This window comes from Cupressus sempervirens, chromosome 7 (assembly GCF_028749045.1).
Source record: "Cupressus sempervirens isolate cs-2001-9-10 chromosome 7, ASM2874904v1, whole genome shotgun sequence".
NCBI lineage: Eukaryota > Viridiplantae > Streptophyta > Pinopsida > Cupressales > Cupressaceae > Cupressus > Cupressus sempervirens.
This window is the reverse complement of record NC_143124.1, coordinates 246751850-246896028: the sequence shown is the minus strand read 5'-3', so window position 1 is coordinate 246896028 and position 144179 is coordinate 246751850. Positions and strand designations below refer to the sequence as shown.

General features: G+C 33.6%; 1 protein-coding gene across 1 annotated transcript; it reads right to left on the bottom strand.

Annotated features, from left to right (window-relative positions):
- Positions 1 to 56229: 56229 nt before the first annotated feature.
- Positions 56230 to 132893, bottom strand: LOC149546415 (MADS-box transcription factor 23-like). The gene is made up of 8 exons (XM_089794579.1): positions 132712 to 132893; positions 76555 to 76630; positions 60908 to 60969; positions 60718 to 60817; positions 60011 to 60076; positions 59695 to 59727; positions 59410 to 59582; positions 56230 to 56323 (listed from the first exon to the last, which is right to left on the bottom strand). Exons 1-8 carry the CDS (start codon positions 132891 to 132893, stop codon positions 56230 to 56232), a joined length of 786 nt encoding a protein of 261 aa, XP_089650705.1.
- Positions 132894 to 144179: the final 11286 nt, after the last annotated feature.

The window sequence follows — 144179 nt, the reverse complement described above, 5'->3', positions numbered from 1 at the left end:
AGAACTTGGTACTTGCTGCCTAAACACTTGGCACCAAAATAACTCGATACCTGCTACCTGAAGACTCAGCACTTGAAAAAATTTGCTTGATATCTTAATAAATTGGCTCAAATCGACACTTGGAATTTACTTCAACTCAGCACCTAACAACCTCCTCTTCTTTACTTGGCACTAGATAATAGCTTATTCAACTCGGCACTTAACCAACCTTACAAGCTTGAGCACTTCTTTCTACTACACAACTCAGCACCTAATGATTCTACACCTAAAATAATTCGACATCTGATTTAAGACTAAGTTACTCGACACTTAGTACTAAGAAAAGTGAGTTAGCACCGAATACCTTTATGCCTACTCGGCACCTAAAAACCTCCTATTAACTTGACAATTTTGAAACACTCGACACCTAAAGAACTTGGTACCTACTGCCTAAACACTCGGCACCAAAAGAACTCAGTACCTACTACCTGAACACTCGGCACCTGAAGAACTTTTCTCGTCATCTAAATAAATTGGGTCAACTCAACACTTTGAATTTACCTCAACATTCAAATTTTACCTACTAAGATTAGCACTTTAAACATTACTGGTAGAGAGTGAAAAGTAGAAACAATGACATCTTAATAAACTCTCTTATAAACTCAGAAATTTTGAAACACTCAACACCTAAAGAACTCGACACCTACTGCCTGAACACTTGGCACCTGAAGAACTTGGTACCTACTACCAGAACACTCGACACCTGAAGAACTTTTCTTGGCATCTTAATAAACTAGCTCAACTCGGCACTTGGAATTTACCTCAACATTCAAATTTTACCTACAAAGCTCAGCACTTTGAACATTACTACTAGTAGAGGCTTTTATGTCTTCATGAATAAGATTTTTTAAAGCCTTATGTTGCTTAATAAAAGGTAGAGAGTGAAAAGTAGAAATAGTAACGCCATCACAACCCAAATTTGATAAAAAATCTGTAACTATATTCCCTTCTCAATAAATATGTGAAATGCAAACATCTGAACATTCATCAAGGAGTCTCCAAATTTGATTCAATACATATTTGAGTTTCCAAAAAATGATGCACCTATGTATACAAGCATCAATAATAACTGATGAGTCCCCTTCTATATGTAGCCTATTGATACAACCTTGCTTAGCTAATAAAAGCCTAGCCAACAAGGCGTGAGCCTCAGCAATGTTATTTGTGTCAATAGGCAAAGGGGATACTCTGATTGCTACAACCTCTCTAGAAAAACTTCTAATACATACCTCTAAACCTGAAGGACGTGGATTTCCGTTAGAGGCTCCATCAAAATTCAATTTCCAAAGAACAAATGATTGGGGGTCTCCAAATGTTCTTTGAAATGTCCCTTCCTCTGATTTTATATGATATTTCAAGCCTCTAATCAGATCTTTAAGATCAAACAACCAGTCTTTCAAAGATCCACCAATTTCTCAATAAACCCCAAATCGGGTATGTTGAAAATAGTGCCAAAACTCCACAGCTTCACATATTATTAGTAAATCTGAAAGTGGACATTTTTATAGAAATTTCAGCAGCATAATAGCCTAAAAAATGACATTTTTAGATCTATATAACATTTACACAACAGCTCCCAAATGGAGGATAAAAGCAATGCTCATCGGGCTCTCGAAAATAACATAGAATAGCTCAGAAACACCACAAAAACACTAATAATCTATCAAAAAAGTATAATCATGACCAAATACATATATTCAGCTCTATTTTAATATCTAAAAGTCTGAAATATAGCATCAACCCAAACTAATATGAAATACTCAACCAAAAACACCAAACTCTTACAAAAAACACACCCCAAAAACCACAAATCTGCACTGTTCAACACAAAGGCAAACTCTACATGAGCATGCACATGGAATGGATTCAAAATCCCATCCTTAGCCTTCTTGGAAACCTACAAACTACCATTCTTGGGTCTCCTTCTCCATAGGTTTGGCAGCCTCTAAAGAATAACAAAGAAATGAGCAAAAATCAAGTTCTGGAATGTGCCGAAAATGCCTCCAAACTCCTTAAAAGAGGGCATAACCCTAAATCACATCCAAGAGGGGTTAATAAAACATATTTTAATAATAATTTTCATTTATTAGTCCATTAACTTCCAAAGATTATCCCTTTTTTCTAAAACTTCACCTTTTTGGGCCTACCTGCCTTAGAAAAGATTATTATTTTTAATTATTTGAAAATGGGACATGCCAAGTCCTCCCCTTCCAAATATTTCTTGTCCTCAACCAATGTCTGAACAATAAACCAATCAATCTGCCTGGATCCCAAATTTAGTCATGAACTATACTATTGTCAATTAACACAGGCTCCTGCAATATCCTCTGCAATATAACCAAGAGGAATCCATAATCAAATTGACAATTACTACTCAACCAAACTCTCAGGTCACAACTTCCATAGTCAGAAACCCATGAGACACAAACTCTTAGAACATCAAAACCCAAGTAAAGTGGACTACCAAAATAGTAAATACCATCAATTCATTCCACTGGCCTATACGGAATGTACAATCCAACTTTGCAACAATGGTGAATGCTCCCGAATGAAACTATACCAAGTATGGAGAATCCACACACTATACAACTCTTGTATTCAACACAACTCTGTAGATCACCAATCACTATCTCATAACCATAAGTCCCATGCACCTGATGGTGAAAAGCCATCACAAGATAAACAACAAGAATTGGAACCCAAACCAAATTTTCCTGCCATCAACTCCTCAACACAAGGATCAAATGCTAACTGATGTACGTACCTTGCAATATAATGTTGAAAAAAACCAATCTCAGTCAACAGCTCACCATGAACAAGTGATACAACCCACTATGATTGATCACCAGCTAAGTCAAGAAATGTCATAGCCAAAGGAGTAGAATCAATAACAACACCCGCTAAAGCATCACTCTAAAAATCCTTCTCTAAGTCATGTATTATCAAGCTACCAACTGTAGAACCTATCGCCATCTCATGCCCATCACAACTCTCATCTCGAGCTGTTAAACTATCCCATAACTAATGATAAGCACTAGGAACCATAGTACATCTCTGTATCATCATCTCATCAACATGGTGATCAAAGGTAAATTGATGAGCATACCTCACAATGTAATGCTAATAGAATGCACCAATCTCAGTCAGTGTCTCAAATTGCAATCCAGATGTAACTAACTACAATCGATCACTAACCAAGTTGGAACTGACTACTACCTTTAAATACATTGCCAAGGGAGTCGTATTACTAGAAAGAACCATGCCAACTATCGGCTCACCAACATCACACATGGTCTTTGATACAACATCTCTAGTCTTTGTGCCATTAGTGCTAGCGATCACCACCATGTCAGGCATACCACAACAATCTCTTGTAGCACCCAACTCAATTGAACCTAACTCTAGTGGGGATGAACCCAATATGCCAATGCTAGTATCAAGGATGGCTGCATCCCCATCTCCACTATCTTTGACAATCTCGACCATGGACATCCTCGGATCATCAAACACCACAGCTTGTGACTGTACAAAATCTAGTAAAGACTAAAGTTGTTCTAACTCCATGGTCACCTTAGCCAAATGAAACTATGACTCCTTGAAAGCCAACTATGTACTCTCAAGAATCTTAGAAGTCACCTCAAGCTGCTCCATAAGCTCACTCACCTCATCTTCCTTGGCCAACAATGCATCATATGTTGTACTACCCCACTCCAAAAGATAATCTCTATCGGCTACTAACTACATATAATCCTATCTCAGAATCTAGATAGCCTCCCATAAAGAGTGGAACTCTGTCAAGGAAAGATAACTACCTCCCTGCTCATCACTAGTAGGAGAACCCCATCCATAAACTGCTAACAATTGACGAGCAGCATCGAAATGTTGGCAAGTGATAGCAATGTCTCTCTCACTAACACTCAACTGATTAGACACATGATGGCACTGGCTTGACTATCTCCTACAAACCTCCTCTGATGCACTTTCTAAAGGAGTATCCTCAAAGTTACTAGTCTCTAGATTATTACCATCCATATCCTGTGAATCAACTCTAAAGCTCATATCAACAAACGGAGTATCAAAAACTGTAGCACTTTTGTCCAACTCCTTTGTATCCAAGGAAACTAAGTCTTCAAAACTACCCACTACATCCTCCTGGATGTCATCAATACCAATATGATCCTGGGACTCATCTATACACACTACCAAATATGAAAGATCATCAACACATTCCAGCAAGTATGGTCGACTGGATATATGAACAAAGCCCAACACCGGTGTATAAAAACTAATACCAACATCAGACAAGCTTCTAGCACAAGAAAAGACAACATCATGCAATCTGCTAATCAAATCCATGATAGCACCCAAAAAAAAACTACTACCAAAAAGTGTTAAAGATCTCCAGTCAATTGAATCCCAGATGCCAATATAACAATCTCGAGTCCATATTTGTAAACTAGAATCAGCTGGTAACTCAAGTAAAATCCTCACTTGAGTAATATGACCAATAACAACTAACTCCACATACTTTTCATGATGAGATAATGAAGTCAAAATACTATCTTTGTTCACTTTTAGCTGGCTGGACAAATTGTGTGAAGTACTACTAGCCTCAACCTCATGTGATGAAGCATCTAACTGTGCTTTGTACTCTTTCTCAGAAAAGTCATGAATGCTCAATGTTTTCTCATCTCTACCAGGTATCTCACCATCATGCACAACAACATTCTCATAATCATCATCTAAACCCACTATGTTGTAGTCACTACCTATTGTAACTATACCATCCTGAATACCTATGATATCACCCTTTAACGACTTGTATACAATTGTCTCAATTTGAGTATCAAGTTGACCATTACTATCAATCTACATAATATCCTTTCTCACTACCTCCTATGATGGAGTAGAATCAGAGACCTCTGCCTGGCTATAAGCTAGTTTCTCAAACTCCTCATGCAAGTTCTTGGTAATTGTGTCACCTGCCCTATGAGAAAATCTACCAAATAGAAATCTGGTCAACTTATCCACCTTAGTTGGGTTGGACAACATGTCATTCATCATATGGTGGTGCCCAACCAACTATTTAGACATGTCATGGCTTATTTTCCTAAGTTTATCACGAATGTCTAAATAACCATCCTTTCTACTATTCCGACTCTGGATATCAATTGTCCAAGATCGTGTCCTCTGAGACTTTGTACTATACCTATCCATTCTAGATAAAGTAGAGTGTAACCCCAATAGGTTATAACTTCTTCAAACACCAAGACCTAACATGCAAATGATTAGAAGTAGCATGCAACCATAGATTTTGACATGCAGCTGATTAGAAGCAACATGCAACCACCAAATTCACCAAGAACTAACTTGCAAATGATTAGAAGTAGCATGCAACCATAGATTTTGACATGCAGTTGATTAGAAGCAACATGCAACCATAAATTATGACATGCAAACTTCTACAAACACTCAGGCTGGAAAGATCATAGCTTTGATACCATTGAAATGTCCCTTCCTCTAATTTTATATGATATTTCAGGCCTCTAATCAGATCTTTTAGATCAAACAACCAATCTTTCAAAGATCCACCAATTTCTCAATAAACCCCAAATTGAGTATGCCGAAAATAGTGCCAAAACTTCACAACTTCACATATTATTAGTAAATCTGAAAGTGGAATTTTTTATAGAAATTTTAGCAGCATTATAGCCTACAAAATGATATTTTTAGATCTATATAACATTTACAAAACAGCTCCCAAACAGAGGATAAAAACAATGCTCATCGGGCTCCCAAAAATAACATAGAATAGCCCAAAAACACCACAAAAACACTAATAATCTATAATAGAAGTATAATAATGACTAGATACATATATTTAGCTCTATTTTAATATCTAAAAGTATGAAATACAGAAGCAACCCAAACTGATATGAAATACTCAACCGAAAACACCAAACTCTTACAAAAAACACACCCGAGAAACCACAAATTTGCACTGTTCAGCACAAAGGCAAACTCTGCATGAGCATGCACATGTAATGGCTTCAAACTACCATCTTCTTCTTGGAAACCTAAAAACTCCCATTTTTGGGTCTCCTTCTCCATAGGTTTGGCAGCCTCTGAAGAATAACAAAGAAATGAGCAAAAATCAAGTTCTGGAATGAGTCGAAAATGCCTCCAAACTCCTTAAAAGAGGGCATAACCCTAACTCACATCCAAGAGGGGTTAATAAAACATATTTTAATAATAATTTTCATTTATTAGTCCAGTAGCTTCCAAATATTATCCCCTTTTTTTGAAACTTCACCTTTTTGGGCCTGCCTGCCTTAGAAAAGATTGTTATTTTTAATTATTTAAAAAGGGGACATGACATTCTTCCAGGGTAAGATACATGTTGATAAAGAAATTATTTTCCACCCATTAGGAATAAATATTAATTTCTATTCTTGGACAATTTGAGAATCCCAATGGGTCCCAATGGGTCACAATTGAAGAGGCATTTTTATTATGGGAGGTATAAGTGTATTGATGTGATGAGGAGATGTATTTTGATATCCTTAAAGAGGCATTTTTAAATTGTAGATGTATCTATGTATATGGACATGACATTTTTTAATGCACCACCTGGAGATCCTTAGAACAAGGATTCAATTTTAGAAAAGATATTTTTTTTTACAAGTATGAGTGCACATGACAACATCATATAGGGATCACAAAGATCATAATGCAAGACTTCACCACAATCTTAGCAACCAATGAATCTCTGAACGTCACTAACAAACTTACACACACAAATAGAGGCCAAAATTTACCATGCACATGATGAGGGCTTGAAGAATCCACTAGTCATCAAGAAAACACCAGGCCAGAGTATAAATGTAGAACCCCAAAATTTGGCTAAGTATGAAATCTTGAAACCTTGAAATTTGGCTAAGTCTAAATTTTTGAAGCCCTAAAATTTCCTAGAATCTTTATCTTATCTTGGAGAGGTCTAAAACCTATCTCAAAAGATTTATCACATATATTAAAATATATTTTAAGTATAAGGAATTAAATATACATCAACTTATACTCAAACAACATATTTTAAACCCCTAAGAAAGACTATTTTGAACTAGAATGGTGTGATATCCAATAAGGTTTCCAAAACCAACTTTCAAAACTTCCTCAGCCAAGCCTAACTACACCCTATTTCTTTTGTGTGGAAGTGCACTAGTCTCAGTTTTCATGTGAGACTTTGCATCACTTCATGTGAGAAAGTGCATGGCTCCATGTGAGGATTCATTGCACAATGTCCAATTTTTTGCATCCCTGCACGAGGAAATACATTCTTGCATGAGGAAGTACGTTCTCACATGAGGAAGTACATTCTTGCATAAGGAACTACCTTTCCATGTGAGAAAACACATTAGCGCGATAACAAAACAAGAATAAAAAGCATAAAAACATGAAAACCTCCACACCGAGGAGTACCAGATCCATGTAAATCGAAGAATGAACACTCAAGTGCATAAACAATAAGGAAAGAGGAACATATGTCCATCTAAACCCAAGTAGTACAAAATGTACTAAAAGCAACATTGTAGTGAACATAAGAAAGATCACAATGTACAAAAAAACTAACTAGGTACGCGGTTCCTCCCAACCATCAATAGCATCATAAGACCATCATGGATCCTAGCCATCCTTCACTTGTAACATCCTAAGACACCAATTAGATTTTTGGTACTATTTTAATAGGGACATCACCACTAAAACATGCTACAATATAAGCATAAGAAAATCTAACATGCTAGTAGTAAAACATAAGATAATCCTTCAAGTAGATAGCATCACCTATCACATGTAGAACATCGTAATAAGGAAATCTAACATGCTAAACCAATAAGAAATAAATAATCCAATACAATAATTCACATCATCTTTTCATATGCTAAACATCATAATATGGGAATGCCTCAAATAAACTAACACCATCTAAACATGATATCCAAGCATTCCAATGAAAGCATAAATCACAAGAAAGCATACTCCAGAACTTGAAGCCTCAAGTGAAAACATCCAGCAATGGTCACACTAGGATAAAAGACCATCTCTATACACCAGTCCCTAGCAGTGGTATAGGTAGCTATACCTCCCAACCACATGGAACCCATAGTTCCACACCCACCATGTTGATGGAGATAATGATCCAACCAAAGACACACAAAAATATCCATGGCTAACACTCATGCTACATAGTATGATGGTTGTAACCAAGAACCTAAGACAATGCAAAGAGTACAGGTCTTGGTCAAACACTCAATGGCTACAAAGTAGGGGCTGACATCATGGAGAATCACTTGGCATCGACAAGCCCAAGCTTATGTCATGTGTTCTCAAACTTAAATGGGTGCTCACATATTGTGTCCTCGAACTTAATTGGGTGCTCACACATTTTATTATCTTAAGTTTTATTATCATTCACACATTTTATTTAATTATCATTTATAAAAAGCTCCCTCTATTGACCCATGGTGCCATGATTATCAAGCTGCGAGATAGAAGCCCCCTCCATATGCTACCCCACCCTACCCATACTCATCCAATGATGAGTGCCCACATGCATGCAAATTTCCAACCCAACCCCAATGATCATAACTTTTAGAAGTACCATAGAAGGTCAAGACCCACAATTCGTCTAACTAATGTATACACATGTACTTATGTGTGGTGCACCACCATCATGAAGATCATAAAACAAGGACTAGATGAGAACACAATACAAACAATAACACCCAACCAAAAGAAACTTGGGAGGATGGATTCTACATGAATCCAAAGCCAATAAAACCATACATTATGAAATTACTCAACTGACCTCAATCTGGGAGCATGGATTTAACATGAATCCCAATGATGGAATAAAACCAAACATCATGAACTCACTGAACTGGCTTCAATCTAGGAGCATGGATTCTACACAAATTCTAGTGTCCATGAAACAAAAAAAAGGTCCAAAAGAAACCATAACATCAGGTATGAAATCACTCAATGAAAAAACAAAAGTCAAGAGTACAGATGTGACATGCATCCCAATGCAAACAAAAAAGTTCAACAAAGGTCTGACTAATATCCAAAAGGATAATCTAGGTCCATGACCTAACTCATGCCAAGAAAACTTGAGAAAATAGGGTGGCATGCAAAATGAGGTGAAAATCTCAAATTTTGAAAAACTTCAAAATTAAAACCCATATGGCCTTTGGGTACAAAAACCCCAAAAATCTAAAAATAATTGAGTTTGGACACCCTATGCAAAAATGGCTTGCATAACGGAACAAAACTCCAAACCCTCATCTTGAAAAAATAGGGAAATGCTCATACCCAATCAATTAGGGAAAACCACCATACAAAAATGGAGGCGAACACTAGTTCTTAACCTCCTAACAATTGGCTACCAAAAATAGAAGCAAAAATAGAGTAGAAACAATAAAACAAGAGAACCTTATCTCATAGTCAAAAGGGAAAAACAAAAATTTGATCCATAAAATAAAAAGCTCGTAAAAGTGGCTGAAAATTGCAACAGTCCAAGGTCTCCCTAAGCTAGATCCAATGAGCTCAACCTCATGAAAATCCTACATCCATAGCTCGCATAATAAATAAAATAGTAAATCCTCATGCAGAGGATTTTGGGTTTTACTCTCCAACTTTCTAATTTGAAAGTGAGAAGTGAGGAATTAAATTCTTTTTTGGATACTTGTTCACTTTTCATTTTCAAGTGAATAATTGATTAGGGCAATTAACTAGCAGACCTAGTTAAACCCTGAATCGACCCAAAGGAAAATAGGCTATTCTTATAAATAGGAATTTATCTATGGCAAAGCTGCTAGGAGTTAAAATAAATCAATTAAAAATCCCAAAAACCCAAAAGCACATAAATCTCCTTAACAACTTTCATGACAATCTAAACCTCTAGATGCACAAACATGCTCACTAGTCTAATCACATAATGCAAATGAGTTTGGATTTAATAATCACCAAAAAGATTAATTTATCAATTAAAAAAGGATATTTCAACCATATAGGGATGACATTGGTAAAATATGAATAACTAATCATTAATTTTGTGTGCCACTACAAGGGATATAAATCCTACACACTAAACAACATGATCAAGTGCAATTGCATATAATAACATAGCCAAACCAATAAATGTGTTAAATCACCTAATTTAACCATTTATTTAATTATATTAAAATAATCTATTTACATCACTCACATTTGCATAAAGCATAACAATGCAGGAATGAAGTAAATAACCATAGCATTAAATCCATCACATAACATAATCAGAGATATGTCCAAATACCAAATAACTAGATATCATCATAAAAAAAACTCTCATCTCAAAATGGTATCATCATGCAATATGATCAACTAAGCAACATAGTAGTCTAAAATCTATGATATTGAAATCAAGGTAGGACATCTGACCCTCAGGTCATCTCAAAAGGAAAACATAACATAAGTAGATATCCATGGCACATAACCAATGAATCCAACATGGACAATCCATTTCTAACTATTTAAGCATTTAATAATGGTTGTTTAAAAAACAAGAAAAGACACTTAAAACACATAGGCAAACATACTCATAAACATGACTAACCACTGCTACAGGAACCTAGTCCAACATAGCATGGTAATATTACATAGTGCAATTTTTGCACACATCTCAGGGTAATCATGGAACAACATCATGATACCACATCAATCCTAGTAACCATTGGCACAAATCTTAGTGAACCATAAATCACATCATAATCTCATAAATCAGCCATAAGCATAACCAAAGCAACTGATATAGAAACATAAATCAAATCACCTCAATGGTGTAGACCACTCATGGTCACAATCATGATCCATCATAGCAAAATATCAACAAGGTTGCATCCATTAGGATGACTTACATAATTCAAATGGAAGAGGCACTACATCATCCCCCCCAAAGACTAGGCTTACTCCTAGAAGCTTGCAATCTAAGAATAGAAACCAAAACACATCAAGAACCAAAATCAAAACCAAGCAATAGGAATGAGTCAACAAACTCTCCACAAGTCAAATGAGATCACTCGAATGTTCTCAAACATCATGTCAACCCCAAAATAGGTCAATCACAAGAGAAAAGGTGTCACACTGACACAAGGTCCTCCAATTAGGAACCTTCTATGGGCTAGGAAAACCCCATCTAGCAATAAAATCAATAATATAAGGTAAGGAACAAGCCACTCTACCTTGTCAATAGGTGCCCCAACTAAACATGCACCTACCATTTGACAACAAATCAATGTCAAAACACAACACACTCCCAACAAGAGTTGGAATCATGGGGAAGAACCATCCCAAAATTCCCAATAATACTATCATGTCACACATGAGCATCCTTGAATCCACATAAACTCACCCTTAGAACAAAGTAGATGACAATATACTAACAAAATTACACACTCCAAAAAGGGTACTCACCACTACTAACCACCAAGTGTAGGAGCACATAGCCTCTAGGGTACAAAAGCTCAATTATCACTACGACAAGATATCACCTTTCCACAAGGTTCAAAGACTTTCTTCAGTGGTCACAATCATGTAATGTTTGCATACGAACTCATAATATGTTAACATGTGTCCAACAATACTATGTCCCTCTAGCACTATGCTAGGAATACCACACCCAGCCTATTGCTAAACTCAATCTCCAACCTCAAGTCAATGGCCAATGAGAAAACTTGACTAAGAAAATCCTCTTGAAGAAACAAGCTTAGGGAAAAGGAACTACAGGGTATTAAGATTGAGAGGGAGTCTCTCTCAACCTCTGCACTAAATTAGCCCAAGGCACATTAGGGAACTCATAATTCCACCAACCATCAACATACTCATTTAAAGACACTAACTGAGCTAGAGGCATAAGTATGCTAGCCTACTCTCACAAGACAGAAAAGGATACAAAGATGTGCCCAAGTCAACATCCAAAAAGGAGAATCTAGACTCATCAAAGAATTGGGTCACTCCCAAATGACAAGGAAAAATTAACCTTGAGCAAGGTACACTTACAAGCTACGCTTCACCTAATGAAGGTGGATCGATGCAATATGAAACACAGAAACCCAAGCATGAATCCCAACAAATACCTTGTAGATTATGAAGACTAGATAACTCTTCAATTATGAATAACATGAAGAGTTCAAATTCTTCAATGGCCATAAATATGATATTTCATGATTGAATTGGCATCTACTTTGTAAAAGGGTACTCAAAACATTGATTAGCAACCCCAAAAGTGCCAATGAGATGCTTTTTGTTCCCCAAGAAAAATTTGGCATTTGCACAATCTCACACAATGTTTCTCAGCAAACCAGGCGAGAAAATGCAATAAACTAGGCAAGAAAGTGCATGACCACCAGTTTCTCACATGAAATTTCAAATCAACACAAAAATTTCCTTCATTGTAGAGGCCATAACTTTCACCTTCAAAATTGGATTAACTCCATTTTAAAAACCTCAGAAAGATATCAATGAGACCTACAACATGATGGAGCTTAGAGAGTCCTATGACCTAAGAGTTTGAGTCACCACTCAAAACAAAACCACATCAGCAAAAATAACAGTCTTAGTTACCAAGACAAGCGACAAACAAAATGTCCAAAACCACTTAAGAACACACATGCCCAAAACAACATAAGACATGGAATGAAAGGTAGTTCACACACTAAAAACCATCATTACTTAAACATAGCATGAGCACTAAAGCACAATGAAACTTAAAGGTTTTCAAAGGAAGGGTTCAAGGGTCACCATAAAACATGTACACATCTTTCAATTTCTTTCAAGAATAACATTATGTTTACTCATCTTTTAAACCATGCAATTACATTAAAAAATTTAAATCTATCAAGGACACACTATCATGTATCCATGATATTATCCCTTATACATACTACCAAAGGTTTAAGATGAACATGATAGAGTCATAGCACACAACTAGGTAGCAATTAAAACACATTCAAAATAGTCATCATGAACCAAAAAAAAATCCCAAATAGGGAATTGTGAATTCCAATAGTAAATATCAAAAAGTGCACATTTCAACAATAAGGAAAATGTGACAACTGTCACAAAGAGAGCGATGGATAAAATTTGATGACCATTCCAAGAGAGGAAAAATACTGAAAACCAATGCTAGCCCAACAACATGAGGAAAGTACCTCTAGCCAAATAAAATAAGGCATCAATAAAATCATCATACAAGAGGGTTAAATCACCACATAATGCTAAGGAATACATCATCCTAGCAGTATTAGAGAACACATTCACACACAAAAGGCAATATACCTTCAATAATCTCATGCATATGCAAACAACAATAATTTCCTAATTTTTTATTTTATTTTTTAATGGAATTCAATGTTTAAATATTCATCAATTTGATGCAAATTCCCATAAGCCCAAGAAGTAATCATATTGGGGACTTAAGTCATTAACCCAAAGGATCTAATACAACACTTATTTGCAATGATTCAAATTAAACACTCATTTTTCAATGAATGCAACTATTTCATTACTATAATGACAAAATACAAAATCACAAATAAGATTCATTTATTTGCTTGCAATTAGGAGAAAACAAGGAAACAATGCACCTTTCTACACAAGGAGAAACAAGAAGAGGCCCACAAAACCAACACATGGAAACCAATCAATGGCTCCATCCAAAAAGGTCACACATGCAACAAACCAAAGAAACGCACATCGATTCCATCCACAAAACAAGGGAAGACACACTTCCTTCTCCTCACACTGATCTAGTTGCATCTACTAAATAAGAAAGTCTATCCTAAGTAGACACTAAAGCAATAGAAGATCATGAGCTTTTCTCAAAGATACTTGAACTCAACCACCACAACAACAACCATAAGGGAAAAATATACATAGAGATCCCAATGTTTGAACATGGGCTCTAATACCAGATGTAATGCTCTGCCCAAAGATCCTTGGAACAAGGATTCAATTCAAGCCAAGATTTTTTTTTTTTTGCAAGTATGAATGCACATGACAACATTATACATGGATCACAAAGATCACAACAAAAGACTTCACCATAATCTCTGTAGCTAATGAATCTCTGAACGTCACTAAAAAACTAACATGTACAAACATAGGCCAACAATGACCACACACATGATGAGGGCTCGAAGAATCCACTACTCATCAACAAAACACCAAGCTAGGGTATAAATGTAGAACCCTAAAATTTTTCTAAGTCTAAAATCCTAAAGCCCTAAAATTTGGCTAAGTCTAAATTTTTGAAGCCCTAAAATTTCCTAGAATCTTTATCTTATCTCGAAGAGGTCTGAAGCCTATCTCAAAAGATTAATCACATATATTAAAATATACCTTAAGTATAAGGAATTACTTAAATGATATATTTTAAATCCCTTAGAAAGACTATTTTGAATTGGAAAGGTGTGAAATCCAATAAGGTGTCCAAAACCAACTTTCAAAACTTCCTCAGCCAAGCCTAACTCCCCTATTTCTCTAATGAGGAAATGCACTAGTCTTGAGTTTTATGCAAGACTTTGTATCAATTTTCACAATAAAGTGCATGGCTCTATGTGAGGATTCACTACACACCACACGAGGATTTGCATCCCTACATGAGAAAATACATTCTCATGCAAGGAACTACGTTTCCATGCAAGAAAACACATCAGTACGACAACAAAACAAGAATAAAAAGCATAGAAAATAAAAACCTCCACATTGGGGAGTACCAAATCTAGGTAAATTGAGGAATGAACACTCGAGTGCATAAACAACACGAAAAGAGGAACATCTCCATCTAAACCCAAGTAGTAAATAACATACTAAAAGAAACATTGCAGCAAACATAAGCACATCACAATCTACAAAACAACTAACTAAGTACGCAATTCCTCCCAACCATCAATAGCATCATAAGACCATCATGGATCCTAGCCATCCACCATGCGTAACATCCCAAGACACTATTCAGATTGTTGGTACTATTGTAATAGGGATGTCACTACTAAAACATGTTACAATATAAGCATAAGGAAATCTAACATGGTAGTAGTAAAGCATAAGATAGTCCTTCAAGTACATAACATCACCTATCACATGTTGAACATCGTAATAAGGAAATCTAACATGTTAAACCAATAAGCAATAGATAATCCAATACAACAATTCAAATCATCTAGTCATATGTTAAACATCATAATATGGGAATGCATCAAATAAACTATCATCTAAAAATGATATCCAAGCATACCAATGAAAGCATAAATCACAAGAAAGCATACTTCAAAACTCGAAGCATCAAGTGAAAATATTTAGCAACAGTTACACTAGGATTAAAGACTATCTCTATACATTGGTCCTTAGCAGTGGTATAGGTAGCTATGCCCCCCAACCACATGGCACTCATAGGTCAACACCTACTATGTTGATGGAGATAATGATCCAACCACAAATACACAAAAAAAACTTCCATGGTTGACACTCATGCCAAATAGTATTACGGCTATAACCAAGAACCTAAGACAATGCAAGGAGTACAGGTCCTAGTTTGACACTCAATGGCTACAAAGTAGGGGCTGACATCATGGAGAGTCACTTGGCATCAACAAGCCCAAGCTTGAATTGCGTGTCCTCAAACTTAAATGGGTGCTCATACATTGTGTCATCAAACTTATTAGTATCTTGAGTTTTATTGTCATTCACACATTTTATTTAGTTATCACTTATATAAAGATCCCTCTACCAAGCCATGGCACCATGATTGTTAGGCTGCAAGATAGAAGCCCCCTCCATATGCTACCCTACCCTACCCATGCTCATCCAATGGTGAGTACCCATAGGCATGCAAATTCTCAACCCAACCCCAATGATCATAACTTTTGAAAGTACCACAAAAGTTTGAGACATGCATGTCCTCTGACTGATGTATGCACAGATACTTGTGTGTGGTACACCACCATCATGAAGATCATAAAAAAAGGACTAGATGAGAACACAATGGAAACAATAACACCCAACTAAGAGCAATTCAAGAGGATAGATTCTACATGAATCCAAAGCCAATAAAACCATACATCATGAAATCACTCAACTAGCCTCAATCCAGGAGCATGCATTCTACATGAATCCCAATGATGCAACAAGACCAAACATCATTAACTCACTCAATCTAGGAGCATGGATTCTACATGAATCCTAGTGTCCACAAAACAAAACAAATCTCTAAAAGAAACCATAAGATTAGGTACAAAATCATTCAACTAAACACAAAGTTAGGAGTATGGACATGACATGCATCCCAATGCAATCACAAAAGTACAAAAAAGGTTTAACTAATATCCAAATAGATAATCTAAGTCCATGACCCAACTCATGCCAAGAAAACTTGATAAAACAGGGTGGCACACAAAATGAGGTAAAAATCCCAAATTTTGGAAAACTTCAAAATTAAAACCCATTTGGCTTTTGGATACAAAAACTCCAAAAATCCAAAAATAATTGAGTTCAGACACTATATGCAAAAATGGGCATCATAATGGCACAAAGCCCCAAACCCTCATCTTGAAAAAATAAGGAAATGCTCATACTCGACCAATCGAGCAAAACCAACATACAGAATCAGAGGGGAACACTAGTTCTCAGCCTCCTAACAAATGACTACCAAAAATAGAAGCAAAAATGGAGCAAAAACAATAAAATGGGAGAGCCCTACCTTGCAACCAAAAGGGCAAAACAAAAATCTGAGCTGTAAAATAAAAAGCCCATAGAAGTGGATAAAAATCACGGTAATCCAAGGTCTTCCTGAGCGGGATCCAATGAGCTCAACCTTATGATGATCCCACACTCATAGCTACCACAACGAAAAAAATAGTAAATCCTCATGAAGAGCATTTTGGATTTTACTCTCCAAATTTCTAATTCAAAAGTGAGTAGTGAGGAATTAAATTCCTTTTTGGATACTTATTTACTTTTCAAGTGAATAATTGATTACAGCAATTAACCAGCAAACCTAGTTAAACCCCGAATTGACCCAAATAAAAATAGGCTATTCCTATAAATAGGAATTCATCTATGGAAAAGCTACTAGAAGTTAAAATAAATCAATTAAAAAGACCAAAAACCCAAGAACATAGAAATCTCCTTAACAACTTTTGCAACAATGTGAACCTCTAGATGTATAGACATGCTCACTGGTCTAATCACATAATGAAATGAGTTCAGATTTAATAATCACAAAAAGGATTAATTTATCAATTAAAATAGGATACATCAACCATACAAGGAAGACATTGGTAAAATATGAATAGTTGAATCATTAACTCCATGTGCCACTACTAGGGATATAAATCCTGCACACTAAACAATACAATCAAGTACAATTGCATGTAATGACATATTCAAAGAATAAATGCATTAAATCACATAATTTAACCATTTATTTAATTATATTAAAATAATCTATTTACATCACTCATGTTTGCATAAAGCATAACAATGCAAGAATGAAGTAAATAACCATAGCATTAAATCCATCACATAACATAATCAGAGATTTGTCCAAATACTGAATAACTAGATATCATCATAAAACACACTATCATCTTGAAATGGTATCATCATGCAATATGATCAACTGAGTAGCATAGTAGTCTAAAATCTATGATACTGAAATCAAGGTAGGGCATCCGACCCTCAGGTCATCTTAAAAGAAAAACATAACGTAAATAGATATCAACAATACATAACCAATGAATCCAACACAGAGAATCCATTTCTAACTATTTAAGCATTTAATAATGGTTTTTTAAACAACAAGAAAAGGCACTTAAAACACATAGGCAAACACATTCATAAACATGACTAACCACTACTACAGGAACCTAGTCCAACGTAGCATGGTAATAGTACATAGTGAAATCTCTGTACACATCTCAGGGTAATCATAGAATAGCATCATGATACCACATCGATCTTGGTAACCATTGGCACAAACCTTAGTGAACCATAAATCACATATAGTCTCATAAATCAGCCATAAGCATAACCAAAGCAATTGATACATAAACATAAATAAAATCACCGCAATGGTGTAGACTTCTGATGGTGAAAATCATGATCCATCACAAAAAAGATCAACAAGGTTGCATCCATCAGGATGACTTACAGAATTCAAATGGGAGAGGCACTACACATTCTCCTCTTTGGAGAAACCACCTTCACCCATTGTTTCAAGTTTCTAATGGTGAATCATTGTGTTAAACTTTGGAGGGGTTGTATATGTATTGTGATGTTATATTGTATGCAGTGTTAGCTACTTGAGTGTAACCGATTTGAGTCTTGATTCCCTAGCTCAGTGGGTGGTTTCTTAGAAGCCTACAATGGGAGGTGAGCCTCCATGGTTCTTGTGTTGTATACATATTAAAGGTTTTGTGCTCAATGGATCAATAGGAGCTGATTGGATTTGCTCATTATGGTTATGTAACATGGAATAGAAGCTTGTATTTGTAGATTGACCTTGTAATAGAAGACATTCCATCATATTCACCTTGTTGTAATGTATGGTGATAGATAGAAGTGAAGGATTTTGTGAGAAGTTTATATATAGTGTCATTGCTATAAATTATATTTCATTTGTGTGCAAGTGAAATAAAATATTGATGTATCATTGATAGGTGTAGTTGCAATGCATCATATAATCACTCCAAGAGGATTTTTCCATTGTACTCATTTTTCATTTGAAGGCAAATAATTGGGTATTTAATGTTATTTCAATATAGATTCATGTAATGTCATGGAAAAATATATTCAAATATGCTTTACATTAAAGAAGATATTCATAATGTAATTCATTAAATATGTCCATAGTTACAAAGAACTTATAATGAAATGAGAAATTGGATTTCATATTTAGAACTGTTAATTGTCATAACATTGTAAAAGATCTCTTAACATTATATAGATCTAGAAATTTAAAAACACATCTCCTAAGCTAATTTTCTTTATATCAATGACCTCTCATAGCTAACTAAATAATATGTGTAACCAAAACAACCTTAGTAGATGGTTAATTCTTATAACATTTAAAATCAAACCTCATGGTCCTAATAATTTACTAAAGGAAAATAACTAAGGTGATCCTACTTGAGAGAAACAATGGATGGGTCAAAGCATATAAGCCTAAACAATGGGTTGGGAGAGTGCATTAAACTCTCTGGAAAATTAATGGGGAGTGAAAAGTATTCCACTTCCCAATTACAGAGCAATAAAAAACCTTCAAGTTTATTCCCTTTGATTTTCTCCACCAAATAGTAAATAAGTATATCATATAGATTTCCCCTATAGCCTAAGGCTATCATGAATTGTACAAGTTCAAAATGGTTCAACTCCATCTCCCATCGAAAATACTCTTATACTCCTTGAGAAAAAATAACATAATAAATAACAATTAAATAATAAAAAATAGAAATTAAAAATTAAAGGTAGGAATTAATTAGCATATTAATATTTAAATCTTTTGGTAAAGTCTTTAAGAATTTCAAATGGCTTTGGGAGGGAGGGAGATCACGTGATCCTCACCTCCTCCTCCATGCACATATTTTTAGGCACCCATAAAGGTTACTCACCCTTGGTAAACCTTACATCCCTCATCTAGAAGCATGTGGTTCCCCCCACCTAGTACATTAGCAGATTTCCATGTGATTGGGATTGGAGTGCGTTGTGTATGGAGCAACATATATGTACCATTATTCAATGGAAGTACAGAAGACTTCCACTATTTAACACTTGTGAGGGGTGCATATATGTTGCCCCGTATCCACTGGTAGATTGGAGGACAAGCATAGTTCAAACCAGATAACATGAAAAGGGATTTTGGGTATTAAAGTAGCATGATAGTGATTGTACTTAGGAAAATTTTGAGGGATGTAAATAGGTAAGTTGGTAGTTAATGAGATTTTCTTGGGATTCGATGGTCTAAGTTAATTAGTAAATAGATAATAGGTAGGCTTGGATATTTGATAGTTAATAGTAGAGTATGGGGCATATATGATATATAGTAGATATAAGTAGTTTACTATTAATAAGATGGAATAATAATATAATTCTATTGAAAGTTAGAGTAAGGGAAATTGTAAATAATTATTAGTAATTAAATTTCATAGGATTCTAGTATATAGGTTTGGCTATGTTATCTAGCAACAATATTGTTGGTAGATTAACTAGTTAGTTAATATAGTTTTGGTGGTAGTACAAGTAAGAGTGTATAAAGGATGAATATTGGATAAAGTAACATATATGATCAAAAGTAATGATATACATACATATATACACACCTATTACATTATTCCATAAGGTAATTTTATAAGATGTAGTACACAATAAAAGATAATCTATAATATAATATGAGTAGAACACATTAAAAATAATAGCAAGATGCAATGAATATCATTATATCATACAATATGTATAGAATGTATTACATTATGGTAAGAATGAGTGGGTAGATTTGAGTAAAGTGTAGAGTTTAATATTCTTTAAACAAAATTAAAAAATAGAGGTAAGGGATAGTTAACACTTCATAGACTAAATATAATGTTGATTTAATTGAGTAAAATAATAACCTATTTGTGGCGCATAATTGTGAGACCACTTGTAGTGTTTACATAATTATGGCTAAAAAATTATTATGTGGTAAATGAGTTAAATTTAATGTTTAAAATAAAATATGTTTCAATGGCAATAGCAAAAACTACTTAGATGTAAGTTACAAAAAAGGAACAGTGTGTGGTGAGAGATTACAATTTGATAATATGCTTATGAGCTAATGTTAGATGTTATAACCATGAACACTAATCCTAATTCATAACATGAATTCATTTCATCTACAAAAAATAACCCTACCCTAATGGAGAGTTCAAGCTCGTTCAAAGTTGGATGCCATGTTACAAGAACTAATAATCCTAATACATATTAACATAGAGGCCTTGAGGTTCAATTTTATTTTCACATAATTATGTTGCCAAACCAACCAAGCTACCACCCTAATTCCAATGATAAAGAAATGTGATGAAACCTCCACCACACTAATAAGGATCTATTAGATTAAAGAAATAAAAGTATGTTGCAACCCATAAAGAAACATAATCAATAGGTATCCCAAACTATTAGTTTTTCTATAACCTAGTATAGCAATGTATAGTTCCTTATGTAAAATTCTAATTGTTACTTAAAATTTTGAAGAAAAAAAAAATGTAGTTGTGTTTTTCCTTGGAATTTTGGGCATGACATTCTGGTATTAGAGATAGGTTTCACAACACTAGGCATTAATGGGTCCATGAACAAATGTACAATTTGGATATTACCTTAATAAAAGTGGAACCTCAATGAACCTATCTTTCAAGCTAGTGACCTCTATGAGTGATTTGAGTGAAAAACTAATATCCTTAGGTAAACAACTTAGGTCAAAGTGATCTTAAATGATTAATATAGAAAAGGACCTTGTAATAACAACATAAAAATATAATAATACAGTAAAGAAAAATAATATCTTAATGTAAAAGAGAGTATATTCTCCAAAGAGATTTGATCCATAATAGACATTGTTCTCTTGAAATGAGAATTGAGTTGTAGACCTTAATTGGGTAATATTACTCAATAATAATACTAAGTTTTGAAGGGTCAAAGTACAGAGTGAGAGAAGCATTAGCGTAGAGTGTGTGGAACTACAATCCTTAAATAACATGAGAATGAGTAAATATGTATACACCCCTCAATAGCCATAGGATCTAAGTGGATCATGATCATGTCATGCATAAAGGAAGTTTTTAAAGATACCAAGATTTAGGAGGATTAGGTGAATTTATGACTTATTCCAATTATAGCATATCCTTATGTTAAATTGAGGAATCTTCATGAACTCAGTTTTGATTCCTTTGGAATGACACAATACTCTTAATTAAAATTCATAAGAATAAAAATAGAAGATAATCATAAGTTTGTGGGTAGCTACCCTACTATGAAGTTTCTAGTGGAACAATGATTGAATATTATACATTAATGGTAACGTTTTATGATTTTACTATTATGACTTTGACTCTATATCTTAGTGTGATAATGGAAGCCACACCAAAAGATAGGGAGTAGGATATTTCCCTTAGAATGTGACATTTTAAAGGATGGTATCCCTAAAGTACCCCGTTATGTAATACCTATTACAAAATTGATTATGCAAACCCATGCCTTGAAGAATTCATCAATACACCTTGAGTGGTTCTTGTTAGGAAAGTGTGCTAGATTAAAATAGAGGTACCTTGTGGGTCCTTCTATTTGTGACCCTTTAGTATCATATTCCAAGATGTGTGACACAAACCTTGATCCCTTTTGTATAGCCAAAGGGTTGTAAGTATAATTGGGGTAGAAGCTTTGCCTTTGGAAAACTCCTAGTAGTTCTTGATAATAATAGGTAGAAAGGTAAGAAACCATAGACAATTGAAGAATGAGCTCTTAGACTCAACAACCCCATTAACAATAAGAGTTTAGATACAATCCTATCTATTGCCAAGAAATATTGAAGGCCTAAGGGAGCTTTTGTTACAACTATAAGAAAACTTTGTTGGAATAATGATACATTTGTCATTAGTTACAACACTTATTTGATTTTAAATGCTTATCGAGTTTATCACTCAGTTTACAGTTCATACCGAGCATTCGTTGGTTACCAAGTATGTTCAGCAGTGTTTACTGAGTCAGGAAGGTAAACGAAGGTTTTAGTGTTTACTGAGTCAGAAAGGTAAACAAAGGTTTTAGTGTTTACCGAGTCAGAAAGGTAAACGAAGGTTTTAATGTTTACCTAGTCAGAAAGGTAAACAAAGGTTTTAATGTTTACCAAGTTAGAAAGGTAAACGAAGGTTTTAATGTTTATTGAGTCAGGAAGGTAAACGAAGGATTTAGTGTTTACCGAGTCAGGAAGGTAAATGAAGGTTTTAGTGTTTACCGAGTCAGAAAGGTAAACGAAGGATTTAGTATTTACCGAGTCAGGAAGGTAAATGAAGGATTTAGTATTTACCAAGTCAGGAAGGTAAATGAAGGTTTCAATAATTACCAAGACAGAAAGGTAAAAGAAGTATTCACTGCTTACCAAGTGAATCGAAGGAGTTAGTTTCTACCGAGTGACACAATGTTTACCGAGTCACCAGTGGTTACCAAGTTCCAAGCTACTCAGAGTGATTAGTATGGATTGAGCCCCTACCTCTACTGAGTGCATGACGATGTCGTGTAATGTAGTGGATGACGAGTGTCAGAAGGTCCCCGAGTGAGTTTGAGGAACCTGAGTTTTCTACTATCTGGCTGACTCAATAATGTTTTGTCCACTTGTGTTTGGCCGACCTTGTTGCTGAAAATATTGGAATGGTATATATGTAATGTGTTGTGCCATTTGAAATATAGAAATAATGAAGATAAGTAACAGTGAAGTAAGAGCGAATTGAAAGAGAATCAGCAGCGGAGTATTTAGCAAGGTTATCAAGGAGCAGCAAAGATATATCCATCACATCAAGTGATCAGTACATAAGATCTAATCAGCAAACCAGTTGCAAGCAGATCCACTGCTTCATCCTAACAGGTGAATCAATTTTGTAAATCCTTTAATAGGGTAGACTTAACAGTCTTTTGTAAATCTCCTAACAGAGTGCATACTTCATTGTATGTTTGTAAATCCTCTAACAAGGTGGATCTAGTAGTCCTACTTGCTCCTAACAGGGCAGATTACCAGAAGTGATCATTGTAAGCCTTAACTGGCCAACTTTATACTGCAGTATTGAAGTTTCGTGGGCATCATCCCCAACCCAGTTTTACTTTCAAATTGAAAGGTTTCTAGGTCACCAAATTAGTGTGTTAATCTTTTCATGCATACAGTAAAGTAGATGAATGAATGGTGAATTTGTTATTATGCTGAATTGGTTTAAATTTTAAAGTTTACTGATTCACCCCTCCCCTCTCAGTAACCTTGTTAGTCCTAATATTTCCAACAAACTTTTCTTCTTCTTTCCATTAGGAAAACCTTGGTACAGCCACATCATTCTTGAAATCTCAATTTGATGTGAATTATTGTTGTTCTTGATTTTTGTATATTTTGCCAATCATGTGGAATATTTATTTCATTGATTTCTTATTATGGCCCCATTGCCTCAAGGAAATCCCTTGTTTTAAATTGAAGATTTACCATTGTGGCCACACTTGTCTTTGTTTTCCTTAATTGGTTATTTTTATCTTGGATTTAAGTTATTTATGAGGCATTTTCTTGTGAATAGTGTTGATAAGTGTGTTGTACTGTGCTTTATGAAATGGCCATACCAAGAGGTATTCTTGATGATATATGTAGGAAATTAGGACAAGATAAGAGTGTCTTGTTATAAGATACAAAGATTTTAGATAGGGTCACTAGAACACCACTCCTTCTTATATCGTAAATATGAACTCATTCAAACCACAAATAACATAGAAATAAATTGTCTTTTGACTTTTTATTGTGTGAATAGACACCATGTTAAGGGCCTTAAGTAAAGGTATTAAAAGTCATAAATTTATTTAATGAACACTTGAACAATTAGACCTAGGTAAGGTTTTTTACTCACTATAATAATAATAAAGAAGACAATTGTAATGGAAACTAGTAGAAACAATCAAAATAAGAATAAGGAACTTGGAGTAGAAGTTATGTGATGCCAATATTGACAAATATCTAATAAATATGTCAAAAAAAATAGTACATAGTGACCATGTTGTCTAACTATGAATCAATCAAAAAATAAATGAAATGACAACCAAGTGTTTGCAATTGAAAACCTATAAGTAAATCTTGATATTAAGCTAAAACAATTGAATTCTTGAAGTTCTGATAAAAAGGAAACAACCTTATCAAGGAAATATCATCGATAATTTAATTTTTGAACTGTAATCATAAAAATTTAGTTAGTGCCAAGGAAAGTAAATAACTTAGGTCAGTAAAGAATAAAGTTAGTTGATGAGCACAGAAAAAAAGAATATGATAAAATTGGGAATGAATAATTATCAAACATAGGAAAATGTATATAGAAATTAGAGTACCAATAAAATGAACTTTCAACATAAGTATAACTAAGAAAGAGGAAGAATTTTGAGTAAATGATACCATAGGTGAAATAAGTAGATTGGTCATACTACTCCGTAAATGAAAATGACATCAATTAAACAAAAATGGGGAAGCTAATAATAAGAATTAAAAAACATGAATGACTTGACCTAACAATATGGGACTGCATTATGTTAGATTGAACTTCAAATTCATTGTTAGCATTATTGTATTTGTAAACCCCAAGAGATCGGGTATATATTAGCAACCATTAAAGACTTTAAGAAATTCTTGCCCCAAGTATCAAATAATGTAAGAGATACTTATGTTAGATAGTTGAGGATTATGGTAAGTACACCAATGGTTGGATGATACCTAATCAATGGAATTGTGTAGTAAACAGTCTTAAAAAATTTATCCATACCATGAGTTGTGGCTCAAAGTTTATAGCCTCTTAAATTAAATCATGTATACACATAAAGTTGTATGAATTTTATGAGAAAGCCTCTAAAATTGACCATATATGCTATGACTAGGTAGTTCATATATACAAAGGCTATGTCCCTAATTCTGGATGACTTCCAAGAGGAAGTCAAAATCTAGGGGGGAAAGATGTAAACCCCTTCCCTAATACCTTATTATAAATCTTAATAACACAAATATGGTCAGAGCTAGGAAGCATAAGGAGATGAGATTTCATGTTTCTATCTTTAGTGTATTAGAATATAAATTATATATTGTTACCATATATCTAATGATAGAATGATGGTAAGAAGGTTTTGGGATCTAAGTATATGATGGTTGACATTTTCCTTATACGTAATAAAACTGAGGTCTTATTGAGACTGATATATATTCTAGTTATTGTCATGCCAAGTATTTTATTTGAAATCACATTAGGTTGATAAGCTAAGACCCTATGGAATTAAGGCTCGATTGATGGTAACTTAGAAACTATGTCGATGGGTTCATGATATTTTGTGGCCTATTAGGATAATTGAATTAGATGGTTACTATAGAAAGTGTAATGCCTACCCCTACTTGACTTTTCTAATTTGTTTTGACTAGATTCTTTTAGTTCTGTTCTATCATTATGTTTTATGATTAGTGGTGTTGGATTACTGAAATTGATTAGTTGTATTTCATTTTCAGTTTATATATATATATATATATATATATATCTGTGTGTGTGTGTGTGTGTGTGTGTGTGTGTGTGTGTGTTGAGATACTTAGTGCCAGTTATTTTAGTTATTGAATGATGTTAGTTAGATAAATGATTTATATGTAGTTTCTAGGGATACTTACCCCATACTTGCATGTGTATGGTGTGCGTGTATGTTTTCTTTATGTTTGACATTTCAATGTGGTTGAGGAAGGGAGTCGTAGTCACCTACTACTCATGATCTACATGATGAACCACTTCCTACCATTACCTATTTAGTTTAGAATATTGTGTTTGTAGATGCATGGATTTTATGCAAATTACAAGTACTAGGTATCGACTTCCTTGAATTGCCAGTATTAGCATACCCTATCATAGTATTTCAATGATATAAGTGGGGAGATAACTGTTGAGTCCAAATCCTAAACCCTAAACCAATTTTTCTAGAAAATAAGACAAGTATCTAAGTTAGTTTACCCATCCAAATTCATCAAGTGATGTGAATTCGTGATTTTGATCCTAGAGTTTGATTATTTTCTTTGCCTTCAGTTGAGTTCTCATTTTTGGTTTTGTGGGTATGCGATGACTTTCTATTATAATTAAATCACATTAAAAGATAATATAAAGATTTAATTTAATAGAAATTTTATTTAAAAATTTGATATTTAATTATATTTAATTAATTGAGAAATTAATTAAATAAAAGAATTAAATTTAAATTTTTTATTAAAGTTCTATTTTTGACGTATTTATATTTAATGATAATTATTTAAGGAGTTTTATTTTAATAATAAACTCTAAATAATGTTATTAATTAAGTTAATAAATATATTATTAAAAATAACTTGTGAATTACTCAAATAAATGAATAAAATTTAAAGATAAAGTTATAGCTCTAATTTTGGCATATTTATAATTATTTAATTTAATAATAATTTATTTAGAAGTTTTATTTTAACTAATAAAATCTAAATAATATTATTAGTTAAACTAATAAAATTGATATTAAAAACTTCTCATGATTAATTAAAGTGAGAAAGAAAATTAATTTAATAAAAATATTTTAATTTAAATTGCATAAAGTTGTTCCATAAAAATTTTATATAGAAAATTTGATATTTAATTATATTTAATTAATTGAAAAAAAATTAGATAAAAGAATTAAATTTAAAAGATTAATTTTAAGTTCTAATTTTAGCATATTTATATTTATTTAATTTAATGATAATTATTGAAGAATTTTATTTTAATAATAAACTCTAAATAATATTATTAGTTGAGTAATAAATATTATTTGATTAAAAAGAAAATATTATAATATGTGAATATTTGATTATTTAAAAACTAATTAAATTTATGCTTTAAATAAAAAGCTCTAAATTTAAAAAAATTCTTAAAGAAAGATTAGAATATGATGTTATTTAATTAATTAGAAATTAATTAAATATGTAATTAAAATTAAAATATTTATTTTTAAAGTCTAATTTAAGAAATTGGATAAAAATAGAATTAAAAGATTAAAGATTTAATATTGTTTGATTATGATTATTTAAATTAGATTTGCATCTAAATAATGAGCTTTAATTATTCTTATTAAATTAAATAATAAACTATGCTTTAAATAGTGCTTACACTAATTAATAAGTGGATTAAAAGAAAATATAAAAGAATATTTTAATTAACAAGTTCTTTCAATGTGCCTGAAAGAATTAAATTTAAAAGGTTTGATTAAAGTTCTAGTTTAGGCATATTTATATTTATTTAATTTAATAATAATTTATATAGGAGTTTTATTTTTTATAAACTCTAAATAATATTATTATTGAAATTAATAAATATTATATTAAAAACGTTGCATGATTTAATAATGGAGAGAACACTTTAATTTAATAAAGTTTATTTTAATTAAATTGCATAAAGTGTGTGCATGAAAAATAAAATATAATAATTAAAGACAAAGAGTTTTCGCATGATTGCATCATCAAAGCCTTGATTTTGGGGGAAAAAAACTCTTTATTAAGGAAATTAGAGCTCATTCTGTTTACATAGTTTTGGAGGAGCCAATTTTTGAAAAGAGGATTTTCAAAGGAAAAGGAAGATTCTTGCATGTTTGTGCATTCATTGATTTAACATCAGATCTAGGTAGGATCTTGTGGGTTTTTACAATAGTTGCTCGTTCCTCAAATTCTCATCTTCTTCGTGTCTATTGTGTTTTTGTTTTCAGAAGTTCTTTGGGTTGAAACTCTTGTTTGAGAAAATTGATTTCCATTATAGAATTTCCCATGATTTAATCTGAGAACTTTTAGTAAATATTGAATTTTAGGGTTTTCAAAACCTAATGAATTATGAAATTCACTTTTGTATGCACTTTATGTAACATGTAATTTACTAGTGTTGGGGTTTTCAGGTTTGACTTAGCTTTGGTCGGTCAAGATGTTTACGAGAGGCTCAGGAGTTATTTTTAATGATGTCATGATGATGTTTTGATCTAGATCTTTTATACTCAACCATGATAATGTGTCTAGTATGCTCTATGAGATTTTTTGATTCATTGATTGTTATTGCTTTCCAATGTTCCTATGTGAAACTGAAGTGAATGGTGTGACTTATCTGATATAACCTTTGAGTCTTCAATCAGTTGTATTTAGATTGCTTACCAACCGCTTTTATAGGACTAATTTGTTTGTATGATTTGTTCTTAGTGATGTCATGTTATGACATGGATTGGTTTATGCATACTTGATTTTGGGATCATTCCTATTAGGATGATCATATTGGTGAAATCCATGATTTTGATCTTTTCTTTTTCAATACTTGTTAGTTCCTTTGCTATGAACTAATGTATGGTATGTAGTCTTTTGTGATCTTTTGATTTTATTGAGCTTAGTGTAGGTTATCTATATGTCACGTTGGGAAGTGGCTTGCAATGGAGGCTGGGGCCCAAAGTGGCTACCAACATAACCCATTGTAAGTTGTTTAATAAGTGAAAACATGTACACTAAATGGGAATAAAATGAACCTAATAAGAGTCTTTGTATTTCCTTGCCCATTTCTTGAGTGCTAGTACATATTAGGATGGGAGTAGAGAGGATACTTGGTTGTGACCATGCATCATTAGCATGCATTGTTAGTATGAAAGGATACTAGTGTTGTATAGAGTCATTAGTGGGCCAGGGTCAAGTTAGATTGCCAAGGTAACTCTAGCATTGATTCATGTGATGACACTTGCCTACTTGCATAGTAGATTTCCTACATGTTTGTGTTGCCTCTGGGGTTAGTTGATACTTGTATCTTGGTACCTTTGAGTTAGATTGCTTTCAGGTGATTCCTTGAACCTAGATATTGGATTTGATTATTGAGTTTTTTTTGGGACTTGAGACTATCTCCTTAGCATAGCGGGAGTGGGCCTTTTTGTCTTCATGAGGTTGAGTGGTAATGCTTTTTTTTATACCATTTAGATCTGACTGTCAGTGTCATTGTTGGATTTGTTTGTGCAAATGTTCCTTTCTATATGTTCTTGTATTTCTATGATGGATGGTTGTACTATTGTATTGTATTTGATTTCATAATATCTTAAGAGATGATGGAATTTATTTCATGATGCATATTATTTCAGCCTTTCATACTCTGTGACCTATACAGTGGATGAGTGTGCATTTTGTTTATTGCCAAGTGACATCATATGTAATTTTATATTATTTAAATGGATTTATACTGGTATATTATCATTTGATGTGGATTTATTATATATTATGTTTATTATTAATTAAAATTAAATGTGATTCAACCTCATGGGAACCTTAAGAATTGTAATCTATTTTGCGGTATGTGTTTATGTGAATGCTAGTTGCTTCTAATATGTTATAACTATTTTTGTTAAGTTATTATCTTTAACTTTAAAAAAAAAAATTGACAAACTTAGTAAAACTTTAGGTTAACTTCTTTTGGGTCACACGGAAGGGCATTATAGAAAGATGAATCAACATCCACCCTTATGATATTACTAATTGTAATAGTTAAATATTTTATCAAAATTGGATAAAGGTCTACATAGTAGAACTTGATAAGATGTAATGTAATGAGTTAATTATTGTGCAAGTTGTATTAGGTAGATATGTTGATATTCACAAGGATAGATTTTATGGTCCAATAAAATATAATGAATTTTTTCCATGATTAATTTTGAAATATGTGACTATGCAAACATTCTAGTTACATGACATAATTATACACCATATAATGTATTATCTCATTATGATAATGGGATACTATTAGAAATTAAATAATATTTAATTAAATCAAAGGATACTAGTGGTGATGTTTACATCTTGGTGACTTTCACCTAAGATATGTATTCGGAACTAATTTTCATGTTGGCTGATTTAATAGTATAGATTTAGCATTTCATCATTATAATAGGAAATGGATTATGATGTATTTTAGAATGTTAGTTGGATCATTTAATTAGATATTAATGTTGATATGCAGATTCTGATATTTTAATGTTTTAAATAATTTCTATGAAAATGATTAGAAAATAAAAATTCATTATAATGTTAGGGTGAATTATTTAAAAATAAATTGTCATGCACCTTTGTACATGCATTTTATATGATTTTTCATTTGACTATTGATGTTTGAGTTTAGTGTGTAGGCAATTGAACCATGGAGTTTAATTGGGGAAACAAGGCCCAAAGTTATGTGGACACAGTATAGCCAAGGTGAATCTTTGGAAGATTCAAAACCTCATTGTAATGTACCTAGTTTGTAAACGTGAGTTTGTATCTATGCATGTGTGTAATAAATTTAAATTCATGAGTAAAGTAGAGACATGACATTGTGATGTGTAATGTGTTTTAAAGTGTTACTTGACACTTGTAATTTTTTATGTGTTGATGACATGTCACCTAGGGTTTTGGTCATGGTTGCAGTTAACCTTAAACTAATCACCTTTCATAAGATTAAGTAAATCAACTTGGAAAAAGGATAGGATGGGTCACCATCAAGGGAAAATCAAATTTAAACTTGAAAAGGATTTTTAAGGGTCAATAAGTGGTCCCAGTATGTCATTAGCCACCCATATGTTAGCATAACATGTTAGGGGCCTAAATCTAACCATTCTAGTGCTTAGGTATCTTAGGGGACCTCTTAACTAATGCACTCCACCAATTTAAAATTTTGGGTTTTCCCATGACTACACCCTCACATTTTTACTTGATCAAAGTTTCATTTTTAGAAGGGGCAACAATGTAAGAAAAAGTGGTCTTGATGTTTGTACCAAAAATGGGATATTAGAGAGTATTTTTAGGGGATTTGTGGCAAACTAGTGGGGTGTGTTAGAAATAGGAATTACTGAGAGGGAGCGTGAATTAGTAATTTACAAACTTTAGTCACCAATTGAATATTATTTATTGCTTTGAACCACACATAAGAAAGTAAACAAGTAATGCAAAATAGTAATAGTAACCATGCACAAAGATAACTCATAACACCATATTTTTTTAACTAGGGAAACCCTTGCCAAGGAAAACCCTGGTGGGGATGATACCCTCTAGACAACATACTGATATATATGTTCCTTATTAGAGGATGGACCTTGTTATGAGTCAATCAGAAAACCATTATAGAGAGTCCATGTTAGGAGACTTTGAATCCCTGTTAAAATATTCCACCCCTGCTAGGAGTTGTAGTACACTAGATGCAAGAAGAGCTCACTACCCAAACATGCACTACCAATTACAAGAAGAGCTCACTACCCAAAAAAGTAAATAGACTTCTGGTATATAGGTGTTGTAACTTCTTTATTGACTAATCTATGATATTCAGCTCGATCTTGAATCACAAATATAGCTTCTCAATACTTTGCATATATCACTTTCACAAAAGTTTGCATACAATACAAAATGTACACTACACCATATTTGAATTCACAAGATGTCCTTTGCATAAATACCATGCCTTTCACAAATTGTTGCTAGGTTGGCTAAGACCATAATTCCAACTTAGATTAAACATCTAGGATGTTAGCCCTAATTGGTAAAGAAATTTTTTTTTAAACAAAATAATTCTTTCCTTTAATTATGTTGTTCTATTTCACTGGTAAAAAATGAATATCTCTTTTTCATATATTTCTTCTAATTTTTGAGGTTGTACACATCATAATCAACATTTATACTATCTATCTAACTTTGCTAATCATAATATGATGTTAGTAACAAGTTACATATAAAAAAATATACTGTTGTAAACTGATTTCATACTTAGACAATTTTTTGACTACCAAATGATAAGTATCTTTATTTCCAAGGTTCTCTATAACATGTACATCATGTGTTTCCATAAATGACAACAATTACATATCTACATTATCCAATTGTCAACAATCTCTCCCTTTGGCATTGATGGCAAAAAATAGGGAGACTTTGCTAAGTAACAAAAAAATTTCCAAAACATTATAGTATCAATACATTAATTATCTTTTACAACTTATCCATCTTACATATCTCCCCCTTTCAATATGATTATATACCTTACCTTATTTTCATCTTCTCCCTTACCTTATTTACAATTTTTTAGAACATATCCATCTTACATATGCTCCCCCTTTCAATATGATTATATACGTTACTTTATTTGCATCTTCTCCCTTACTTTATTTACAATTTTCCTATGCATCATCTCCCCCTTTTACATTAATGAAAAAAGTTAGAATGTTAAAAAGTCTTCATCTGGTATAAAAAAATATAATCATATACCTTAAGCTAATAATATCTTCATGCAATCATCAAAACTTTCTTTGAGACTATTTAAACCTTTTACCCATGTATCCTTGGATGTTTTAGCAGAGGTAAGAATTGCACATAGGGCATACGATAGAATCTCAATAGCACTCAGATCATAGTATAAAAAGTTTGTATAGGTGTCCTTGGCTTTGACACACCCCTCCAACTATCTCTCAATAGAAGATGTCTTTAGAGCAATAGAGTCTTTGAATTCTGATACTCTCTTCAAAATTTCTTCTTTCTAAAATTCTAGTTCCCTGATATCACTGTGAACATTTGCCATTTGTCATTCAGAGTCATCAACTTTGCTTGAAGGTTGTTGTATTTAGCTTAATAGAGCTTCTAGCTTACTCAGCTTTCCTTCAATCTTACTATAAAAATCCTTGTTCAACTTAAGAGATAAGGTACACTTAATGTACAATATCTTTCAATCTTGTTGACATTTCCAAAGTTCCTTGATACAAGTATCAAGACTTAGCAAATTATTCTTGATATTCTAACAAATGGTGCTAAATAAATTAGCATCATGTTAAATCTATGCCTTAGATTATGCAACATTGAACAAATTCATAACTTCTTCATCAAAAGATTTTAATATTGCTTGTGCCCTCTATTTAGGATCTACCTATGTATTCTAAACTACCAGAGTACTATGTAATCTGTCAGTTACCTCCATTAAGATTCTTTTTAGGCTCTTTACTTTCCTATTCTTCTCAATAAGTTTAGTCAAAGATGAGATCAAATCACTCTGATCATCATCATCACTTGTTAGGCTAGCAAGTGAAAATGGAGTAGATGAACTAGATGGTTTAGATTCATCTTCCCTATGCTTCTTCTCTGCTACCTCTTTAACTCTTCTCTCTTCTCTCTCTTTCTCTTCCTTTTCCTATCTTTCTTTCTCTTTCTTTTCTTCCTCCTCTATTCTTTTCTTTTCTTCTCTTTCTCAACTCTCCTTTTCATCTCTTCCTCAAGCAATTTCTATTTGGCTTCTTCTATTTTTCTCTTTTCTACTTCTAATAGCCTCTTTTTCTCTTCAATTTGTTTCAATTGATCTTGAATAACCTTGGCATGAGATTTAGGATTTTTAAAACTCTCAAAAGGGTTAGCATCATCAATGTTAATATTAATATTGGTCTGATCAATTTGCATGGTATCACCACTTACTAACACTTTTGAAGTTCCAAGTGTTGGTGAATGTGTTTCCTTAGACTTTGTCAACATCTGACAAATAGTTATGGTTGTTTCATTCCTTATTTTATCCTTCTCACCCACCATAAATAGAAATGGTCTCATCTTATTCCTCAATTAAGGTGCCAGATTGTTCAACAATTTCTTAACTTCTTCCTCATGATCTATCTTCCATATGGTTCTTATCATAGACTTCCAAAGTTCTATGTCCTCTGCTCAAGTTGGTGCTTTCTTCTCTATAAGCCTATCATAGACATTCTAATTTACTATACCTTCAATATCCTTAAGATTTAGATTTTTAGCAATTATATATCTCATAGTAGAGATATCAATCTAATCTTTCTCAATATCATTATATAAATCATAAAATTTGTTCATCTAAACAAAGTTTCCTTCATTAGCAATGGTTGAGTTTATCTTCTCAATCTTCGACTTCCAAGGTTGCCTTGCTTTTCCTGTTGTCTATTTAGAAATAGTTACTTTCTCTACCTATCTTTCTTCTTCTTCTTCTTCACTGGATTCCACAATTGTCAACAATGTCTTTTGTCTTTTTCCTAGTTTAGTAGCCTGTTGCTTGACTCTTTTAGTCTTTGTAGTCATAGCTTCCACTAATCTTTCTAATTTTCTCTTTGGCTCACTTGGTTTTCTAGCTAATACTACAGCATATGGAATTATTTTTTCTAAAGGTATCTTTGCAATAGATACACCAGATGGTTGTCCAACAGATTGTGGTTGCACGTACATTATTCCTTGCTTCGTGGTCTATCTAACTACTTGTGACTCACTTTCTATCATCCTGGCCTCAATTAGAGCTTTCTTAATTATATTCTTAATCTTCTTGTGAGATGCTTTCTCAAAAGATTCTTGATGAGTTGATTGAGTAATTTCTTCATATGTCCCAAATCTGTGCTCAGCTTGGTCCTTCTCGGGGTTCAACAATAGATTAATATATCCAATTTCTATATCATCACTTAACTCATAACCTAATGGATCAAGGAATGTTTTCCAAGGTTCTACTACTTGAATATGAGTTAAATATGTATCAACAATAACACATATATCATCTCTGAATATTTCTACAATTGCAGGTGCAATTTTGAATCTTTATCTCATCTCATTCTGAAATGTCTTCATGATCAAGTTTATGTTATCCAAGATTTTATCTATTGGATGTTTTCTACATAGATCTATAATCTTCTCCATGGTACATCTCTAACTACTCATAATCTCTATGGCTAATAAGTAAGGGAATATCTTAAGTACATGAAAGAATATATGATTGATCAATGACTAAAATCTAATCACATTGTTCTTGGTCCTCTTGACCTTCTCTAAGTTTTCAAGGAGTTGCACTCTCATTATTTCACTTAGATTGACTTATTCTTTCTCAACACAAATCCTATATGTTGCATAGATAAATCTTGCTAAAAATTCATCAATCTTAGAACTTGCACATATAGAGTAGGCAATGATTCTTCTTAAGAATCTTACATCATATTTTTAATGGTGCTTATCACCATGGCCTTTCCATTATAAACTACCTTTGTATAGCTCTCAACCTTCTCCTTAACTAGTTTCTCACCTATAGGTGCATTGTTTTTTTTGCTAAGACTAGTTACCTCATGAATAAGGTTGACTAAGATGTCAACTACATTATCTTCCATCTACAATTTCCCATCATGAATTCTACTTAGTGTGATATTTGTCCATTCCTCAGTATCAAGTTCATGGTAGAAATGATATTTGAAAAGGTCTAGTTCTTTCAAATGTTCAAATCCAGGCTTTACTAACATATCATGGTTAAAGACAACATCCATATCTTTGTTCATATGCTCTCTCCCAATAGTTTCAAGCTTTCTATTAAGATAACATCCTACATCTTCCAAATATGCTACACTATTCAAAGTAATGAATAATTTTAAATCATGGTTTACTTCAATGGGCTTCAAAAAAACAATCTTCAATTTCAATTTTTCCTCATTCTCAACTTTATGAACAACTGACATATCCATGATTCTATCAAATATAAATTTTATCAAAAAAATTCTTTGGAGAAATGATAAAATACCTATTTTGAAAATAGGGTTTAATTTGAAATCACCTTGTCAAGTTGCTTCTAAGTTCTCTATGCTTCTGATGTGAGTGCAATGAAGTGGTAATCAAATATATACTCCATTTTATTCATTCAATTCAAAATTTCATTAATTTCATTAATTTCATACTTTGAAAACTTGAAAAAACTATCAATTTCATTTTGAAATCAAATATATGCTCAAAATCTTTGTTCAATCTTCAAATGCTACCAAAAATTTTCCATAGCTTCGTTGCATCATGAAAATGCTCCATGAAACTCTCTACAAAAACATAGTTTTCATCTTTTATTATAGTCTTAACTTTCTCTGTCATAACAGTAACTCTTAATTCCTTTGTAAAAAGTGTCGATAAGCTCCAAATTACAAGCAAGATTAGCTACAATCTAAACTTATCTCAATGCACCTTTTCCCAACTTTGCTACCTCTAGTTTGATCTCTAGATAAAATTTCAAATTCTAGTGTTGTGAACAAGCTTAATTCAAATTAGTTGAATCAAACTTGATTATTGACTTCGATCTTCCTATCTTCACATCATCTAACTTGTCTTTAGAAATATTAAATCCCTTCACAAATGCTTCATTAAGTTCTTCTTGAAGTTCACTAACTACATTCATTTGTTCCTTATTGTCCTTCTTATTTCCAAAGTTCCTTTCATGGTTACTTTTATCATTTGTGACATTTCTTCCATCATTCCTTTTGTTTTTGAAGTTTCTTCCATTGTTCCTTCTATCTTCAATGTTTTTGTCCATTCTACAATACTTTGTTGTATGTCCAAAGTTGTTGCATAACTAACATACATGAGTTCTACTTCTAGGATTTTGTTGATTAGTAGATGCATGAAAATTAAGAGCTATATGTCAAATTTTTTTATATTTATAACACATAATCTGCCTTCTTTCTTCATAAGGTCTTCCTTCTCTCGATGTCCTCTCATTAGATCTTCTTCTATTTGCAGGGTTGGTATTTCCAAAAAAAATCTAGTATTCCTTCTATCATTATCATATTTACGTTTCCTACAATCATTTTCTATATGATCCATACCATGACAATTATGACAATAAAAATCGGTAACATAATTTAATGCCTTATTTGTGCAATTTCTTTTTATATGACCTATTTCATTACAAGAAAAACACTTACCTCTTAATTCATACCTAGTTTCCTTAGGAGATTCCACTTGCTTTGGTTCACCCAAAATCTCAACATCCTTTTCTTAACCAACTTCTTTATATTTATCAAAAGATTGAGTAGATTCAATCTTATCATCAGGTTTATCTTTTCCTTTTAGATCTAATCTAATTTTACGTCTCTGTATTGACATTGAATCATCAAGATTTTCTCTAATAGAATAAAGCTTTTCAAGTTGTTTCTTGCACTGAGTTAGTTCACCTTTCACAATAGTGTTGTACTTCTAAAGTACTTCATGATCTTCTTTCAATGTTCCAAACTCAAATGTCTTCTTTTCCAAACTTGCTCTAAGATCTGAATTTCCATTCTTCAAATTAGATTCATCTTTGCTAGGATCACTCTTTAAACTCAACTTTAGATTGGTAATATTCAATTCATGCTTCAAGATCTTGTACTATGTTTTTGATTTTGAATAATCATCATCACTAGTTTCAGATTTAGTAGATTTAGGATAAGATTTGAGATGTTCAATCTTGTCCTTCAATTGTCCAATATATACTTTGGAGTCTTCATATCTATCCTTTGGAATATCTCTTTCTTTAGTAAGGATATATTTTTATCCAAGTTCCTCTTCAAGATTCTTCATCAACTATTCCATATCCATAGGGATCTTACTCAACTTGTTAAGCCTCTTTTGAGTAACTATGCCAATTGTTAGAAATAGGAATTACTAATATGGGGGGGTGAATCAGTAATTTACAAACTTTAGTGACAAACTAAATATTATTTATTGCTTTGAACCACACATAAGAAAGTGAACAAGTAATGCATAATAGTAAAACTAACCATGCACAAAGATAACTCATAACACCGTATTTTTGTTAACTAGGGAAACCTTGGCCAAGGGAAAATCTCAGTGGGGATGATATCCACTAGATAATATACTGATATATATGTTCCTTGTTAGAGGATGGACCCTAGTAGGAGTCAATGAGAAAATTCAGTACAAAGAGTCCCTATTAGGAGAATTTGAATCCCTATTAGGAGATTCCAACCCTATTAGGATTTGTAGTACACACTAGATACAAGAAGAGCTCACTACCCATATAAGTAATTAGACTTCCGGTATATAGGTGTTGTAACTTCTTTCTTAATTGATCTTTGATGTTCAGCTTGATCTCAAATCACAAAAATAGCTTCTCAAAACTTCACATATATCGCATTCACATACAATAAAAAATGTACACTACTTCACCATATTTGAATTCACAAGATGTCCTTTGCATAAATACCATGTCTTTTCACAAATTTTCGCTAGGTTTTCTAAGACCATAATATACTTTTCCAATTTAGAGTAAACATCTAGGATGTCGGCCCTAATTGGCCAAGTAATTATTTTGTAAACAAAATAATTCCTTCCTTTAATTCCACTATTTAGTTTCACTAGTAAAATGTGAATATCTCTTTTCCATATAGTCCATACTCATTTTTTAGGTACATGACATCATCAACATGTATACTATCTCCATCTAACTTCATTAATCATAATATGATGTCAGTAACAAGTTACATACAAAACAATACACTATTGTAAACCAATTCCTGCTTAGACAATTTTTTGAGTACCAAAAGTTAAGTATCTTTATTTTTGAGGTTTTCTACAACATGTATATCATGTATTTCAATTCATTACAAAAATTACATATCTGCACTTTGCATTTAGATTTTGAGAGCCAAAATTATTTGAGCAAGTTGTGAAGTGATTCTAAAAGTGATAGAAAACAAATTTGTTGGTGAAGTGTGATCAAGTGTTGCATTTCAGAAGTGCCAAGTTATACAAGAATCAAATCCTAAATGAACAAATGATATCTAGATCAACATAAATGGTAAAGAAATTTGATGGAACTATGGCAAGTGTGAATGGTGGTCGAGGAGGCTCTCAAAATTTGAACTATAAAAAGGGCAGGATACCTCTGGTTTTTTAGGATCAGATCCCTTGACTGGAGCACAGATCGCAGAAGGAGGATGGTCTTGGTTTGTGTACAGGGGATCCATCAAAAAATGTTGATGGGGACCCAATTGCTCCCCCCAAGGAAGCAGAAAAGGTTCCTTTTGGTCCCAAAGGTGGTCAGCAAGATAAATGGTCTCCGCTTTTTGAAATCAAGCCCTTAGGTAAGTCTTCTTCCATGTCTGTTAAGATTCTTCCAAAATTAGAGAAAGGTCCTTGCACCATTGTCATCCCAGATGAAATCATGGATCATAGAATTCGATCCATGGCTTCTACATTGATCAAAAAACATTTGGGGCCTAGGGTGAATATTGATGTTGTGAGGAACTTTATTAAGAAGAAATGGGCTCTTAAAGGTTATGTCTCAATCACGGCCATGGCGAAGGGATTTTTTTCTTTTGAGTTCACCTGCATGGAAGATCTTTCTTCCATTCTTAGTGAAGTTCAATGGGCTATTGGTCACTCCACTTTGGTCCTCTAGAAGTGGTCCTCTAAGCTGAATCTGAATGACTCCTTTTTTGTTCAAGCCCCTATTTAGGTTAGATTGCCTAAATTGCCTTTAGAATACTGGAACAAAGATGTGTTTGTGGGGCTAGAAAAATCTTTTGGAGAGCTTCTATCCATTGATCCTATCACCACCTCCAAAAGACACCTCAATAATGCACACATTTACATAGGGTTTAGAGAAGGAATAGATATGCTAGATACTATGTCTTTCCACTCAAAACTTGGGGTGCATGCTCAAAAATTGATCTATGAAACTGTGCCTTTTGCTTGCTTCCTTTTTTTGAAGGCAGGCCATAAAGCTAATTAGTACCCAAAAGCTATGAAGTAGAATAGTCAAAACAGTTAGGATCCTGCTAACTTGGTCAAAGCAAAGCAGAATTCCAAATCCACTAGAACCTCTATTAAGGGAAAGAAGAAACTGATTTGGAGATGTAAATATGCTAATAAGCCTAAGAACCAGGATGGAAAGGAGGCTAAGAGTATCTCGGCTAGAAAGGAAGGAGTCCAAGGTGATAAGAGTAGTAACTACCCTTCCCACCCTCTCTTAGAGTCTTAGGTTAGTCTCCATGTTAAGGCTCCTAATGAGACTTTGAAGGACAACCCAATTGTTGTGGCCATAGTTTTGGCAAAAGATAATGTGATACCTAAGAAAGAGCAGATTGCTAGAAGGCAAGAGATTCGCCATATGGAGAATCCAAGGACCTCTAACCCAAATCCCCCAAAGGAAGATGTTAGTAAAGAGTTTGATCAGGTGGAAAGTATTGGGACTTTGACAAATAGGGTTGTATCCAAAGACCTAGGGACTAAGATCATAGAGTTTATAAACAACTCTTCCCCAAAGAAGATCTCCCAATGGGAGGAGTCGATTGACATATGTTCTTAAGATAGAAACAATGACTAGAGTTTGGTTAAGAGAAAGAAGAAAAACTATGAACATCATCCTCTGTCACCAATGCTAACCAGAAGTAGGGTTAAGGCTGATTTTGGGAGTTCAATAAAATCACCAAGAAGGAAAAAAAATGAACCAATTACTACAAGAAGAGGCTAGAAGGAACTTGGTAGATGGGAACCAGAGAACCATCAAGGAATACTCTAGTAAGAAATGAAGATCATTTGTTGGAATATAAGGGGCCTAAATGGGGCTCACAAATAGGAGCTAGTTAGGAATATGATCAGAGACCAAAGACCTGACTTTTTACTAATTCAAAAAACTAAAATGAGAAAAGAAGTGGTAGGAAAGATTTCTTTCAAAAAAAACATGAGTTGTGAGGCCACAGACTCAGAGGGAGCTACCAGTGGGGTGTTGATCCTCTACAATAGAAAGGCTTATTAGGTTTCCACTATCTATAATGGTAGTAATGCCCTCCTTTGTAGGATATCCCACTTACATAGTAATGAATCCTAGTTTATTTTCAACCTATATGCTTCCAATTCCAAAAGGGAGAGAAAGGCTTTCTGAGCTAAGCTCATAGAGGTTATCAACTCAAAAAACATAAATAAAAGAATTATAATGGGGGATTTCAACTCCCCCCAACTGATGGTGACAAAAGTTAAGGGATTTCCCTAGATTAGGAGAGTAAGCTAGAATTTTCAAACTTCATTAATAATTTGGCCTTAATGGATGTTGATCTAATGGGGGGTAGATTCACTTGGTCCAACAGAAGAGTTGGGAGGGATTGTATCCAAGTTAATCTTGATAGAGCCCTTATTTTTCCTATTTGGTTGCAAACTCACTCTTGTAGGCTTTCTCTTCTCCCTAGATTGGGATCGGACCACTCCTCCATCTCTCTCTCTATTTGTCCCCTTTCTTTCAAATGGTCCTTCCCTTTCCATTTTGAGAAAATGTGGATTTCTCATCTAGCACTAGAAGCTAAGATTTCTTCATAGTGGAACATTGAGGTGGAGGGTAATGCAATGTTCAGGGTGGCCCAAAAATTCAAGAATGTGAAAAGAAATATTAAGATATGGAAAAAAATAGACTTTGGCCACATTTTCCAAGAAAAGGATGAGAGGACTTATCAACTTCACACAATCCAGGAAGTGATGCAGCAAGATGGATGTAATGATTAGAACTAGTTGGAGGAAAGGACTATTCTCTTTGACCTTCATAACATCATTACCAGGGAAGAACACTTCTAGAAGTAGAGATCAAGAGTTAATTGGTTTAAAGAAGGAGATTGGAACACTAGGTTTTTCCACTTAACCACTTTAAAACATAGGGTTGTTAACAGGATTTCCAGTATCAGGAAAGGGTAGGCTTTGTTATCTAAGGACAATGAGATAGCAGATGAAGTAGAGTAGTTTTTCTCTTCCCTCCTTTCTAAGGATCACAGTCTCTCAAGGCCCAATTAGGAGAATATTTTGTCTCCCATTCCTACTATTCTGCAAGCCCACCATAACTCTATGCTGAAATCTATTCCTACCCTAGAGGAAAGTTTTCAAGCTTTCACTTCTCTACCAGGTGACAAGGTCCCTAGCCTGGATGGTTTCCCAACATTTTTCTTCCAAGTCTACTGGGAAGTGGTCAAAAGAGACATTGTGAAGGCTGTGCAAGAATTTTTTGGGGCCAAAAACTTTCTAAAAGAACTCAATCCTACATTTTTTGTCCTCATTCTGAAATCCTTGGGGGCAAATTTGATGGACAAGTTTAGGCCCATCAGCCTTTGTAACTCCTTCTACAAAATCATTTAAGGTTCTAACTACTAGGCTACTTAGAGCTCTTCACCTAATCATCTCCCCTTAGAAAACTAGTTTTGTTCTAGGGAGATAGATTTTAGACTCTATCATCATGGTGCATGAGGTGATTCACGCTCTTGAAGCTAGAAAGAGGGAAGGTTTCCTACTTAAGCTTGATATGTCCAAAGCTTATGACAGGGTGGATTGGAATTACTTATTGGTGGTCCTTCAAACTTTTTGTTTTGACTCCCAAGTTTGTAAACTCATCTCTTAGCTCATGCCTTCCCCTTCCTTATCTGTTCTGATTAATCACTCACCTTCAAATTTCTTTTTCCCTTGCAGAGGGTTGAGATAGGGTGATCCTCTTTCCCTTGTTCTCTTCATCATTTTGGTTGATTGTTTGGGAAGACTTATTTTAAGAAAAAGACAAGACTGGAGCTTGCAAGGTCTTAAGCCTTCATCTTGTCATCTTTCTTTCACCCACCAGCAATTTGTGGATGATACTATTCTAGAGGTCGAGGCCACAGTCCAAGAAGCTAGAGAGTTCAAGGGCTTGCTCAATACTTATACTAGGGGATCTAGCTAGGCTATTAATTGGGACAAGAGTTTTGTTTACTTCATCAACACTCTATTGGAGACACAAAGGAAAATAGCTCGTATATTAGGAAGTGGTATTGGCACCCTTCCTACAAGTTATCTTGGCATGCCTCTAGGTTCCAAACCCCCAAATCTTTTTAGAATAGCATCATAGATAGATTCAATAAGAAACTTGCAGGTTGGAAAGGTGCATCTCTCAGCCAGGTAGGAAAATGCACTTTGGTGAAATCTATTTTCCAAAACTTCCCCACTTATGCCTAAAGTCTCTTTTGGATCCCAGCTAAGCATGCTGATAGAATGGAGAAGATTCAAAGGGATTTTCTCTAGACAAGGGTTGAAGAGCATAAAAGATATCATGTAGTTTCCTAGGACCATTTTTTCCTTCCCAAATGTTATGGAGGCCTTGGTATTAGAAAAATTAGACAACTTAACTATGCCCTTCTAGCCAAACAAATCTAGCATATTTTTTAGAGTACAGGAGAATGGAAGGAAATCCTAACTAAAATGTATTTGAGTAGGCAATCACTTAGCCTTTTTCTTCATAAGGTTGATATCCCTCAATGATCTTACATATAGAATGGGGTCCTAAAGGCTATGACTTTGGCTAAGTCCAAGGTGAAATGGAAAGTTAGAAAAGGTGAGAAAATTTTGTTTTGGCAAGATGACTGGACTAGCTAGGGACCTGTCATTGATCACCCTAATTATGGTAGATGGGCAGAGCAATGCATAAGAAGATATGGTCCAAAAGTCAGTGATTATAGAACAAGTAATGGATAGCTGTACTTCTCTTTGATATCCTCAAATCTTAATCCCTTGATGATTACTTTGAATGTTATTCCAATAAATAATAAGGAGGATGAAGTCATTTGGGGAGGTAACTTGAATGGCCACTACTCTGTCACCTCTGGATACTTCTCTTTGTGGGATAGAATGGAGAAACCCATATGGGAAAAAGCTTGGATCCTAGTCTTACCCCTAAAATAAATATATTTTGTTGGCTTCTGCTTCAAGACAAGATCCTTACTCTGGATAATCTTGCTAAGCATGGTCAGATTATCCCTAACAGATCTAGTTTATGTAAGAAGAGTCTAGAAACGGTCAATAATTTATTTATCCATTATTTCTATTCCTCTAAAGTTTGGTACCTCCTTACCAGGAACATAATGGCTTAATCTCTTAGTAAATTTGCTCTTGGTCCCTCTCACATTTTTGTTGAGGCATTTGGAAAGAGAGGAATAACTAAATCTTCAGAGATAGGGAAGCCCCTGAGTTTGTGATTGGCAAGAAAATTAAAGGTCTAATGAAGGAGAACTTCACCACCACCAAGGATGGTAACATTAAGGAAGGAGGGAATCGTAGACAGAGGAAAATGGATAGGAATAGGAAAAGATAGGAGGCTAGGTGGTCTCTTCCCCCTAAAAATTGGTTCAAGGCCAATTTTGATGGGGCTACTAAAGGGAACCTAGGACTTGTGGGAAATGGAGGCATCATCAAGGAATAATCATGGGGGAGGAGTTGTGGCCTTTTCCTGCTCGCTCAAACATCAGATGAATCATTTTTATGAAGCCAGTGCTATTGGTCACATTGTCAAGATGGCCCTAGCTTCTATGATTAAGAACCTATGGCTGGAGGGGGACTCATTAAACATCATCAATTGTCTCAATGGTCATGTTAAGCCCTCATGGACCATTGTGAATATAATTGAGGAATTAAAGTCTGACCTAAGCAAGTTTAGCAAGACCTATATCACTCACATGTATAGGGAGGCTAATTCAGCTACCGACTGGTTTGCTAATGAAGCAATCACCAAAAATGTGGAGAGGACGTGGCACATTGGCAACATCTTTCTGGAAGCAATAAATAATTTCCTATTGCAAGATTGCATCCAAGGAAGTACCAAAAATATCCAAAATAAATGATGGAAAGATTTGCAAGATTTCACGTAGGAGGTGGAGTTATTAAAAATCATGTGAAACTCTTTTATCATAATAGTGTGTACATATGGCACACTTTATGGGCTATTTTGAATACTACCATTAATACTGGTATTTTCAAAAAAAAATTAGAGTTTCACAATCTAAAGAAGGCTGAGGTCTAGAAGAAATTTGTGAGTAGGTGGGGGCTCTTAGTTATAGGAAAAACCATGGTGGGAGAGAGAAATAGAAGGGAGCCATCAGGAAAGGTGGGGAATTGGAAGGAGAAACTGAAGGTTTGGCACAAACTGGAAAAGGGTAGGATTTCTTGATTCTTGGAGAAGCTCCATGGTTTTGATGTAGGCATAACCAAGGTTATGGTGGATTCCTAGAAAAATGGGAGAGTCAAAATTGATGGAGTCTCCCATCAAGTCAATGTGGAGTTGATAGCCCAAGTTGCTGAAATTCCTCTGGAAGGGACTAATTTTTTTAGAGACAAGAAAATGTCGACAAACATTGTCAAAGTTTTTGTGAAGGATGAAAAGGAGCTGAATAAGCTCGTCAAGGTGGAGATGTACTATGACATGGAGTCAATAAAAAGGCTATGTAGGTATGTTCTCAAGATCATCATTGAGTATGTTTCCCTATACACTAGATTTAATAGGATAAGAATGCATCATTTTGTCTTGCTTAATCACTTTAGGCATAAAATCAAAATTTCTTTTTCCTTCTATCTTTTTACCTCCATGAGCAAGGGCATCGAGGGTTTTAAGATAAAACCCACTGCTAATCTAGTCCTTCATGAGGGATTACTCCTCTTCGTTTATGAGTATATAAAGGCTCAAACTAGGGGAAAATCCCTTGGTGATGTTGGGGGTAAATCCAAGGAAACTAGGAGCTCAAACTCCAAGGAAGTGCAGAGCATAAAATTGGAGGAAGAGAAGTTCAAATCCAAAGAAGATAGGAAATCCTCTGCTCGCATCCCCTATAGAAAGAGCCCAAAAGGTTTACCCCTCATTCCCCCTAAGCTTGAGCCTCAAGAGGTGGAGGAGGATAGTGAGGATGAAGAGGAGACTGATTTGAAGGAAGAGGAGAAGGAAGAGGGTGATGAGGAGGAGGAGAAGAAGGGGAGGGATAGTGAAAAGGAGGGGGAGGATTCTATCAACATGTTGAGGAATCCTAAGAAAAGGAAAGTTGAAGAGGCCTTTGACACTAAACACCAGATTCTTGAAATTCTTGGCCCTAGCCCCACTTCTTCCCCGACTATAGACATTCTAGGAAAAGAGAGTGGGGAGGCGATTACAAAAAATAGGAGGTCTTGGAGGAATTTTAATTCAAATAAAGCCAAATTAGGGATTTTTAGGGAGCCTTTGAACATCCAAGTGATGGAGGATATTGATGGAAAAACCCATTATGAGGACCTCATTGATCCTGGTCTAGTTGTTATTTTAGAAAATGCTAGGGAAATTGGACTTAACCTTTTGAACAATGCTAGGAACAGCATGATAGACAATTTTTGGTCCATCAAGTGGTTGTTCTATGAAATTGAAGAATTCAAGGGGAGAAAAAGCCAACAAGGTGACCATAACAAAGGCAGTGATCAGGGGAACACTAAATAGGACAAAAGCCAAGATGAAACTCAACCGCATATCTACATCCAAGATCACAAGATTGACTAGGAGGATAGAATCACAAAGGTTGAAAAAAGAGTCAACGGGATGGAATTATTCCACCACAACCTTGTAAATTAGGTGATCACCACCTTGACTACCCTGAATGAAAATATTAATAGCTTGGGTGAATCACTAATTAATGCTAGTTTTGGCAGAGAAATTCTAGAGAAGGAAAACTAGGACAATGGGCAGATTGAGGATTATCTGAAAGAGACCAAGGACTAGGTGGATGCTCATAACCAGGACCAGGAGGATGCTATGAACAAGGACTATGAAGACATGGACAATAGGAAGACTATTGAAGCTATAGAATCCCTGTAGGTTCTTGACAAATAGAATTGATAGTTAGGTTGTTGTTCTTTCCTAATGTTGTTGGCTCTTTTTTGATCTAATTTTACTGGCTTTTGTTACTAGTTGTGGGCTGATTTTATGTTTTGCTTTTGTTATGGTGTTTCATTTTAGTTGGACTTTACTATAAACTTTTATTTTTAATATTTTGTAATACTTTCAAGTTTCAGGATCACTATAAAACCTATTTTACTTAATCAAAAACAATTACATATCTACATTAGCCAATTGTCAACAGGGTGTTCACCCACTTTGTAGGTTTGGAAAGAGAAATACTAAGGAGAAGGGAGATTTTCTTCAACTATCCTTTGACTTTATCTTGGATCAAGGTCAGTATCCTTTCCATGGCCTTCATTGAACTTGCTTAATGGTGTTGAATTCTTGTTCATATAGTGATGGAAACATGTAATGTGTGTGGTGTTGAGTGGATTGTTTTGTGTTATTGTTGAGATGGATTTCTCTTGAAATTTTTATTTGGTTGTGGGAGTGTGAATGTTAATGGGTGTGAAGGCTTCACCCACCCTTCGGATGATAGAGAGCCTTCGGTGAAGGGATTAGTTGGGCTCAATATTGAAGTTGAGAGATTTTCCTCTTGGAGAGGGTTTTGTTTTTCATGGAGTATGGGCTCCATTGAATCCATATTCCTTGTTTGGAATTATGGGAGGTATTTTAATATTGATGTGATGAGGAGGATGTATTTTAATAGCCCTAAAGAGGCATTTTGCAATTTTAGATGTATATGTGTATATGGATACACCATTCTCCTCTTTCGAGAACCAACCTTCACCTATTATTTCATGATTCCAATGGTGAATCATTGTGTTAAACCCTAGAGGGGTTGTATATGTATTGTGATGCTATGTTCTATGCATTTTTAGTTGCTTGACTATAACCCATTTTAATCTTGTTTCCCCAGCTCCGTAGGTGGATTCTTAGGAGTCTAGGATGGGAAATGAGCCTCCATGGTTCTTGTGTTGTATGTATTGAAAGTTTTGTGCTCAATGGATCAATAAGAGTTATTGGAGTTACTCATTCTATTGATGTAACATGAAGAAGAAGCTTGTCTTTGTACATTGTCCTTGTAATGGAAAACTCTTCATCATATTCACCTTGTTGTAATGTATGTTGCAAGGTAGAAGTAAAGGATTTTTTGAGAAGTTAGTAAATAGTGTGTCATTTTGATATTAGATTTCATTTATGTGCAAGTGAAATAAAATATTGATGTATCATTGATAGGTGTAGTTGCAATGCATCATGAGATCACTCCAAGAGGATTTTTCAATTGTACTCATTTTTCATTTAAAGACAAATAATTGGGTATTTAATATTTTTTCAATATAGATTCATGTAATGTCATGGGAAAGTATATTCTAGTATGTTTTGCATTGAAGAAGATATTCATAATGTATTTCATTCAATATGTCCATAGTTATAAAGAACTTGTGATGAAATGAGAATGAGATTCCATAGTTAGAACTATTAATTGTCATAACATTGTATAAGATATCTTAACTTTATATAGATAGAAATTTAAAAACACATCTCCTAAGCTAATTTTCTTTATCTAGGTGGACTCTCATAGCTAACTAAATAATACACATAACCATGGTGCAACAACCTTAGTAGATGGTTAATTCTAACATTTAAACTCAAGGCTCATGGTCTTAGTAATTTACTAAAGGAAAATAACTGAGGTGATCCTATTTGAGAGAATAAATGGAAGGGTCAAAGCATATGAGCCTAAGCAACACGTTAGGAGAGTGCATTAATCTCTCTAGAAAATCTATGGGGAGTGAAGAGTAGTCCACTCCCTAATTACAAAGTAATAAAATAATTTTCAAGTATATTCCCTTTGGTTTTCCCCATTAAAAAATAAATAAATATATCCTATAGTTTTACCCCTATAGCCTAAGGTTATCATGAATTATAATAGTTTAGAATGGGTCAACTTCATGTCCCATTAAAAATCCTCTTATATTCCTTGCAACAAATAACATAACAAATAACAAATAAATAACAATTAAATAATAATAATAATAATAAAATTATTTAAAGGTAGGAAGTAATCACCATATTAATATTTAAATCTTTTGGTAAAGTCTTTAAGACTTTTGAATGGGTTAGGGAGGGAGGGAGATCATGTGATCCTCACCTCCTCCTTCATGTGCATGTTTCTAGGAGCCCATAAATTCTGCACATGCTTGATAAACCTCACATCCCTCACCTAGAAGCATGTGGTTCCCCCCACCTAGTACATTTATAGATTTCCATGTGATTGGGGTTGGAGGACAAGAATGGTTCAAACTAGCTAAAGAGAAAAGGGATTTTGGGTATTAAAGTAGCATGATGGTGATTGTACTTAGGAAATTTTTGGGGCATGTAAATAGTTAAGTTTCTAGTTAATGAGATTATCTTGGGATTTGATGGTGCAAATTGATTAGTAATTAGATAATAGGTAGGCTTGGATATTGGATAGTTAATAGCAAAGTATGGTACATATATGGTATATAGTAGAGATAAGTAGTTTATTATTAATAAGATGGAATAATAATATAATTCTATTTAAATTTAGAGTAAGAGAAATTTGAAATAATTATTAGTAATCAAATTTCATAGGATTTTAGCATATAGGTTTGACTATATTTTTTAGCAACAATATTGTTGGTAGATTAACTAGTTAGTTATTACAGTTTAGGTGGCAGTGCAAGTAAGAGTATATAAAGGATGAATATTGGATAATGTAACATATATGATCAAAAGTAATGATATACATGTACATATATACACACCTAAATTACATTATTGAACAAGAAAATTTTATAAGATGCGGTACGCAATAAAGGATAATCTATAATATAATATGAGTAGAACACATTAAAAATAATAGTAAGATGTAACAATTATTATTATATCATACAATATATCTATATAGAATACATTATAGAATTATGTTACGAATGAGTAGGTAGATTTGAGTAAAGTGTAGATCTTAGTATTCTAAAATTTCATTAATTAGAGATAAGGGATAGTTAACACTTAGTAAACTAAATTCAATGTCGATGTAATTGAGTAAAATAATAACCTATTTTTTGTGCGTAATTGTAAGACTACTTGTAGTGTTTTCATAATTATGGTTATGAAATTACTATGTTATAAATGAGTTAAATGTAATGTTTCAAATGAAATACATTTCGAGGATAATAGAAAAAACTACTCAGATATAAGTTACAAGAAAAGAATGGTCCATAGTCAAATATTACAATTTGATAATACTATTATGAGCTAATGTTTGATTTTCTAACCATGAACCCTAATTGTAATGCATAACACAAATTTATTTCATCTAAATAAATAAAAAACCCTACCCTAATGCAAAGTTCATGTTCATTCAGAGTTGGATGCCATGTTACAACAACTAATAACCCTAATATATATTAACATAGAGGGCTTGAGGGTCAATTTTATTTTCATATAATTATGATGCCAAACCAACCAAGCTACCACCCTAATTCTAATGATAAAGAAATGTGATGAAATCTCAAACACACTAATAAGGATCTATTATTTAAAAGAAATAAAATTATTTTGCAACCCATAAAGAAACATAAATGATGGGTATAGCAAACTATTAGTTTTGCTATAACCTAGTATAGAAATGTATAGTTCCTTGTGTAAAATTCTAATTGTTAATTTTAAAATAAAATAAAAATATTGTATTTGTGTTTTGCCCTAGAATTTTGGACATGACACTAATTGGAGGAACTACGCAATTATTCAAATCTTGTAATATTTGATTTTTGAGAAGCTATATACTTTTTATGGATCTTAATATATCTAACCATGATTATGTTTAATATGTAAGATTCAACAAATCTTTCTAGTCTTATTGTTAGTTTTTAAAGAGGGGTAAATGCTTTGACCTAGAGCTATGATTCTAGTCTTATTGTTATGTTTGCATGTGGAACCTCAATTAAGTCTATGATGAAGCCAAGTAGAAAAATTTGGAATACATGATAATGTTGGACGTGGGTATTTTGGCTTAGAATTTGTTAAAAATAATGGCTTTGTTCCTCCTTCCAAACCTAAATGCTTGAGCTATGAGGAAACTTATATTCCATGTACCATAAATGGAATAAGAAAAATATTATCCTATTAAATAGTTGAATATTTTAATAAAATAAGTCATTGAAGAAAGGTAGAAAATATAGAATGTTAATTTTTTAGATTTTATGGCAAAGAAGAGGTATAGTGCAATAGTGGTGAATAATTACTTGTACATTATGTTTTGTTGTGTTCTTTATTCACCACCCAACACATTATATATATATATATATATATATATATATATATATAAAGATGAAGAGGTACATCTTCCAAAAGACATGACACTTCAAATGGGGCCAATTAAGCTTTGCCACTTAATTGAATTATCATATAATAAAATAATGATTTTCATATTATTATTATAACATTTCCATTAAATATGTAGCCATTCTTGGCTTACTTTTTCATATTCAATTATTTGTTCATGATCTTTGTCATAAAGGCCACAAACATTAACACTCCCTCTTGGACTTGAGAAGAAGATCGACCGATAAATCTTAAGTCTATAAAAGACATCAACTTCTCTATCTTCACAATTGGTAGATGTACCAAAAACATAACTTCAATAGAATTTAATTCTATTATATATCCCATAAATCATCTCATGATGTAAAACTCAAACAAATCTCAAAAGATCTCAAAGTTTAACTGACTCAACCGATATCAAATCCATGATATCAAAAGCATTGACTAAATATCAAGTCCATGATATTCACTAAATGTTCCAAGTAATGGATTCCTGACATCAAGTCCATGATGTCACCATGTACTCAACCTATGGATCCAAGATCAATGAGTCACAAGGACTCAATTAACATCAAATCCATGATGTCACATGTACTAGTATCTAGAGATTAAGTCCACCAAGTACTAAATCTGACATCAAATCCATGATGTCAATTGTACTGGTATCTAGACATTAAGTCCACCAAGTACTAAATCTGACATCAAATCCATGATGTCACCTACATTGGTATCTAAATATCAAATACATGTTATTCACCAAGTGCTCTGAGTACTAGTATCTGGACATTAAGTTTACCAAGTACTCAATTCTTGAGTTGAGAAGACTCAAACAGTGGATTGCCACTATCCACAAATCATTAAAAAAAAATCACATAGATGAAATCAGCCACATATGCATACAAACAATATAGTCTATCTAGTCTATGCTATATTCACATATCAAACAAATGATCACGAAAAATATCCAAATATCTCAATTATAGACACAACTATATAAAAGAGGTTCACTTTGCTATAACATGGCCAATGATCATAACAAACACAACCAATAATGTAGTCTTGGCTAAATACATAGCCCATAAATATATATAAAAGAATTGCTTATACATATGAATCTCCAAAGGAGGAGTTTGTGATGTAAAAGTAGGCCCATATATGAAGTCCCTCTTAAGTTCAAACATCTCTAAGGTGGATTCAATCCATGTATGAAAGTTCTCAATTTACCATGACTATTTTAAGTCAAACCAAATTGAAGTTACTAGGGTCCATGGCACTTAATGTGATCTACTCCCTTAGTGAAGAGTTTACAAGTTTCATATCTAGTCCCTCTGAAGGTTACATTTAACTACTTTTGGTAGGACTCCCTCTCAATGTGTACACTGTAAGCTCCCCTCCCACTATCTATCCAAATTTTATAGATAACTTCTTAAGGGGTTACGAGTCAATACTAAACCATGATATAAAAAATTGTTAATGGCACTTATCTCAAAATTAATGGTTTAACCAGTTTTAATTCTTTAACTCATACTCAAAAATGAATATAATTTAATATCCCTATTGACATTCAACCTTAAACAAAATAATTTTTTTTTATGCTTATAATGCACTTAGAAATGTTTGAATGCTCTTGGAAATGATTCCCTTTGACATTTGGTGGCTTCCTTTGTGCACTTTGATATCAATCCTCCTTTCCCTACAAGAACATTCTTGGAGGAAAAGATCAAGGGACATATCTCTTATGTATAGAAATACAATAAATACAAAAGAGGTTTATTACATTAGGAATACAATACTTAGAATGTTGATGTTATTAATTTAATAAAAAATATATGTATTTTCTTATATATATATAAGAAAATACATATATTTTTTATTAAATTAATAACATCAACATTCTAAGTATTGTATTCCTAATGTAATAAACCTCTTTTGTATTTATTGTATTTCTATACATATATAACATCATAAGAAAACTCTTCATTTTACATGTATTCAATAATTCTCCATCTTATATACATAAATGTAATAAATTAAAATAATAATTTTGAACTAACCTCATTATGTCTTACTTTGAGTATGTTCCCCAATCTTAATAAGATATTAATAAATAATTGTTCATACCTTCTACATAAAATTCACAAGCAACCATGGAACCTGTAACTCCAGCTATTAATTAAATTTCAATAGGTGATCATGATTCAATTCTAATAACTCTATTTGCTATCTTTGTGGGTCTTCTCTAATGTTGTTGAATAGACAATAACATCCATTGTTCCAACACTAGCTTCCAGAATCAAGTTTGTAGGCACCAATTCTTGATCACAGCCCCCAAATGTGATTGTAGACTTTCAAACTAATAAACACAAGCCACAAGAAATTCAAATGTAGGCCTATAGCATGTAACCATAGAATTCCAATTTTAATACAAACCCCCTATCAATAATCGCAAGCCCTTACTGATGATCATTGGGCATGTAGAAAGCCACTAACATCAAATTGTAGGCCTAGGGTTTTGTTCAAAGGTCTTGTAGAAGGTGATGTAGGCCATCCATGATCATCCACAACCTTTCATAAGGAAAAACTGACAATGTCTAAGTCAATTACTTCCTTGAGAGGTGACGATAGCCCTTATAAATGTGCAATGAACTCTCCAAACCAAATGTTGATACAATTAGATCATAGCAAGTTAAGTTTTGGAATCATGTGCACAATGGAATCAAAGACACTACCTTTCACAAGCATTCCTAGAATTTATTTGATGCTTCCTTTCAAAAGTTTAATATTTGGGGCCATAAGAATATTGGGAAGCCATAAGAGAATTACTAAAAGTGGCATATGTACACCCCAAAGAGAGAACAACCAACCCCAAAAGCACCCCCCCCCCCCACACACACACACAGAGTAGGAAAAGAACTACACCAACAATGCACAAGACAGAGAAAGCCACAATGTACCCACATGTGTTGGTAGAACTAGGCCCAAAACATACCTAATGTCTTCACTAAACAATTAAAATGAATGATGCCCAGATACACCATGGAGCCAAGATGGACATAACACCCAAAAAGATAACCTAGCTAAAAATCAAAGCAACAAAAACTACCAAATCCCTCAATTTTGTTACATCTTCATCGTTAGCCTCATCAAGGTTGTCTCCTTCTCCTAACTCTAAAAACCCTCTCATTGCCTTCACATGTGCTTGTTCTCCTCCTCATTTAAGTTATATCCAAAGGCTTGTGTTTATTTGGCCATTTTATGATCATGTTAAATAATGAATTTTAAGATGTGGGTATTATAATGAGTTCCACTTATTCCATGTTATTTATGCTTTCAAAGAAGAAATTAGAATCAAATAAGAAATAAAATAAACTCTTTCTCAAACTCTTAATAAAATTTAAAATTAAAAAGGAAAATGACTATTTATATTGAATGATGTCAAGCTCATACACACAATACATTTGAATGCAAAAATTTACAAAAACTCTAAAGAAAATATCCAACATAATGATTCAATTAGTAAATTTATATATTGTATTCACAATTTTTTATCATTAGTTTATTTATTTATTTAGCTTAATTTTCTATCTTTTTGTTTTTACTTTATTATTATTGTTTGTAACTCTTTTATTATGTTTAATTTTGTGTTTCTTCTTTTTCCTTTTTGTTTCCTCGTTCCTTTTGGCCACCCTTAAACATCACACACTAAGGAATAAATTAAGATTGGAAAAATAAGTCAACTTTCACTATTTAACACTTATAGTCTAGGAATCAAGCCTTAGTGTGTGATTAAAAGCCACCCCTTCCTATTTGTATCATTCACTTATTGACTCTTTTAACTCCATTTATTAGGTTTTGGTATGTAAAACATTCACTTCTTCCTTATCAAGCTCACTATGTTTTGATGATGAAGTATAGAATATAATTTGAAATGTTGATATGAATTTATCAACAAAATTAAATATAGAAACATATGAATTCAATCAACATGAACTACAATAATCTAATCTCAAAAATGTTGATACAAAGAAAATTCTACATAAACATTTTACCTATTATTAAATATAGGTTCTATAATTTTCTATAAATTAAAAACTTAGTCCACATAACTAATAAAAGTTATCTCCATAAATCAAATGATTTTATTTTCAAAATGGTGTACATAATACTAATTTACAATAATTCTATACGATTGCTACTAATTATGTGTTTCTAATTAACCTCAAAGAGTTTCCTTCTTCCAAAATTCTCTAACTATATGATTCTATACATTGGTCTCAAGAAGTCTAAGTAGTGGATATGTACAAAATTTATTAAACGCATCCAACCATTTGGAATAAGGTGAAGTGTCATCATTTAAAAGCTTCCATTGTATAAAAATCTTAGTATATGAACCATTGATGCAACTGCATTGATTGTAATAATATTTTGGTTTGTAAGTTGAATGAAATATCATCTAATGGAAACCATCTTGCAAGCGTCGTTTCCTGGAATTTAAGAAATTTTGTTAGTCAGTTGCATGGTGTATGATCCTAATTAAAATAGAAAAATAAATAAATAAACAACTTACAAAGTAAGATTATTCTTCCATCCATTCGTTTTGGCTTTTGTGAACTTCATCTGAGGTTGACAATTTTTGAGTTGTTTTACTTTGAGCATGGCCATCAAATAATCTACAATAATGACAGTAAAGTGGATTAAGTAATTATAATCTTGAGTTTGAAATTAATTTTATAATTAACTTTGGTATAGAACAAAAGTAAGTATCTATATTAAATATTATCAAATGCTTTAAATGTTTTGTTTTAAATCTTTTTGAAATATATTTAATATAATATAAAGGTATTAATATAAAAATCAGTTAGGAAACAATTATGCAAAAGCATACCGATCCCAAAAAGAAAAATATTAATGCATAAATAATATAAAAATTTATAGTTTTTAATTAAATAATTTGATTATATTTTATAAATTAGGAAAAATAAAGAAATCGATTCATATACTTATTCAAAGAAAGATAGATTAAAAAAATATTACATATTATATGTTTGATGCTAAACATAATTTTTTTTGGAAAGTACAAGCAAGTTTATAACTAATGGAGATGATGAAAAGTTATGATATTTGGAAAAAATAAAAATTAATTAATTTAGATGAATTTTTCTTAGTTCTATTATAAAATTAATGGAATTGAAATATTATGATAAAAGGTATTTTAAAATAAATACGAAAAAATTATATTTCTTTTGTTTGTCTTTTTCTTATAAAGTTGGATAAGATACATTACAATATCAAAATAGGGAGCATGGAATTGATTTATTACAACAAAGTTTTTTTATGATAGGGATAAGTAATATGGTATATTTAGATTGAGAGTTATTTGTGTACTTAAATGCTTGTTTAGGATAATATTTAATTCATATTTTGTGATTATATTTTAATAGTTTCATATTAAGATTATTGAGATAGAAATTGTGTAGTAAATTTAATATGTTCTACTATTCTAATAGTGTTATTTCAAGTCTGAAGGATAGTAGTACCTTCAATTTAGATAATCTATATAACATTAGAACTATATTATTATTCAGAAATATAAATGTTTGAATTTAAAAACAGATTTGAATCTAAAAATATTTTCTTGAGATGTCTAAGTGTAACTCTAATAATAGATTGCATATTTAATCAAAAAATATTTAATATCATTTTCCATGTTCATTTCTCCTCATAGATTATAAGTAGGAAATGTGTTTGCAACTTGACATTCTTTCATTTGGCTTTAGAGTATAAAAAGATGAGGTTTGAAAACTTCGAATTATAAAGCGAAAATAGGTAGTTGTAGTAAGAAAGTGGGCAAAGGCCAAAAGAAAAGACTCATATGAAGGAGGATAAAAGAAAATGTTGCATAGACAAGCAAATAAGTATGGATTGAAAAAAAGAAAAGTAAAGGTTTTATAGTCTATATTAAAAGTAGGGACTACTTTCCATATTCTAATCTTTTGTGGAACTTGAACTTGTAACTCTCTTTCAAGAATACAACAATTTCTTCACCACTAAATCAATTGAATTTTCATTTATGAATGAAAACAACGAGAGAAATAGAAATCTCATGAAAATTGTCCACTTTTGATATATGCATAGTAGCACACAAATAACTTTTAATTTTCATTTTTGTAACTAAAATAGCAAGCCTTGTAAAAAACTGTAGTAAAGCTTCTAAGTGCTAGTATATAGAAGATGGAACTTGTAGTAAGAGACGGAAGGATTATTGAAAAGGAGGCATGATATCATATGTGGGGGGCATATTCTATTTTTGTAACTAAAATAGCAAGCCTTGTAAAAAATTGCAGTAAAATTTCTAAGTGCTAGTATATAGAAGATGGAACTTGTAGTAAGAGAGGGATGGATTATTGGAAAGGAGGCATGAGATCATATGTGGGGGAAATATTCTGTTTTAGAGTCATCAAAAGGCTCCCATAAATTTGGGGAGCGTCCATTGCTGGGAAAGGATGTAAAAGTTCTGGCTTGCATTTCTAGCCAAGTGAGATAAATCTTTTTTCAACCCTATTTTTAATCTTGATCTCCTCACTTTTAATTAGTGTTGATTAAGTTTAAATAGATTAATATTGTCAAACTTTACATTTATTAACTTCAATAATAGTTAAAATATAGTGTTGCTAGTGAAGTGTGAGCTAGATAGGGGTATGGATCCGGTTGATCTTGCTATATGCAATCGCCTCAATTTTCATCTTCAGGATGGGCCTATAGCTCAAAGGTTTCCTTCTATGACTAGGCAGCTTTAGCATCAGAGGAAAGGTCAGGTAAATCGGGATGGGCATTGGACTCCTCCTCCCTATGGAGTTCTAAAAATTAACATTGATGGTTCTTCCCGAGGGAATCCAGACCCTGCTGGTATTGAGGGAGTGGCTCGTTGTAGTTCTGGGGATGTTAAATTCTTTTTCTCAGTTCATAAGGGTGATTACACTAACAATCTCATGGAAGCTCAGGCTATTTTATATGCTATGGAACAGTGTTGCTTGCGGGGATGGAGTAAGATTATCTGTGAGTCTAATTCCCAAGTGGTAGTGAACTTGCTTTCCTCGCATGAGCTAGAGGATGTTAGTTGGCAGCTGGCCACTATTGTTAATCATATTATTCTCTTCTCTACCTCGTTTCAGTTCATTAGGTTCACTTATATTCCTCCTGAATGGAACAGAGCTACTGATTGTTTAGCCAAATGGGCTTCTAGTCATGACCCGGGTTGGAATATTATGGATAGGGGGCAACTTTCCTTTGAGATGGTGCAAGAATTTGATGATCTTGTTGCTCAGGATCGAGCTCCTTGTTGAGCTCTCCTTGTTGTATTCCTTTCTATCTTAATAAATTTTTACCCCTCTTTTTCCTAAAATATAGTGTTGCTCTTCTTTTCATTAATTTGAAGCTCCACTGAAATGATTAAATATAGGATGAAGTCTTTCAGACAAAAAAAAGTTTACTCCTGTTTTGAAAAAGCTGTAGACTATGTTCTTTTCAAAGATTTTGCTTGCAAAATTCATATGATAGGATTTTGTTCACTTTATAAAGAGTTGTTGGAAATGATCTACATTGTCTTGAGTTCCATCTTAGTTTGTATTGCTGCAAGTGTCTTGCAATATTATTCATCTGGATCTTCCTGAGGTAAAACGCGTTTACACTTCTGATTGCAACAAAACAAAATAGAAAAAGATTAAAATGAATAGGGTATTAAGAATTAAGTCATTACCCTAAATGCAATGATGTCTGTGAAGTTTCTGATTCCTCACTGCTAGAATTATGAGCTGCCAAGGGTCTAGCAAGGACCGGTGGTGGAGAATCTCTTGTTTGTAATGGACGAAACTCAAGATAATTTGTAGGCCGTTGTTCAATCATCAAAGGATTCTTGCGTGCCTCTTCTAACTGTTCTAATGCCCAAGTTTACAATGTAAGATTAGGAAATATATGCTTAGCACAATAACCAACAATATTCAAACATTTTAGATATAAAAGTGTTGTAAGGAAAAAGCCTTACTTGTCTGCGCAAATTTTGATTCTCCTGCTCCTGCTTTTTCTCCGAAAAATATTAAGGTCAGATGGTCAGTGAATTAATTTGACAAAACAAAATAGGTTAAATGTTCTGCTATGCACGTCAGCAGATACTGCATCCTCCTAATATTTAACTCCATATCAATGTCTATTTTGATTTGCAGATATGAAAGACTGGTGCGTTTAGTATAAAGGTAATGTATGTTTCAAGCTACAGGAAAAATTCTGGAGATTTCTGACCATACATTGTAGAAAAACAACAGAAGAGAATAATTACTGAAGATTCAAAGAAATCCAGATACCGTCATTTCAATTTCTTCCAAGTGCTTCATTTCAATTTCATCTATGCGCTCCAACAAAAGCTGATCCTGAAAGCAATATGTAATCTATTGTGAAGAAACAAATATTTTAATATGAAGAATGATTTGCACTTTAGGCTAAAAATTGGTTAGTAGTTCAGTTGTAAATCATCTTAGAAATGTTTTGATTTGTTTAGACGGTTCGATCTGAAATCACACTAATATGTGAGTTCTAATGAAAAAGCTACTGTGATTTCATAATAACTACTTAAATAAGTCAAAGCTTCGTGTATGTTGTTTAAACTTGCCTTCTTACAAGTTCCAAGCAAATGATTATAGAATGATAAGACTGCCATTAAAACGGTTCATCACATTTCAAATTTGAAAAAGGAACAGTTTTGCATGTTCATATTTTGGAGCATTAGATTTGAACCCGAGTTAGTTCATTGAAAGTAACAAATGTGATATTAGTTTTGTATAATTAATAATAGCTATTGCTGTTGCATGTCGATTTAAATTGAACAATTTTCATCAACATTTGAATCAAACTTTATGATCTACCAAGATGTTAGAGAGTTCAGGAGTAGAAAATTATTTCTGCTCACAACCTTTCTAACATCATATGTTTTCTATTTTAAAAAATAAATATCTATTCACTCTTGAACTCTCTGAACTCTTGAACTCTATATTTATTTTCTAATTCTTCATACCTTTCTTGCCCTAATCCGACTCATTCCAACTTCGATTTGTCGTTCAAGTTGTTGCAGATCTTTCATAGCCAGATTTGAAATCTGCTCTCCCATCATGTTCCTGCACAGAATTTCGAACAAATCATTCATATTGATAATTGTGAACATTTCTGATAAAAGAAACTGGCATAAGCTTAAGTTCATTACACACTTTTGCCATAACTGTAACTGCTCGACTTGATGTTTCAGTCTTGCTAGCTCGTGGAATTGGTTCTGCCATGCAATTTGGTATGAGTTCAATGACCAAGAAATACAACAAAACTTTAATATGGGGAAAAACCAGCTCAAATATTAATAGCCAATTCATTGGATAAGTATGAAACGAAATGTCTCTTTAAAATATGTTAAAGCATTCAACACGTTTTCCCTACATTAAGATGTTGTAACTGTTGAATGCACAAACTTCACATGTATCTATCTTATGAGCACATTACACACGAGTATCCTTTAAGGTATTGAAAACAGTACAGAAGAAATGAAGAAAATGTACTATTTTGAAAAGGTATCACATAAATCATTCCAGATTCATTAGCTGGTCATAAAACTAATTTAGCAGAAAGAGCAAGATATGGTAAATATGTTGAAATATATGTCCAATATACATTCAGAATCTGTATCCATTTAAAATGCATCTATATACCTAATTCATCATACATTTTCGGAATGAATGTGTTTTTCAACTAAAGAGGAAAAAAATCTTAGGGTAGAACATAAAGAAGCTTAAAGTTTGCATGGCATGATCAAAAAAATCTTATGGTCTTGACTCCATGGGAGTCTTACAAGATAGGAATAATAAGATTTTGATTTTATGATGAGTTACATCAACTGAATAAAAATATTTAAATATATTAATAGGTATTGGGGATAGTAGATATAATATATGAAAAATTTATCATTCAACAAATAAGTTAATAAGAATCAATTTTTTGTTTATCAAGTTTAATTCAATGAGTAATCAATATGAAACTTTCATATGATATTGATTAATAGTAAATTTTATTATTATTCAAGTCAAAAGTTTATCATTTGCAATATGTCATTTTCATATGATTTATGATTCTTTTTAATGTTCAAGGACTATTTTCTATGTTATGCATCCAAACATTTTATTATGAGGTAATTGGTAAATACTTGCTTGTTATTAACAGAGAGCAAAAGGTCAATTTATACAAAAGAATGAGATGATGTTTTCTTAATAAACGATCGTAAAAAATAGAAATATTCTATTCTAGAGAAAGCAAAAAATGAAAGAAAAGTAAAGTTTAAGATATTTACAAGATAACCATTAACTAATAATAGATGACTTATCTATTATTGTAATACCTTCCTTAATGGTTAATCTATCAAACACACCAAGTTGTCCTCTAAATTTGACAAACTTATCAGGACCAAGAGGCTTGGTGAGAATATTTGTAGTTTGACCTATGGTAGGAACATACTATAGATCTATAGTCTCGTCTTCGACCAGCTATCATATGTAATGACAATAAACATCCACATGCTTGGCTCATTCATGGAAGACTAGATTTTGTGCTAACTTGATAATGCCTTTGTTATCAACAAACAAAGTAGTCAGTCCTATTGGTGACATCTGCATATCCCCAAGCATCTAACAAAGCCAAACAACTTCATGTCCTACCTTTGCAGTCCCTCTATATTCAGCCTCTATAGAAGAGAGAGAAAAATTTCCTATTGCTTCTTGTTGGTCCATGTGATTGCACCAAATTCCAAACTGAACACATATCCAAATGTTGACTTTTTATCATCAACAAAGCCCACCCAATCTAAATTTGTGAATCCACTGAGTTTAAGATTAGAACTCTGAGAGTACAAAAGTCCACAATCTGAAGTGCCCTTCACATAATGAAGCACACGCTTTGCTACCATCTAATGATCAACCTTAGGAGTTGTCATAAAATGTGAAATATAGCTGACTATGAAGCTGATATCAAGCCTAGTAGCAGAAAGGTAGATGAGGCTACCTACTAGTTGCCTGTATTTAGTATCATCAATGGAAGGAGAATCTGACTTTACTGATAACTTGAGACCTTTCTCCATAGGTCTAGATGTAGGTTTGCAATCCTACATTCAAAATTTGTCTAATAGGGCCTTGGCATATTTGGACCAAGAGATGAATATACCAGAAGACTGTTGCCAAACTTCAACACTTAGGAAATAATGCATGAGGCCAAGGTCAATCATATCAAAAGACTAGCATAAGTTCTATTTGATTCCTTAAATCAAAGACGCCAAACTGCTAGTGATGATTAGATCATCCACATAGATAACTAGAAGGATGATGTTACTGTCAGTAGTTTTGATGTATAAATTTGAGTTTAAAGAACTCCTCTTGAAGCCTTGATTACTGAGGTACTTATCAATCTTGATGTACCATGCCCAAGGGGCCTGCTTCAAGCAATAGAGAGATTTTACCAATCTGAGAACCTAGTGATCTTTACCTACAACCTTGATTAATAGTAAATTTTATCATTAATCAAGTCAAAAGTTTATCACTTGCAATACATCATTTTCATATGATTTATGATTCTTTTTCATGTTCAAGGACTATTTTCTATGTTATGCATCCAAACATTTTATTACAAGGTAATTGGTAAATACTTGTTTGTTATTAATAGAGAGAAAAAGGTAAATTTATACAAAAGAATGAGATGATATTTCCTTACAAAAAAATCGTAAAGAATAGAAACATTCTCTTCTAGAGAAAGCAAAAAATGAAAGCAAACTAAAGCTTAAGATATTTACAAGATAACCATTAACTAATAATAGATGACTTATCTATTATTGTAATACCCTCCCTTGATGGTTAATCTATCGAACACACCAAGCTTTCCTCTAAATTTGACAAACTTATCAGGACCAAGAGGCTTGGTCAGAATGTCTGTAGTCTAACCTATGGTAGGAACATACTATAGATCTATAGTCTCATCTTCAACTAGTTGTCGTATGTAATGAAAATAAACATCCACATGCTTGGTTCATTCATGGAAGACTAGATTTTGTGCTAACTTGATAATGCCTTCATTGTTAACAAACAAAGTAGTCAGTCTTGTTGGTGACATATGCATATCCACAAGCATCTAACAAAGCCAAACAGCTTCATGTCCTACCTTTATAGTCCCTCGATATTTAGCCTCTATAGAAGAGAGAGAGAAACTTCCTACTGCTTCTTGCTAGTCCATGTGATTGCACCAAATCCCAAACTGAACACATATCCAGATGTTGACTTTTTATCATTAACAAAGCTTGCCCAATCTAAATCTATGAATCCACTGGGTTTAGGATTAGAACTCTAAGAGTACAAAAGTCCACAATCTGAAGTGCCCTTCACATAATGAAGCACACACTTTGCTACCATCCAATGATCAACCTTAGGAACTGTCATAAAGTGTGAAATATAGCTGACTGTGAAGCTAATATCAGGCCTAGTAGTAGAGAGGTAGATGAGGCTACCTACTAGTTTCCTATATGTAGTATCATCAATGGAAGGAGAATCAAAATTTACTGATAACTTGAGACCTTTCTCTATAGGTGTAGATGCAAGTTTGCAATCCTGCATTCAAAATTTGTCTAATAGGGCCCTGGCATATTTGGACCAAGAGATGAATATACCAAAAGACTATTGCCAAACTTCAACACCTAGGAAATAATGAATGAGGCCAAGGTCAATCATATCAAAAGACTAGCATAAGTTTTGTTTGTTTCCCTGAATCAAAGATGCCAAACTGCTAGTGATGATTAGATCATTCACATAGATAATCAGAGTGATGATGTCACTGTAAGTAGTTTTGATGTACAAATTTGAGTCTAAAGAGCTCCTCTTGAAGCCTTGATTACTGGAGTACTTATCAATCTTGATGTACCATTCCCAAGGGCTTGCTTCAAGCCATAAAGAGATTTTACCAATCTAAGAACCTAGTGGTCTTTACCAACAATCTTGAAACCAAGAGGTTGCATCATGTAGACCTCTTCATGGAGATCACCATTCAGGAAAGCACTCTTTACATCCATCTGATGGACGTTCTAGCCAAATTGTACTACAATGGCTAGGACTAATCTAATGATGCTCATCTTTTTAGTATGAGAAAAGGTCTCCTCATAATCAATGCCCTAATGCTAAGAAAAGCTCTTCTCCACTCAACAAGCTTTGTACTTATCTAAAGTACCATCTAATTTGTATTTGATTTTGTAGAGCCATTTGTAGCCAATGGGTTTCTTTCCTAGTGGAAAATCAGAAAGGACCCAGGTGTTGTTCTTCAGCAAGCTTTGGTGTTTAGATGTCATGGCCTATTCCCACTCTGGAATTCCTTTAGCCTCGAAATATGTTTGAGGTTCAAACACACTATGAATGTTGGCCATAAGAGAAAAGTTAACAGAATCTATAGTTTTGCTCTTTTTTTTGAGTAGTTCTCCCATCAATGAGCTTATCATCACAAAGATCAGCAAGTGTCTTAGCCCACCACTTAGGCCAGATAGTAGAATGACCAACAGTATTACCAAGAGATGCTTGATTAGTAGAATCCTTATTAGAAGATGTTGGATCAAACTTAGTTGAAGCATCTATAAAGCGAGGTGATCTTGCCAGAGAAGTCGAAGGAGTCTGTATAGGTATCATTGGAAGAACTAGACCTACAGGAGCTACTAGAGCCCTCCCATTAGGTGGACCTAATGGAAGTCAAACTCCCAAATCATAAGCCTACATAGGATGGTCTGCTGGATCAGGAACAAGAGAAACAAACATGAATGGTCCTCACTACTCATAAAAGACTACATCATGGCTATATATGAGATGAGATGTCTCAACATCAATCAGGCGGTAGGCTTTGTGAAGATTGCTATATCCAACAATCATCAATTTCTGACTCTTAGCATCCAACTTGGTGCGTGAAGCATCAAGGATCCCAACAAAAGCAAGAGAGCCAAAAACCTTTAGGTGACTGATTCTGGGCTTGCAACCAGGCCTCTTCCAAAGTTTTACCTTTGACCACCGCTATGGGTAACTGGTTCAATAGATAAACTACAGTGTTAACTACTTCTACCCAAAATTTATTTGGAACATGTCTATGTTCGAGCATGGAATGAGTCATCTTAGTGATTGTCCTGTTCCAACATTCAACTACACTATTCTATTGTGGTGTGTGGGGTGTGGTTAACTAGCATTTGATGCCTTATGTATCCAAGAAGTTGGAGAAAACATTAGAAAAAAATTTGCCCCCATTGTCTGATCTAACAGTAATAATAGATTTCCCAGATTCCTTTTCAACTAAGGGTTTAAAATTCTAAAATATAGTAAATGCATCTGATTTATTTTAAAGGAAATACACCCACATTTTTCTACTGAAACCATCTACAAACAATAGAAAATACCTGTACCCAAGAACAAAAGGAGTGGCCATAGGGCTACAGATATCGGCATGAACAAGCTAAAGTACTTGAGAAGATTGCTAAGAATCACCACTGGTGAAAGGTGTGTGATGTTGCTTCCCAGCCTAACATGCATCACAAACTCCAAGGTGTTGAGTCTAAATCTCTAGCAAACCAAGAATAGCATCATGAGCAAGTTGTGATAGATAATGCACATTTAAGTGCTCATATCATTGATGCCAAAGCATGCTGACAAAAGATTGCCAAATAGCCATAACTAAGTCCTGAGAATCACTAGAATAGCCATAACTAAGTCCTGAGAATCACTAGAATCAGTAATTTTGAAAAGACCATGATCCTCAAAACCTACTCCAACAATAGACTTAGTCACTCGATCAGTAATGGTGCACTGATGTGAACTGAAGGTGATTGCCAAGTGTGGAGAATGTCACGGCAGCTAACTAATTGAGACTAGATTTAGTTCCATCCCTGGAATGTAGTACACATCAAGAAATATTGGATTCCTCCCAACAAATGGAATCTGAATGTTGCCTTTATTGATAACCATGTACTCTTCCCCACCACCAAAAATAATGAAATCTGAATAAGGTTGGTATTCAATAAACCAGTCTCTGCAGTGAGTGAAATGTCAAGAGGCACATGAATCAATGTACCATGCATAGGACTTCACATGATCCACAGATCTTTTAGCCATAAAGGCATAAAAGGAAAATTTCACTTGCTTAGTGTCCTTTGCACTATTTGCTTTGGGTTGCAAACCTGATTGCTTAGACTGGACAGCCAAGCATTTTCGACATTCAACCTTCATGTGACCAAACTTGTGGTAGTAGTTGGATTGAATGTTCTTTTTTTTTGTACCATCAGATGCTAGAGTAGAAGGCTTCTACTAAGATGGTTTCTAAAACTTTCTCTTATCCTTTTGAAAGGATTTCACAACAAAGGCTTGCTCAATAGAGGTGGAACTAGAGTTGCTATCAAACTCTTGTTTCCATCGATCTTGCTAAAGTAGCAGGGTTCAGAGATTAGTGAACTTCATATCAACACTAGTAGATGTGATGTCGAGAGTCTCGATAAAATGCTCATAGGATTTTGGTAAACTTAGAAGAGTGATTACCACAATATCCTCTTCCTCCATCTTGCAACCGATGGCAAATAGTTGATCACAGATTTCCTAAATCTAATTCATGTGTGCCTGGAGCATAGTGCACTCATCCATGACAATAGAAAATAGAGCATTTTTTAGAAAGAAGGCTCTACTCTTGTTGAAAGTCTCATGAAGACCTTTGAGATGTGTCCAAATTTTGGCGGCTATCTTGCCAGATAGAATCTAAGAAAGCTGATCATCAGCCATAGATAATTTTAGAAGCATTACTAGCTCTTGATTATTTAGATCCCATGTATCTTGATCAGGACCTGGAGAAGTTAGATGCTTTGTAACACCCAAAACAAGTTGATCCATGTTTTGATATTCAAAGATTGTGATGATACATTGCTTCCAGGTTCCATAGTTGTAACCATTGAATTTGGAGTTATGCTTGAGTAGAATATTTGTCAAAGATGCCATGGCACATTTTTCAATAAAATTGTGAAAATTTGTAAAGGTATATTCTTCAAGGTAAATATATAGAAGACCTAGAAGAATCAAAGATTGGCTTAGTAGAAAGCTCAAAAAACCGAAAAGGAATATGCTATTATTTTTTGGATTTGCTAGCTCAAAAATCAAGGCACAAAAATTGAGGCACCTAGAAAAAATGGACAACAACCCAATTGAGCTCTCAAAAAACCCACCAAGAATCTACAATCAAAAAAAAAATTGACCCCAAAAATTAAGGTTTCAGGAAAAACCCTAGTCAATAGCTTGGAAGGTCAAATTTGCAGAAAAAATGGCAAGTTTGGATAAATGAACACCCGAATGCTGGCAAAGATAGTCAAGAGGGCTAGATAGACAAAAATGACCCTTCAACAGACGAAAAAAACTTGTTTTGTGGCAGAAAAACCAATTTTGTTTCAAACATTTTTTGGCTTCACAAATTTCGTTAGTTTTGTAAACTATTATTGACAAATCCAACCAAAAAACATAGAGTCAATAGTCACAAATCTATCTGTCAAAAAATGTTAGAAAAAAAATGTGACCTTTGAAGTTTTCTTAGTAAATCGTGGGTTTAGACAACAGTAACTTGACAGTTTTCTCTACACAATCATGAGTATTTTCTTCAACAAATCACGATAGTAGCAAACCTATGTTTTTCATAAATGGGATGCCAAAACTAAAACCCTAGTTGTGTGTATGAATAAAAACCCTAGCCAGGTTATTTGTAAAAAAATAAAAGTAATTTCAAAAAAACTTAACAAATAATTTCAATAGAAATTATAATTTTTTTAAAAAAATTTGAAATTCATGATCTGATATAATATTATGAGGTAATTGGTAAATACTTGTTTGTTATTAATAGAGACTGAAAGGTCAATTTATACAAAAGAATGAGAATGTTTCTTTAGGAAATGATTGTAAAGAATAGAAACATTCTATTCTAGAGAAAGCAAAAAACAAAATAAAACTAAAGCTTAATATATTTACAAGATAACCATTAACTAATAATAGATTACTTATTTATTATTGTAATACATTTATCATATATTATTATTACAAACATATAAGAAATCTGAAACTGAAAATAATACATTACATTTGCAAACTTTATCACTATTTTTTTTTAAATACCATTGTTATGACTCATAATTTAAATTTTTTTATAAATATTACAAATATGTTTGACATGCCCAAATACCTCCATCCCTTAATTTGAAAAATATTACCTATATCCTAAGTACCCAAGTACATGTACCCTAAGAACCCAAGAATCCATGCAACCTTGATTTTTGTATTATATATAATTATTTTACCTAGTCTTCTTGTGATCTAAGGTTTTAGAAGATCTAAAGAGTTCAAAAGCATAATTCAAAACAAACATTTTATATGACCTAAAATGTGTACATTATCATTTGATTAAATTTTATATTTAATAGCATATTATTTGTATTGATGAATATGAATCTTTATAGCTCTTTTGATACCAAATAATCAATTTAAGGATTTTATAAGTATAATAATTAATATACAAAATTTGATTAAGAAAATGGGTAATTGCATGTATTATTATTCAAGAAGATATTTTTATTCTTATTCTAAATTAATATATAATTTTGGAATAATTAGTTAAGTGATTGAATTTAAATTAGGAATAGTGAGTTTAAACTTTATCCACTTAAGTGAATCCTTAATATTATTTACCTTTTTTATTGGTTATGATTGTGGGAAAATCCCATTACATAAATAACCAATAAACCAAGTATACATAATAAGTTTATTAGTGTCTCCCCTAGTAAAAATTGTAGAATATGTATTATATTCTTATTTAATTCCTTTTCTATATTAGATTTACCTTATAAAATGAAATAGTTATAGTTTAATTTCATCTCCTACATTTCTATATATCTTTCAAATGCATCTTAAGTATTTATTGAATTTCATTGTAGTGTAAGACATTAGACAACAACATCTAACATAAATGTAACTAGTATTGTGCTAATTGGTAAGGATATCACTCTTTATCATCACCTTGAAATTTTCTATTGCTAAAGATTTATATGCTAAGGAAAACAAAGGGGTTATTACGCACTACATGGGATTTCATAACTTAGATAACCTAAGTGACACCTTGGAGGAATGTGATGGCAAGGTAAAAAAGGAAAGCATAGCCATAAGGAAAGAAAAAGAGAAACAAGGGACAACTCTTCCTCAATAGGAGTGGAAAGAACTTTTGAATTCACAAGAAGTGAAAAAATTTGAGGCTCTATTTCTTCTTGGACTAGGCTCTAACTTGGAAACTAATCCTAATTGCATATGGAGATTAATTATTTTTCCTACAATGTTGGGGGTTTAGAAAACCTAGACAGTAAATATGTTGTTAGAAGGTTCCTCAATGAACAAAAGGTAGTAGATGTTGTTCTATTTCAATAATTAAAAGGCATTTCACATTAGAGATTGGTCTTAGGTGAATTTGAAGGTATGTTAACATTTTTTACCACCAAAAATAGTAAATAGAAATGTGGCAAATCTATTTTACTATACCATAAATGAACTAAGCATATTGTAAGGTGGGGCTACTCCTATTGCAATAGGTTTGTATGGGTGGTCATTGTGTGTTAAAAAGGAGTGTGAGACATTTTCCTTATATGCCTCTAATGACTATAATGAAAGAATTCATCTATGGAACTAGTTCGCCCAACTGGAAAATATTCCTAGGATTATTTGGGTACATTCAATATAATTTCCATTCTAGAGGTTTGAATGGAGGATAGATAATACTTTCTAGTAGAATAGAATATTAAACAAGTTGAGACCCTTTAACCCCTTATCTAGAGATAAGAATGAATCTAAGCCCATATGGTGGTCATTGTCTAATTTTCAAAAAAGGTGGTAAGAGAGTTTGCAATAGACTTGATCAATTTAATATTTAAGAAAAACATTTTATTAAGGATTGTAAGAGTAATTGTGTTAAATTTATCCTATATACTCTATCAAATAATCATTTGATACAAGTTATTTTTACATGTTATGACTCCTTCTTGGTGACAAGTGGTAAGAAAGATTCATTTATCTTGAATTCTATACATTTAATGTGTGGGGATCTAAAAGAAGTTATTAAGACTATTAGGACATTAAACATGGAAAACATGAACCTAAAAGATGAAAGGAGATGGAAGCTAATTGTTGACAGTTTGAGAGTGTTGCTTAAAATAGTAGGTGGGAAGAGAGTCAAAGTTATAGACTTTATTATATGATGATTTGTACATCCCTAAGTAAATCTTATGACAAGACCCTAATAATCTTGAATCTCAAGAATCTCTTGGACAAGTAAAACATGCTTTTAGGGAAGTGCATAATATAAAGATTATGGGTCTTGAAATTAGGGTTAGATTGAACTAGCTTAAACATGAGGATAAAGGATCTACAAGTTGTCATCTACAATAGTCAAAGATAAGGAGGAAAAGAATAAGATATAATGTATTTCAAAAGAAGATAGAAATATCAGTGGCCTAATCGACATAGTGAATGCATTTCAATAATTTATAGTTAATTTATTTCATTAGAAGATGATGAATTTGACAACAAATGTGCTAGAGGCAATACTAAAATGTATGTACCCAAAAAAATCAAGGAGGACAATTATATTAAATGATAATTTACTATAAATGAGGAAATAAAAAACCTTAGCAATAAAGAGCCTCTAAGGCCTAATGTCTCCTAGTGGAATTTTATAAAAATGCCTAAACTAGGCAGGACAAGATTCTAGAGTTCTCAATTTATATTAAAGGCTGCAAAAAATGGCTCATTGAGTAAAGATATCAATAGTGGTCTTATCAAGTTAATTCCAAAGAAGGGATATATTACCCTTATTAACAATCAAAGGCTTATAGCCCTTTGTTTTGTTTCATTCAATATCCTTGCCAAATTTTTGGCTATGCAATTAAGGGCTAGCCTTGCAAAGGTGGTCGATTTGACACAAACTAGGTCTTTGAAGAGAAGGCAGATATTGGAGAATGTTTTGACCTAATAGAAGGTCATGCAATGGGATACAAACTATAAGAAATGAGCCTTTATGTTTCCTTTTTACTTTAAAGAAACATGTGATAGAATTGAATGGAGCTTCATTTTCATGGTGCTTGAAAGATTGGTGTTCCCTAGAAATTTTTCAATATGGTTGGCCCTATGATACAAGATATTAGTTATTGAACAAAGGTAACTAGTAATAGATTAGGATATCTTGATCTATCTTAGATCCATTTGATATGGATGCCTAAATTCTCTAGCCATCTATTTCATTCTTGCTAATGCAATGTGTAACCTTTTGAGGGTAACCACTTGTCTCCTAGAGTTCATGGCATTGGTCTTCCTAATAAGGAGGATTTAGCTAATGTCCAATTTGTTAATAACACAAAAGTACTTGTTAAATTGATCCCTGATCCTCGATGGGTAAAATTTAATTTTAATGGTTGATTTTTTGGCAACCTAGGTCTAGTAAGTGGGTGTGGCCATATGAGTGGTATGACAGGCACAATGTTACTTTCTTATGCAATCAGTTTATGGATCTAAGTGGCCTAGAAGGTAGAAGTTTTGGCTTTACTGTGGTGTCATGATGGTGAGAAATATAAGATTTCAAAAGGTTATAATAGAGGGAGATACAAAGAATTTTATTAACATTCTTAATAATAGGGAAAAGATGGGTTGGGAGATGGAGTACAACATCAAAAAAGTTAAAGGTGACCTTTCCATGGTGGAGGTTCATACATTCCAAAACATTCTATAAGAAGGAAATCATGTCACTAACATGTTGGCAATGGAGGGTCATTTTATGGCCAAATTAGAAGTTTAGATAGAGGGTTACTCTATCTTTATGATGTTTATGTCGAGATCAAGCATGATTTTGACACCTATGAAGATCATGGTGTACATATTTAATTTATTAATAAATAATAATTTCTTGTTCCTTTTATCAAAATAGGAGCCCTAGGCTTTTTTCTACTCTTAATTTGGTAGGTTTGCTAATTTTTAAAATCACTTGACATAATTTTCTATACAAGTATTTTCCTTCTTCCCTTTATTTGCATACCTCAACTTTGGTCTTAGGGATTTTATTCAAATTTGGCACTCATTTTTGTATCTTATATAGTTGGAATGGATGGGGGGCTACAATAGATAGAGACTAATAATTATGATGATTATAAGAATAATACTAAGTTCTAGGAAAACATTTCTCATGGTCACATGGAAAAGTATGTGAAGGGCATAGTGGATCATCACCTAGGTTTGTCTCATAAATTTTCTACATCATGGGATGACGGGAAGGTTAGCATTAGTAGTGTGGCCTTTGTGGTGATGATAGAAACTATTGTGATGCTTGGAAATTTCATAGCAAAAAGGTCATGGATGCCCATAAACCCCAAGGCTTCTTGCAAAGAAGACCTTCACCCCCTCCTTGACCCTAGTGAAAGGATCCCTAGATTACAAAGTGGGTTCAAAAAAGAGCATCTCATGGGAGGCTAGAAGGTATTCGTGATAGTGCTAATAAACTTTCTAATTCTATAAGGAAGGTACAAATGGTATCATTCCTATTTATTCCTTATGTCAAATCACATTTGTAGGGATATTAAGTTCTATATTCCCTATTGGAATTTTTCTTCTTTTTCTCTATTGGAAGGTAAAGATTAAGTCAAAGGGGGGTCCCTTAAGGCCAAGGTTTAATCCTTGGGCTATAATTTTCATTTGAACCACACCTCATTTTTAAAATCTTCCCTTACTCTATATATCAAGTGAAATACTCCTACTTTCACCCCCATTTTTTCAAGTTCTAAGACTCGGGTAATTTACACTTCTAAACATTAGGTCATTTCATCTACCATAGGCTCCATTGGAGTTAGTAGGCCTACTAGGGAAAAAATTAAAAATTCCTTGAGGGCCCTATTGACTTGTTTGAGGACTTGGATTTTTCTTGGTCCATAGAATCTAGCTAAAGCATTGATAACCCTATTCCCAATTTTCCCTTTGCCCAAATTATCTTACATTTTTCTCCCAATTTTCCCTCCAACTCATTTATCTTTCCTTCTCCTAAAACCCATCTTAGTTACTTAGGAACTCCTTTACCCCCATAAAAGGGAATAATTTGGAGGCTTTGGCTGAAAAAGTGGAAGATTTGTGTATTTTCCATAGTAGGCTAAAAGTTGTATATCATCTTGAACTAGCAAAAACAAAACAAAAAGAAAGAAAGAGGTGATTATGGAACTTGATCATAGAGGGGGAGACTTTATTAAGGATAAGGGGGATAACATCCTATGAAAGGTTGGTAAAGACTTTGGAAAAAAATTACACAATTGGGAGATTATTAAGGATAAAATTGTGGAGATAAAAATCTAAATGTCCTTTGAAGAGGATAAAATGGAGGTCATTAATGCCTTTGTGGCCATGATGGAGTCCCAAACTTTTTTGGGAGAGTACATAGATGATTAACACTCAAAATAGAGATATTTAGGAGAAGACTAACAAGGCTATCATTGGTATCTAGATAGCATTGGAGGAATGGAGGCCAAAAAAGAAGAGAAGGGAGGCAAATGTCCATCCAATCATAAGGGAGGCAACTGCTATTAGTGAGGATAACATTGTGATGCCTTTAGATGCAAGAAATTTTTATCCTTGTTTATTATGTGTTGTAGACTAAATATTCTTGGATATTTGACAAATGTTTTGTTGTATGGGGTGTGTTAGAGCTCCAAGTGAGGTAACTAGGAATTAAAAAATCTATTTTCTCTAATCTCCAAGAAATGTGGAATTAGGTCAAGAAATAACTTAACAAGTTTTTTTTTGAAGAAATGGAACATGCAATTTTTGTCCTTAGTTGGAAGAGTGAAAGTGTGTCAAAATATATATTCTTCATATAATGTCTATCATACATTTGCATGGATGTTTAATAATTTTTAGTTCATCCACATATATAAAAAATATTAGAACCTTTTTGTACTCAGGCTATAAGGGGAATAAAAATAAGTAAGTTGTCATTGGGCCTCAGTGTACCATGAGAAAACATAAAGGGGGATTAGCTTTAAAGATTTAATTGTACAAGCCTTATCTCTAATAGTAATGTGGATTTTTAAATTCTTACAACATAATGAGCCATGAAAAACCTTGATCAACCATAAGATTTCTAGGTCTATTCCTAAATGGAAATCCAACTAGAAGGTCTTTCCATATTTTAGAAACAAATCTTTTAGTGAATCCAATAGGTTATTTGGTGTCCAAGACCATATGAATGCATGAGAATGTGCACATGGAATATGAGTTTCCATAATTAGATTATCATCAATGACAGTATTCTATCTTGTGATAAATGCATCTATCGGAACCTAAAACATAGGCCTAAACTAGTAAAATAATGATATAAATTTTTTATTGAAATTATTGTTGAAGGACCTTTCATCTCATGGAGCGATATTTTTTCTAAGTATGTTGTTCCTCAATCTTAGTGGAGGACATTTTGTATGCTTAAGGATGAAATCATAGCCCTGTCTCTCCCCAAGACATGTACAATCTTTGTAGTTGTTGTTTCTCAAGTTCCTTACACATGCATTATTGATTAGTACCAACATCTATTATATCTCTATAACCCCAAATACTATCACACATGTTTTTATTTTCCTATTTCCAAGTAGGAATGAAAGATATTTGGAATCACTACTAATGACAACATTAGTTGTTGGAATATATCTTAAATGGTTTTGTCTTAGTGCTCAAAAAATATACTAATCTTTCTGGTCTATTATTTCTTATAAAATTTATTTTTTATGGAACTTTGCAATAGTGACTTCTTTAGTGGCAGAAAAAGATTTCTTACTAATCTTCTAAGGAGGTTCATGACCTATGACATTTCTTTGCAAGTAATCATCTCAATGAGACTTACCAAGGATAAATTTTAAAGTCTTATAAAATATCATACCACTCAAGTGGGAAACATCTAATGGATACATCTACACAAAGAAAATAGAGGAATAGGCACCATTTTTAGTTGCAATGGCCAATTTTGTGATGATTTGGAGGAAAAATGAAATGAGTAAATAAAGAACAAAATAGTGAGTTGGTAAATGTATCAACAAGATAACACAATAAGGAGTAGGTACTTGTAGTTACACTTATACCTATTAATGTAGTCCCTTTAGGGGTGGATGTCTAATATTTCTTCAGAATAGTAGCACCCAATGAAAGGAGACATGTTTCAATGAAAGGAACCATATGGTGGACTAAGTAGATTGAGGGAGAAGTAGATAATACGTGATTTCCATAGTTGAATTAATACAATTACTTTAATCAAAGATGTGTAATAGTAATAATTAGTCTCCATAAAGAAATATACTTTAAATTATACTATTCTTCTATGTAATATTTGGTTTTTAGTACTATGGTAGTTCACTTGTACCTCTTGGAAATCATATAATATATGTGTATATTTTTATAGTGCTTCACATGAATATATATCAAAACTTAATAATGTTTATTTAAAAAATTACAAATCAACACTAATAAAAATTAATAATTTGTTTGTCAAATGTTTCTTTCAAGATCTCTATTTGACGAGTCATATACTTATACAATAACACATGTTATATAAAAAATGTCATTGTAGAACAAGTGTTCAAAAATATAATTGCTAGACTCATCATTAATACTCAAACTAATTGGAGAAGTATGTCATTTATCTTCTAATTCTATTACATATGTAGATGTAATACATTCATGTCACTAAATAAAAATTATTGACTTTTATATAAGAGAGAAAGAAAACTTACTTCATTATCATACTCAATCAATCCTGATTGGGATCCTTCTGGGCATCTGTTGTACCGCTCCAATATATTTTTCATGCTGAAAGAAAAAAAAAATATTTGAAAATATAATTTTTAATAGGATTTATAACATTATAAGAAAAAATACATATATATCAAATTTATTGTTGTTTGATAAAACAATCTTCTAATGCAATATATTTCAAACATTTCATAAATCAAGCTCTCTAAACCTATTTGTATTAGAAGTAAAGTTAAATATAAATTTTACTTATGTGTACCAATTTTTTATAATGAGTGTAACCAATATCACAAATTTTATTTACTCTACCAAGAATAGTTGATAACTTTGAAGCCTATGTTCAATCTGCTACTAATATTACATGGGGAGATGTACCTCAAAATAAATAATTAGTTACCATGGAGTGGGATATAGGAAGAATAGATAGATATTGCTAACAATAGTGATAACCCAAAAAGCTCAAATAAGGAGATAGCTAAAAAATGAGACATGATTATAGTAATGAAATGTGTGTGTGTCTCAAGTTGACTATCCATTCTTCCTATATCCCACTCCTCTCCCTCCAAGTGAGATTACCATCAGGTACTCACCAAATCCAAAAATGTGCCTCACCATGCATGCCTAGTAGAATGATAAATAGGTCGGGGTACCTTGAACCTCGCCAAAGACCCTAACTATAATTATATGGGCTATGAACCCCTAACATGCCTAAAATTCTATGGGCACAATTGAACCAGTTCTTTGCAGGTAGGTTCACCACCAGAGAAAGAGACAAAGGCATAGGTTGGGACAACAAGTAGATTTAGTTGCTTAAGCCATGTCCTATTATTAGAGATCAAGATACAATTTTGACTTCCCTTCCTGACTTGAAGAGAAAGACCCATCTAAGGTGGTTAGAGATAAGTAGAGCATGCATTACTCATATAGACATAGGTGTAGATTGGGACAAAGGTAGTTATAGAGGATGAAAAAAGGGTAGGAGCCTAAAGAAACTATGGGCCTGTCCAAGATTTAGTTGTACCCATGCATGTCAAAGCAAGTATCACCAATAATTTCATTAGCCATTTATTCAATTCATAAATGAGAGACAATAAATGATTTCAACAAAGGACATTAAATACTTTGAGTCTATAGTTTCATTAAACTAGAAGAAATAGGAAAACCCTAGAAAAGAGGAAAGCTACAAAATGATAAAGCTTTTTCCTAAGAAAGGATAGCAAAATAGTGTATACTTTATTCTAGAAAATTAAGAAAAATGACTTTAGAGGCCATCTCTAGTTTAGGGTAGGAAAAATGATAATGTATAAGAAATATAAGAGAAAACTTTGTTAGGATTTTATTTTCAAATGGTATATCAAGATACCATTTTCAAAATTTCCACCATAGTTTGTGAGATCAAGTTCTAATTTTGTAAACCATGCTTGAAAAATGACATCAATTATGCTTTCAAATAATCCTAATTGGATTGATGAAAATTTTGCATGAATTTAGAACAGGGTAACTTTTTTTGTAATGATCTTGGCAAGGCAAAGGAATACCATTTTGGTTGTAGGAGGAAATGTCTCCTTATAGTCTATGACTTCTATTTGTGCATATCCTTTGGAAACTAGATCTTTGAACATTTCGATGGGCCCAATCAATTTGTATTTCACCTTTCATGTACCTATTTGAAACCACTTTGCTTCTTTTAATGAGGTATTCACACAATTTCCATGTCTTGGTCTTTGTCAAACTAGAAATTTATGCTTTTATGGCATCTTCTCCTTATGGTTTACAAAGCCTCCTCAAATAATATCAATTCAAGCTTTGTGAGACCAAAGAAGACTTGACAACCCTATACTATTGGCTTTCCATCTTATATCCTATCTCATTCAAATATTTTTTCATGCATCTTCTTTTACATCATTAATGGTCTTAAGAAACCATTTTGGATGAGATCTAGGTATCTATTGTTAATTTTAAAAAGTTGACTTTCAAAATTAATGACTAGATTCTAAAGGACATAATGCATCCACCAATGTGATCTATCTGCCTTGTCATTTTAGAATTTGAATGTCACCAAGTTGATGACCCATCTAGTGAACTTATAGTTTTATAACTCTTTCACATTAATAAATTAATAATTTGGATTTTACATTCATAACATTCTTGTTGTTGATAATGTATTATAGGAAGATGATAGATCATATCATTTTTGGTTTACTTACCTAGATAGTGATAGTTTAAATGACCATATTGCTTCTGTGAATATACATAAATAAGCTATTACTGTATCTTTAGTGGTCATCAGTATTGGTTTAGTGTTGCAAGCCTTCTTTTAATGATATGAGTGAAAACATTAGTTCATGCTCATCAAGGTCTACTATAGCACCACTAGCTAGTTTTCTAGGTCGATTATTGTGAAGATTTTACTGACAAACATCACCATGTGTCCATCTTTTCTTACAAATGTAACAAACAACACCAGACTTGGTTTAGATAATTTACCTATTGTATTTGAGGGTTTACAAGTGCCAGACTTTTAATGAAAATATTTGGTGAAATTTGGCCTCCTCTAGTAGTTCTTGGATTGTTTTCCCTTGGATTTTCTCGCAAAAGCACTTTCTTCCTTAATCTTCCTACATTTTTCTTCTCTTCTTTTTAAGAAAACAATGCAGACAATTTATCGACTCAAGAATTTGTGTTTCAATTATCAAGTACAAGGATTCCAAAAATCCTCTATAGGGGAGGGGTGAACCATGCAGCACCACATTGACCATGTAGCTTACTGATAGAGGCTAACTGGTCCCGCGAATCTTTAACTCGCATGAGGTAGTCTACAATTAAACTTCCTTCCTACAATTGATATTTATACAACTGATTCTTTAAGAATATGAAGCTTCTTTCCTCTGTAGTCGAGTTCTTGTTGTGTAACTTTGACCATAATTCTACACTAGATTCTTCATTGCAAACTTTGGGAATCAGTTTGTCTCCAACAAATAACTTCATTATTAACAAGACTTCAAAGCATCACCATGATATCTATCACAATTTGAGTAAAAATTTATTAATAACATTGTGACTCGAGTACTAGCATTCGAATGTTACTGATATAGTGAGTTACATTATTCCAATGCTTCTAATCAAAGCATCAAATCTACGAAATCACTCTAGGGGCATGTAATTGCACCATGAAAGAATCTATAAGAATGATAATTTCGTCTGGCCACTCTAAATCATACGATAATCTTTTGATCGCACTATTGTGAAACAATCTCTTTACAACATTTTTAATGGCATCGATGGAAAAAGCAGTGTATTTCAGCTCCAGTAGAACACAGTGTCACAAAAAAAATGCCAAATCTACCTGTCAATGAGAAAACAGATCACACCGAAGACTTCAAAGAAAACATTGTCTACTTGAGAAAATTCAGAATTCTGATCGGCTTCAAGTTATGAAGACTTCATTTTCAATATGCGAGAAGCTAGATCTTGTTCCCAAAGAAGAACCAGAGTCTCTTGTTGAAGAAAGTTTTGATAACAGAGACAAAAGAAACCAGATGTTGCTCAGTTCAAAAGGGAAAAAATTGCAGAGTCAAGGCTTCAGGATAAAATAAAAAGGAAATAAATCACACTCAGCCAATGAAGAGAGTAATTGAGTTTGGCCAGCACAATGGTTTGATATGTAGAGATGACACGGCACAGTTTATGGTGCAACTTATATGCACCTCTTTTGAGTCTATTTCACTTGCATATAAAGGACTTAAGACTATTTAACACTAGTCTGGGTCCATAAATGTTGCATGGTAGTTTGATCTGAGATGACACACCCTACACCACTTTATTTCAAAGTTTAATAGTTAGAAATGTTAAATAGTAATAATTGATTAACTTATTATAAATTAAATTTATTTTTTTAATGTGTGCTGTTTAAGAGTTGTTGAGGTCAAATGATATAAAAGAAATCTGAGAATGTAGAAGAAAGATAAGGAAATTACATATTAAGGGAAAATTTTATGTTTTAAAAAAGTAAGTCAATTTTGACTATTTACAATTTTTAGTCTACAAAACTTTAATGTGTAATATTTAAGATGTTCCTAGTACTTATAAAAATAAGAGAATCCAACATTAAACCAATCAAATTCTCAATTTCCATATCAGTATACTCAAAACAAGTCATATTGGTTAGTAGAAATAGAGCAACTTGTTAGCAACCCATGCAAACACCACAATGACAAAAAGTGTTACAATGCAGTGATAAAGAACAAGTGAATAGTAATAGAGATAGTGCAATTCCATCCCTAACTCAGGTGGAGGAGGCCCTATGCCATCAAGAGATTAAAAAAATGTTGTACCAACACATCTAACCTCATATTTCAGAGGTTAAGTCAATGCCTGTGTGCACAACTTGTCTCAGCTAAACACACAAATTGAAAGTTGTCATGCAATAATAACTCTAGCAACACAAAATAAAACATACATTCTAATTCACTCAATTGAATTATACATTTATAGGATCTTGAAGCACACCATAAAATGTATTTTACAGAGAAATTAGTTTTTTTTTTATTCTAATGAATTCCTTTTATCATGTGATTTCACCTATGTTACCCGAGGATGCATTTCCAGCCCTAAGCCAATTTCAAAAACTATCCTTGTTTTGGAGACTTGGGGATAGCCGAAAAAGTTTCCAAGTTGTCCCCACCCAAGAAAGAAAATTGAAAACCCGTCCCTAAACCTTCAAATTGTCCCCACCCAAGCAAGAAAATTGAAAACCCATCCTTGAAACTTCAAAAATAGTCAACTCATTTCCAGATGGTGTTGACCGTCTCGAGGACTACATAACCATTTCCCATCTATCTTGGGGATTGGTTGAAGTTTCTGATTTTTAAATAAAATTCAACTTTACAAAAACATTAATAAATGGTGATTGTCTGCCCATTCACTGGTCCTACTTTAAAATAATAAAATATGTTAACATAACCCATGTTGAAAGATTTTTTTTTGGAAGCCATTACAAACTTAGCATCCAACTATGATTGAAAATTAAAACTTCAACTTTTGTTCAACAAACCAAACCTAAAAATGATTGTAAATTAGAATTCTATTTGATATTCATATTGCAGACCTAGAAATAATTGGTATTGGGTTGAGGAATACTCAGATTGTTTTCAACTTTGATAATGCTCTAATAGCAGCAATAATTGCTCAGAAATAAATTGTTATAGCTAATTACTGCCCAAACAAGATGGTTGCTACTCATCTAGGAAGATTTGGCACAAAAAATTTGGTTTTCCTCCAAAACCCACAAGAAAGGGCTCTAAACTCTAATCTATGGCAAATTGATTCTCTCATGTGATTTCATCCTATGTTCCAATTCTTAGATGATGATTTGATTTGATGCTATGTTTTGTACTAATTTGATGAATGAAAATGAATTTTTTTTAGCTATGTTGCTATGATGAATGTGACAATGTTATGTAATTCTAAAATTCATGAATATATATATATATATATATAGCCATCCCCTACCATCCCCTATTTTAGCTAAAGAAAACTATCTTAGAAACTCATTTCCTCCTCCCCCCATCCCCCTATCCTAGAAACTTAGGGTAACATAGGATTTCACAGACACATATATTCGTATAATTGTTTTCTTTTAAACTAGTTTAAAGTGCATTTGAATCTTGACAATTTATCTCTATTCAAATACTTTAAACTTCTCAAATTAAGTCAATTATAATAATTTTTCCACATTTTTTAAAACAACTCTTTAAAATATTTTTGAACTCTTAGGTTTTATTCCTTTTAAAAATTTATATTTCATCATTTAAAAGGACTTCCATTTCATGTAGTTATGTTTCATTCATTACAAATGTCACAATTAAAATTCACAGCATTAATTATTTATAGTGTAATTTCGATGTTTGTTTTCCTATTATGCAATTTATTGGGTTTGTTCTCCTTAGTCCTTGAAGAATAGTAGGCAAGTAACTGTTTTTCAACCACTATTTTTAATTTTTGTCTTGGATTTGTTTTCAGGTGTTCTTGTAGACCAGTGTTATTTATAGTCAATGTATGTTATGACATCAGCCATCATCTTTTGACATCAATTATTTTCTAGCACAACTAATTTGATTTCACCATTCTCCATAAGTTAGTCGATAAATTTTTGATATTTTCACTAAGTACTAAAGTGATGTTTTATTCACTCTGAATCAGTTTATTCCTTAATTGTTTAAATATTAAAAGAGTGACTTTTCTTCCCCAATTTTGCATGCCTAGGAGATGCGAGACTATCAATACTTGGGATAATGATTTTCAATCTAATTAGATTTTTTCCCAGTCAATTTTGTGTTGTTTCAATATATACATGTTTGTTGTGTTTTATTCCTCTTTCATAGTTGAAAAATATACTTAAATAATTGTCATATGATCATATTGCTAGTACGTACATTGTTGAGTGAATTGAATACAAGCAAATGATCTATTAGAAAAAAGGTACATATCACTAAATTTTAGTATTAACATATTTTAATGCAAATACCTATTATAGTTTTCAATGATCACATTAAGTATTGAATAGAATAGCACAATGATGAGAATTCAAAGTATTTTAACAGAAGTTGTTAGTATAGTTTTTCAACAATCACATGAAGTATTGAATATAATAGCACAATGATGAGAATTCAAAGGACTTTATGACTATATGAATATGCCAATTAGGTTAGTCTTAAAGGGATTACCCAATTTACTAACTAAAAGTGGCTGCCAAGTAGAGTAATGGGTGGAATGTGATATTTTACCACCACTACCTGCTTATGGAGTTTGGAAAGAAAATTTATCATGTGCACATAAGCGACCAAAAGTTTTAGTTGTTGAATTGACACATTTTCAAAAGGATTAAGAATAAACCTATCAATATTTTGCTTCAAACTTCTGTGTATTGGTTCTCAAGTAGGAGGTCATTTATCTTCACTTAAATTTGAAGAGAAGAGCACTATATATTTTCAACTCTAACAACTTACATAGCCTTTCTCGCAGATCGTGTGTCAACTTATTGAAGAAACACTTATCAAGAAATATATCAAGCCTTCTTATATAATGAAAAGCTAGATTTTCAAGCCTAGAGGATACAATAAATTGATATTTAAGCTTCAATAATGTTTGTAAATTCCTCCCACCAAAGTCAAACTTGTTGCTCAATTTTCTTGTAATAATAAACTCCCACTTCGATAATCTCTAGGATACCTTTATGCAAATGGCTAATAGAAAGACACCTAACTTTAATTTATTTCCCATGTGAATAATAAAATAAATTTATATTTTCATGAGCCTTGAACTCCTTTAAGTGAATAATAAATCCATTCACAACTTTTCTAGGCTAGCTTTGTTAGTAAGAATGGAGGCATTGAGTTTGTTCCTAGAGTTAGTAAACTAAAACTCATCATTAGATGGAAACCTATGAATCTATTGATGTCCAACATAATATTATTTCCAAGGATCTCTTTCTCCACAACTACATTATTTTTCTCCTCCATCTCCTAATGAGATCAATTTCATCATGACATTTTATTATTAACAATATCATTATTATCATAGTGAAGGGAAATATTGGACCTATTGAATGTGGGGGAATGGCTTGTAATCACAATGATAGGCTTGTCTCAGTGGTGGCCCTCTAATTGGGTACTCAGACAAACCACTATGCTTAAGCTTATGTCGCCTATATGTTGGGTGGGTAGTAGGAAAAATAACAAAAACATAGAACAACACAATGTGTTGCTACACAATAAAATATATTATATTTCATTCAAAATATCTACAAACTTCTGAAAAATATTACAGCTAACTCAAACTTTTGGAAAATACTTTAACCAACACACCCTAAACTTAAACCTAATAATCTAGAAGCATCGGACAATTAGTATAAATTAATATTTCTAACACTCCCCTCTAATTTTTACTGTCAAAATTTGTAGCCCACAAATTCGAATGTGCCATTTAATCTTCATATCTGTTACTGCATGAGCAGTGTCTTCCAAGGCTATGGCCTTTAATTTCTACAAACATTTTGTCAACAATTGGCTGCCAACAAATTCCTCTCTTCACTAAATCCACTAATAATCTTGCCTCTTTTTTCACAAATGTCGATAGCCTTTTGCCTCTTTGATACCTTGCTCTAATTCATCTCCCAATGCTATTGCATTCCTTCTTACACTTGAACATTTGTACCTAAATAAACCTTTGATCATTCTTGCAATTCTTTGCCAACTCAATCCATAGCTCCATCCACAATCCATTTTTATACAACCTACCATAGAATCATTTTTCCAATCTCTATTCCAACATGTCTTATAACAATGGTTTTTTAAGCCACAAATATTACAAGGATGTATATCCCAACATCTATCATTTGTATGCCCTTTCCTATTACAATGTGAACATTGCATAATCTTTATGCCTTAATTGATTCTCTTGAACTTTTATTCATCTTTCCACTACCTGCATCATATCCAAGACTTGCATATTTTGGCCTGACTATAGTCTCAATTGGATTCCTTAATTCCTATTCATCTTTTCCTAGACCTTTACCTTTGAAACCCATTCTTTCTATAATCTTCAAACCAATATTATTATTATCATAACAAACAAAATCTGCAAACTTCTTGTCAGTTACTTTCTTACACTTTTCATCGCAAACACTTCCAACTTCAGCAAAATCACATTTCTCAATCCCATAATCACTTAAATCATTTGTGTCACAAGATACATTTCATACAAATGGTTTCACATTCAAGCATTTTTTCTCTTGTTTCAAAGTAGATTATTTCTTCTTTAACATATTATTTTTTTCTTCCAATTTCTTCACATTTTCTTCTAAAACTTTGTTCTTTTTCTTAACATCATCAAACAAATTTAACTTTTCTTCTAATTCTTTATTTTCTTCTCTAAGCTTGCATATTTTCTTCGCGTGCCAATTATGTACTTCTTCCACAAATTTTAGCCTATCCTCTAGCTCTTCAATTGCCTCTACATGGACACTAATTCCATTTAACAAGTTAGACTTTTCTTCTCCCATTTCATTTCTTACTTTTTCCAATTCCTTTTGCAAAATATCTTTTTCACACAAAAATTTTGTATTTTCTTTCTTCGCCATCACTAATTCTTCTTCTAATTTATTTGTCTTCTCTTTTTGAACTCTACCAATTTTTTTCATTGAAATAAAAGAGATTAAACACAATTTATCCTTTTTCAACAACTCACTATTATATCCTTTCAAAATTTCTTTATGAACTTCTTCAAAGGTTTTGTCACAAATAAATATTTACCCCTTTCAGCAATTAGCACATGAAACTTCATTCATTCATTTTCTGCAAACTAGTATAATAACACATCTGAAACAAAATGAGTCACGCATTTTCCTCTTCATAAAATTATAATTTTAAACAACCATTCATTTCTAGCCTTATCTACATTTCCTTAACTTCTTAACACAAAATATTAACAAAGCTTCACACTAGCTCAAATCTTACTAGCATTTTTCAATGATTGACTTTGTAGTCTTCAACTCTCTAGGATTTTGATCTTTGTGCTCTGAAATCTTTATCTTTCCATGATCTTTAACCTTGGGCTTTGATACCAATCAATTGGGTGGGTAGCAAGAAAAATAACAAAAACACAGAACAACACAATGTGCTGCCGCACAATAAAATATATTATATTTCATTCACTATGATCTCAAATGAGTACATAGTGCCTTTTTATAGGCAAGCATACAATATTCTAGAGAAATCTAGCATTAGCCGAGAAAACAAAATATCTACAAACTTCTAGAAAATACTTTAACCGACACACCCTAAACCTAAACCTAATAATCTAGAAGCATCAGACAATTAGTAGAAATTAATATTTCCAACACTATATTGGTATCAAAATGTCTAGAAACAAGGAAATGAAAATTTGGCTATTAAGTGATTCTCCTTACATCGGTAATTGCCTAACTGGAGAGGACCCCCCATACTGGACTGATATATATATATATATATATATATATATATATATATATATATTACTCGGGATTGAAACTATGGGTCTAACAGGTAGGCTAATATTCTAGAGTTCTAGAAAAGAAATGAAGATGGCCTATCAAGGACCACCTTGTGTTGCGGGTTGAGCACTAATCATGCTTAGACATTAGTATAAGCCTTACTATCTTTAGTCTCACAGACATTGAAACTAATGTCTTTCTTTGTTTCTTTGTAATTGTGATTAGGATACAATATACAATTCAGCCTAAGAGATCAGCCTGTACAATTAATTGGGTTTAGATTACATAAAAATTTAAAGATAGTCAAAGACTTGGAGGATGATTCTCTAGACTCGCATATCATTAGTTATGCTCTCCATGACTTCTAGTGTCTTAGATTTGTCTGACTGAATGGAATGTTTTTATGACTCTTCAGAGCTGTTGGCTTGTAAGTTCAGTGAAGAATTCATAACTTTACATACACGTGACTATTTGTGTGGGTGTATACATATAAATAAGTGTGGCACTAACAGTAGGCTCATACTTACAAATGTACATTTTCAACATTCAAAAAAAAAGAGTACCCATGTTGAGGTCAGCGTACCGTCCCAGGGAGATTTATCCTTGAGCCCCTTTCGTTATTAACTGGATAACTCATTAAACCAGTTTATGCCAATAATTTTGAAACATGGAAGTGGTTTTAGTTTTGTTTGCACAACTTTGTGATATTTTTATGTAAATTCTTGGAAAGTGATTTCTTCAGTAAAGTGCTAGTTGGCAAGTTGAACATAGTATAATTGTGTGCAAAAATAACTAATTGCCAGTAAACTTCCACCCGAAAGTATTCAGAAAGGTCATTTCCTTTTCCTTAACGCCATTTTGGTTTTGTTTATTTTCTTAGGTTGTAATAAATTTCAAATTTGTTTTAAAATGGTCGATTCTGAGCGTTGACCCTTTGTATTATCTGATTATTTGATTAGAAATTTTGCTCGGTAGCTTTAGACAGGATGCAGTGAATAGATAATATCATTAAGAGAAAATGACTAGAGAACTCGTCCCATAATTTGCCATCATCCCTGACTCGATATATACTCATTTCAGGCATTGTACTTTTTCTGAGTGAATTTCACTTGTTGGGGTTTCAAGAAGCCACTAAAGATGAAATGATTCTGTTAAAAATCAGTCCACATTCTGATGTAGTTCTTCTGTGTATACTCTTCTATTGTTTTCTCCAATGCTTACATATCAATCACATAATAGTATTATGGTGGTCATTGTTATTGTTGTTGTTCATAGTTCAGACAGTATTATTGAGAAAGTTGGTTGTCACTTAAAAAAAGTTTCATAGCAACTTTATAATCTTAATGTTTCCTTTGACAAACATTCTTCTATCACATACGAGCTAGCTGGCATGTCCCTATGAATAGATATTTTTTTCCTTAATCACCCAAAACTTGTTCAAGTCATTACACACTAACAAAAATATACCCATCTTAAAATATAGATCTGAAACGCATTAATAGGTGCAGTGATCATGTTTTTGTGTTTAGAGTGAGTTGTATTGTGTTGGATTGGTGGACAAGAGCATTGGCGATGTACCTGTTGGTGAATTTCAGACCTCTGTAAATATCAGTCCGAGTTTTTCTCGTCTCTTGGGAGTTGAATTTAAAGGAGCATTTGCAAGATAATAAATTGCTTACTGAACTGTAATCCTCAGCATTTACATTGCAATCTATAAAGGTTTGTTCGATAACTGGGTACAAAATGATGATTGGATATTCTTTCTTGGAAATCAGAGATTAGATATTCTTTCTTGGAATGGGCTTTATTTTGCTTCCATCCATGTGTTTAAGTCAAGGCTATGGTTCATGATAACAAGGTACAAAACAATGATTCCAGTGACGACCGGCCATTTCAATTGATGTTACACTCAAACTTATTTATCGCTACCCAAAGTTGAATTGATACAGATACGGTATTGGGTACGTATACAGCTGATTTTTAACACCCCCAATATGGATACAGCTAGACATGACATTAATAAATAAAACATACACATATATTTAACACAGTTTTCGAAGTTATTATAGGAGATTTTCATTATTTCAAAAACAATATTGACACATAAATGCCACACAAGTTAATATAACACATAAGAATACATAAACATACTAGAGTTGCATTAAAAGATAACCCCAAAATGGGTCATTGAAATAGAAAAACATTTTATTTGTCTTTCTCATTAGGTGCAGGTTTTGTTTGTATCTTTTTTTTTTAATTCACTTAAATAAAGTTTTTTTTAAATTATATTTGGAAAGATTTATGTCAAATTTTTTAGAAAAACAAATCCAATAGTATTTGGCATAGTTGGAAAATCAAGTTTTTTTAGATGGACATGAATACAATAACTTGATTTTCCATATTGGATATGTTTCCAAATTGGATACATGGATACATGCGCCCAAAGAGGGACAAAGGAGTTTCTAGAAACTCTGTTGCTACCTAATGCTTCATGCAATGCAGTAATTTGTTACAGATATTTGATTCTATTTCATTTAACAAACTTTACGAGGACTTATAGAAAGCAAAAAAAGAAGGTTAACAAAATTATAGATTAGGTTAGAGAAAATCTTCTTTCTAAGAACACAAAAGTTGATGATGAGATGTTGGCAGGATAAAGGTTAATAGCTATAACTGGTCTCACAATGAAGTCTAGTAGTAAGTTCAATAGAACGTCAATGTAGTCATGGATGTCGATGGGTATTTTCTATTCATATCATTCTATCTACTATATTTCTAGGTTATTGAGTTTGGACCATGTTGGTTGGGTTCGGGTCTAGGTCCTTCTCAGGTCTAGATCCATGTTGGGTGCATAGTGGGTCTAAGTATGGTCCACATCACAGATTGTGGGTCCTCCTGTAGACCCACAAGGACCCATAGCATGTAACATGGACTTTGGGTGGACCAACCATGGACACGTAGGGATTTGGGAGGACAATTAAGGACCCCACATGGACCCTCAAGGACTCATGAGGACCCATGGCCCACAAGGCCTAAAAGTTTATTAGAAACACAAAAAACCTATATTTTATTATTATTTTATGATGGTACAACTCATACAAACTCAAACACACATATATCTCTACAAGTTGTAATGTTTAATTTTAAAAAATATAAAAAATGCAGTTTACTAATGGTCCTATTATGTAATGCCTACCCCTACTTGACTTTTCTAATTGTATTGTCGAATTCTTTTAGGTCAGTTTTTTGATTTTGTTTTATGATTATCAGTGCTTAGTTACTGAATTTGATTAAATGTTATTTTATACTCAATTGGCTTATGTGATGAGTTGTTCAGTTATTTCATGTGTTTATGTTTATCCTTTCAATGGTGATATATGTATGTTTAGTTAGTGATTTCAGATATCTCTTGATGGTTAGATAGATGAATAATTTTTATGTGGTTTCTATGTATACTTACCCCATACTTGCATGTGTATGGTGTACGTGTATGTTTTCTTTATGTTTGACATTTTTGATGTGGTTGAGGAATAAAGTTATAGTCACCTACTAGTCATGATCTACAAGATGCACCACTTCCAGTCATTTCCTATTTAGTTTAGAATATATGTGTTTGTACATGCATAAATTTTATGTAGATTGCACATACTGAGTATTGACTTTCCTGAATTGTCAGGATGAGCGTACCCTATCGCAATGTTTTAATGGTATAAGTGGAGAGATAACTCTTGAGTCCAAATCCTAAACCCTAAGCCAATTATCCTAGAAAGTAGGACAAGTATCTGAGTTAGTTCACCTTTCTGAATTCATTAAATGACATGAATTCATGACTTTTACCCTGGAGTTTGACTTTGTTCTTTGATTTTCAGTTGGGTTGTCATATTTGGTTTTGTGAGTTTGTGATGATTTTTTGTTTTAATTAAATCAAATTAAAAGATAATTTAATAAAAAAATTATAAAGAAATTTGATATATAATTTTATCTGATTAATTAAGAAACTAATTAAATAAAAGAACTAAATTAAAAATATTATATTAAAGTTTCATTTTTGACTTATTTATATTTATTTGATTTAATGATAATTATTTAAAATTTTTATTTTAATAATAATCTCAAAATAACATTATTAGTTAAATTAATAAATATTATATTAAAAATGTCTTATGAATTAATTAAATAAAAGAATGAAACTTAAAGATAAAGTTATAGTTCTAATTTAGGTGTAATTATATTTATTTGATTTAATAATTATTATTTAGGAGTTTTATTTTAAATAATAAACTCTAAATAATATTTTTAGTTGAATTAATAAATATAGTATTAAAACATATTGCAATTAACTAGAGAGAGAAAACAAAAATTTAATAACATTTTTTTAATTATATTGTATAAAGCTTATGCATGAAATTGAAATATAATAAATTAAATAAAAAGAGAGAGCTAATTATTTAAATTAAGATATTTTGTAATTAAATATCTAAAAGAGTTGTGCATGAAAAGGTAAAATGATAATAAAGTAATAAATAGCAATTGATCAATGAATTCTCTTTCCTGATTGCACAATTAGAGCCCCAAATTTAGGAGAGAACTCTTTATCAGAGATCATGTGATTGCATAATTAGAGCCCCAAATTAAATGAGAACTCATTATCAAAGATCTAGAGCTCATTTTTTTATTACACAAATTTTGGAGGAGCAATTTTAGAAAAGGGGGTTTTTAGAAAGAAAGGAAAATTCTTTCATGCATCATGTGTTGTCGAATTAGTAGCAAATTCAGTAGAATCTTATGGTTAATTTGTGTAGTAGATTTACATTCTTCAATTTTTTATCTTCTTCATGTTTGGTTAAATCTATTTTCAAAACTTTTAGAATTTTTTGAAACCCTTGTGATTAAAATTTACTATCTTATATTCTTGATTATGTCTATGAAAAAATTAATGAAATTGAAACCCTCATCATATATTTTAATTGTTCTTCATGCAATTATTTGTATATGAGAAGTAGAGATGTGAAACCCTCATATTAAAATTTATTGTTCTCTACTCTTCAATACATTTGAGAAAGAGTTAAATTGAAAACCCTTGTTTGATTATTTCAGTATTTCGTAATTCGACGTTGAAATCAAGATTTGGGTTTTGAAAAGAAAATTAATTTTGATTTATAGATTTTAACTATTTGATCTGGGTTTATCTACTAGATTCCTATGGGATAGTTTTTATTTTTTTAGTAAGTTTCCATTTTGGGTAGTTTCAATTTTTAGAAAGTTTCTATTTTAGTAGGTTTCCATTTTTGAAAACCTTTTATTTTTAGCAAATTTCTATCTTTTGAAGTTTATAATTTTAGTAAGTTTCCTTTTTGGGAAAATTTTTATAAAGTTTAATAAATTTAAAATGATTATGGTAATAATTGATAATTATTATTATTAATAACTTTAATAAGTATTGTCAAAATTTAAAATTTAATTATTTAAAAATTTGATTTATTACTTTATTATTTAAATATAATTCTAAAGTATATTAAAAATCAAAGAAATTAATTGGGAAAATTAATATTTTCTTTTATAAACTTGGATGTGTTTATATGGTTCAAATATATGAAAATGATTTTTAATACTAGAGAAATTTTTATTATTCAAAAACCTTAGTAATTATAATACTTTGAGAAAATGAAAACTAAAACCCTATTTGAGATCACAAATATTATGAACTAATATACTTATAAGGAAACTAAAAACTTGAAAACCTATAAGTGAAAATGGAACTGGTGTGTTTTCAAAACCTAATATATTGTGAAAGTAACTTTTGTATGCACTCTTTTTATAACATGTAATTTTGTTGTTGAATGTTGAGTTGACCTAGCTTTGACCAAATTAGGATGTTTAATAGAGGCTTGAGAGTTTTGTCTATGATGTCATAATGATGTGTTGTATACGATCTTTTATACTCAACCATGGTAATGTGTCATGAATGCTCTATGAGGTGTTTTGATCTATTGATTTTTATTATTTTTTAGTGTTTTTGTGTGAAACTAAGGTGAATGGTGTTACCTATTTGATATAACCTTTGAGCCTTCGATCAGTTGTATTATGATTGCTTTACAATTACTTGTATAGGATTGAGGTGTTTGTATGATTTGTTCTTGGTGATGTCATGTTGTGACATGGAATTGGTTTATGTGTACTTGATTTTGGGATCAGTCCTATTAGGATGATCATTTTGGTGGATTCCATGATTATAATTAGTGATTTTCTATGCTTGTCAGTTGCTTGTTTAAGAACTAATGTATGGTATGTGGTCTTTTATGATCTTTTGAATTTATTGAGCTTAGCATAGGTTATCTGTATGTCATATTGACAAGTGGCTTGCGATGGAGGTGAAGGCCCTAAAGAGGCTAACGGGTAACCCATTGTAGGTTATTTAATAAGGTATAACATTTCATTAAATGGGTTTAAAATAAATTAATAAGAGTCATTATTTTCCTTGCCCATGCCTTGAGTGCTAGTATAGGCTAGGATGGGAGTAGAGAGGACAATTGGTTGCAACCATGCTTCATTAGTATGCCTTGTCAGTATGAAAGGATACTAATGTCACATAGAGTCACTAGGGGGCCAAAGGATTAAAAGACTAGCTGAGTAACCTTAGAGTTGGTTCGTGTGATGACACTTGTCCACATGCATAATAGATGTCCTATGTGTCTATGTTGCCTCTAGGATTAGTTGATACTTGTGTCTTGATACCCTTTGAGATAGTTTGTGTTTAGGTGATTCCTTGAGCCTAAATGTTGGTTTTGACTTTGAGTTTGTTATCCTATTCAGGATTTCAGTTTATCTCCTTAGCATAGTGGGAGTGGACCTTTTTGGGTTCTTTGAGGTTGGGTGGTAGTTCTTTTTCTTAAACCATTGAGATCCGACCATTAGATGTTGTTGCTAGATGTGTTTGTGTAGATGTTCATTTCTATCTATTCATGTATTTTTGTGATGGATGGTTATACCTAGTGTATTGTATTTGATTTCATAGATTTTACGAGATGATGTTATCTATTTCATGATGTATATTATTTCAACCCTACATACCCTATGACCTATACAGTGGATGATGTTGGATTATGATTATTATCAAATGGCATTTGAGATGACTATATATTATTTAAATGAATTCATACTTCTAAATTATTACTTGACATGGATTTAGTGTTAATTAAAATTAAATGTGATTCAATGTCATGGGACCCTTAGGAGATATAATCTGTTTTATGGTATGTGCTTATGTGCGTGTGATTGCTTCCGCTATATTTATATCTATTGTTGTTAAGTTATGTATATTTATCTTTTAAAAAAACAATTTACAAACTTAGTGAAATTTTAGGTTAATTTCTTTTGGGCCACATGGCGGGGCATTACATATTACACCATTTTGGTTGATTTCATCTTATATTATTTTCATGTAGAATTGTTGTTATATTTCACTATATGTTGGCCCCTTTGAGAAAACCTACAACCCAAACACTTGATATGGATTTAAATACAAAGGTATGGGAAGATTTAGTTACTTTTTAAAAAGACATACTTTCTTTATGAAATGGAATGGAGAGTGGCCTACAATAGAAAAGGTTAAAAGTTGGTATGATAAAAAACTAGGGTGGGTTAAAGGATTTAAAACACTAGAAAATGGTTTCTACATGGTGATTGTCGATCATGCACATGATAGAGAATGGATCTTAAATAGTGGTTCTTATATCTTGGAAGGGAAAGGTTTTTATATGAAACCATGGATGGAAAACTTTGATCCCACAAAGGAAGGCATTCAAACATTCCTTATATGGATAGGCTTATGTAACTTCCTATTAGTCTCAGAATGGTTTTGACATTTGAGTGTCAATACACTTAACCAATTCTCAAGTCAATGCCAAGTATAATACAGATGTCGAGCTAGAGAATTTAATAGGTGTCGAGTGAAGTTCAAGTGCCAAGAAAAGTATAGATGTCGAGTCACTATAGATGCCAAGTAAAGAGTTGATGCTGAGTGAAGTTCAAGTGTTGAGCCAGACAAAACTACAACAAGTGCCAAGTAATAGGATTATCAAGTGCTGAGCATTAGAGGTAACAAGTGCTGAGTAACACAGATTGGACATAGTTGTTTGTAATTGCATAAACACCTATGTAAACCATTTTTGAGCCAACATAGAAGAATCTTGAAGGATCTTGATGATAAGATTGAATCTTTCACATTACCTATACAATCAACATGCATCAGATAAGAAAAAAGGAGAAGGCATGCAACCAATAAGAAAAGTGCAAGAGTTGAGTGGAAAATGAAGAATGGATATGGATCGTAGATTCATACCTAACCCTAAGTCTTTGAAATCTTTAAAAGGAGGATGAAACCCCATTGTATGCATGGATGAATGAAGTGTATGGGTGAACTATAGTGAAATTTGGAGGGAAGTGTGAAAAGACTTAGAAGATCAAAGTTGTATAGCAGAATCGAATTATTGAAGAACAAAGTATTAGAATATCATAGAGTGACACATCAAATCAAGCAAGAATCAGATCAACAAGAGTAGAACAAGGATCTAGAATTAGCAATTGAAGATTTCAAAGCTATCAGGTCAAAGACTTTTTAATACTCTCTAGCAATTGCATTAGATAATGGAAATCCTATGGACTTAGGTTCACCTATCAACCATTTGTAAATCCTTTAATAGGGTGGCATTCCCAATGAATGTATAGAAGTCCTTTAACCAGGCCTACTTTTAGTAGGGTAGTAAAATCCTTTAACCAGGTCACTTTTGACAGAGTGTAAAGTCTTTAACAAGATAGGCCGTTCACAGGGTAGAGCATTGGAAGTGGTCAAACATTGTAACCTTGAATAGTTACACATTGCTATAGTGATATTTTGTGGGTGTCATCTCCAGCCCAGATTTACCTTCTCATTTTTGGAGGGTTTCTAGGTTACCAAATTTTGTGTTATATGTTTTCATGTATGTCTTTAGTTAAATCATATTTATTAGATGGATTAGATGCATGTGAATGTTTTCATCTAGAAAGGTTTTAAAGGTTAAATTTAGATACTTCCGATTCCCCCCCCCCCTCTCAGAAGTGTATCTTCCCACTTGCAAATTCAAACAATTGGTATCAAAGCTTAGTTCTCTCAAAAAGGAGCCTTGCAGCTTGGAGAAAAGACCTGGAAATGGAAGTCTACAAACTTGAGAAGATCATAGAGAATTAGGCAATTGGCATACAGCTTGCTCTACATGCACTGGAAGAAGCTAGAGAGGAATTGAGAAAATCTTTAAAGAGAAGAAGAGACATTGCCATAGCTGAAAATGATACACAATACAAGGTGATTGACACCTCAAAACTATTTTCAAATGGAGATTCCAAAGAGTTTGATGCAACAATAGCAGATCTGATGGAAAAGAATAGAGCTCAAGTAGAAGAAATCAAAACTCACAAGCCATAATGCTTTGTGAAGTGACTAAACAGAAGAAAAGAGTCATTGAAGAAAAAGCCATGGTAGAAGATGACAAGAGAAACATTAACAATAGACTGGAAGAAAAGATAATTGAGTTTGAAAGAATTTCCAACATGTAGCTAGACACCTTAAGCTAGATGATGAATGCACATCATGAGCTAAATATTAAAGGCATTGCGATCTCTACACTGAAAATGCAAAATGAACAACTACAAAATGACTTGAAAAGAGAAAAGGAAATTGCAGAGAGCTTCAACAAACCTAATGAGGCAATCAAGTACTTTGAACAGCTATTGAAATCACCAAGATCCAACAATGACACTTTAGGACTAGGATACACTAGCACTGAAGAAAGAGAGTTATCTAAGACTACTAAAGAAAGAAGTAACAAAGGTAAGAACACTAAACCTACTTGTCATTTCTATGGTAAAAAGGGACGTACCTCTAATATATGCATAAGTAAGAATGCCCATTAGCATGACAAACCTAAGAATGTAAGTTATTGTTATAAGTGCAAAAAACAATGACATCAAGCACATAACTGCAGGACTAGGACTATCAGAACACCAACATTTGAAGGTCACTATTACAATTGCAATAAGTATGGACATAGAGCTTTTGAGTGCATATCAAAGCCTAAGTGGACACCTAATCATCTTGCAAAGGGAAATAACCATGGACATCACTACAATTAGGATTACAACACCAAATATAACTATCATTATTGTGAAGAATATGGACACATTCCTAAAAATTGCATAAGAACACATTTTAGAGGAAACTAAACTAGATGGTTAAATCAAACCACATGTTTCAATTGCTTGAAAACTGGCCATATCAGTAGGAATTTCCCAACAAGGTCAAAGGCACCCAAGTCAGAAGTCAACAAATGAAAAGAGAAGGTAGATGTTGAACACATCAAAGGAGAAATGAATGAGACATGGAAGAAGAAAGATGGATGTAGCACATCAAATGAAGGAATCACTTCACCTAATAGGTCTACTGATCACACTTCAGCAAACTAAGCAAGAGAAGGCATGAGGGACTAATTTACTAAGCTTTATCATACATTAGTTCCTAAATAAGATAGTATTGAAAAGAAGAGATCAACATGATTAGAGATGTAAAATTAAAATTCAAGTTTTCACCAATGTTTTCGAGTTGTCCTTAGATGTTGAGTGAATGTCAGTATATGTCAAACTGCTAGTAGGAGCTAAGTGATTGATCATAGCCAAGTTGGAAATGGAAGCTGAGTGAAGAGGAAATCTAGTTGGAGCCAAGTGATTGAAAGCAAATCGAAGTCGAGTTATGCTAAAATCTTTAAGGAGCCAAGTGTACAATTGTATATGCACTAAGCATTTAATGCTATGTTTTGAACAGTATAAGGTCATTTTTTTAATTATTTCTCATCATTCGAATGCAGAGCAAGAATGAGAAGAGCATAAAAGTGATTGATGAACAACAATTGAATCTTTTGCATAGATTTTGACAAAGATCAAGCACCATTTTTATCGATCTAAGGTATTCGTCAAGTGCTAAGTTGCGTAGTTATAAAGTTTAATATCTTTTCAAACCCTAGATTTGCAATATGGCTTCAAGTTCTAAAAACCCTAAGGAAAAGGAAGGTTTCAAGGTTTAGTTAGTCAACAATCAGGTTAAACAACCATATTTTAGGCCAATTCCAGAAGTTGCATATAAGGACGACCCTATCAGCGCACTATCCATTATTTCACCCAAAGTCATGATGGTGCACAATGTTAGGAAATGTTACAATTGCAAGGTAGGAGCAATAGGAGACATGGAGATTCGTCAAGCATATGATAAACTGTGTGAAAAGGGAGTGGTAAAGGAATAATTTCAAATAGTTGAAAGAAAGGGCTTAATCAGTGCCCTAGATTTCCCCATAGTTTTCAAAACCAAATGGATAAGAATTGTCCTAAGTAGAATACATAATGGTTATTTATGGTTAGAAGGAGGACCTATCAAGATAACAAAGAGAATCATGCATAGGGTTACAGGTTTTCCAACCCTAGATCGATACAAGACCCAACAAAGTGATTCTAAAGAAGCTATTGAAAAGAACACCAGGGAAAAATGGAACAAAAGGGGCATGATTATTGATACAATCATAGATCGCCTTCTAGACTTTGTAGTAAGAGTTATATCTCACAAGTTCTATCAATCAAGTAGATTGAATAGTGTTCCATGCATTGTTATGGATGTGGCCTACAAAATTGTCAAGAAGGATCATACATATGATCTAGCAAAATTGCTATTATAATAGATCATGGAGAATCTAGGAGCAATAAGAAGATCAAAAGGTGCTCAGTGTAAGTTTGGATCAATTATGATCTATATATTTTTCTATGTTCTAGAAGAATTTCTCTCTTTTGGCAAAGTAGATTGGAAATCAGATAAGTCAACTATTACTCAAATCAATTAGTACATTGAGCAAATGGGAGACAACTTTGAATCTATAATGACCAGTTACTTTGAGGAATTCAAGAAATCCATGAAGCAAAGACTAAGGATACTAGTTTCCCTAGTGGAACAGCACATCAATGATACTTGTTTCTTAGTTGATATTGGTCATACTTATATCCAAGCAGCAGTTCCAAGGGCTAGATGGCTAAGCCCATTAGGATATGAGCTAAAAAATTAATGAAGCATCAGGATCAATCACAACATTTCTTGCAGAAAAAATTGATAAGAGTGCCAAACCTTTTGGAGCATATGATGTTGTAAGATCTAAAGTGGAAATGGAGTTGAAGATTTCCTCCACATTAAAGAAAAAGGATAAACTAGTAAAAAAACTTACGAAAAGATTTGAAGAAGGTGTTGATGTTGAGGAAGAGGAAGATGATGATGAGGAGGAGGAGGAGGAGGAACATCAACCTCTTGCATTGGCACAAGGCTTAGGCGAGGATGAAGAAAAGGAAGTAGGTGTCGAGGAAGAAGAAGTTGAGGAAGCACCAGCTTAAGCCGAGCCCAAGAAGAGAAAGGCGAAAGCTTAGCCTATAGCCCAACCTCAAGCAAAGAAGGTTGCAAAGCCAACCCAACCCAAGCTAACTATACTAGTGACAAGAGCCACCACAAGAGCCTCAACTCAAAGGGCCAAGGAGCAAGACAAAGAGAAGAAGAAGGCTCTGAGTTGACTAGTCTTGTGCAAAAGAAACCAAAGAGAAGATATGTTGCACAACCAGAGTCAGATGATGAGGAAAGGATAGAATCTAAAGATATCAGCCAATTTAGAGTGGTAAGCCATGCTCCTAAGTCAAATATTGATAAAATTTGTGATAATGTTAAGAAGAATGTAGATTTTAGTGAATTGAAAAATATTGATTTTAATAAATTGAGTAGAGAAGATCAGAATAAGGTTGAAGAATTAGCATATTCCATGATGGAAGAATTCAAGAACACTCCTCTTGAATTAGACAATACAATGCCCAAGGAGTTATATGAAATTGTTGAAAACAAGTGGCATTATTGTCTAAAAATGGAAAAAGAAATAAGAGAATCTACATTAGCACAAGTAATGCTAGAATTGACTAAAGGTCAAATAACTAAGGCAAATAAGAAACATGGGAGCACGTTTGCACCAAAATATAGAGCCTTCAGCATCTTGCAGAATAAAATTGAAGAAGTTGTCAATAAATCAACAAGATTGTGGAAGCTGATATATGGCTTGAATACTATCAAGGATGGAGAAGAAGATCCCTTTGAGGGACAGAACACTGAAGAGGATGAAGATGTAAATAAGGCTGAGGCCAATAAGAAAGAGAAGGAAGATAAAATAGTAGAGAAGGAAATAGAAAAAGAAGATGAAATGGCAATAGTTGAAGAGTAGAAAATAGATTAGAGTGTGCAAGACACAAAATTGCCACCTCCTAGCCCTCCACATGTCATCTCTACACCTCCAAATACCATAGCTGTGAAGGATGTTCCTAACAAATCTTGTCAAAAAATCAATCCATTGACTATAGAGGATCTCACAAAGATCCTTGACCAATCTACTCAACAAACAAAGTTATGTACTAATCCAGTATTGATCAATGTGGATGAGTTGCAGAAAGCAGTAGTTGACTCATCTAGAGATAAGTTGAATCCAAAAGAACCACCTTCTATCATCTCTATAGCTACTAGTGTTCAACTTCTAGTGCCCACATCACTAGTTCCATCAACCAAAGTTGACACATCTAGAACAATTGATACCATGCTATAGAGGACAACTGTAGAAGAAGATAAAGACACATCAACAAGGCAAACATGACAAATTGCTACATCTATTCCTAAAATACCAAAAAAAGGTACACCTCAGATAATTATAACTGATCCAAGGAGATCAAATGAGGAAAAGGACACTCCAAAGAAGAAGGAGCAAGCCATCATATAGACATTAGTAAATCTACCAACTACCGACACTCCACAAAAATCCTCCAGCAACTGAGCACTAATGCAATACCATTGCAAATTTCTACACTAGGCTCAAGCTCCACCAAGGTTGCAAGGGTACTTCACTATGGAGACCCTGCTCTTGATGAAAAAATATTCATACCAACTTATGACTCAAGAGCCATGAACCTGCAACAGATAAATGAAGTGCAAGAGGCACTAGAAAGGAGGAAAAGTGAAGAGATACTCAAAAATGAGTCTAAGAAAAAGCAAGCACTAGTAGAAATAAAAGAATATTTCTTGATGCATTTAGCTTGTAGACACCTAATGGAACCAAGCCTATATTGGAACAACTGATAGATATTGTAGAACGGGTGACTAATGAAGACCAGGAAACTAATGCGAAACTCATGGAATGGTCTGAGAAGAAATTTCAAGGAAAAGTAAATGAGAAAATATCAAGTGAAATAGCACTTTTACAAGTTGAATTGGCAAAGAAGATTGAAAAAGTAAAGAAAGTACTTGAGAATGTATTCTCATTGTACAAAAAGTTGTGTGATTTCTCATATTTCACATAGGAAACAAGCCAAAGGATACTGAGCTTGGAGCAAAATCTAAAGATTTCTAGCACTCAACTACCAAAAGATCCAACTCAGAGTGAGAACCAGTTTGCCCAAACGCTTCACACATAGAAAGAGTTAGCTATGTTGACAGTAGAAGAGGCCAATATCAAGGTCAAAATGATGCAAATTCAATCTTCCATTACCCCACATCTGGAAGTACTCCATAAGGAACAAGCCTATGTAGAAATTGTTCTAAAGAAAGATCCTATTCTTTCTACCATAGAAGGCATTGTTCATCTTGCAACAGAGACAACCATCCAACACAAGTCATTGGAAATTGCTTTAGACAATTGGGATGCATCTCTCAAGATGATTATGGAGGTCAATAAAACATTTTTGGCAAAATATGGTCTTAATCCTTAGCACCCCTTGACATAAGTGTCAAAAAGGGGAAGATATAGTTAAGGGGGAGAAATAATTAAGAGGGAGATATAATGTTTTGGGGGAGTTGTACATAAGAATGGAAGGTAACACAGATACATAGTACAGGAAGCAAAAACAAGGCACACAGATACAGAAACAAAGGAAAAGCCTATTAGATACATTAGCATGAGACACATATAGCACAAGAATTTTGGTTACAGGAATGGAAATGGCACATCAACTCAGGGGGAGTTACAGAATTTTGAGGTATACAAAAATTTTGAATAAGTTTTTTTAGTCTTGTAGATATGCTGAACAGAATGTGTAGTATACTTATAGAGATCAGATGCATAATGGTCAGTTAAGTGTTTTTTCCACTCATGTCAAAGGGGGAGATTGTTAGTCTCAGAATGGTTTTGACATTTGAGTGTCAATACACTCAACCAATTCTCAAGTCAATGTTGAGTATAATACAGATGCTGAGCTACAATGTATGTTGAGCCAGAAAATTCAACAAGTGCTAAGTGAACCTCAGAAGCCAAGTAATCTTCAAGTGCCAAGTGAAGTTCAAGTATCGAGCAAAGTATAGATTTCGAGTAAATAGTTGATGCCAAGTGAAGTTCAAGTGCCAAGCTAGACAGAACTATAACAAGTGCTGAGTAAAAAGATTATCAAGTGTCAAGAATCAGAGGTAACAAGTGTCGAGTAACATAGATTGGACATAGTTGTTTGTAATTTCATAGACACATATGTAAACTATTTTTGAGCTGACATAGAAGAATCTTGAAGGATCTTGATGATAAGATCAAATCTTTTGCATTACCTATACGATCAACATGTAGCCAATAAGAAAAAAGGAGAAGGCATGCAACCAATAAGAAAAGTGCAAGAGTTGAGTAGGAAATGAAGAATGGATATGGATCGTAGATTCATACCTAACCCTAAGTCTTCAAAATATTTAAAAGGAGGAAAAAACCCAATTGTATGCATGGATGAATGAAGTGTATGGGTAAACTATAGTGAAATTCAAAGGGAAGTGTGAAAAGACTTAGAAGAACAAAGCAGGATAGTAGAATCTAGTTATTGAAGAACAGAGTATTAGAATATGGTAGAGTGACACATCAAATCAAGCAAGGATCAGATCAACAAGAGTAGAACAATGAAACAATGATCTAGAATTAGCAATTGAAGATTGCAAAGCTATCAGGTCAAAGACTTTCTAATACTCTCTAGCAATTGTATTAGATAATGGAAATCCTATGGACTTAGGTTGGCCTAGCAGCCATTTGTAAATCCTTTAATAGGGTGGCATTCCCAGTGAATGTATTGAAGTCATTTAACTAGGCCTGCTTTTAGTAGGGTAGTGAAATCCTTTAACCAAGTCACTTTTGACAGAATGTAAAGTCTTTAATAGGACAGGCCTTTCACAAGGCATACCATTAGAAGTGGTCAAACATTTTAACCTTGAACAGTTACACATTGCTACAGTGATATTTTGTGGGTGTCATCCCCACCCCAGTTTTATCTTCTCATTTTTGGAGGGTTTCTGGGTTACCAAATTTTGTGTTAACTTTTTTCATGTATGTCTTTACTTTCATTTTTATTAGATGGATTAGATGCATGTGAATGTTTTTAGCTAAAAAGGTTTTAAAGGTTAAATTTAGATACTTCTGATTCACCCCCCCCCCCCCCCCTCTTAGAAGTGTATATTCCCACTTGCAAATTCTAACACTTCTGACATGAATACTAGAATGAGGCTTCTTATAAATTGATAGGGGATAAGTTGGCTAGATATTTTAGGTTAGTAGAGATGGTGGACAAAATGACCTTGCAAATGTTTCCTCGAATATGCATCTAATGGAATGCATGTCACCCACTACTAGAGCTTATTAAGCTTCAAACCATAGAAGGGGAATGTCGACAACCACTTTCTATTGAGGATAACTTAATGGTTTGCATGACATGTCTTAGTGAATACCATGAGAAGGATGTATATGTGATCTTTTGTATTGGGAAAAGCCCCAAAGAGGAGAAATTGCTATAAAGAGTGGTCATTGTATTAACCTCTCAAAAGCCTCTAGAAGATTCATGCACAAAGAATCTAGAAATGGTAGCAAAATGGGAATGTGAGATCCTTTCCAAAGATGAAGATAGGATGGGAACTAATAGAGGGGCTTCTAGATGGGAAGGAATTGTGTTGGATAAGCAGGCCATAATGCCTATGATGGAGGATGCAGTCTCTACAAAAGACAAATGGGGGGAGGAGTCAAGATAGAGACAATAAAAAGTGAGTTTGAAATTTCCAAAGATGAAGAAAAGTAGGTTTCTACAGAGGACATGGTGCAAATGAAAAGAGAGGTAGATGGTTTTGACTCTAAGTGGCTTCCTGAAAAAATTGTATATCCCCACAACCTGAGGAGAATCATGTGTTCTTTAAGGATGCTCAAGGGAAAGACTTCTCAAGTAGACTAAAATACCCTGATGAAGCATTTGAAAAGATAAGCTGCAAAGAGAATGAAGAACTTGGTTGTGATGGTATAGTAGAGGCAGGTCAGGAGGATGAAGGATTTAAAGATATCCAGATCTCACCTATGAGGAACTTGGAATGCTATTTTGAGTCTGTAAAGCACTTAGGTGGTTAGATGATGGAATTAGAATCAGAGGAAAGAACTTATGGGATGAAGAAGATGTTTTGGGTTTAGAGGATATTTGTATCTTAACTGATAAAATATCCTTATCCAAATAGATGAAAAGGATCTTCAATTAGAGTTGGGGAGAAAAAAAATGAGGCTAAAAAAGAAAAAAAAAGGCTTTGCTCCAAGAAGCTAGCAGTGTAGCGAGACAAAGCAAATTAAGATTAGGAAAAGGTTATCCCTCTTCCCAGAGGCAATGAGGATCCTTTCTTGGAATCTCAGGAGCTGTAATGCCCCTGACAAACTCTGCCTAATCAAGAGACGTCTTGATCAAGTGCAATTGGAAGTTATTTTATTACAAGAAAAAAAAATAGAAAAGGAGAATGTTTCTTTCATAAGTTGATGATTTTTAGGGTGGAAGAGTTGTTGGTCTGAAGCCCATGGGGCTTCTAGAGGCCTAGGGATCTTATGGAGAGAGGAATTTGTGCAAGTGGAGGTGGTTCAATGTGCCCAACATTGGAAATGGGTTAAACTTTGTTCTAAACAACTTCATGGTGGTTTCAATCTTATTAATTTTTATGGCCCCACGTAGGATAGATAGAAAAGGGATCTGTGGCGAACCCTAACAGGAATTCTTAAGATGATAGGGGATAAAATTGCTCTCCTTGGGGGAGACCTTAATACCATTTTAAGTCGCCTAGAGAAGTGGCATGGGCGAGTGGTGCAAGAGCACCCTAACCATCTCCTTGGATTTTGGAGTCATAATTATTACGTTGTTGAGTCATTTAAAATTAGGGAATAGTTATTTCATTTCATATTATTAAGTGTTCAATTAAGGTCATGTTGACCAAGTTCATATGTTAAGCAATATGGGTCAAAGAGAGTCAAAAATTTGGAAAATGTCATGCAAGGGCATAAATGGGGTGCAATGAAGTGTTAAAATTCCATGTTGAGATTTTGGACCTATTTAGGATACCTAGAAAGCATATTAGAACGTAAAATGCAAACTGTGAAAAAAATGTAAAATTGTCAAAAAAGTTGGTGTCAACGATTTTTGCAAAATGACAAGTTTTGGAAGATGGGTTATCAACCATCTTGGACGACCTCTTAGAGGAGGTGAAAGGTCATTTTTGTGTGTAAAACAATGTAATATCATGTGGAGTGATAGAGGAGGATATGTGCAAAAGAGAAATGAAGGTCTTTGTATGAGTTTGTATGCCAAATCATTCATTTTGTGAAATATTGCTGATATACTAGTTTTTGGAGCTTAGTCCTTAATTCTTCTTTCATATCTCAAGGTTATGGTGATTTTTGAGCTCCATGTATATCGTAATTAATTTTAGAGTGATTATTGGTGTTGTAAGTTTGTATACCATCATTGGTTATTACTAAAAATCCCACTGCTCATTATTTATATAGTAAAGTTTGTTCATTTCTAGAGAAAGGTATCATAGAGAATGCATGTTTTCATTTCATGGAGATAGGGAAGATTGTGGAAGGTTTATTGTGTTGTTGAGATTGTACTAGCAGGAGTCTACACCATAGCTCAATTCCCCATAAAGGTATGAATTAGGAATCAACAAGTAACTATTGTTGTAAATAGAAATAGTGAATCAACATTTTGAGAAACCATGATAGAGGATTTGTGAGAGTTTGCATAGTATTATAAGGTTGGCATGTATCCATGGGATGTTAAGAAACATTTTTTTGAAGAATGGAATATCTAAGATATTGGAGCTTGGAGTCAGCCTCTAGATTCAATAGTGAAATCCTCTTAATGGAAAGGGTTTGATGGATATGCCATATAATCAATAACTAGGAGCCAAAAAATTAGTAATTTGAAGGGCTTTAGTAAGGTAATGGTGTATTGAGGTTCATTTGTTATTGTACTTTGGAGAGTTAGTGAGTTTGGAGTTAATAGGTGTGTTTTAGGCCTATTTGTTTAGACACGGGCCTATAGGTTATATACCTTAGTGAGTAGTTGGGAATCTACATTTTTGGAGTTTACTCAAGCTATGTATTGGTATCTAAATCACTCTTTAGTTTTGTTAATTGCTTGGAAATATTGTGAGTTCCTACCTTAAAACCCCTAAGGTAGGGCTAAAAGGAAGAGCCTCATTATATTTGTTTGTGAGAATTGGTGTTTTAATCCCACCAAAGTATGTAGAACCTATTGAATGGTTGAAATCACTCTATTGGAATTGAGTTAAGCCTTTTTGTAGTTTGCGGTATGGTGTTGTGAAAGATCTTGGAGGATGTAAGGTAGTGGAGGTGTTGTGAAGTGTAAGGGATAGTTGTTTGGGTATTGTAGAGATTGAGGTAGAGATATTTGGTAGAGGTGAGTGTGGCATGAGGAAAAGGCCGACCACCTAGTCTCTATCCTTGGAAGAGTCCTAAGGGACTAGATGTGACATGTTTGATAGGCTTGGAAAAAGCCTTGTGATAGAGTTTGGTAATAAGAACAAGTATCACCACCTCCTCCTTGCATCAATGAGGATGGTATTTGATGAGCCAAAATCATTTTAATAATTTTGTGATGGATAATGGGCTCTACAATATTCCTTTTAAGAAATGGGATTTTATTTGGACAAACTACACATAAGCTTTTGTGAATATAGCTGAGAAACTCAATCGCTTCATCCTATTTGGAAATTGGTCAGGATGTAATTGGAGTTGTGATGCTAAGATCATGCCAATTCATGGGTTTGATCACTTTCTTGTAGGCTTAAGACCTCATGAGGAGTCTTCCCCAAATAGATGCCCTTTCAAATTTGAAGCTATGTGGCTAAGAGAGAATGGTCTCATAGATTTAGTGAAAGGTTAGTAATCACATGCTCCCTTGTAGGAAGGTAATAAAGCTTTTCTTTTCTTTGAAAAATTACAATACTTGAAAGAGAAATTATAAGTTTGGAATAGGGAACATTACTAGAATATATTTGATAGAAAGCTTTCTTTAAGTCTTGAATGAAAAGATGATTGGCTTAGGGATGCAAAGGATTATTTTGTTAAGGAAAAAATTTGAAGGAAGGAATATGATGAGGTTTTAGCAAGGGAAGAGGGCTTTTGTAGACAAAAATCTTGAGAGACTTGGCTCAATGAAGGGGATCGAAATACAAAGTTTTTTCATAACTTGGTGAGAATAAGAAGGGCTTTAATAAGATTTTTTCAATAAATTCGGTAGAAGGATAGATGCTATGATCACAAGAAGAGATTTATAGGGAAGCAATGACCCTTTTTTAGAACCAAGGGCATAAAAATGTGGTGGATCGACTGGAGGTAATGAAGGTTTTAGATGTTATCCCTTGATATATTTTGATAGTCAAAATGATGAATAGGGTCTCAAAAAGGGAGGTAAGAAAGGATTTATGGGGCTTGGGAAGGGACAAAGCCTTAAGCCTTGATGGGTTTTCTACACACTTCTCTCATGAATTTTGGGATGTTATAGGGAAGGAAGTATGGGAGGTTGTGGAAGAGTCTTGACAAGAACATTTTGTCTTAAAATATCTAAATAATACTTTTATTACTTTGATCCCAAAGAAGGAGAGAATAGAAAAAATTGAGGATTTTCAAGAAATTGACTTATGTAACACAATTTATACAATTATTTCTAAGGTAATGGCAAATAGGGTTAAAAAGGTCTTAGATTTGTTAGCCTCTATTGAACAAAGTGGTTTCTCTCCAAGAAGGTCTATTTATGAAGATGTAATTATAGCCCATGGAAGATTCATTCTATTAGGCTAAGGAAGTTGGAGAAGATGATGGTTAAATTGGATATAAAAAAAGATTATGATGAGTTGGATAGGGGCTTTCTAGATAATGTTCTTCAAAGGTTTGGTTTTAATAAAAGGTGGGTGAAATGGGTGAATAGTTATATTTCTAAGTCTAGCTTCTTATTATTGGTAAATGGAAGCCCTCAAGGTTTCTTTGAAATGGATAAAGGGATATATCAATAGGACCCTCTTTCTCCTTTACTTTTTTTTATTATGGAAGAGGTTTTAGGAAGATTGATTACTAGGAAGAGACGAGTGTCAAGCTCTAGGATAGGAGTGAAGGTTGTTGATGGTGTTGAGGTTGTTTCTCATTTGCAAGTTGTGGATGATAATTTCTTGGTTAGGGATGCCTCTGAAAGGGAGGTTAGAGTGATGAAAAATACACTCGATCTTTATGGTCAGGTTTCTAGTCAAAAGATCAATTGGAATAAGTCAAAGATATTCGTTTTAATGTCCTAGTTAAAAGGCAGAGATCTATAGGAAGAATCCTCAACATAAAGTGTAGCTCTCTTCTAGGTAAATATTAGGGTATTCCCCTAATTCAAAGGTGCAACAAGATAGATTTTTGGAAATATTTGGTGGATAAAGGTGTCAGGAAGATGGAGGGATGGAAGCATTGATTGGTTACATTAGTGGATGCATTTTAATGTTAAAGTCTATAGTGTCAAATGTACTAATTTTCTCAATGATGTGTTTGAATATCCCTAAAAGGTTATTAATATTCTAAGATAGAAAATGAGGAAGTTCTCTTGGAATGGTGTGGGGGAGGAAGAGAAGCAACATTTATTGGCTTGGGGTAGAATTTTTCAATCAAAAAGATTTGGGGGAGTTGGTTTATGAGAATGGCATCTTATGAATGCATCCTTAGGTGCTAAGTTAGTTTGGAGTACTTATAAATGCTCAAACCAACTGTGGGTAAGAATTCTTCAAGAAAAATATCTAGACTCACCTAAACCAAAAAGAATCTTAACCATAAGAAACCCTCCTACAAGTTCAACTATATGAAATTTTGTGATTTCATGTAGATTGGTTATAATGGATCATATCTCATGGTTGGTGGGTAATGAGGAGATGTCAAAATTTTGGGAGGACTCATGGAATGGTTACCCTATACTTGCTAACAACCCAAGGTTTGAACAAATAAGAAGAGTTATGTATCAATTGTCTGGGGTGAAAGTTGTAGACTATTTGACTCAAGTAGAGGGGCCTAATTGGAGTGAGTGGAAGTGGAAGAGTTTTGAAGGAGATGAATTATCTGATCAAAAAAATGAACTCTTGAAAAATATTTTTTTAGAAAGGGAAGTGTATAAAATAGATGGGGAGGAAAAAATAATTTGGTGTGCATCTTCAAATGGAGATTGCTAAGTTAAATTGGGTTATGGTTTACTCTCTTTAGAACAAGTTAATGACTTCATAGGGGGTGATTTATGTTGGAATTAGGATTTCCTACCTAAGGCTGAAACATTTGCATGGTAACCAATGCAAGGGCACATACTTACAGATGATCAAAGAGGAAATTTGGGTTTCTTGGGCCTAGCAGATGTGTTATGTACAAACACTAAGTTGAAATGGTGGATTATCTCGTCCTGAGATGCCCCTTTTCTCAAGAAATGTATAGTGGAGTGATAAGGAAGCTAAATTGGCAAGGTCCATCGTTAAATTTGGTGAGAGATTTCTTTGTAAGTTGGCCATGGCCAACCTCTAGATCTATGTTGTCAAACATTTGGTTTGTGACTCCCTCAATTTTCATTTTAGAAATTTGGAAGGAGAGAAATAGATGCATTTTTCAAGGGAGGGAAGAGTATGTTGATCTCATCAAAGGGAAGGTTGATAAGTCAATTGAAGAGATTGTTTATGCAGCCATGTTTAGAAGTAAGATGAAACAAATATGCTTCACTAAAAGTGACTAAAATATAGAGATTGTGGCTAGGGATTAGGATTAAAAAAGAGGGAAGATTCACTCAAGAGAGTGAGAAGGTTTATGTGGAAACGATCAGTTGGTCAGCTCTATAGAAGGGATGGTTTAAAGTTAGTTTTGATGCGATGGCCAAGACCAATGCGAGACCTTTAGGGGCAGGAGTGATTGTTTTAGATTGGAAAGGAGATACTTTAGCTTTGGCAACAAAGAAGATTGAGATTGACACTAACAATATGGAAGAATTTAGGGTGGCTCTATTAGCAATTAAATGTGTAAAAACTTTGGGGATTCAAAAGTTGCACCTAGAAGGTGATTTGATGGTTGTGATAGAAGCTATCCATCTGAATTAGATTCATGCTTGACACTTAGTAAACTTTTTGCAGAAAATGTTGCATCCCAAATTTTGACTTTATTTAAAATATAGTCATTGAGGTTCACATGAGGTCAATTAGCAGTTTAATTTGTTATAATCTTGTGAAATGGTAAGGTGGTTAGTCATTATAATTTCAAATGAAGATAACAAGTTAGTTGATCATTTATCATGAATTCATGGAATTGAGAAGATGGTTATTTGTTATGATTAATTATGATTAAATAATTTATTATGATAATATAATTTAACTATGGAAATTTCCTTGTAGGAAACATGTTGAAGGGGTGGAAGCATTGTCAAAAAAAAATTTGGCATAAGAGCATCACCATCACTGGGTAGATGGGTTGAGGACCTGGCAACTTGAAACAATATACATCTATGGGACCCGCATGAGCTATGTAAATAAATAATTTGAGAAACATAAGTAATTAGGTTAAAATATAAAATTGTACCTCAAAGGATTTAATATGATCTTTTACCATATTATTATAATAGATATATTTATATGCGTATATATAGATATAAAAATGAAATGACACCATTATATTATAATAATTTAATAAAATGATGACATTAATATATTCACATATAAATTTATATAAATATAAATTATAATAATATTTAAGATATAATAATATATTCAAACTATAATCTTCCAACTCTATTCTCTCCATTTTAATATTCTTTGCTTTTAACCAATTAACACTTGACAATAATCTTTCTAACTTTATCTTCCAACCATTTGATTTTTCTTTTCCTCTTATTTTTTTAATTGAATTTAAAACACTTGGAAATCAAATGGTTTATAATCTTGAAAACCGATGGAAGCTAAGAAGGCACGTCTCTCCTTTTAACTGAAGCCATGTATGAAGTCCAACACTTTATTTTATTTTTACCGTCTGCCTTGTTGTGGAGAAATAATAATTGACCTTTACTATTATTGTGTTCTTCTTCCTTCTTTTTTTCATCACCAACACCTGAATTTAAAACATGTCATGAACCTAAGTTCATTCTTCTAGTCTAAGCATCCACTTCAAGAAATAACCCCATTGTACAAACTCAGCATTGAAGTATTTAGTAATTTTGTCCATGTCGATACCCTACCATTAATGATTTATAACTTTGAAAAAATAGAACTATATCTTCCTTTTTTGTGCAAGTAATCTAACTAAGAATCAGAGGTGGTATGTAATGAAGGTGATGTCTCTAGCAACTGGAGAGAGTCAAGTAGATTTCAAGAACAACAAAACATTCCAAATCCTTGTCAGGTCATGAGTTACCATTCTGTTATGTTTGTTTTCAATAGTAGCTAGTAAGGCATGGAAATCTCTTACACTTTTCTTGTGATCATGTTATTTCCTTTACTAGCTGAGTAATCCCTATAAATTATGATGAACGATCTTCTTATCTCTCATGGTTTCTAGAATCATAATAAAGGGTGTTGAATATTAGCTCTTAAAGAAGGTTTCCTAAGGGTAATAAAATTTGAAATAAAAAGTACAATAACTTCGAATTTCATAGCGGCTAGCTTTAGAATTTATCATGATGATATCTTCTTTGATATCTTGTTTGAATTTACAGAATGAACATCTTTTAATTTAGCCTTGTTCATGGCAAGTAATAACCAAGTATCCATAGAATGGATCCATAAATTATTATGCCAATAAATACTAGAATTAAACAATCAATTTTGCAATCTTAAAAGAATATAATCTCTCAAATCACAAATTGTGATAAGCTAGAATATATGTTAATTATGAGACACTTGAGAATCAATAGAAAGAACTGATTGTTCTGAGAGTTTCAAACACCTGGGATTCACCCGATTGTGAAGCCAAGGAAAAGGGTGAAGAGGTGAGAAAAAGGAATTTGTAATAATATGAAACAGAATTAGATAGAACATAACAATTTTTATTATCATTTTTAATACGAATTATTTAATAGCTCATGTATAATCCTATTATTGTAATCTTCTATTGTCAAGTGAAATGGTGTGATTAAATACCAGGATGCTCAGTAGATGATAGATGTTCCAAGTCCAATTCCTAGTAGGGAGGGCCTTTCTTTGTTGGAGATTGTGTGAGGAATAAGTTAAGGTCTAAGGTTAGGTGGTTAAGCCCATAACAATGTTTCACCTCTCCCCAAGTTGTTGGAAGTGCAATAGATAAAGATAAGTTATACATTCAATTGTTTGTCAATAATAGGTATTATCACTTTTATGATGTATATGCAAGAAGGTAAGATTAATTGAGTTATTTCATCATTACAATTATTTTACACCTAGATGTGAGAGATAGATTTATGGATTTTTGTTCATTTATATGAATATTGAATATGAGTATAGCTTCTAAGCTTGACTTGTTGCCACAATAAAGCAATTGGAAGGAAAGGAATGATACAGTGATATCTGGAGCCCTAAATGATACAATGGTATCTAAAACCCTAATTGATTTAGTGGTATCTAAAGCCTTAATTAATACAGTGGTATCTGATGCCCTAAATGATCTAGTGGTAATTGAAGCCCGAAGTGATATACTGATATCTGAAGCCCTAAATGATCTAATGGTAATCGATGCCCTAATTGATACAATGGTTTGTGATGCCCTTATTTTATATAATGGTATTTAATAGTAATCCTAATTTGATTTTGGTATAGTGGTATTCAATGGTAGTCCTTATATGACTTTGTTATAGTGGTACTTATGGACTAATCTGGGTGATTGTAGAAGCATTCTTACAATGATTTATCAGTTCAAATTTTATGGTATATGGATTTTAATTTCTATAGTAAATTCATTGATGGTATTTTAAGTTCTTAGTTAAGAAATTTTGTCTAACTATTTTTAACAATACATCTCATTCACATGAACATGACTGATTTAACTGTCTTCCTATAAAAATGAAGTAATAATTGTATTTCTTTGAGTATGTTAGCTGTTAATTAAAACTCAGGAAAACTGGTTGTTACAGAAAATGAAAAGTGTTTTAGATTGTTTAGAAGATTTTAGACTTAGCCATATAAGAAGGGAAGGCAATCATGAGGTGGGTATGTTGTCAAAATGGGCAACAAATATTGAATCTATAGGAAGTTGTGAATTTGAAAGATTTGACAATGTAGGATAGGAGATTTAAAAAGGAACCATGCACTCACATGTGCGAAATTTATTCCTTTAAAATTTCAAATACAAGAATTTTTTATGATGACAGGGAAATGATTTTATTGTATGGTTGGCGGCGAGATTTTAAGGGATTAAATAAGGCTTTAAAATGATCTGAAGGACAGATTGGGTGTGAGTGATGTCATTAAATAGCGATTTCTTGGAAGAAATAGTAAAGTTGGTTCTAGTTTGAAGGTTTGAAGGTTTTTTTTGGAAGAAGTGATGTAAGAAGTAATGGAGTCTACTTTCACATTTCAAACTAAAAAAAAAACAAAAAGCTCTATTTGGGCCAATGACGGATTATCGGCTTAAATTTCTCTTGAAATGCCCATCACTAGGGGTTATGGCAGCTACTAAGGAGAATCTAGGGCCACACTTCCAAGAGGCAAAACACCACTAGAAGGTGAATGTTGACATAGAGGCAATGATTATGGCATGGGGAGTGAAATTAAATGAGGAGGCCATAGTGCTATGGGTGATGAACTCGCCTTTTCCCCATGATATGATTGTAGGCATGGAATCTTTGATAGAATAGGAAGGAGCGGAGAAGGGATATTAATCTTTCCTTTGGTGGCCTGTGTACTATGATCAAAAATCTTACAAGGATGGCATAGTGGTGGTTTGGGCTAAATTCAAGCTTGAGATAAGGTGGTTTCAAGAAGCTTAGGAAAAGCGGGTCTTATGCTTTTTGGTGGATATTCCTCTTCATCGACGCTCTACGATTTTGCAACACCAAAGGATATGGGTTAAGGTGTTTTACCCAGAGGTCTAAATGGCGCAGTGTTGGAGTGGTTTTCTTTGGGAGATGTTTTGATGTTGAGGAAGATGTGGAGAGTGTAATTTTTTGTAAATTTATGGCTCTCAAACTTGAATAAAAAATGCAAGAAAATTATACATTTGCAAGCTAATTGAATGGGTTTTTGTGCTCACTTGTTACAAAGAGAGGGTTGGTTGGGAGCATTTTTGAAACCAAGGAGTAGTGACAGAAGTAGCCTAATGAAGAAGTAAAGAATGAAGACATGGATGTTTTTGGGGACGAGGAAAGCTCAAGTTTTGAACTAGTGCAAGGTTGGATGGTGATGTCAACACCAAATAATGCAAGTATCAATATGGCTAAATCTTTTTTGACCCATTTTCACCTTTGAAATTAAGGGGAAATAGTTGTTTATGTGTTATTTTTAGGATAGATGTTGTAGTAAGATTATATGGCCCAAGATATGAGGTCACTTTCCTTATGTATTTGGTTTTTTAGATATTAATAAAATATTATAAATGTTACCGACCAAAAAAAAAATTGTACTTGAAAATAATATAAGTTACAATCAGCCAAAATCATATAACACTACCATTAGTAAACTACAATTTGATATAATTTAAAATTAAATGGTAAAGCTCATATATATATATATATATATATATATATATATATATATATAAAGATAATATCTTATACTTTCTATAATAGTCAACTACTTGTCTGTAGTCCGTCTTTCAGTCTAGATAGGAATGTTTCCTATCCTGTCTCTTTTTTTCTTCAGTCCAGATAGGAATGTTTCTTATCTTGTCTCTAGTTTTTTTTCTAATTCCGTCTTCAGTCTACGTTGTTTCTTTTAGAAATAATGTCCTTGTAATTCTTTATAAGGAACACATTTGTTCCTCTGTTAATCAATGAATCATTTGGAAATCCGTTAATCTGCCAACTCTTCTTGAATCTTGTAACATGGTATCAGAGCTATTACTTAAATTTTTTCGAAAAAATTTATAATTTCTTTGCGAAATTATTTGTTTAAATTTTTTCAAAATTATTTTTGTTGAATTTCTCTAAAACCCGGTTAGGGTTTTCGGCCTAGAGAAATTTCCGAACTCGGGTTTGCCTGTGTTTGTTCAACACACTCTAGCCCCATTTGTCCATGCACATCGATCCTTGAAGAAAAATCTGCCATTTTTTATCAAGAAATCTGAAATTTTTTCAAGCCTTTTTCAGCTAGGGCCTTTTTTTTCGAAACCCTAATTTTTGGGGTCAAAAAAAATATTTTGTTTGCAGATTCTTGGTGGGTTTTTTGAGAACTCAACTGGGTTGTCATCCGTTTTTTCTGGGTGCCTAGATTTTTGTGCCTCAATTTTCGAGCCAGTAGATCTAGAAAGCGACAGCAGATTCCTTCTGGGTTTTTCGAGCTCTCTTTTCGGTCATTCTTTGATTCTTCTGGGTCTTTCATATTTTTGCCTCGAAGAACGCGTCTTCATCGATTTTCACAGTTTTTCATTGAAAAACGTGCCATGGCATCTCTGACAAATATTTTGCTCGAGCATAACTCCAAATTCAATGGTCGCAATTATGGAACCTGGAAGCAACGCATCATCGCAATCTTCGAATATCGAAACACCGATCAACTTGTTCTGGGTGTTACGCAGCGTCCGACTTCTCCGGGTCCTGATCAAGGCGAAGCTGCATTTTTCGCCTTCTGAATTTTTTTCTGAGATTTTGGGTTTGTTGATTTTCTCCTCAAAAATTATTTCAAGTTGTCTGTAATACGCAAAGTTGCGTGAGATTATGGGTTTGTTGATTTTCTCCTCAAAAATCATTTCAAGTTGTCTGTAATACGCAAGGTTGCGTGAGATTCTGGGTTTTACCGTTTTTTCCACAAAAACGAAGTTTTGTAATCTATTTTGAGTCATAGCACTTTTCTGGCAAAGCTTCTTGGTTTCAGCATTCTGTAGATCCAGGGAGGGTCTCAATTATCACAGAATGTTCCGACATCCGTACGTTGACCATTAAGGAAGGGTATTAAGATAATATCTTATACTTTCTATAATAGTCAACTACTTGTCTGTAGTTCGTCTTTCAGTCTAGATAGGAATGTTTCCTATCCTGTCTCTTTTTTCTTCAGTCTAGATAGGAATGTTTCCTATCCTGTCTCTAGTTTTGTTTCTAATTCCGTCTTCAGTCTACGTTGTTTCTTTTAGAAACAACGTCCTTGTAATTCTTTATAAGGAACACATTTGTTCCTCTGTTAATCAATGAATCATTCGGAAATCCGTTAATCTGCCAACTCTTCTTGAATCTTGTAACAATTCAAGCCCACCATTATTAAAATAAAATGTATGACACTCAATATCAATAGCAATCAAATTAATCCAAATCCAGCACAAGAGATGATTTAAAATATCACACCAAATTGTAATATTTATTGAAAATTTGGAAACCATATTGGCAATCTGGCCTAGTCCTAAATAGTTTTCTCTTTTTTCTATATATATAATGCATACACAAATACTCATGAGCCCCCACGAACCCAAATGGAATTTTTTCGGGTCGAACTCATGAAATCGTAACCAAATCTGAACCCATCCCCGAATCCGAACTAGCAACTTTGGTATAGCCTATATTCTTAAACTAAGTTATTACCTTGATTGCTTGAGATTTATTCACCATTGTTTTGACAGGCAACAAGGAAATTTTGATGGCAGATATTTAGTTTTCTAGTTTTTGTCTTTTTTCGGGGATAACACAAATATTAAATTATTAAAGTTTTGAATTGTAATTGGTTTAAATTATTTCAAAGAAATTACGAAAAGGATTGATCCGGTGAGCAGATGCCATATTCAAGTCATTAAGTAAATTGAAGAGAAGAATAAACCAAATCTTCTGTTTAAACTAGTAGTTCAATTCTGGATGATATTGAATGTTAACATTGGTTTCAAGAGACCAATTCATAAACAAAGAATGTGTCCGAGAGTATATTAAAATTGGATAGGAGAATAATAACAACAAATTGAGTTTGAAGAAGGTGAATTCATTTTACTATTTCTCTGTTGGTTAAAATTTTTGGTAATAAGTGATGAAGCAAGAAGCAATGCCATTGTTGAGAGAGAATTGATGGAGGAAAAAAACAGTTTAGGCTTTATGCGAAAGGTAGAAGTTATTTTAATTTTATCTTATGATTGGGTAAAATGGTGGCTATATTCAGTTGAGGTGTACAAGAGAGTTTGATAAATCCACCAAAAAGCGGAATTCTATCATGGAAAATGGTAATGGCTAAGCATGGTGCCAGATTTGATTAGTATAAAAGCAGGTGTACTTGAATAAATAATGGAAAGAATAGTTTGGGTAAAAACCCGTCTCATCACATTCTTTGCAAAGAAGGAAACTCCTTTTTTGTGGGGAAATTTTGTCATGTTTCTAAAGGAAACAATCTTTCAATGGAGTGTTTTCATCCTCATTATAATACTTGCTCCAACTAGAATATCTTAATACAATTTCCATATTTCCATATTACTTCTGTCCACATTATGGGCAAGTAGATGCAATATTAATGGAAAAAGAAGACTACTCTTTTAGTCTCAACTGGTAAGGAACGCAATTTAAGAAAATGAGTTCCTTTGAGAAAATTGTGAATATTTCAAAATTTATAAGATTGTCATAATTTCATTAAGAGGCTTGGTACACAATATAACTGGGTCCCTAGGCCATTTCTTGAAGAACCACCACCAAATCGTTTATTTTGCCCACATAATTACTTATGGCTGTCCAAGTAGCCTATTGGGACAATAAAGAGGACTCTTACCTTAAGAAATTCTAGAGTATAGAACTGTTATCTCAAACTGAAAAATAATGACTTGTTGCATATGTCAAGTCCAAATATGTAGTTATTCTTGATCCTATAGAAACATATGTATCCATCATGAATGGAATATCAAGGGCCTTGGGGAGACTTTACAACATTTGGCAACAAGAAAAGATACTTCATATAGACACTGTAGGATAAGAAAATTTTAAGGTTGGTTACCCCTGTGGGAAAAGACAAAGATGAAAACAAGATGCTAATCTGCAAAAGTATGTAAAGGAGAAACACCCACAATAAGAGTAGTTGAAACTAATGGATTGAAGGGTATTATCTAGGGTGAGGCTTTAACTTTTTATTGACGAACCTCTACTGGAGATATGTCAAGATCAAATTCCCTACACCTCTAAATGTGCAGAAGTGCTGGAGGGAGTAAAAACAACTCTGGTCACAACCTTGATGATTGGGAAATGAATAAAATTTTACAATTAAAATTTATGTTAACCTTCTGATCACCAACACTTCCAGGTTTCATGCATAGACATTTGCCAATAACTGATCAAAGCACAAGTTAACTATAACGTAGATTTCCTTTCCAACTTGTGCAAACAAATAGGGTAGTTGCAAAATTAAAACGTATTTATTATGATTATCATCATTTTAGTTGGCTATTTTATCCACTGAGATTCTGAGTTGATCAATCATTTGTCTTCTTAAGGTTTGCACCACATGTTTATTCAGTACTTCAACCTTTGCTAATGTGAATATCAATATTTGCAATTTCACTCTCTGTTGGATATCAATGGGCAACAATTATATATGCTATTCATTCACCTTCTGCGCTTACCATCCTTACTCTCATTGTTGCATTTCATTCAGTAAATATTGTATCTGCCTATTCTCATGGTTCAGCATCTAATGTCAATATTTTTCAGAGAACTATTTCCTTTGAGAGGGATGAATATCACCAACTATTTTTGTTGCCTTATTGGAATGGAAATAATTATCTTAGTGTTTTAAAATGGAACAAAATAAAAGCTGGAGGACTCTTTTTGAATCATGCTCTATTTTTTTCCAAGATCCTCTGTTGGGTGTGCCTCGGTTATTTCAGTTCATAATATACACTTTCCCACTTAATATAAAAAACATATAACATGCAAGAAATCAAATATTTGCCTCTCTTTCATCTTTGATCTCTTCAACTGAAACCGCCAACCTTGGCAATAAACACTGTGAACTGTGAAAAATAGATCATAGAGAGTTTTGATCCTTCATGTTCTTTGTCAGTTATTTACATTGTAGTAACTCGTCATCTTTGGCAGTGTTTTACTGTGCGTGCAGTAACTATATTATATCCTTAAATATGCCACTTGAAGGAATAGCAATATCACATACATGATAAGTCAAATATAGTGCTATTGTGTACTTTCAACAGGAGGATCATACAGCTAGGAAAAACTGAAAAACCTGGACTGATATGTGCTAATGTAAACCACTTCCTCAATGATGTGCTTGGATGGACCCACTGGCCTTTCTTTTGATTCTTACCACAGTGGATTGTATGTTTCTTTTAAGTTAATAGGAATGTCAATGTGCTAATTGGGAAAATAAATAGATATTAGAGCCATGCAATAATATCACAGATGAGAATATCAGGAGTGTCTGAATACAAGTAGTGGCAAGTCTAATAAAAACAATGGATAAGCTTTAAGGCAGATTTGAGGACATTCAGACATTGAAGGTGTTAAATAACTGTTTGAAACAGAAATCTATAAGTTTGCAATTTTAACATCAAGAAGCAACTGAGAAAGTTTGCTAGACTATTTAATACTGCAGTTAGCATGCATGCATAAACAGGGAATAATAGGGTGTTCCAGCGATGGAGAGAACACAGATTCAAAACCTGTACCATCAGGCTTGTAATTAAGATGTCATTGAGTTGAGAAAACACAACAAAGATATTCTGCCTTTTATAAATCCAGTTTTTGATATCATATCTATTGGTATCTGTATGCTGCTTTTGTATTTGATTGTGTAAGAAATTTTGCATCAATGTTTTGGATGGATCTCTAAGTGTGATCCAAAAGGTTGATGCAAAAACTGCTCATGCAATAGAATCTAGAAGCAGCATACAGATAGATTTTCATGCATTTTATCAAAACTAATATCAAACAACCAAGCTTACAATAATAAAATTATTTATGCATGGCCCTCACACGCAATTCTTCAACCTCATGAATTTACCACGCCTCTAATGATTGATCTGCCTCATGATTACTGAATGGCTATTTTACTAATGCAACAGCTTTTAAGTTGGAATAAATCTGTGCTCACATCATATTATGCTTCTAGGTGTTATCCAGTTGAGGGAAGGTGTGTCTTTTAAAATCTCCAATGTTCCTTTCTCTTTCATGATATTACTGATGTAAACTTACCATCCCTTCAAAATATAGAAAGAATGATTTCTGTTCAAACTTCAAATGGATTCTCTAACAAACCAACCATCTTTAGGAAAGATGTTAAAATGAGAAGATGATCATCCTTCTCCTCAAAAAGCTGTTGCTGACATAAAATTATATGCAAAAAGAAGTTAGATTTTGAGGCAAGAATCTTGCACAACTGTCAACTACTTTTAACAGGCTCCAACTGACCATTCTTCTTAAAGACTCAGTGATATGCCATTGTTTGGTCCTCTAACCTTCTATCCACCCAATGCTACACAAATTGATGCAATGTTTGCTAGAAAGTAATTATTTAATGTTTTTATACAACTCCGTATGCGTGTTCAGGTGGGGCAGGGGAAAAGATTGTTTAGAGATGGGGAGTAACAACTGCAACATCCTTTTGTGTTTTTGTGAACTACTTTCCTGACTATTGAATAATAGATCTTGAATAGATGGACAATCCAAGGGCAATCTTTTTTAATACGGCATTTAGTAGTATGATTTTCTCTATTTTGGAATTAGATTGTTTCAATGACACAAGAAGGCCAATTGGTGATTTACTAAAATTCTAGCCATTTCATATTCTCCTTCATGAACAAGCATTGTTCAAAATTCTGTAAATATGTTTTAGTGAATATTGATTCTATGAATTTGCATTCATTAATATATTTTTTTCCTTGGCAATATAGAAAGCTTAGAGGATCACATGCTATTTACAGAGCACTGAAAATTGAGAACATTTAGTGCAAGTAGTAAATGGATATCTGCATGAGATGAGCTCAAGTGGAAAAGTGTTGGAGATCTCAAAGTGGAAGCTTACGTCAAACACACATAACAAATGAAGAAATGTTGAAGATGGCTAAGATTACTACCACCAACAACTTTAGAATGTCCCAATGCATGAGGTTGGATGCATATCCAATCTGACATTGACTGACGAGATACCCGTCCCCTCATACACAGAATCTAAGCCAAGAGCTACTCTGCATTAAGAATCTAGGAAAACATTACAAAAATTGTTTGAAATCAGCTCTGTGTGGATGGAGATAAGCTCTCTATCTAGTTTTTGATAATAGAGAAGCAGTATTATCAAGAACAAATTCATGAAACTGATCAATGGATCTTATGTGTACATATATGCAATTCATTTTTTATACACTTCCAGTACAGTGATAGTTTAAAAATATAGAGGAAGAATAGTCATCTTCGAGTGCTATAAAAATGGCAAATGTACTAAGGAAACATCACATGTGAAGGGTCATAGTGAAAATAATTACAAGCAGAATCTCACATATCTTGAATTGTATCAACTTATCTATGTAGTTTTATATGAATTATGATAATAATGGGAAGTCTGATAGCTGAAAAATGTTTGTCTCTGTTAGAAAGGTTAATCTTCCTTTGGATGTATTTAATTGGAATATTCCAAGGATCCCTAAATGTAGTTTGTCCTATTGTACACATGTGGAGGACATGTCATTGTTTGTCCTTTATTCCACATGTGAGGACAACTCATTTTTTATAATTCCTTTATTAAAGAATTTAGTTTATCCTCCTTAAGAGGATTGTGACACTTTGCACACACCTATTATGAATGTGGCATTCATAGAAATGGGAGTTACATATGCAACTCCTTTCTCATCTCTTTAAAAGAGATGCTCCTCCTTCTTTCTTCTTTACTCTCATCAATTTGATGTTATTGTATTGAGCTATTTTGCTCCAACATTCTCTCTCTCTCTTCTCTAGGCGTTTGTCTTCATTCATAATACTCACAAGGGGTTTTCTTTGCTTTCCCCTTATAAATCTTTGTCTCCATTATTGAACCATCTTGGTGTATGCTCTTGGATTTTGCTTATCTCATGGTAACATTGTTTCACACTTAACTTACTTGGATTATTTCTCGTTCCTTGCTCTATCTTTTCGTTTCTTACATGGTATTAGAGCTTGGCTACTAATCCTCGTTTTAAGTTTTGTGTTGAAGGTTGCCATTCATTGGAGCACACCTTATTTGGAGACATTATTGAGAGAAGAAGTTTGTGTGATGGTTGTTTGCTCATTCTAACATCTTTTGTGTGCATGTTTTATTATATCATTTTCTATCATTATTTACTAACCCTCTTTAGAAGGCTTGCCGCCAAAGAGTTTTCTTTTCAAAATTTCAATTTTTTTTTGCTCTTGTTTTGGAAGGCGAGCCACCAAAACAAGGAGCATTATTTCATTAACTCTCATTTTTTATTATTTGTGCAATTATATATATATATATATATATATATATATATATATATATATATATTTTTTTTTTTTTTAAATTTCTCTTATTAGTTCTCCTTAACATTCTTGAAGGAAATTATAATTCTAAGTGTGTTAATAAACAAACCTTAGTACTCAAATAAATTAGTTTAAAAAAATTTAAATTTAAATCATTCCTTATATTTCTATTTTTAATTTTTTTTCAATATATATATATTGAGATATTTTAAACCTTTCATATTCATATTTGATAAAATAAATAAATATCTATTTTGAGTAATAAATTATTTTAAAAAAAAAAATCTATGAGATCTTAGATATCTCATTTCTTTCAAACCTTTGTTAAAGTTTTTAAAGTAACTTTCTTTTCGTTTTTTAAAGTAACTTTCTTTCTTTCCTGTCGATTCTTTCTTTCTATTCCGAATAAATCTATAGCAATTTTTTGGTAAGAAATTTGCTCACAGCCAATGCCTAAATTTGGAAGGTCTGGCTGCCTTCTGCCAAAAACTAGACAAATAAGTTTTCGGTGGTTTCAGAGTCCTACCTCTTACGATACAATCTGCATTGGAGGCATCAAGCTAGATGGCTCTTTCGCCTTCTTTCTAACAATTGTTGGACACCGCCCTAGGATGTGAGTGTTCCTCCCTTCATGATTTACTTTCAGTACATTCTCAAATCGTGAAGAGTTCCCCGTAAATCAGTGCTGCAACATTTTTTTTTCTTGAGCCTCCTCTCTTCTCCACCGTTTCATTATTGCAATCTGGTTATGAACCTTGAGCGAAATAGAAGCTCTGCCTTCACCTGGCTGGGAAAAAGACAAGGTGACCTGCACCGTGCGAGGAGGGAGGCGAACAATTCGTCGTTGTACTGGGAAGAGGTTTTGAGAATTTTTTTTGTTGGTTTTGTAGGAGTGTCTGGTTGAAAAATCCGCAAGTTTTATTTACTATTTTTTGTGTGCAACTTGTCCTTATGCCTAAGTCATTATCTGTTTCATAACTTTTTCATCTTTGTTTATTCGCATTTGTCATTTTGCTGCCTTGGACCTCTGCATGTCAGTGGTTTCAGTTATTTAGCAGCTTTTTCATTCTTTTGACAGTTACTTTCTATCATGTTTTCTTTCTTCAATCATTTTGTATCATCTTAATTATAGCAAATTAAATTCCTCTATCTTTTTTCAATAAAAAAACACTTAAATGTTGTATTACGTTTTTTAATCATTAGAAATCATTAATATAGCCATCCTAAATATAGAAAGTTGGATTCATTGTTTTAGGCTATAATCATTTAATTATTCTAAAAACGCTTCTGCAAGATTCTTTTTTATTTCAAATTAATCCTTGTGCTAATGTTTCGTTGCAGAGTTATATCATTTTTTTCAGAAACTTATTCATAGTTCCATCATCACGTTTTGTTTTAATTCAAGTTAATGTATAAGTCATATTTCTATTGGGAGGACATTTTTTTTTTCATAAAGATGTCAACCTTAATTCTAGAAGTAAAACTTAGTCATTCTAATTATCATTTCTAGAAAACTCATATTTCATTCATTTTTCATTTTAAACACCTCATCGAGATAGCCACTGATCCTTCTGTTGAACCTGGTTCAACGGCTACCCAAGATGAAAAAGATACTTGAAAAACTAAAAATGAAGAAGCTTTAGGTTTAATTGGTATTTCCATTATTCCAGATTTATATGTGTTAATTGCACAGTGTTCTAAAGCTCATGATGCTTGGTCAATCTTGCAAACCAAGTATGACAGTGGAGATGAATACCGCAAAATACAGTTGCAGGATCAACTTGAAGATCTTAGGTATACAGATTTTAAGAATATGGATAAATTTCTGTTAAAATTTGATTCTCTTAAAAGCCAAATTATTGCTTTAGGTGTTCAGTTAGAGGATATTCATTTAATTCATCTTATTCTTAAAAAGTGTCTTCCTAGATAGTTTCAATAGTTTATAACTAATGTTCATGCACAGCTTGCTATTCCTACTTTAACTATTCAGTTAACTTATCTTATTTTTCAAACTTTATTAAGACAGGAAGAAGCTAAGCTAATTCAGTTTGGTACCCTTAAATCAACTGAACATGCATTTATGTCTCGAAATTCAAATAATAATAATTTTCGTTCAAATAATAATAATAATAACAACAAACAATATAATAATAATTCTAATAATTCCAACAATAAATTCCACGCGAAATATAACAATAATAACAATCACCATAACAATCATCATAATAACAATCATAATACTAATAATCAAAGGAATCATTCCAATTCCAAACCTCATTGTTCTTATTGTGGCAAAGATGGTCATGTTGTCAATAACTGTTTTAAAAAGCAAAATGATAAAAAACCTATGAACATCAGTAACCATAATCAAAAATCAAATCATAAAAAAGGTAACTCTAATAGTTCTAATTCTCATCATGCTTTTACTTGTAGCTTTAATCTTTGCAGACCTTTAGAATGGATTATTGACAGTGGTGCATCACAACATGTAACTTCTCATAAAGAAATTTTTGATTCTCTGCAACCTGATGTTGCTAACATTCCTATTCAGTTAGCTAATAATCAAACTTGTAAAGTTGAAGGTTCAGGTGATGTAACTATTCCTAATGGTAAATTGCATGATGTATTGTATGTACCTGATCTGAAAACTAATTTGCTTTCTGTTTCATAGTTATGTCAGGACTATAAAGTTGAATTCTATAAAGATACATGTTATGTCATAGATCCTCAAACTAAACAAGTGATTGCTCATGCTAAAATGGATAATGACAATTTATTTAAATTCCATGAATTTGCTAGCTCACGATATTCTTTACATACTTCTATTGATTTCAATATATGGCATGAAAGACTTGGCCATTTAAATTCGGATTATATTACTTTAATGCAAAAAAACAATATGGTTGATGGCTTGCCTCACATTATTCCTTCTAAGATTGCTTGTACAGGTTGTATGAGTGGTAAGATGCATAGGGAGCCCTTTCCAAATGGAAAATCATGACGGGCAACTAATAAGTTGCATCTTGTCCACAGTGACCTTTTGGGCCCCATGGAGAATAACTCCATCCAAGGTTCTCGGTATGCACTTATCTTTGTTGATGATTTTTCTAGACGAACTTGGATCTATTTTTTGCATAGCAAGGATCAAGTTCTTGATATATTCATTGAATTTCAGTTATATGTTGAAAGGCAATCTGGTTTTAAACTTAAAATTCTCAGAACTGATAATGGAAAGGAATATGTGAATAATGCTTTCCACTCTTATTTGAAATCATGTGGAATTAAACACGAGCTTACTATTCCTTATACACCACAGCAAAATGGTGTGGCGGAAAGAAAGCATCGGACCATTGTTGAAATGGCTAGAAGCATGTTGCATGCTAAGAATCTGCATTATAAATTTTGGGTTGAAGCCATGTTTTGTGCAACTTATATTCTTAATAGGACTCCTACCAAAACTCTCAAAGATATTACTCCAAAAGAGGCTTGGTCTAGTAGGAAACCTAATTTACATCATTTGCGAATTTTTGGATCTGTTACTTATGTTCATACTTCTAAACATAAAAGGCATAAATTAGATGCTAAGTCATCTCCTTATATGTTTCTTGGTTATGATAAAAACACTAAGGGTTATCATGTTTATGATTCCACTACTAACAAAGTTCAAGTTGCTAGAGATGTTTGTATTGCAGAAAATGGAGTCCATGACTGTTCTACTACACATGATGTAGAATTCAGTGGCACTAAAATTGTGCTGGTGGAGGACCAACCTCCTTCTCTTAACCCTACTCCTCTTAACTCTTCAAACCAAGCACCACCTATTATTTCTGCTTCTACAAGTAATGATATTCAAGTAGCTACTAATGATGCTTTTATTGATAATGATTCTTCCTCTAGTGATGATTCCATTGCAACTAAACGTAAACCTAAATGGGCTCAAAACTTAATCAATGAAAGTGATGACTACATTTCTACATTTGGTGGAATTAAACATAGAAGGATTAATTATTGTAATTATGCTTTGATGACTACTATTATGAATTCTAACGATCCTAAGTCTTTTGATCAAGTTAACTCTCAACCTCATTGGCAAAAAGCCATGCAAGAGGAATATGACTCTTTAATTGCTAATCAAACTTGGGACTTAGTCAAGTTACCTCATGGCAAGAATATAGTTTCATGTAAATGGTTATACAAAACAAAATTGAATGCTAATAATGAAATTAGTAAATTGAAGGCTAGATTAGTTGCTAGAGGTTTTTCACAAATTGAAGGATTAGACTATAATGAAACTTTTGGTCCTGTTGCTAAAATGCCTACTATCAAATTAGTTCTTGCTTTAGCATCTAAAATGAATTGGCCCATTCATCAAATGGATGTTAAAAGTTCCTTCTTAAATGGTGATTTACATGAAGAAATCTATATGGCTCAACCTCCTGGATTTTTTAAGAAAAGTAGTGAAAATTTGGTTTGCAAATTGAAAAAATCTATTTATGGTCTTAAACAATCACCTAGAGAATGGTATTCTAAAATTAATTCTTTCTTTATTTCTCAAGGCTTTTCTAGAAGTAAGAATGATCCTAATTTGTATATTAAACATACTAACGATGATATTATTATTGTTATTGTTTATGTAGATGATATAATTCTCACTTCTAGTTCAGATGCTTTGATTTTTGATATTAAGTTTCAACTTAAACAGAAATATCAGATGATTGATTTAGGTATTTTACATTACTTCTTAGGTATGCAAATTTGCCAAACTCCTAAGGGTATCTTTCTTTCTCAAAGCAAGTATGCTCATGATCTTTTAGAAAAATTTAAGATGAATGATTCTAACCATGTTTCAATTCCATGTGAATTAGGAACTAAATTAATGGTTGATATGAATACTCCTTCTGTTGAAGAAACTTTGTATAGGTAATTGGTAGGAAGTTTAAATTATTTAACTCTTACTAGACCTGATATTGCTTATAGTGTTGGTTTAGTTTCTCGATTCATGTCTAAACCTCAACAAACTCATTTTAAAGTTGCTAAACAAATCTTAAGGTATATTAAAGGAACTATTAATATGGGATTATTCTATGATGCCAATTCTGAATTTATTTTACATGGCTATACTGATTCCAATCTAGGTGGAGATACCAATGATTGGAAATCCACTTGTGGCTATTGTTTCTTTGTTGGTTCAGGTGCAATTTCTTGGAAAAGTAAGAATGAACACTCTATTTCCCTTTGCTCAACTGAAGTTGAATACAAAGGTTGTACCAATGCAGCTAAGGAAGCTTTATGGATTAGAAGACTTCTTGACGATTTGGGTCTACCTCAACAAGCACCTACCCCTCTACATTGTGACAATCAAAGTGCTATTGCCTTGGCAAAGAATCCAATTTTTCTTGCAAGAACCAAACATATTTCACTTCAACATCACTTCATTCGAGAACAAGTTGAAGAAAAGCAAATTACTCTTCTTTATTGTAAAGGTGAAGATCAAGTGGCTAATATTTTAACAAAACCACTTTCTAAAGAGAGATTTCAATTCCATTGTAAAAATTTGGGTTTACAACCCGTTGATGTAAACTCCCCAAGTAAAGATTAAGGGGGGGTGTTAGAAAGGTTAATCTTCCCTTGGATGTATTTACTTGGGATATTCTAAGGATCCCTAAATGTAGTTTGTCCTATTGTACACATGTGGAGGACACGTCATTGTTTGTCCTTTATTCCACATGTGAGGACAACTCATTTTTTATAATTCCTTTATTAAGAAATTTGGTTTATCCTCCTTAAGAGGATTGTGACACTTTGCACACACCTATTATGAATGTGGCATTCATAGAAATGGGAGTTACACATGCAACTCCTTTCTCATCTCTTTAAAAGAGATGCTCCTCCTTCTTTCTTCTTTACTCTCATCAATTTGATGTTATTGTATTGAGCTATTTTGCTCCAACATTCTCTCTCTCTCTTCTCTAGGCATTTGCCTTCATTCATAATACTCATAAGGGGTTTTCTTTGCTTTCCCCTTATAAATCCTTGTCTCCATTGTTGAACCATCTTGGTGTATGCTCTTGGATTTTTCTTATCTCATGGTAACATTGTTTCACACTTAACTTACTTGGATTATTTCTTGTTCCTTGCTCTATCTTTTCGTTTCTTACAGTCTCAATGGAATTTGTGCAACTGTCATGGAACCTATGAATGATCTTCATTGTCAGAATGATCTGTTGTCAGAAGTGCTTACGTTTATTTAGTGTTTACAGTAAGATGATTCACACGGTATATTGAGTATTTTTCCATGGCCTGTTTGATCATATGCATTGCTCAGATATACTATCATATTTCAATCACAAAGTTTAACTTTACAAATCGTGAAAAAGATATTATTACAGTTTGGAGCAATTGAACTTTCTTAAGATTACATATGACCATAGAATTATCATGATTAGAGATTGCTTTGGGAATTTTGTTTGAGACATTTTTTCCTATTTTCATGTCTGAATATTTTGTGAGAATAAAATAGGATAACTCTAGACTTTCAAGGATTCATGTATTCATTCATATGCTGGATGTAAAGGTTTATTTCAGATGCCATCACAATAATGTGAACAAATGAAATGCAGATAGAAATTCAACAGCTCTTAGAGAAGTACAGAAATTTTTGTGGGCTTTGTTTAGAAAATACAGAAAGCTTATGTTTAGAGCAGCATTGTTGTTGGGAATTGTTGCATTTGGGGCCATTGCCACCAATTATCAACAAGAGGGCAACTATGAATTTTCCATTTTTTGGTTCTCTGATATCTCTACAGATTTTTTGAAATGCATCAGTGGTATTTCTTCTCAGTTTGTTTCAGCCTCAGGTTCTGAAGCGTGATAAGCTTGGTCTTCAAACGATGTGGACACACTGAACTTCTGCAATGACCTCCTACTTGTTACTGTTCACAAACAGTAAATTATTGTGTCATTTAAATATTGATACATTTATTGTATTTAGATATGTTATGCCCATCTTTGCAGTTACTGGTGAATCTCTCTAATTGAAGCAACCTTTCCGCACACCAAATTGTGGTGTGCTCTATGTATTGAAGATGATTTTCATTTACTTAATGCAGTAGCCAATTATCATCTTCCTATAACAATCTATGGCCGGTCAACTTGATAAATATGTCAACAGATTTTGTATATATCAAGAATGTGGCCACGACAATTGAACTACATACTGGACATTTGGTGCTGTAGAATAATTTAAAGGGATTGCTTGTTTTCCAAGTGTGTTAATTCACCAAGTTCAAGAATCTATTCTGTAGGAGTTTTACTACCAATTAGACTATCCCACTTATTATCAACAACAATTTTTGTATTTTCGTGTGACATGAGTAAATCTGCAACAAAATTGATCATCCTCGGGGTTGTGGACAAACTGCTTATAGCAGCCTTATTTTCATTTCACTACAGTCACAATAACAATAGATATGCCTTGAAAAATATGATGAACACCAAAGCAGGAGAAGTGAAGGAAGCGGTGAAAGAGATGCAAACTAGCAGCAAATTCCTCTTCTGCTGCTAAGGGTTTGCAGAATTTGGGTAAAGATGATGGTGATAGTAGCTTTGAAGATTTCTCCATAGAAGATGATTGGAGCAAAAAATGGTTTAGGAGGAGGACGAGCCACTCCTTGATATCTTTCTCAAATCTTATCAGAGGTGTGTAGGTTTGTGGATGTCAGGAAGCCTACAGTCAGTGCTGGAGCTTCTGCTTGGGGGCTGCATAAAGGCCTTCTCTCCCAGGCAGTGTCTTCCCCTCCCCATTTGGTCCCTCAACCTGTGGTTTCTCCTCATGGGGCAAGTCATGGTCGGATTTTCATGAATAATGAACATATAGTGCCCATGGCTCTTTTCCTAGCGGTGAAGGGTTTCAATAACTCTGCTGATTCTGTTGTTAAAGATTTGCCTGAATTTGTTTGTAGAAGTGATATAGAGTTTTCTTTCATTGCTTCTCTTGTTAGATATGACAGGAGGAGTTGTTCTTAGGGGTCTATGACTGAGAATGATTTCTCCTAGAAGTTTTGTGCAGGGCTGTGTTTGTGTTGTTCCTCTCTAGCATCATCACCCCGTTCTAGTTCTAGGAAGCTTGGGCTTCCTTATCCGCTATCTTCTCTGCAGGCTTCTATGCCCAAGGCCCCAATATGACTAGGGAAATTGCTTAAAACAGCATTGTGGCTACTAGGCATGCTGGTGTGAGTGTTCACCATAAGGTTTCTGAGAAGCTGAATGTGCCAGTCAGTGTGGATAGTTCAGATGTTATCACTTCATTTCAAACTGAGGTTGAAGGGCAGATACAAATTATCCTTGACAACCTCATTTTCAGGTCAACAACTTGACTTAAGAATGCACTGGTTAGGAGATTCTGTGGCGCTCATCCCAGCTTTGATGCTAGCAGAAGATGGTCATTTCCATTTCAATTATCCTGACATCGATGGTATCAGAAGATGAGCATTTCAAAATGGAATTTAAGACGTTGGAGTATTTGCTTTGTTGAATAACCTTTTCTAATTTTGAAATTTTCTTTATCCATCTGAATGATTGCTCTTGGACTCTACAGAAATATCTTTGGTTTATGGGACAAAATGGCCTTTGTCATACAAACTGGTTTCCACGTTCTCAACCATTGAATGATGACTAAATTAAATACCCTGATTTAATTAGTTTGACAGGATTCCCTTCTGAGTATGGGATGAAGAGGACTTCATGCTTATTGCCAATTCCTTTTGACAGTACTTTGCTACTAACTCAATCACCAAATTCAGAAGGTGTTTACTATCTGCTACATTCTATGTGCTTTTAAATAAAAATAAGGAGATGATTAACTTATCATCCAAACTTGGCGAGTGGGCAAAACAGTTTGAATTCGAAGCCTCTCCAATAGTTGACTTCGTTGTTGTAAAGAGAGCCATGATAATCCTGGCTGCTCAAGTAAGAATTAAATATCATTTCGTTTTAAGGAAAAAGAAACAAATGCATGTTTTTATTCAAGGTACTACCATGGGTAAACCATGGAAGGAAGAATCTGGAAGTAAGCTCGTGTTGAAAGTGCAGTAGCAGATACCTCCCTCAAGACCCAGTTTTCGATGATGGATCTACCAGTGGTCTTCGGCATTGTTCCAAAAAAGGAAAGTTAGGGCAGATAGATCATTGCTCTATGGTGAGGCAAAAATCATTGGAACATTTTGGCTTCAAACCATCCTGAACTTGGGTTGGTGGTTTGTAAATGTTAATTGTCTTTGGCTTTTTGTATTGTCATAGATGTGCCTCTTGGCTGTTTCTTCCTATCTTGTAGTCATTAATTCTTATCTTTCTAACTGTACAAGTGTCAGGGCCCTTTCAAAATCCCTTCTTTTTTTTCCAAAAACAAACTGCTTATAGTAATAGACCACTCAGTAATTTGGAATATGCATGCAACTCTTGTAGGAGCAGTGGGCAAATCAGCATCCTTGGAGGAGTATTTTACCAGCACCGAGCTACAAATGCTCGATGCATCCCTTCCGACCATGTTCCTGAAGATGAGTAAAAAGGTAGTTACAAAGGAAATTCAATTAACATTTTATCATATACAAGTGTTCAGATTATGATCAGAATTTATTTGATGACTTTTCTAGAAAATCTCTCAGCTCGGCGATTCTCGTTTGCAAACGAATTCTCAACAGATCTGTATCAGAATTCTCCCACTGGAGTCCCATGGGCTCTGTATTTTTCAAATTCAGCATGTCGTGCAATTTTAGATTTCAAAATGTAAACGATTAAGCACTTGTGTAAAGATTAAGCATCTGTTTCAAATTGATTCATCATAGAGGGATTGTTATGGCGTCATATCTTGACGATAAACCAAATACGTCTTCAACACATCTTGTTTTGATCGGTGAAATGAAAAGGTGATGCCATGCTAGCTAGCCCTGTAAAGGATTTTTTGTATTTACATGGAAAAGGCTGCCAAATTCATGCACAGGCCGGCTAATGTACTCCTTTTGAGAGATTTTTAAGAAAATTTAAGAAACACAAGGCTAACAAAATATCCTATGACAATAACGAACATTTTGAAGAAAATCTAAGGCTAAAAAATAAAGTTTAAACATAGGCATACCTAGAACTGGCGAATTCAAACAATTTTCCAGTGCTGGAAAAGATGATGAGTGCAATATCTGCATCGCATAGTATGGCCAATTCTTGAGCTTTTTTCAGCAATCCTCCTCTTCTCTTTGAAAATGTGACTTGCCTGCTTGTTGCATTCTCTATCCTCTTGATCTCTATCTTTCCCCGACCCATGACTTCTTGAGATTTATTCTCCTCTGCCGATTTTACTTTTTTTCATAAAAAAGAAAAATCTCAGAGTGACTAAACAGGGGATGTGAAGAAGACCATAATAAAGTGGCCCGGCATGGTCTTAGACTGCAAAGGGCTACCGAATTAGTAAACCAACTAGCAAGAAAATCTACTGCTCATAAATTGGAGTAAAAGTATTCTTATTTTAGGAAGAAAAATCCAATCTCGCCCAACAACCAACCGCACAGGTTCACAGCCTTCTCAATAAAGAAAAATATGCTGCCCAAAATGGAAAGGCCATCGAATCAAGAAGAATTCCATAAAACTCTTGGTCTTTCAGTCTTGAAATGGAAAATTGCTATTGAAAATTAGAAAATCCAAACCCCATGATTCGGATTCTGTGATTTCCGTTTCAGGCAGTTCACTTAACAGGATTTTCTTTTCTTGGCATGCCCACAACCTTAAAATAGGATTTGTTAATGACAAGTGGTGGCAGATTTAGGTATTTTAGAATTGGGAATTAATGCAACGTGTATATTGCAATCTACAGCAACTTGTTTTTATAGAAACAGCAGAGAGATACTCTCGATGGATTGAGTCTGATTAGCCCGTTCTCTGTCTAAATAAGGCATTCTTAACTCCTTCCACCATTCTGCCCCTGCCCAAAACATATAACTGAATTCTACTCCTCCGGAAATGATGCCTACTTACAATATTTCTATTTCTATTTCTATTTCTACTATATAATAGAGCGGATTAAGTGACTTTATTTTTGGAAACGTGAGCTTTATTTTTTATATAATACATCAATTTTTATTTTTATTAAAAAAATTAATTACTTTTTCTTATTTTTTAATTAAAAAGTTGTTTTTCATTTAATCAAGAGTTATTTAATTGTCTTTTATCCTTAAATTATAGGTTTGGACATGCTCCTTATTTAATTTATTTAATAATTAATTTGTTTAATTTTTAAAAAAGTTCAAAATAAATAGAGTCCATGTATTTCATATAGTTCATAAATTTAATGATTCTTTATAATAAATTTTATTTTTATAAAGTTGTGATCTATATTTTAAAATAAAGTATTTTTTTTAATAATAAAATATGTCTATAAATAAAAATGCTAAACTATTTTTAAAATTTTAAAAGCTTGTGTTGTTATTTTAATATAAATAATATTTCATTATGCTAATTAATTTTAAGATGATTGTTATTATAATTTATATGTTTCAAAAATGATTTGATTTTTTATAAAGTTAAGATTTAAAATTTAAAATTTAATATATTATAGAAGTTATATCTAATTTATGATTGATTTAAAAAGTAAATATGATAATAATTTTTTTAGGAATAGTATCTTTTTAATTTTTTAAGATTTTTTTATATTTGAAAATATTATTTTAAATAATTTTATTTAATTTTATTAAATAAAATATAAAATAAATTATTTCATAAAAGTATTCTTTATTCTTAATAAAAAATAAATCAGTTTTTTTTTTTTGGAAAGTTTAATTTTTTAATCATTTAAAACATAAAAAATAATATAAAAATATATATAATATAATAACTTTTAACTATAAATTGAACTATTTTTCACTCAGTCATTAAAAGCATATATTTTCTATCTAATCTTTATCTTATAAAATTATTGATGGTTATTTTAGCATGATAGGTTATAATTATACATATGACTAAAGTAATATAATTTTAAAGTTCTAAAGCAATAATGATTTTATGTTAAATGGGAGAGTAGGAGCTAAACTCATTGGATTAGGTCCAAACCTTCACAAAACAAAAACCATGTAATATCTTAATATCTATAGTATTGTTATTGTGACATATCCAATCAAGCCTTCGCCATGCACTTTAGGTTGAAATATAAATAGTCTTTCTCAATATTGACCATCTTTGTTGTGTCCCAAAATAAATGGCACTTGTTTATATTCCATCTAAAATTCCTCCTCCTCCTCCTCATAGTCCATCAACCTTTCCTTCAAATGTGGTTGCAACTAACCAACATGATCATCTAACACCGAATCTAACATTTGTTCTAGAAATTACACATTTCTCTCTACCCCAACATTATCATATTGCTAATACATTTCATTTATCACATTCAGTTAAAAAGAAATGGAGAGAGCAGCGAGGATCGGAATTTTGAATCAGGCTCTGGGCGAGAACCTGAAGAACATGGGGGATGGGGTCCTCTCTACTAGTTATGAGTTGGATTCAAGGGGGCAAGATGCTAATGCTCTATTGGATGGGGACCCACGGGAGTTGCTGCCTCATCTAGGCGAGATGCCTTCCCTTGCTTTGGATAAAGGGCCCTCTATGGCACGGGGATGGTGGACGAATCTTTTCGAGATCAAGCTGACAGGTAAGTTGACCTTCCCAAAAATTATTGATAAATCTGATAAGGAAAAAGGCATCTTTGCTATGGAAGTGCCCAGAGAAATCATCGACCATAATATCCTCAGCATGGCATCTACTTTGGTTGGCAAATTCATAGGCCCAAGGCCTAACATTGACCTGGTGAGGGTTTTCACCAGGAATAAATGAGAGCTAAAGGGGAGCGTGGAGGTTACGGCTATGACCAAAGGGTTTATGACCTTTGAGTTCTATTGTTCTGAAGACTTTGCTAGAATATTGTGTGTGGGAAATTGGTCTATGGGGAGATCTAGTTTGATTCTCCAAAAATGGACCTCTAGCTTAGATCTGAACAATGCTTTCCTCACCCAAGCCTCTATTTGGATCAAATTACCCGAGCTTCCTCTAGAATACTAGCATGAAGACATCTTTGAGGGCATTGCTAGATCTTTTGGAGAACTACTTTCCATTGATCCTGTCACTTAGCAAAGAAAAGACTTACTTTCACTAGAATCTATGTCAGGGTTCTTGAAGGATAGGATATTGCCCAAGTCATTGAACTTCAGTCCCGTTTGGGATGTAGGATCCAACAGATCAACTATGAAAGTGTTCCTTTTGTGTGTTTCCATTGCAAAAAGGTAGGCCACAAAGCTGGTGTTTGTCCAATTTTTAAAGAAAATGGAAAGGCTGGCAAAGCCCAGAACAAGGATGGCAAGCAATAGTCCAATGCTCCTAGAAAGGAATGGAAGAAGAAAAATGTTACATCTAAGGATGCTGAGAGGGTGGATGAGACTGCTCAAATTGCTAAGACCACTGTTTCCCCTGCGTTGGTCCCATCCATTCAAGACCCCTTGAATCCTTCAGTACCAGATATGGCTGATGGGGCTACCATTGTGGTGTCTTTGGCCCCAGCTGAGTAGGATGTTCCAGTTGCGGTTGAACCCCAACCCCTGGCTTCAGGGGATGTTGCTAGAAGGGGGATCCATAGCCTAGTGAAGAAGGGACCACTTGCGGACTCTAAGGATCCTATTCCTTCCGTTATCCTAGATTCCTTGGCGGAACCATTGGCGGCTCTACCCCTTTCCTAGGAGTCCATCTCTAGCCCATTCTTTAGGGCTACTCTGAAGACTATGAATAGAATTCTCGAGCGGCTCTCAACCACTACCCCTAGGCATTTGGCCAGATTGGAGGCTCTATTTGATAACTGTAAGGAGGAAGATGGTGATCCCTGGTCTGTAGTGTGTAGGAAAAAAAAGAATAGTCAGGACCCATCCCCTGCCTCCTCAGCAACCACTAGGAGCAGGGTGAAAGTGGATACTGGCCTCTTACCCAACTAGTTGGGTAGGAAAAGCAAGAACCAACTTAGAATGGAGGAATCAAGGAGAAACATTATGGATGGGATGCAGTGAACCATCCAGGAATCATGTTCATCAATCAAATCATGAAGATTATAGCATGGAACATTTGTGGACTCAATGGAATCCACAAACAGGAGATTGTTAAGAATATGATTAGGGACCAAAGGCTAGATGTTTTTTTAATTCAAGAAACTAAAATGAGGAAGGAAAAAATAGAGCTGATTTCTTATGGAAAAAGACTCAGATGTAAGGCCACAAACTCGGAGGGGGCTTTTGGTGGTCTTCTCACTATCTGGAAGGATTCTCTAGAGGCAACTGTTATTTATAATGAAGGTAATATTCTACTCACCAATTTTTTTAACCCAACAGACCAAAATAGCTGGTTTTTATTGAATCTGTATGCTCCCAATACCCAAAATGATAGAAGATTATTCTAGACCAAAATCTGTGACCTAGTCTCTAATCTGGAGGGATCTAAATGTATCGTCATGGGTGATTTCAACACTCTTCTCCTTATTTCAGACAAGTTAGGTGGGCTCTCGCCGAATAGGGAAAGTAGACAAAACTTGGCGGATTTGATTCGGGACTTAGCTCTTATGGATGTGGACCTAAGGGGTTGCAAGTTTACCTAGTCTAATAGAAGAGTGGGTTAGGACTACATTCAGGTTAGATTGGATAGGGCTCTCATCTCCTTGGATTGGTTGGGTGGTTTTTGTTGCTCATTTTGTGCCCCACCAATATTCAAATTTTAAATGCTTACCCGCCAATGGCTAGTTCCCAGAGTTAATGTTATTTTAAATGCCTGAGAAACATCGAAATTTAAAATTAAAAAAAAAATTAAACTTATGATATGTTTTGGCCAGCCTGCATCCTATCCCGTCGTTGGATCTTCTCAAGATCTATGACCCTCACTACATTGCCAAGAAAAGCTGCTTGATAGATATGCATAGCAACTTAGCGAGTGTTTGCCACATGGATCGGCGGGCCCAGTTTGGCAGTGGTGGTTTTTTTTTTTTCGATGCCGAGTTTGGATAAAGTCACCGGCGCTCGCTACCTCACTACTAGAAATTTCAAATAGCTCGTCATTGGCAACATAGCGAGTCATCGTGAAATGAGTGTTTGGTGGGACCTCATGCAACATGGATGCTCAGGAGGGATTCTGACTGTTGGATCAATGCAAAATCAACAATCCTTGCTAACTCACTATGAAAAGTTGTAAGTTGTTTACTCACAGTGACTTAGCAAGTATGGGACCCACCAATCTTCAGAATGCCTAATGTAGTTTCTTCACCCTTGGACTGACCTCAGATCAATGGCTCTTATTAACTCGCTATGGAAAGATGCTCAAAAGATATATATAGTGAGATAGTGATTCGCTGCCACGTGTCTTGTGGGGCCAAGTTTTTTCCATAAGCCACAAGGTGGACCTCGAACCAATGATGCGCTAAGAATGAGTGTATAGATTAATGACACGTTGGTGGTTGGTCGATTTCTCATTGGCTAGGGTGATGACAGTTCAAACGTGGGCCAGTCCCTTCAGTGCATGTTTCACTATTGTCAGATTAGCATGGATCAAGGGTCCTCATTAACTCGCTATGGGAAGATGCATGCTATTTAGGTATAGCGAGTTAACGACCTGGTGACACGTGCATTGTGGGTCCTATTTTCCTTGGCGGGCCGCAAAAGCAAGAACTTACTGGACAAGTGGGAGAAAGGCCAGGTTTCTATTGGTCAGCACACTGACAGAGTGGGTGTATCTTCAGGACCATCGGATGGTGGAAGATCGATGTTTCTCGCTAGGTCGTTATGGAAAGATGCTTGATCTTTAGCTATAGCGACATAGCGAGGATTTTCCATGTATCCTCAGAGTTCTATGGGTCTAGTTGAGGTAGTAATGGTTAGATGCAGCTAGTGGTTAGTGTAACATCGTGATCAGGATTCCTTGAGAAAATTTGGCATAGTTAGTGAAGGAAGGAATGGTTAACCATGTAAGACCCACAAGGTGGCAGAATGGAATGAACTGATTGGCCCACGTGGCTCATCCCAGTGCCAAGATAGATTGACTAAGTTAACTTGCTGATTCACGAACCAGGAACAAAGGAAATCAAGGTTTTTTGTGAATCTGATCTTCATGATCAATCCCAACCACCAAGAAATGAATGCTAAATGCGGGAGAGCACTCCACCACCTCCGATAATCCATCTACCTAGTCAGAACACAGTTATGGCACCATTTTTTTCTTCTCGAGACATTATTTGACACAAAAGATCAAATATCATTGCCCTAGATCTGTATCCATGATCAGATTTTCCCCATGATTATTCTCTATAGGACTTCAATGTAGTGGTTGAGGAGTAACTACAATTAGAGGACATCTCAGTTATGCCTACATTATAAAGGTAGATTTTGTAAATTTTGAAAGGGTTGAAACATTCTCTGTTGTTCTCTGCTATTGCTCTGTAATTCTAGTGTAAAATTCCCCTTGCCTCTGAACTGTATGATTCTCTACCTTATCTCCTTCAGCCATTGGTATGAAAGTGCAAGAACTCTTTGCCTTCGCCATTGTTTTGTGAAAGTCTATAATCTGCCTGACTGTATCTCTTTCAGCCTATGAATGACATATAAGTGATTCTTCTCTTTCCTTGTGTCATTCATTTAGCTTTTCTGTTCTGCATGTGGTTATTAGATTAAAAGCAAGTCTGAATGTGTATATCCTTAGTTTCAATCTAGTTCAATAGTGCATATATGGGTAGAGATTGGTCTGAACACTCCATTTTGGTGCATCACCTCTTTAGATTAGATTAGGTAGATTTGCTTTCATGCTCTCCTTCTCCCTTGTCCTCTCCAAGAGTAGTTAGGTGCATCCTGATAGTAAGAGGAAGTTGACCTTCTCCGAAGACTCAACCTCACAGTTCAAGTCCCATAGCTTGGAGGTTGTTTCCATGTTTCAGTAGGTTGTCCTCGTGCATAGGCTTTGGACAAGGGTGAAAACCTAAGTGACAACAGTTTTTGGCATGCCTAGTGGGACTACAACAATCTTAAAATTTCAAGCCTACTAGTGTCAAAGGGAAGATTTCAAGACCAATACCAAGGAGATAGTACTAGCTTTGGTGTTCAAGCCTTCAAGAGGCTCATTCTTCAAAGTACTTGGCAACTCTGAGCTTCAATACATATCTAGTTCTAGACCAAAGGTGCAGTGATTCATGCCCAAAGCTGAAACAAGGGCATCTTCTAGAGGTAAGTTTCATTACCAAGAGCTTTCACTTTCAAATCCTAGAAGAAGGAGGACTAGAATATCTTTATCACCAGTTAGGAGTGCAATAGTAACAAATACCCCTGCAAGATCTATCTCTACTCCTCCCGCTGTTAGATCTCAGCCTAGATTGCCATCAATACATATCAATAGATCACTTGTCTATATGGCATTGCCTAGAGCTCATAATTTTTCCACCTTTAATGGTGGGAACCTTCTCCTATTAGCCCAAAGACATGATATACCAGTAGCTGCTCTCAAAAGTATACCAGAGTTTACTAGTGAAACTTCTATCTCTCCCTCAGAACACATTCAAGAGGTTGCAAATGTTTGTAATATCCATGGTATTATAGAGGATGATTTTGCAATTAGGCTCCTAGCCTCATCCTTGAAAAGAAAAGTACTACAATGGTATAGAGGTTTAGCTCATGGTTCTATAACAGATTGGGATGGATTAGGAGCAGGATTGTGCAAACATTTTGAGGATAAAAGTGACTATTTATCACTTTTAGAGCAGTTGACTACTATAAAAAGAGCCCCCCATGAATGTATGACTGATTTTAATTATAGATTTCAAAAGACATGGGATAGAATACCTACTTCAGTGAAGCCTACCCCTGGTAATGCCTTCTTGCATTATCTTAGAGCTTTTAATAGTGATATTTCCACCACAATCCAAACTATGGGAGGAGATACCTTACCTAATGCTTATGAAATAGCAATAAAATTAGAGAACTCCTAATACAAGGAGGTAAGTTAGCTCCAAGGCCTCCTATGCCCCTCTTCCCTGATGTTCCAAATCATCAACCAACAGTGGCTCCTCTTCCCACAACTTCTACATCACAATCCCTTGTCCCTGTCCCTCAAGCTTCTACATCTTCAAATGGGATAGATAAAGTTAAAGAAATTATGCAATCTCTAATGCAAAACATGGAAAAAAGAGAGAAGAACCTAGAGAAAAGATTGCAAGATCAAGGAAAGAGGCTGGAGGATAATTTCTCTATGATGTAGAAAGTAAGCAACAAGGTGGTGACTTTAGAAAGATAGCAAGCTCAAGGTAGTAAACCTCATCAATTGCAATATCAAACCCCAAGTAGTGGTAGGCCTCCAAATCCTAATCATTGGGATAATTCTTTCGATCAGAGTAGGAAGGGTGGCCATGCTTCAACCTCGAATGTAAATCAAAGTAGGGCCATAGTCCCTCAAAACAATATGGCTCAAGATAGGGATTTTTGTCCATACTGCAACTACTCCTATGCCTATTATATGTGTCAAAAGGCTGAATCTTTTATGGCTTTGACAGTCTAAGAGCCTACAGCAAAACAATCATACAAAGAGGACCAACGTAAGGATGCCTCAGATATGCAAAGACAGGGTGATTGCTCTTTTATGAATCATCAAATGGAGGAGCATTGTAATGTAAACCAAGATAACACTAGAAGCAAAAGAAGAGCTATGGAAGATGTTATCCCTCCCCCCCCCCCCCCCCTAATCAGGCCTCAACTTCAAGTGCAGTATCTTATGAGCAAGAAGAAAATAATCAATCGAGTACCTTTCAGCAGCAAAGGCAAAATCATGGCAGAAAGGAAACAAGTGATCCTCAGGCTATTCCACCTCAACCTCATACAATTGCAACTCCCAAAGTTTCTACCAAGACACCTGCTATGCCATTCAATGTGGTAGAGAAAATGAAGAAGAAAAATGTGAATATCTCCATATGGTATGCTGTTGCTACTATACCCGTGCAAAAGAGGTTGCTGCAACAAGAATTAGAAAAGATTGAACCAAAAGATCAGACACCTAGTATGGAAAGTGCCACAAGTCTAGTAGAACCATCAAGGGAAGTAGAAACAAGAAAAAAGGTTAGACCTCCTCCATTCTATGTCTCTCTAATTATAGGGGGTAAGCTAGTCCATAATTGCATGATTGATTCAGGAGCTAGCAGTTCAGTGATGCTTAGGTGTGTTGCTGATGCTTTGGGAATGAAATATGAGCCCATTGTTAGGGATGTATTATAGTCGGATGGTAGTATTGTCAAGATTGTAAGGATCCTTAAGAATGTGGAGATGGCCTTACATGCATGCCCTGGTTGTACTGTAACCCAAGATATCTCTGTTGCTAAGGTCAAGCCATATTTTTCCATCTGTCTGTCAAGAGACTTTACTGCCCAAATAGGTGGTTTCATATCTTCTGATTGGTCATATATGTCATTCAAGATGAGATATGGAGAAAACACTTCAATTAGAGTAGAGCCTCAAGCCCTCCATCATACTGAACCCTACATCCCCAACTCCATCAACATGAATTGCCCTATCCTAGAGATGGATGAGAGTGACATAGTGAATGAGCCCACTACTTCCCTAGCAGAGATACCTAATTTTTTCTTGGATGAGTCGGCTAATGCATATCAATTTGACCCTATGTCAGAAACCCTTGAGACAGGCCTCAGTACATATTGTATAGTGGAAAAAGATGCTTTAGTTCCCAATCTTGTGAGTACTAAAGAAGATATGAGTGGAATATGGAGTATGTACTTTGATGGATTATGATAGAGTGAACTGGAGATTCTTGGATTGGATTCTTGAGGCTTTTGGATTCAATTCTAAGGTGAGAGAGATCTTTTCTTAGTTGATCAACACTCCTTTTGCTGTCTTGGTGAACGGTGCACCTTTCAACTTCTTTAAACCCCCTAGGGGCCTCAGACAGGGTGACCCTTTGTTCCTCATCCTATTCATTATCCTAGCTGAAGGTTTGGGGAGGCTCATATCCACCAAAAGAATTGAAGGGGTCCTAATGGGATTGAAACCCTCCTCTGGCCCTTCAATGTTCACTCATCAACAGTTTGTTGATGATACTATCATGAGGGGGGAGTCCTCTATTAAGGAAGCCAAGTCTATTAAAATTATTTTGAACACCTACTCTCAAGCCTCTGGTTAGCTGATCAATTGGGATAAAAGTTATATGTTCTTCTTTAACACCCTGAGAAGGAGGGAGAAGAAGATTGCTAACATTCTGGGATGCAAGGTTGGAATTTTCCCTTCCACTTACTTAGGTCTCCCTCTTGGAGCTAAACCCCCAGAATCCTTTTAGGATACGCTGGTGGATTGGTTCAACAAAAAATTGGTTGGATGGAAAGGGATCACTCTGACTCATGCGGGCAAGGTTGTTCTGATCAAGTCTACCCACCAAAACCTTCCTACTTATGCCCTTAGCCTGTTTACCGTCTCCTCTAAGGTGGCAGCCCATTTGGAAAGCATCCAAAGGAAATTTATGTGGTCTGGGCTTGATGACAACAAAAAAACCCCCTAGTAGCCTGGGACTCCATATGTAAGCCCAAAAATCATGGAGGGCTGGGCATTAGAAAGATGAAGTAGTTCAACTTTGCCCTCCAAGCTAAATAGATCTGGAGAATTTTCAATAATATTGGAGAGTGGAGAGATATTTTGATTTCAAAGTATGCTAACAACCTCAATCTTCTTTAGTTCATCAATGAAGAGGTCCACCCCAGTGGCTCTTTCATTTGGAATGGGCTCTTGCGATCCAAGGTCTTGGCCTTTGGCAAAGCCAAATGGTCAGTAGGCAATGGTGTTGATATCAATTTCTAGAGGGATTATTGGCTAAGCCTAGGCCCACTCAAGGAGAGTGAGACCCTTAATTCCTAGGCTAATGCTTGCACCAAGAGATTTGGCAACAAGGTTAGGGACTACAAAATCAATGATAGTTGTATAGACCTCACTGAGGTCTCTGAGGACCTGAGACCACTTATGGACCAGCTGAGGCTCATCCCTTTATCAGATAATAAGGATGCTATTGTATGGGGGACACTACTAATGGCCTCTATATGGTGGCCTCTAGATATGTGTCTCTCCTTCCCCAGATCTAGGCCCTAGCATGGGCAAAAGCCTAGCTTCATGGCCTTACTTCAAAGATTAACTTCTTTTTTTGGACTCTCTTGCAAGATCATATTCTCGCAGTTGACAATCTCACCAAACGTGGCAACATGTTACCCAATAGATGGATCGTTTGCAAAAGGCATTGTGAAAGTTTAGATCATCTATTTTTACATTGCCCCTTCACTATTGCTGTCTAGTCTCACTTCCTATCCTTGTTCAAAGTTTGCTAGTGCTTTCCCTTATACACCCTTGAGCTCTTCATTCAATGGTAGTTTGGTCTGGAAGGAACCCACCCTAATTCTTTATGGATTTGGTCTCTACCCCATCTCTGTTGTGGGGTGTGAAAGGAGAGGAAAAACCACATCTTTAGGGACAAAGAGGTGAATGAGCTAGTTTTTTTCCAAAAATGCTTCCATGC

Bases quoted from the DNA above. Each gene is read 5' to 3' on its own strand.
- LOC149546415 (XM_089794579.1), bottom strand. From the start codon at position 132,893: ATGGGTCGGGGAAAGATAGAGATCAAGAGGATAGAGAATGCAACAAGC. The intron at 60,818-60,907 runs GTGTGTAATGAA...AATTCTGTGCAG, and splicing joins CAGTTACAGTTATGGCAAAA to GAACATGATGGGAGAGCAGA. The intron at 56,324-59,409 runs GTAATGACTTAA...TCATTATTGTAG, and splicing joins CAGACATCATTGCATTTAGG to ATTATTTGATGGCCATGCTC.